Genomic DNA, 144179 nt, shown 5'->3' on the forward strand with positions numbered 1-144179 from the left:
ATTGGAGCTTCAGCTTCAACATCAGTCCTTCCAATAAATATTCAGGATTGATTTCCTTTAGGATGGACTAGTTGTATCTCCTTGCAGTCCAAGGGACTCTCAAGAGTCTTCTTCAACACCACGGTTCAAAAGCATCAATTCTTTGGTGCTCAGCTTTCTTTATAGTCCAACTCTCACATCCATGCATGACTACTGGAAAAACAATACCCTTGACTAGACCAACCTTTGTTGGCAAAGTAACGTCTCTGCTTTTTAATGTGCTGTCTAGGTTGGTCATAACTTTCCTTCCAAGGAGTGTCTTTTAATTTCATGGCTTCAGTCACCATCTGCAGTGATTTTGGAGCCCCCCAAGATAAAGTCTGCCATTGTTTCCACTGTTTCCCCATCTATTTGCCATGAAGTGATGGGACTGGATGCCATGATCTTTGTTTTCTGAATGTTGAGCTTTAAGCCAACTTTTTCACTCTCCACTTTCACTTTTATCAGGGGGTTCCTTAGTTCTTCTTCACTTTCTGCCATAAGGGTGGTGTCACTTAAGGTTAGCTTTGAAAGATAGTGGCTGGGGAAGACATTTCATATGGGCAGAGCATCAGTGGTGTGCCTGGCTGTTCTGGTGTGGAAGGGAAAATGGCTCTGTTAAGATATATGGATCATGAACAGAAGTGAATGGCCTGGCTGATTAGTCAGGGGCCTGTGATGAGAGAGATCAGAAGATTAGGAAAAAGGAGGTCTGGGGTAGGATCATGCGGGTGGGCATATGAAAGTGGGCACACAGTGTGAGGATTGTGGTATTTCATGTTAACACTGACCAGACAGCATCCACGGCAGAAGGGCCACAAGAAGGCACTATGGACCCATGCTGCCTATTACTTTGTCCACTGTCCACATGTGGTTTGTCCAAACTGAAACATGCTGTTGGTGAAAATACTGGACTTCAAAGATTTAGGAGTACAAAAAAGGAACATAAAATGTTTTTTGTTGTTGTTGATTACATATTGAAATGTTTTTTTTTAATATAAGGGTGAATAAAAGTATTTTGAAATATCTTTTTTTTACTATTTTCCATGCAGTTACTAGAAAACGTAAAGTTGTGTGTGGAACTCACCCTTGTGGCTCACATTATGCTGATGGAGGCAGAAGAACTTGGCCAGCTAACGGCAGTGAGCCTCAGCCATTGTCTACTTCAGTGCTGCCATGATGGGCCCGTGAATTGGGCAGCAGTGGGAGACAGGAAAGTTATGCTGGCCCCTTAAGCACAGCCTCCCATTTACCAAGGTAGATAAAGCTACCATTGCTGCCCAAACTACAAAATGCCAGCAACAGAGACTCAATATGGTAAGCCCTCGATATGATGCTATTTTTCCAGAAGTCTAACCAGACACTTATTGGCAGATTAATTACATTGGACTTCCTACATCCTAGATGGATAAGAGGTTGTTTTTCATTGCTGCTGTTGTTTGCTTCTAACTTAAAAATATATATATATATATATATATATATATATATATATATATTCCAAGTCTGATTTTGGTTTTCTTAGCTGCAAGGCTTACAGTATATTTAATCTGCTCATATGAGACCCCCTATCACACCATATCAGAACAGTGAGCTAACTTATAGGAAAGGAAGTGTGTAGTGGGCTTGTGACTATGAGCTTTCCCTGGCCATATCATGGACGCAGAAGCTGCCGACCGGACAGAGTGCTGACCAGCCTGCTAATGGTGCAGCTGGAGTGCAAGTTTGGAGGTGAAATTCTATAGGATGGGGTTATGTAGTCTATACACTGGATCTTTATATACTATTACATCCCCAGTAGAAAAAACACATGGGTCTAGGAACCCAGGCATTTCTTCCATAGGGTGAAAGCAGAAGTGGCCCCACTTAATAGGACCCACTGGGGAAAACTCTGCGTCCTGTTCCACAACTCTATAGGCTCTGCCAGGCTGGAGGTCCCAGTTCTCAAAGTGGGCACACTTTTATCAGGGGACTAAAGATTCCCATAGAATGTAAGCTGCTGCCTGGGCATTTGGGGCAGGGAGGAGAGTTGCCATCTTAGTAGAAGTAATTGATCTTGATCATTAGGAAGAGATGGGTTTACTGTTATACAGTGGGAACAGGAAGAACTATCCATTAGGATGCCTCCTGGGCCTGGGTCTTACCACCAAGGAAGCCACTGAGATTAGCAGAAATGGTTGCTGAAGAGAAAGTGGAATGTATAGAGAACGAGGGAGATGATGTGTATCAGGGGTGGTTCTAAGACCATCCGCAGTGGCAAAAGCTGTAGTTCATTCTCCTAACCAAGCTCTTCTAAGTTTTCTTGAATCCCAGAGGGCCTGCTCCCTGAAATTTAAATGAAGAAGTGGGTCTGAGTTGTGGTCTGTGAAAGACACAGATTTATCACCTTTAAGAATTCCCCTCCAGGGTAGGGCTTCCCCAGCTTCTGAGAGTGCTCAGTAAACAGTTTCCAGTGTGCAGCTCTATTTTGGGGCATTTCTACTACAGAGGACCAACTTGCCCCAGAGCACTCCCTTCCCGGGGGACCACGTTCAGTGACTGATTGTAGGGTGGGTATAAAGTTCCAACCATTTTCAGCCCCCTAGCTTGGAGAAGCCCTTTCTTGTCCAGAGCACCCAACTGGGGATGGCTGGCTGGGGCTTTGTTGGATCTGCTTTGTAGCTTGATCTCCTCCTTACCTGTGTCCTCCTCAAGCTTCCACAAGCATTGGTCCCTAAGGAAAATCCTGGTTGCTAAACTGCATCTCAGCATTTCTGCTGGAGAGCACAGCCTGCAACCCCAGGCTCTGCGAGGTTCAGTCCTCTTCTTTGTACCATTCTCATTCTCTCTCTTCAGTTACCTCTTTAAACACCCTTTCACTCTCAATCTCACATCTTTATCTAAGTTCTAGATTCCTATTTCCTTCTGTCCATTTGGTATTTTCACCAGTATTCCAGCAACACTCCTTGTCCAAAATGAACACACCTCCTTGTAACACTAATTTCTGTTCATGATTTATCTATTCACTTGAATTCTTCCCTGTTCACTTAAATGCTCCACCTGTAGTGTCTTGAGTTCACCATCTTTTTGCTGCTCTTAATCTCTCTCACCCAAGCAGGCTTTCAAATAACCAACCTTTTCTTTGCCATAATCGTCTGGATCCCTGTCCTTGCTTGTCTGGAGGGGACCTGTCTTGTTCATGCTGCCCCCTTGTAGTCTAGCAAAATGTCCTAAACATAGTAGGCCCTTGACAATGATTTGATGAATGAGTAGTGACTTCAATAGCGACAAGGAAGATTTCCACTCTGGCATTCCCATCTTCCCAAACTGTCTGCATCTTGCAACCACTGTGCTCTCACACTGTTAAGCATCACTCTTACTTGGTTGAACCTCCTCTTCTAACACCTTCAAGATTTCCCTCCTTCCCTAAGGATAAAAGGAAGACTCTCCAGACTAGTCTTCAGAGTTTTACAATATCTGAATAGATTTTCCTCATCCGATTGTTCATTTGTCCCTCCAGGTATATCATCTGCTCTTAGCAGCGTCTTTCTACCCTGCACAGAAGGGGGTGACCTGGTCCTGACTCAGTCCCTCCTCAAGCCATCCCACATCTTGGAATCTGGATGTCCCCTACCTGTAAAATTTCTTTCTCCTGTTGAATCTGACACCATCTCCACCCTTTCAGACAGCCATCCTTCCTTCATCTGAACTCCTGCTAACGCACCACTCAGATTTGTACTGAACATATATCAGTAAACATATTTTAAGCATCTACTATATTCTGGGTGTTAAGTTGGATGCCAAGTACATGGTGAGTAAAAAGACACGTTTTTGGTTCTCAGGGAGTCCTGTAGAGGGAGTAAATAGGTAAATAAATTCAGTGAGACTTGAAGTGCTGTGCTGTTACTCAGTCACGTAGGCTGCTGACTCTTTGCAGCCCCAGGGACTGTAGCCCGCCAGGGTCTTCTGTCCATGGAATTTTCCAGGCAAAATACAGGAGTGGGTTTCCACTTCCTACTCCAGGGGATCTTTCCTACCCAGGGATGGAACCTGCATCTCTTGCGTCTCCTGCACTGGCAGGCAGATTCTTTACCACTAGTGCCACCCGTAGCATCTGCATTTAGCATAAAAAAGCAGGCCATCCAGGAGATTCAGAAAGGCAGCATGAAGTTTGAAGGGGCATTTGAGTTTTTGTTCAAAAAATAAGTACTCACTAGAATTGTGCTGTCAGGATGTAGTTGTGGGGTGTATATTCTGGGCAAAGGAGGAAGCAGAGAAAAAATAGTGTAGTAGAGTCAGACACACGGAGAAGGCAATGGCACCCCACTCCAGTACTCTTGCCTGCAAAATCCCATGGATGGAGGAGCCTGGTAGGCTGCAGTCCATGGGGTCGCAAAGAGTTGGACACGACTGAGCGTCTTCACTTTCACTTTTCACTTTCATGCATTGGAGAAGGAAATGGCAACCCACTCCAGTGTTCTTGCCTGGAGAATCCTGGGGATGGGGGAGCCTGGTGGGCAGCCGTCTATGGGGTCACACGGAGTCGGACACGACTGAAGTGACTTAGCAGAGTCAGACACAACTGAGCAACTGAACAAAAACAGCAACGGCAAAGTCTAAGCAGTCTGTCTGTGGGCAATGGAACAAACAGTCTGACAAGTAAAACAGCTAGAGAGATTTGCTGTACCCAGATCTTACATCACTTCGTGGCGACATTCCAAAAGTGAAAGTCGCTCAGTCATGTCCAACTCTGTGACCCCATGGACTATACAGTCCATGGAATTCTCCAGGTCAGAATACTGGAGTAGGTAGCCTTTTCCTTTCCCAGGGGATCTTCCCAACCAAGCGATCAAATCCAGGTCTCCTGCATTGCAGACAGATTTACCAGCTGAGCTATCAGGGAAACCCTGGGTACGTTCCAAAGAGTTTGTGTTTTATCTTGTCAACAATGAGAAAGGAACTCCACAGATTTTTTAAGTAAGTGAGCAGCATGATCAAATTTGTGTTCGGGGTGATCAATCACATATTATGATTTAACTTTCAAAAATATAGATCTAGTGTTCAAATATAAGAAAAACAAGTTGTTTGAAGACAGTGACCTGTACATAATAGGAAATTAGGAAGGATCCATTTTCTTTTCTCTTCATTCTACTGCCAATAAAAAGAAGTTTGGTTACGTTGAGTCAGCATGATTAAACAGATAGGCATGTATGTGTACCTATGTGTACATATTCTAAATACCAAATCACACCGATTCTGCTTCAAGCAAAGCAAAACACAAATACTGCTAAACATGTGAACCGCAGGATACTACTTACAAAAGACTGGATTTGTCTTGGTAAAAATATCCTCCCCAATTTCACTGGAATAGGAAGTTCCTCTCTGGCCCTCATATTTGTTTACATGTCATTACTTGATGAAAGGGTTGAATACAGCTGAGGAAGAAAAATGTTATTAAGCATCTCCACTTAGAGATCAATCACAGTAGAGTTAGCACATCTTTGAGTCATTTCACAGGAACTGGCTTCACACACAACTTTTCAGGAATGTATCTGTTATACCGAAGGAGGGAGGTATTCTTGTATGTGTGTGACCGCTTTGAAGGTAAGAACAAAAGATTTACACAAAATGCAACAGTAGATACAATTTAGAAACTGGTTTTACTCTGCTGCAAACAAATGGACAAGATATTTGTACAATATATAATAAAAAGTACAGCATAATACAAGTGCCACTAATAAAAGAAACTTAAGGATAAGACTTAAAAATGCTTATTTGTAATATATATATATATATACACACTGCAATAAAAAGCCACAATAAATACACGAATTTCCATGTCATTCATAATAAATACTGAAAATATAAATACAGAAGACTACAGCTAATATGAATAAATTATTACAACATAAGGTCCAGGTTAAGTTCTGTTGACTATTACTGTAGCTTATTTTATATACCCTTTGGCATCTTTGATGTTATAACTTATACACAAGAGAAATCAATCTAGAAACTATGTGACATACAACATGATGTCTTAGTGTAAAGTGAAGGTATGTATGACTTGTAGTTTGATTTTCTTCCCGTCAACCTTTCTAAGTGATTATATTGAGCATAACAGTAATAAAGTATCTGTTGAAATATTGTTGAAATTGAGTAAAGGTCATAATAAGAGTCAACAAAAAGATAAAACCAATCACAATATAGAAAATGTTATACGGTGAATTGATCCCACTGTGTTTAGATTACTTTTTTTTTTTTGCCAGTGAAATCCAACAGATAAGAAACAAAAAAACCCACAAATACTCTCAAAAGACTTCCCTTGTGTAAAGACCATTCCCAATGTCCGAATGGTTCAATGTAGACTGAAGGATAACACCCAAGTGCTTTGGATCATTTGATCTACCATTACATTCAGCTCACAAAATTTCACCAGAATTTGCAAATGTACCAAATTTCTATGGCAGCTGGAAAGTGGACACACAGTTGATGTCTAAGACTATGATCAAGATAAAGATACTGCAAAAGGTGACATTTGTCTATGCAACCAATTATACATACACATTTTAAATGGGGAGAATGCATTTTTGACCAATGTCAGATGACCTTTTCCTATCAAACTGTTATACCCTGTGACACTGAGGGAAACACATTGAAATAACAAAGTGCCATTTTCTGCATTAACAGGCATTAACCAGTACATATGTATTAATAGTTCTATCTTAAGAGGCTATTACACCAGAAATGCAATAAACTAAAATGAAAGCAGATCCGCTTTACTAAGACACAATAAAGGCTGAGGTTCTTAGGAACAGAGTTGTAATCTACATTTTTTTTTTAAACTATTTCTGTACTGTAAATGTCTAGCATTTATTTTACATCAAACACTTTTGAAACATGTTTCACAAACTACGCCTCAGACTTATTTCCAAAGAGGTGTCTAGAATCAATTAAAACATGGGCCAAATGATTCAACATTCTTTACATAAGCAATATATAGGGTTTTAAAGCAAAAAAAGGTTATTTCCCCTAATGTTATATATAGGGAGCAACCACATGGATGTGGCTGTCAATTCACAAGATCATCTGAGTTGGGGGAGTTAAGCAGCTGTACCTAGACTGGAAAAAATCCCGTAGAGAGAGGAGAAATTGATTTCCAGGGTGCTCCTTATTTTCCTGCTGGTTCTAACTCCAAGCTGGAGGCAACTCTGAACAAACAGAAAAAGCTCTCTGCAGGCGGTGCTTGGATCAAGTGATGTAATCAGAAAAAAATCACCACCCTCCTGGACTCCTCCTTCTGTTTTCAGGCCTTGTCAGGAGAACACATTTTTAAATCATTGTGTGGAACCCTGAGAAGGCAAGCAGCCACTGTTTCCAAAACATGGGAACAAAGGCTGGGATCAAATGGTGGCTGAGTAATTTCTCTGGAGTCATTCTATCCCACACCAGACTCTCCATCGCCAGTCCATTCCCCAGAAAAAGTGGGAAAAGTAGAGATTCTCCTTTGTCATTTTAGGGTATAGAAAGATGAATGAGAAAGTACCTATTTGGATGCAAGAAGGGAGAAAATGCTCCCTTTTTGTAACTGTAACTTCTCAGAAAATTGAGCAGTTTAAAAGTGGAGTCACTTGATCCTAGTTCTGATATCTGTCACTGGGGATCTGAAACAGTCACTTTTCCTGATATAGCAATGGCAAAACAAAAAAGAAGATAAAAACAAACCAAAAACTATAGCAATATTTGTCATGAGCAGGTCAAGTTACTGAACATTGTCCCAATATCCACATCTTTATTTTTAAAACTCTGATTTCTTAGGAGTCTTAGGGAATCATCAAATGTAACAAACACCAAAGGTAAAGGAAACCCAACTTTCTGAGGCTCCCAGGACAATGGCCCAAATCACCACATCTGTTGCCAGGTGCCTAGTTCACAAAGACAGGCCAAGACATTTTCCTACTGTGAGAAAAGCCTAAGAGAACTGGATTGTGTTGCTAAGGAAACCATCTTCCCCAGAGATGTTAAGAATAGATGGATATCTATCCTGTAGGGCATGCCTGAGTGACAGTCTCCCCTAGAGGTAGATGGATGAGTTAGATGACCTCTGGAGCCACAGGGCTATAAAATTTGAAGAATACAGAAGAATCCCAAACTTTCCATTATTCACACACAGTTGGCCATCTTAAGTATCTTTGAAAAGATGAAACTATGCTGAGATACCCGTTTGGCATGACTAGTGCCTAGTGAATCAAGACAGACAGTAACCTGTGGCAGTGGACCTTATTTGGTTATGGTAAAGATGAAATGACTTTGCCAACTACTAAAATTTAAAATCAATTATATTCAGAAATCATTTGGGTATCATTAAAACATTCAAGGATCAACACTAAATTAAAAACAAAACAACAGCTAACCTTGGGCAATTTATATTCTAGTTTTAGATATTTGGGTTTTTCCTCTTTAGAAGAATTCAGATAAGGATTTCAATTCTTCTTTCTCTTTCATGTTTAAGTATCTTTTCAAAATGGTATATAGATCTTTGAATTTTTTTTAAAGATAAGCGCTTTATTTATGGCTAAGGAGAAAAGCTTGGTGGCCAACACAAAAAGAAGGAACAAAACAAAATTGGATAAATTTTGCTACAAAGTTAGAAATTTCAATTTTATTTTGTATAGGTTCCCTACTTCGAGACAACAACAAAACCATATTAGGAGGTCACACCCCTGACAGGGTCATTTCTGGTCCTACCCAACATGGCAGGAGAGCTTGATAAAGAGCTTGGGTGATAGACGCTCCTAGACAATTTTTAAAGAGATATTTTCTAAGTCAATTTCCCTTCTAAAAATATTCATTAATAAATAACTTGCAATATCCTGCTAAGCCAGATAAAAATATTGGGAGAAAGCCACAAGAGAAAGGAGAATATCTAACAAAGAAGTATTCCAAAATTACAACTGAAGTCATTCAAACAGGTCACATAAATTAATTTAGACAAAGGCTAGGCTAATTTCTATCATAAATTTGTCTTCTCCTAAACCCTTCTAATCAATATATATTAGCTTAAAAATATTTAAGCGGCCTCACACGTCACTAGAATGAGTCATTGAACTGAGCTGACTATTACCATGGTAATGAGTAATGCAAAGAAAGGAATGCCACCATTAGTACGCTGAATACAAGCATTGTCCAACATAAATTCTACATTCTTGAAACTTCAGTTCTGCCAGAAGCTTCTATGAGATGAAATAAAATGACACACTAGAGTTGGCTTTTCTTGAATTATAAGCAAGTATAGAGTATCAAGTGGAAACAATTACCCTGTATAGTGATATATTTATCACAAGTGAAAGAAAGTAGTCAACAACCTGACTTAAATCTTTGAAATTCATTTTCCATGAATGTACCAAGTATCTGAATTTACTAAAATCGCAGGCTATATGTTAGATTACAAAAACTGTATATAAAAATGAACTGGCTTAGGTTTTGAATCTGGTTGTAAAGACCTTCCTGCTTCCCATCATTCTGTCTGAATCACCACTGCCAGGATACAGAAATCAAGGCATTATTACACTTACTATCCAGACAGCACAAAGTTAGACTAAACCCCAGGGCTGCTTATCAAGTAAAACCCAGGTCACATCAAGCTTTTCAATTTGAATTTCTGATAAGAAAGAAAAAACCCAAAATACTTGCATTGTTAGAAAGGGAGGAATCTCTTGCTCCCTTTTGTAGGAGAGGGGTTGAAATAAAACCAGAAACAACTGTTTTAAATAATCACATTCAATATACAGATTTGGCAGGTGAAATATTAAAGAGCTCTTTCATTTCCATATTCATAACTTTTGACAAGAATCTATCAGTCTTTTTAATATAAAATGTGTTTACATCTTTAAAATAGTTTTTTTTTATCATGCTGTAGCTCTGTATTTTTTTTTTAAAGCATCAAATTATTTTTAGATAGGAAGATGTAATTGATGGGAATAGTAGGTCACAGATGTGAACACCAACTGGGCTGTGAGGGTCCACACTGTAACTTCTAGGTTTTGGGTTGCCATTTATGAATCCAGTTTTTCTAGTAAAATAAAATTCTAGTTTCTCAGCTCAGCTGAAACTTTGATTCTTAGGAGATACCATAACTTTTTAAGCTTATAGTCCATTCTCACCCCACCCAAAATTTCTATAATTCTAGTGAGTTTTCAAATTGCTGATATTCAGTTAAATGAAGTCAATTACATTCTTTAATGCTACAGAAAACATCTGATGAGCTGTGCTGTTTGCGCAGAGCTGTGGCATTCGGCTTAGGCATTTAAGTTACTCAAGCACAAGTTAGCAGATTTCAGAATGAATAATGAAATCAGTAGTTGCAAATTCAAGAGTGATTAAGGCTTTAGTTTTTGGTGTTGGTTATGGTAAGAACTCATAGCTTAGTTCCAGTTTTGAATTATAGTTGTCTTGCCTTTGAAAGCATGAAGCTAGTTCCCATTTAAGGTTGGTATTTTATACATCGACTACAATAATAAACTCTGAACTATCTTGAGACAACAAGGAGCAGATGCCATTTGAAGAGAAAGATTAAGTCTGTATTTGGAGAAATGGAAGTCTTGTGGCACCTTTTACAAGGGTAGTCTCTTAACTTTGGAGGATGTCGATTTTCTACCTGCTAATTCAATGGTTTGTAATCCCTGGCTAGAAGGATGCCGAGTGACCTGTTTTCTACAAGTTGCAAGGCAATGCTGTTGGAACCAGGAACTCAAGCTTAGCTATTTTATAGGCTCTTTGTAAATAGAAATGAGTGATGGTGTTCTACATTGTTGCTTCAAAGGTTTCCTGAAAGGTTTCCTGGGTTATGTGTGAGTCAACCTGCCTTTGAAACTGTCTGGTAGGAGTGCTGGTATAAATTTAGTATAACTTACCTAGGTCTAACACCAAAGAAGCAATTATGTGAAAATCTCTTTTTCATTGGGTTAAGTTCTTCTAGTTGTGGCCAAATTTAATTCATAACTTTCAGATAGAGAGGGAAGTAGGAGGATCCAGTGAGTTCTACTAATTTAGGCAAAAGAAGTATCTTTTTTTTTTTTAAGAAGTATCTTTTTTAGTTGCAGTTTTCATGTAGTCAGACAAGAATTGATGTCATCTTTTCTAACATCACTTTATAAAGTCATAACTTAAAAGGACTGTAATGAGGTTTGATTATTTCATTCCACTTTTCATCATTATCATAATCCCTTAGAATTGTAGTGTTTCCCCCTCTTTTTAACCACCCAGGACAGTTCCTCTAACATAGTAGATGTTCAATAAATATTTGTTAAAAGAAAGAATTGATAAACACATTGTAAATATGTTAAGACCAAAGGATTTTGACTTGTACAACAATCTCAGAAGTTTAACCAAAGAATTAGTGATATATCAGTTAATAAGAAATAAATCATTCATTTCCTTCCTTAATGACAACCAAACGAGAATTCTGCCTAGAAATCATCTGTCAGAGGATACAATTTTAAAGAACATAATCATTTATAATCTCCTTTTTCCTTTGTTAATGTGTGACCAGTGTTTCTGTAATTTATTGTTTTTATTGGGGGAGGTATCGCTGGGCTATATATGATTATGAAGATTTTAATAATAAAATTAATTAGTAAGTATTAGCTTCAAATTTTATACGTGATTGGCACTCTGGGAAAAATGCTGTTTCACCACAAAGAAAAGACTGGCTTTCAGAAAGTAACCATATTCTTCAATTAACCAAAAGACAGAAGACAAATGGATTTTACTGATGTCTTAAATAATCAATGATCAAGAGAAGGGAAAAAAAGTAAATCTCTTTGATTGATTTCTTTCTCCCAGAGGAAGCCTAGAATGACAAAGGAAATGCAAGCTGCTCCAGCCACTTGACTTGCAAATCAATTTGGCCTGGATTCTAACTGGGAATTAAACCCTAATAAAAGGTAGAGGGCTGGTGCTAAAACAACAGGGACTAAAGCACGAAGCTTTGCCATTGACAGTGAATGACTAAAAAGCCGTGTGTCAAAACAAGACTATAATTTGGCTAGCTATACTACGGGGGTAATACAACAGCTGCAGGTCAGGTTACTGTGTCTCCGTGTAAAGATCTGAAGAATCCACTGGCTGAGTCCAGCTCTTGGTCCCCATTTAAAAATGCTTAGAAAAACTGTAGCCCTTCCTGGCATGTGGGCATTTTTTTGTTGAATAGATGATCTATTAATGGAAAAAAAAAAAAAAGTCAAATGGCACACTGTGCTCTCTCTGCTTTTCTGGGAAAAAGTAACAATGAAATGATTCTACCATTAGTATCATTTACAATTTTGAGCCAGTATATTTAAACTATAGCTTTAAAAATCATCTTCATTTCCAGACCACAGTTGTAGATCATAAAACCGAACCAAATGCTAGGGTAGGGAAAATTCAGTACTCCTTATTGGCCTAAAATTTGTCATTCTGTAATGTGTGGTATTACACCTACTGTGTGTGTTGAGGGAGGCATGTGTGCGAGTGTTTTCATAGGTAATCTGTGTATGTAGGCAATATTTAGGGGTTAGGTTATAAATATATATATGAATGTTTGGAACAGAAGCTCTCGTGGCTGGAAGGTTAATAATGTGTAGCAGTGACTTTTGACCCCAATTAGACAGATAGGGGAAAAGCTCTGTTTTTTGTTTGTTTTCCTGTTTCTAGATTAAGCATCTTTTTGGAAATGAAGCTACAAAACAGAGTCCCAGTCCAACATAAACAAGTAGGTGTCAACCTTCTTGTGAAAATAAAGCTGAACTGAATTAAATATCCATCCTTTCAGAATCTAGACTGGCATTCTACCCTTCAATTCTGCACAGAGACACTTCTGCCCCACTCTGCCGCACTGTGTTCCAAGCATACGCTGAGTGCTTCACACATAAGTAACTATTTCAAAGGCTTGCAATGGTCTAATCAATATGGCACACAGGATTTTTCATGTGCTCAAATGAAGGAACAATAGTGTCTTGTCATTTTCTCTTTGGGCCTGTGCTCTTTAGATTGTATTGATAGGGGGAAAATTTTGGAGATCAAGCACTAAAAACTGTAATTTTACAGACAACATGAGATATGCTATCAAGATTTGAGCAAAACCCCAATCTGAATAGCCCAAAGGGCCTGTCATTCAAAAGGAGCATCCCTGCCCCCATTACTACTACCTCCATAAAGACCAGCCCAAAGCTGCTTTAATATTAATACTAATGGTTCTAAGGTTGGGTTGGCTCATTGTGGGGGTAGAGCAGGGGCTGTAACCAACTGCACAGTGGAAGAGCTGCCAAGTAAACACGTTTTCCCCAAGTCTTAGTAGAAACTCTTCCATTGGAGGACTTTCTCTAGACCAAACATTTTTAAATTCAGTGAAATAAAATAGTATTTTCTAAGGACTTGAGATCTACAATGTATTTATATCCGTATTTCTAAACATCCAAGTCTAAGAGACAAAAAATAAGTAGTGATGCAGTCACTGAATAGCAAGGCATGTGCACATTTCAAAGAGGCATAAAATGTGAAATGACATAACAATAGAAGGTCAAAAATATGAAACAGATTTAGCATAGTCATATTGCATTGGAACTAAAAAGTTAGAACACACTATTTAGTTACCTAAACTAATTTACAGGAAAACAGGATCTTAGAAGTCCTCCGACGAACCAAGTGCAGATAATCTAAAGGTGGGGAGTGCATGTTTTATTTCTATCTGTCCCCTTTTATAAGAGAACATGAGGTAATTAGAAAGTATTCAATGCATTCTGGACTGTTCTGCTAATTGTCCCAGGCAAGAGAAATCAAAATGCTTCAGAAAAGTAAGGCCTAGTTGAGTATTTGGGTAGAGGCCCCCACTTCAGTCAGCTAGTCACTAAGTGTAAATTTCATTAAACACTCATTTTTGTAGAGACGGATTGATCACACTGTAGAAAAAGGCTGGTTGCTGAGGCTGTGTCTCTTCCATGTTTTCTCAGCCTCCTCTGCTTTGACCGAGTTAGGTCTTGAGAGTGGTGAAGGAAAACAGGTCATTTTTCCTTCATAAAGTATCATTGGATTGATTCCTCTATTTAATTCTATGAACCTTATAATAGTTACAGATTTTAAAAATGTTTTTTGTTTTTAATTTTTCATCTCAAAGAGTTCTTAGTCCCCACCCCTCACAAGGTACCATGAAGGGGCACTAAAGTGCATTTTGATGCAGGGGAGTAGAGTTTGAAGGTGCTGTCCAAGCTAAGAACCAAGATGATGCTGTGTTTAAAAAAGAAAGGCAATTCCTTCTACCTCCATCTCTGGAGTCAGCTGAGGGAGGGCAATGAACTAGGCCCTCACCAGAGGATTGTCCTAACTCTTGACTTTAGAGAAAACTGTGTAAGGACCTGCACATACAGACTCATTTGTTTGTCCAAAATAGCAAAAATAGGCCTATTTCACCCTTAAGAAAGTATTTGCAAATCTGATCAGACATGATCATAAAAACGTGAATGGATTCCAGAGGCAATCCATGTGGGCATGCTCAGTGGTACTAACTATGCATCTTCAGCTGAAAAGAACATGCTGCAGTTCGTTTTCATCAGAACATGACTTCTAGCTACCATAAATAAAATACACGTGGGGCAATTAAATCTTTTTCTTACAATAATAACTTTTACATTAAAAAGTCACCATCATCTTCAGATATATCGAAAATTAGGACTCTAAATCTCATTTCCCAGTCTCAGTTAACAATCTTGCACAGGCCCGATAATCCAAAACTTGGAGCTCTGATCTACACAGCTTGGCAGGTTTCACACAGTTTGACAGGTAGGCAACTGTGAGATATGCTTTTTTTAAAATTAGCATTTTCTATCAAAACAGTCTGAAATCATTTAAAATCCTCATAGAGATTGCGTTTGTGCAATGGCACAGTCGCATAGCTAGAAAGGAGAAAACAAAATACAGTCTGGAAGCTTCACCATGGGCCAAGTTTTCTTGGTCCTCAGTTGAAACCACAACGAGCCCAGGAAATCCAATTAAATACAGTGCTTTAAATAGGAGAAGAGTTGGTCCTAGAATAACTTAAACTACTAAACAGGGACAGTCTCGACCACAGGCGATTTGATGCACTCTTCGTGCAATCTACTCTTTTCTGCAAGGCTCAAAGGATCTTCAGCAGGATGCTCTGAAATGTGACTGTCACCATTCATCGCAGAGACAAACCCTTCCTGGGAGGGGCCTTTCAAGTATGAGTGAAATTCCACTTGAGGATGACTGGACCTGTGTTCGGGATATAAGCTATTGCAGGGCACGCCGCCGTCATTTTCCGAAGAGGAGCAGCAAACGATGACGGAGGGGTTGGCGGCTGGATAGTGGGAGGCGCCGTACGCCTCTTCGGCTTGCCGGGCGTAGTCCACGAACTGCTCCGGGGTCATGGTGTAAGGCACCAGCGAGAGGGTACCGCTCTTGACAGTCTCTCTTTCCGGATAGTTCTCAGAGATCTGGTTGGGAGTTCCTGGAATGTGGCTATCTATTTGGTAATAGAGGGTCGAAGAGTTGGCATAAAAAGGAGCGTTCTTTGCGTGGCTCTCGTGGACGGCGGTGCCATCGGAATAACAAAGGACGGAAGGAAGAGGAACCACCTCGGCGTGGGGACCCAGACCTTCCACGAAACTGTCCCCTTTCTCGTCGTCGTCCTCTTCCTCCTCCTCCTCCTCTTCCTCCTCCTCTTCCTCGGACTCGCTGGGGGCCAGGCTCTGCGTGCTGGAGTCCGTGACTCCGCTGCAGAAACTGCTGCCATCCTCTTCCTCCTCCTCCTCCTCCTCCTCCCCCTGGCAGTCTAACTCCTCGGCCGACTGCAGGTGCAGCACGGCAGCCTGCTGTTCCGTTTCAATCTCGAAATTGTCTGCGAGAGCATATTCGACGGAGTGAGCCACCGGGCCCATGGAACTACCGTGCGCACTTATCTCCCCGTGGCAGCCGTTCAGCGCGGGGATTTGCTGCTCTCGGTTTTTCTCCAGTTCAAGTTTCATTATTGTGTGCAAAAAGTGAGTCCGGACACGGATAGGATTAAATTCAATTCTACCTGCTGTGTTACTACATCCTTCTTTAGTGCAGCCACAGGGGAAAGACATTCGATCCACCTTGGGAGGAAGAACACAGATTAGCCCTCCTGGAACTCTTAAAAAATCAAATCAAAATCCGGTACCTCACGGCAAACCCTTGGAATCTGGGATGACAAACCCACTTAGGCCAGAATAAATGACAAACAGCAAACAGAAACAAAAGGGGAAGTGAAGGCTTAGGACAGAAGGGTTAAACTAATTTTAAACCTATGCTCCATATAAAAATGAGTTGATGGTATGGTTTTAATCCATTTATCCCTCCTGCGCTTTCTTTACTTCTGTTTCCATCCTCCCTTACCCCTTCTCTCCTGCCCATTAATTTCGGCCCCATTTCCGCCCCCCCCCGCCCCCCCCAACCCAGTGCTTCTGTCTTTTTCCTGAGCTCTTTTTTCAGCAGCAAGCCAGCTCACACGCCCAATTTTAAACAAATTTACTGCCCTCATACCCATCTGCTATTTTTAGTCTAAATAACATGACACTCCTCACACTAGCCATGAGTTTTTTCTTTTCTTATTATAAAATGAACTTCTCTGCCTGAGACACCATTTAGTCTCATGCAGCCTGATAATTCACTCGCATTGGTTCACTGTCTTATTCTTTTGGGTCCTTGGTACTTGATGCACTGTGGGGGCTGCGAGAGGTATGCACATTCATGACTGACTGGTGGACTCTGGTTTAGTTGCTGGCTTCCCCTCCCCTGCTCTCCCTTAGACTACAGGCTTCTCTAGAGAAGCTGCTTATTTAATCAATACCCCCGAATTACTCCAATAATTGGAGTGATTGAGTGATTGGGTTCAGCAAAGGGTGTAAGACTGAGGTCCTCACTCAGGTGATGAGTGGAATTCTGGGCATCCCAAGGAACGCCTAAGATATGCTTACTGTCTTAGACCCCATCTGTATGCAGACCAGGAAGAACTTGCCTTTCTTGCTACCTTATTCAAGCTCAGGAATTTCCCATGTTACAGAGAAGAAAGCAGATTTAATCCCAGTCATCCTGGCCCCAACAAAAAGCAGTAGCAGATGTCAGAGCCAGAATCTAGAGCCACTTTGGAAGCTGTGATTTCCCTTTCTGTGAATCCACCTCAAGCAACTGCTCAACTGATGAGAACTGCCTTCTCCTTTTGTCTGCCTGAGGGCTTTAACTGAAAAAGTTGAATTTCTGCATAAAATACCACCCCCTATTTAATCACATAGCACCAATGCTGCAGATGGACAGGAATCTGAGAATCATCTAGTTCAGGGGTTGGTAAGCTTTTTTTTTGTAAAAGGCCAGAGAATAATTTTAAGCTTTGTGAGTCATACAGTCTCTCCAGCAACTACTCAATTCTGCTGTAGAATTATGAAAGCAGTTATAGGAAACATGTAAACAAAAGAACAAAAACATGGCTGTGTCTCCATAAGATTTTATTTACAAAATCAGGTGGCAGGCCAGATTTGGCCTGTGAGTAATCATTCCCCAACCCCTGATCTAGTCTAGCCCATTCAGGTCAGAGGTGCAAAAACTGAACCCTGTAAGCTTACCTGACTTGCCAGTTTCACATAGTGGCAGAAAACAGAGCCAGAACTCAGTTTTCTGAAGTTCCAGTCTAATCATTATTCCACTAGTCTGCACCACTTTTAACCAATCATCATATTATAGCCCATGGATGGATTAGAGAATGCAAACTCAAATGGTGGGGATGACATGATCTCCTTGGCTGCTTGTTAGAAGCCAAAGTGAGCTCATATAATAAATGAATCCAAGGGGAAACAATTTCAAGTGATAATTGCAGTTTGGATTGCCTTTCACACTATGTCATATATGTGTATATATAATATATTAATGTGTATGTATACACATTAATATATATATACACATACACATTTATATATTATGTATACTATGTATACAATACATATATTATATATACAAATAATATTATATAATATATAGATATATGTGTGTATAGGTAATACACATACATAATATGTAAAATATTATGTACACATATATTTACATAGATATGTATATATGCATGTTTATATAATATATATTATGTATAAATATATATATTACATATACTCATGTCATTGAATTAGTATTTCTGTCTTCTTGAATCATGTGTCTTGCCTTGCTTCAGAGTTTTTTCCACGTGTGGGAAACTTCACTATATGTAACACAACTGCCTCTTTAGTGGGTAGTGTATGATGTCTTGCCTTTGGGTTCCCCGAAATCCCAATCCTTACCTGACATTTAATGCCTGCCAGGCTGCAGGTACACGTTTCTGGATCACAGAACACCCGGCAGTCACAACCACAGTCCTCTCGAGACAGGCGGATGGCCCTCAGCTCATGCTTTTCCTCCACATCAATCTTTTTAACTCCAGAGGCCCGCAGCAGTGCTCTTCGTTTTTTTGTTGGCAGGGGTTGAAGAAAGAAGTACTCATCCACCTCGGTATTGTCTAAATCAATATCATCATCAGAAATGTCATCCACTGTAAGAGTGCTCGCTTCTTCAGATTCCACGGTGCCATTCTTTGTCATCTAGAAATACAAAGCAGCAAATAAGAGACTTAGCAGGTTTGAAAATTGCCCACTTTTGCACTTGGTAAGAATGAAGTTATTATATAACACTGTGTCCCTATAATCCATAAGTGTTTGTGGATAGGTATGGGAGATTAAGAGGTCTACACTTCCACTTACAAATGATTCATATGGGATGAAAAAAAAACAAAACTGTGAGTCAAATCATTTCCTCTTACTTTTCTCTTTAGAGAAGTTACAGGAAGGTACATGAACATATCAAAATGATAGGCTTTTATATGGACACAAGACCTGTTAATTGGAACTCTTAACCTCCTAATCTAGGAGCTACAGTTGTTGGAGCTTTCAGCCAGCATGATGTGAAACAGGCCAAAGGTTACAGATGCCCATCAGTGAAAGCTATCTTTAGACTCAGTTCGTGATGGACACATTTGATGTTGGGATAAATGTGTCCTTGTTCAGAGGTGATAGCATCTTAGTGGAAGCTGCTGCCACCTAAATCAGCAAAACATGTCCTTGAAACAACAACTCTGTCTTTTGGGCTCCAGAGAAGCCATGTACTAGGAAATAAAGTTTTGCTCCCCGTGCTGTTGGGATTACAAACATGGTTTCTGTACAGAATGTTCCATGAACAAGGCCTTGATACGAAGCAGTCAGTCAGGTCAGTGTGCTCTCAGTAAGACAAGAGCAGATGGCAGTGAGGCAGGCTCTTGCACACAGGTACCCAAACAAACTCCGCCCCCAAAGGAGTTCACAGGAGACGACCCACAGCGGTACCTTCCGCAATACAGCCCCTGGGCGGCTGGGTCTCATACCTTAACTGTTCTCTTCCGTGTATATTTCTTTCCTAAATTAATTTCATTCATCAGGAAACCCAGAGTCAGTATTTCACTTCTTACTGCTATATCACCACAGAACATGTTTTCTTCATAAAAAAGCATTTAGAAAGAGACACTTTCTCTGAATATGAGCAAAACATATATTCTGAGAAGCAGCACAGGAATAAATGCAGAAACTCAGTAAGGGACTATTCAAAGAAGTTCTAAATAGAACTTTTTTGATTCTTTAGCTTTTCAATGTATTACTTTATGGATTTCATTAACTGTAGTCATTACTATGCTTTTTGATCTTAACAACAATTCAGTTATTACAGTTAAAATACCCTGGTGACACCAGACACCATTTTCTCATCTTCATAGGAAAAAGTCTGACACTTAGAGAAGAATATTTATTACTGACCAAAAATCCCAAACTTGACAACTCTGAATGTATTGAAAAACAAATAAAAGGTTGATCTTTGCCCTCAGGTGGAGGAAACTACACAGTAGCAAGTATGTGTGTGTCTGTGTGTGTGTTGCAAAGATTCCCTGAAATACATTCTCAAAAGCTGTTGATTTATTATATATATATATATTATTTTTTTTTAACTTCAGAGCTTAAATCTATGTTCTAACAAAGTTAGGCATTTCCTTTTATTGGGTTTTGTTTCTTGCTGTGATCTGTAATTTATTACCTTCCTTGAAATTTCTTTATAAATGCATTGGTTAAGCTGTTTTCACTTTTCTTTGATGTCCACTAATAGGATATTACTTTGTTTGGCTGCTATTAGCACTTTTGTTAATTCTTATTTGCCCACAGAAGCATCTTTCTATTTGTAAAGATTTGATTTTTGAAGGAAGTCAAGTGTATAACTGCCTAACATATACTCAATCCTCTGAGATAGGTAAATCTGCATTAACCAACAGGAGGGTTACCTTTCCTATTTTGTCATCTCTGTGGCATTTAAATTATGTTTTCATTAATTCTTGGCTTGTCTATGTGAAATTCATCGAAATTCTGACTCCGTAGCACATGCAGGACACCCAGGATTCATTTCAGTACCTCCTTCCTACTTAATCTCCATGTTCTATAATATTTTTGCTCCCTTGTGAAGCTGGTAACATCACAAAAACAACAAGAACTTCATTTCATATTAATAGAGCTTGATTTTTTAAAAAATAATGGCAGCTGTCAAATAACACATAGAATCTAAAAATCAATAAAAATAAGTAAACATTTTAAAGACATGAAAATTTTTAGGACAACATGAATAACCCAACTGGCATCTAAGAATGAAAAAGAAACAACTGTATCTCAAATAAACTGCAGATGATTCTTAATCCAATACCACATGATCCACTGATTCCATTCCTGAGCATTTCATTCCTGAGCATTTATCTGGAGAAAACTATAATTTGAAAACATACACGCATTCTTGTATACACTGCGTGTATGAATGAACAATGCTGGTGTTCATTCACAGCAGCACTGTTTACAGTAGCAAAGACATGGAAGCAGCCTAAACGTCCACTGACAGAAAACAGATAAAGAAGATGTGGTGTGTGTATATATACATATATATATGTCTGTATGATGAAATATTAAAACAAATGAAATGATCCCATTTGCAGCAATGTGAGTGGACCTAGAGATTATCATAATAAGGGAAGTAAGTCAGACAGACAAAGATAAATATCATATGGTATTGCTTACATGTGGAATCTAAAAAAAATGATAAAATGAACTTATCTACAAAACAGAAATAGACTCACAGACAGAAAAGAAATTTATGATTACCAAAAGGAAAGGAGAAAAGAAGGATAAGTTAGGAGTTTGGGAATAAAATATACACACTACTATATATTGTATAAAATAGATAACCAACAAGGTCGGTTGTTTGTTCCCTGTATAGCACAGGGAACTCAATATCTTGTAATAACCTATAATGGAAAAGATTTTGAGAAATATATATATATATATATATACACATATATACACACACACACACACACACAAAACTGAATCACTTTGCTGTGTACCTGTCACTTAAATTACAATAAGTAGTTTCATTTTAAAATAAAAATTCAATTAAGAATCTAAAAATCCTTGATACAGAGTGCAAACTATTTTTACTCTTGTTCAAGAACATACAAGGGCTCTAATCAAAGATTTTCAAAATCTCACATTATCACTGAAGTGGTCTGGCAAGGTTTTCTCCTCACCTATCCAATATCATCTCTGCCATTTCTAGTGAAGACTGGAACTATTCCAGTTCATCCTAGTTAACTGGCTTGTCTCCCCTCCTCACAGTATCTGGTTTGGTGTGTAACCACTGACAGGTACTATTCTCTGCTGTCCCCTCGGAAGTCCTTCTCCAACTCTCTCCTCCAGGATATGCCCAATTGCACCTTTAAAACTCAGGCCAAACCTACTGAGCTTAAATGCTCTTTTAAATTAGAGTATTGCATACATTATTTTCAAATGCATTTTCTATATTAGAGCAATGGAGAAATAAGTCAATGAGCATTTTATTTCTGTTCACTAACTCATGTTCATTTCACTTTCAAGATCTAGTACAACAAACTCTGGGGAGTCTTCCAAGATTTCCTCATCTGTTTTTGCCGACTCCTTTACTCCATGACCCATCTTCACAGGAATATTTATTCTGTACCATTTTTTTCTCTTTGACATGAATGATACCTTTAAATGTCTTTTTCCTAACTTAAAACAGAATCCTTGAGTTTTCAGACATTAGTTCATCAAATGCAGCCTCCTTATTCTATGCATTCCTGAAGCTCAGATTATTAACAATTACATCTTCTCTAAGACATGCTTATAGAATCTAATCCCCTAACTTCTATTTTAGTATGCTTTTCCCTGTATAAAACAGATGGATTCCAAGTTTCCAGTGGTACCTAATGCAGTATGGGGACTATTAATATAATGTGGAATTAAACCACAATGTGCCTAAAAAGTTCCTTTGTTTATAAAATAAATGCATACAGAGTAAAGAGCACATTCAAAAAAATGCTCTCTTTTGAAGTTGATTCCTTAGAAGACAATCTGTATCTTGGACCATTTCTGGCTCAGTGCTGTTTTCCCAAAGAATGCTGCCTTTTCAAGAGCTCAAAGAAGGCTTGCCAAAAAAATGTGATTTAAGGAGAACATCAAATGATACTGACCTTCAAACCTGTTTGTGTGTGTGCGTGTGTGCGTGTGTGTATGACAGAGAATGAGAGAGAGAGAGATTGGAGGTGGGGGTGAAAAGAGAGGTGAGAGAATCAGATATGAGATAATAATAGCAATATGAATAACAATAGTTTTGAATCTGCATGTCACTGCTTCAAGCACTTTACCTGCATAAGCTCACTGAGCATCACAAAATATCTCATAAAGTAGATATTAGCATTAGATTGTTTAACTGATGGGGAAACTGAGGCACAGGAATGCTAAATAACCTGTCCAAGATCATAGGCAGTAAGGTATGTACTATGTCAGAATCCTAAATATTTAACTCTGCAGCTTGTATTCTTAACTGCTTTGATAATTAGTTAGATACACTCTTTTTATATATTTAATATATATTCAGTAATCTTTTGTGCTTATTTTGCATTAGGCTCTAGGTGTGTTGGTGCACAAGATATGGGTCTTGAAATCAATGGATTAAAGAGAAGAGGAATCTACTAATTTTTGAAGGTGGGAGGAGAAGGGGACAACAGAGGATGAGATAGTTGGATGGCATCACCGACTCAATGGACATGAGTTTGAATAAACTTCAAGAGTTAGTGATGGACAGGGAGGCCTGGCATGCTGCAGTCCATGGGGTCACAAAGAGTCGGACACAACTGAGAGACTGAACTGAATTGAACTGATAACGATTTCCTAACTGAACTTGGACACAGGGCATTGAGACTATGTAGAAGGGGCAACTGGTAGCTCAGATACTAAAGAATCCACCTGCAATACAGGAGACTGGGGTTTGATCCCTGGGTTGGGAAGATTCCCTGGAGAGGGAAATGGCAACCCTCTTCAGTATTCTTGCCTGGGAAATCCCATGGACAGAGGATCCTGGTGGGCTACAGTCCCTGGGGTCACAAGAGTGATAAAACTTAGTGACGAAACCAGCAGAAGCTGCATCTGGTGGTGGGGCAAGTGGTGGAGTGAGGAGGATAGACTTCACATCTAAGCTTGAATCTGAAGATGGAGTAGCAGTTAGCTGAACAGGTGGAGGCAGAGAGTCCCTGCTGAGCAACAATAGCTTTACAGGCCTGAGATGGGACAGAGCTTTCACTGGCCTACAAAATATGCAGACTGGATGAACTTGTGTGGCATCCCTTCCTGTCTTGGCCCATAAGCAAAAAACAAAAAGTAAATAAACAGAACGTTTTCAGAAAGTAGCATCCCCCTTCCTCTGCCTTTGCCATCTTCAGGTGATAAGTAATGTCTTAACTCATAATTTGATTTAATGATCCTTATATTTATCTCATTTATGTGAATATGTGTTTATCCTGCATTGGAAATATCTTGAGGAATGCTGTGTGTGTGTGTGTATTTGCTTTGTTCTAATGATGCTACTTAAGATAGGGCTTAGTTCTTGAGCCACTGTGTAAACTTGTCCAAACTCACTCTACAAATTAAAGGATTATAGCTTTTCTTAAACAGAACTGAAACTCCTTACTTTTGCAAATCTATCTGATATGTACTGATAAGTATGAGTAAACTGTTTCCAAAGCCCAATAGAGTAAAAGTTTTGCCCATCTAAATATGTTTGAGGGATGGGACATGTTACACATTACTTCCAGAATCACAGAGTGATTCTTAGACTATCCTGAATCAAGGACCAGATGGGATGGGGGAGTGAGTGGGGTGGGGGATTGGTGAGTGGGAGATTGTCAACTCAGTAGTCAATCGTTTTTTTTTTTCTCCTGTACCATGTAGTGAATATATTCCACTGTAAATTCCAACAAGATGAACTTTTTGATGAATCGAAGGCTTGAAGAAACTAACTTAATGTAAAATAATTACAGCGAGGGAAACTACTGAAAACGTGGATGGACCATAATGCTAAAAACAAAGCAAAAACCCACAAAAATAAAAACACTTCCTTTCAGTGGTTTAATGTGTTCTAAATAATAAAAACTCCTGGTTATTACAAAGTCATTAACACATGTATCAATGATAGTGGCAATAGAAATGTGAAAAAATAATTCAGTTCCACAAACACTGATTGCTGCCTATAATAATGAGGATGATGTGGAGAATGACCCAAGCCATCATAGACTGAAAACCAGGTGCTGAACTCTCTACTTTATATAAATTATCTCACCTGATTTGGAAACAATCTTAGGAAGTATTTTAACAGTTGAGAAAATTGGAGCATGAAGATAATTTGCCAAAGTCTAGCTACTTAGATAATTGGTGATTGCCCTGAGAATCAAACTCAGGTTTGGTTTGACTCCAAAGCTTGAGCCAGGCTCACAAGACCAGTCTGGAGTGAAAATTCTTAGAATAATATTAATAGAAAACCTGTGTAGAAGAAAAGAGAAGGATATGGTTGCAGTTACACTCCAAGAGCTGATCTCAGTGCTGTGGCACAGGAGGTAAGAGAGCAGAAAAGCTTCCTTATAATTAGCTCATTCAGAAATTAAAAAAAAATATATGATTCATACACAGAGAACAAGAGCTCAAAAAAGAATACAGGAAGCCAGCTGAAGATATGACATTCTCACCAGTTAGCATTTCCTTTGAGTAATCTATTTTGTGAGCTTGTGGAGGTGTTCTTTCTAATAGACATGCCAGCAAAAGAAGCTAGTCCAAGTGATAGCTACCACTGTTGAACTCATGTGTTACTTTTCTCAGCTGACTTGTAACTCATTTACCCTGTACTATATGCTTAGTCACTCAGTCATGTCTGACTCTTGGGACCCCATGGACTGTTGCCCACCAGGCTCCTCTATCCATGGGATTCTCCAGGCAAGAATACTGGAGTTGCCATTCCCTTCTCTAGGGGATCTTCCCAACCCAGGGATCAAACCCAGGTCTCCCGCATTGCAGGCTGATTCTTTACCGTCTGAGCCATCATTGCTTACCCTGGGGGCATTTAATCAGCATAGTATGCTGCCTAATTTTGTAGTAATATATTAGTTTTGGTGATTGGTTTTATGTATATCTCCCTCATTATAATGGGAATATGTTGAGAATAAGGACCACCAGCTACTAGTCTGCTGGGGAGATGACCGTGTAATAAATATGATAGAGTGTGGTAAGTGCAACAAAATATATGAACAAGTTACAGAAGCAGTGGAGAGGAGGAAATGACAGACAAAATGGGAGACAGATACAAAGACACAAAGCAGAATCATTTACTTCCTATTCTGATTCCACAGTCTGTATCAAGAAGAAAAACCTTTAAACAAGAAATGGAAGAACAGATACGTTAGGAAGAATTTCATGTAGAAAAAGAAGGTGGGAGATAGTGAAAGAGTGCTCAGCAGTTTTATGTAAGAATCCTTAGGCCTGGGCTATTCATGTTTTAAATCAACGAAAAATTTGAAAGTTATGACTGCTCTGCCTAGTATCTGCAAAGAGTCATGGGGAAAGGAATTAAAAGGTAATCAAAATGCAAGTGAATTATTATTTTTAAAAGTGCAAATTCTAGATAAAATTCCAAAAAAAGATGATTTAAAAAGATGGTCTCTATACAGGTGAGAACAGGGAACAGTAACTGTAAGACTATTGCCTGGGCTCACTCGGGAGAGAATGTCCATTTGTCAAGTTAAAGTCCATGCAGAATCTTAACCTATTAAACAAACAAAAATGAGAAAGGTATCAAAAGCCCTGACCCCATGGAACATAACTGGAAAACCAGTGATCTAGTCTTGAGATTCTCTGACAAAGTTTCTTATGTTCTGTACATGGAAGGATGGAATACCAGCTGATTAATAAGGGTATGGTTGAACGCATGGATTTCAGTTAGTTGAAATGTTGAAAATATTTCAAGGAACAGAGATACTCAGCCTCTTTGCACCACCAATAAGGCGTGTGCTGCCTAGAGATCCTATTGGCAGTAGAGATTAGCCCAGGAAAGGAATCTCCATGAAGGTCACCTGGGGTGGTGACAAGGACCCTCTGACAGGGTATCATGAACTTGGCCCTGTCTTGTTAAATGTAGTTTTTAAATAATATCTTGGATGGATAACTAAAAGGCAGGTTAGCACATTTTTCAGATGACAAGATCAAGTTCATTCAAATAAAAAAACCCAAAATTTTATTGACTGCTCTGTGTACACCATATATAGTACTGAAAAGGATTCTTACCCAGGAGATGTTAAAAAGTTTTAATTTGCATGATGATGCAGATCTGATTCACCAGGCCTGATATGCATGTTTGCTTCCTTGTCTTTTTGTTGTTGTTGATTTACTTACCACCAGCATAATATGAACAAACAAACTGATTAAGATCCAAAAAGCTCCTGTACCTTTAGCATATACCTGTGGATAGAGTATCTACAGCTCAGTTAGCAGGTAATGTAACATATCCTTATGTACTGAAAAAATCCCATCTTGAGTGCAATGTCCAGATCAAGTTCCATAGTTTTTAACTGGAGTATAATTGCTTTATAATGTGTTTGTTTCTGCTGTACAAAACATGAATCAGCTTTATGTATACGCGTATCACCTCTCTCATGAGCCTCACTCCCACCCCACCGCCAGGTTCCATATTTTGAGGTGGACATTAATAAACAGCATTATATTCAGAAGAAGTAACCAAGGCTATAAGATGTCTGGAAAACAGAAGCATTAGAGAAAAGAACTAAGGATTTTTAAATCTATAGAACAGAGACACATGGAGCCCATTTAACCTATTGTCAAATATTTGCATGTCCATCAAGACTGCTTTCCGGAGAAGGCAATGGCATCCCACTCCAGTACTCTTGCCTGGAACATCCCATGGATGGAGGAGCCTGGTAGGCTGCAGTCCATGGGGTCGCTAAAAGTCGGACACGACTGAGAGACTTCACTTTCACTTTTCACTTTCCTGCATTGGAGAAGGCAATGGCAACCCACTCCAGTGTTCTTGCCTGGAGAATCCCAGGGACGGGGGAGCCTGGTGGGCTGCCGTCTATGGGGTCACACAGAGTCGGACACGACTGAAGTGACTTAGCAGTAGCAGCAAGACTGCTTTCAAACACTTGGAGTTTGGAGAACAGGAACAAGATTTATTCTGTGTCTCTGGAGGCCAGAATTAGGGTCAGAAGGTAATATTAGATGATAGCAGGTTGATCAATATGAAGAGCTTTCTAACAATTATCACTACAAAATGGAATGGGCTTTCTCAAAAAGCAGTGTGTGTTTATATTCTAGGACACGACTGAGCGACTGATCTGATCTGATCTGTATACATACATATATATATATATATATATATATATATATATATATATTAATCCCAACCTCCTAATTTATCCTCCCTTTCTTTCATCTTTTGTAACCAACTATACTTCGGTAAAGCGTCTGCCCGCAATGCGGGAGACCCGGGTTTGATCCTGGGGTCGGGAAAATCCCCTGGAGAAGGAAATGGCAACCCACTCCGGTATTCTTGCCTGGGAAATCCCATGGACAGAGGAACCTGGTGGGCTACAGTCCATGGGATCACAAAGAGTCAGACACGATTGAGAGACTTCAATTTCACTTTCACTATACTTCAATACATTTTTTAAAAAAAGCAATGTGTTGGGTTGCCAGAGATGTGTAATAAGAGGCTGGATATACATATCTGCATTTGTATACCCAAATACACATAGGATATACATTTGATGAAAGGAATTCCTGGTTACACGTTATGTGTTGAATAAATAGCCTGGGTGCTAATGTCTCTGGCAAACCAAACTAAAACATTCATATCACTTTGATGTTCAGTCAAATCTTACAGTGTAAGTCTTTGGTTCATTAGTTGTTAATTGTAGGTGGCAATTTGGAACCAGATTCATTATGTTCGGCTGTTTTGTCAGCTGATAAGAATTTCAACAACCTGAATTTACAATGAGTCCTTGGTTTACATATTACCCCAAAAGTCACCAGAAAAGATGATAATATCAACAAATAGACATAAATTTTCCATATATTCCTTTATTCTTCCTTCTGGTTTAGACAAGCATTGTCTCTTTTAGCAGAGGCTAATAAGTGAAATGAATCCAAGAGTGTCCTGGTAAATATTTAATAACTACGTCTCTGAAAAAAAAGGGAGGGGTGTTTCTAATTTGTTGTCAAGTTTTTTGTGTTTGTCTAATGTTGTGTTTGCTTTGTGCTTGTCAAGTCCCACAATATGACTATTCCCATCATTGGTGATTTCAAGATACCATGGGGGAAGAGATGAGTCCAATCCACTTTAGTGATGAATTTTTATAAGCTGACTCCAGAACACCACTGTGTGAACCCCACATATTAATGAGAAGAATCAGCTGAATGGATGTCTCCTGGACTCGAAGATCACTATTTATTGCATATGAAAACTGTAGAGATTGATTACATATGTTTAATTTTTCCACTTAAAAATGCCAGCAGTTTTGAAGGAACCTATTCTTAAATGTATTGCATTTGCTCAGGGCTGTATTTTCTCTGATCCTCTCAAAATATGTTGCACATATGACATGGCAAGTATTTGGGAAGTCCATGTTTTCCATTTGGTGTTGGAGCAATGCATTCTGAAGTACTGGTCCTATATAAGCTTTTGAGTAATCTCTACAGAGGCTGACAAAGAAATTCTGTACGGAGTTTAAAAATACTAAGTGGAGTTTAAAAATACCAAGACCGGCACACTCTTGTCAGTAATGCCTAACGCAGCCCCCTCTCCTCATTCCGCAGGCACGGATCCCGGGATGAAGGAGTCACTCTGATCCATCTAGTAAGAACTGTCGTATGAGGAAATAGTTAAAAACCTATCCCTAAATTTGGAAACTATAGGTTAGAGATACTTGGCGTCAGCCATCTCTCACAAACCTCTAATGGCTTCTATCTCCTAGAACATTTAGGAATTTTACTTGAAGGTTAGTTAAATTATAAGACTGTTGAGAGGAAACAAGAGGGCAGGGCTGGAAGACTGGGCGTGCAGGTGGAGAATTATAATACTGTACAGGTAATTACTAACTGAATAAAGCACAGTCATAAATCTAAGACTGGGTGAAGGAAATTTAGACAGAGACATTTTAAAGTTTGCTCATTAAAGGAAGAGTTACCATCTGGCAACTCTTTTTTTATGAGGAAAGAGAGCAAACAACCAAGCATTACTCAAGGAACACATGGTAACCCCACAATGTAGAAACAGCTTTGACCTTAAAAAGGAGAGGAAGAAGGATCAGGGTTGGGAAAACATTGAGAAAAAGAATCCAGTGAAAGTTGTGGAAACTAAGTTACATTTCCTATACCATGGTAATAGAATCCAGAAAAATATAATCCAGGCGAATTCAATGCCAAGGTTCCTTTGAAACATAGAAGCAGCCGCCTAATGGATTTTACAGATACATGTGAAATGGGAATAAAGGCTAATGTAATTGTTCAACAGTGTGGTGCAGATGATGAAATCTAAGTACTTAATTTGGAAAAATGTGTAGTGTTAAGATGACTGCAATGATTACTGTGAAGAGCATGACATGTCTGAATGGGCTTGACAGGGAAAAAGAACTGTACTCTGTAATTTAGAAATCTAAAGCTAGTTATTTCTTCTAGAAACATGTACTTTATTCAATAAGCTTTCTCTATTAATTGTTTCTAGACAATGTTTGGAACAAACACCACCACCACCAATAAAAGCACAGTTGAACCCCCCCCAAATAAAATTGGATTCATTCTACAAATCTAATTATATATATTACTTCTCAATATATCAAACTCATAATCAGATTGAGAAGAATCACTAAGACATTTTATAATGAAAAGCTAAATTTCTATCCTTATTTTGTTTCTGAAGTATTTTATTATAAAGAAACACGAAAACACATGTCTGTATTCTTTTTACTAATCTTAAGACTATCATATGGGCTTCCCTGGTAGTTCAGCTGGTAAAGAATCCACCTGCAATGCAAGAGATCCCGGTTTGATTCCTGGGTCGGGAAGTTCCCCTGGAGAAGGGATAGGCTACCCACTCCAGTATTTTTAGGCTTCCCTGGTGGCTCAGATGGTAAAGAATCTGCTTGCAATGCGGGAGACCTGGGTTCAATCAGTTGGGAAGATCCCCTGGAAGAGGGCATGGCAACCACTCCAGTATTCTTGCCTAGAGAATCCCCATGGACAGAGGAGCCTGGTGGGCTACAGTCCATGGGGTTGCAAATAGTCTGACGTGACTGAGCGACTAAGCACACAACACAAGACCATCATACAGAGTAAAGTAAGTCAGAAAGAAAAAAACAAATACTGTATATTATCGCATATATGTGGAATCTAGAAAAATGGTATAGATGATCTTATTTGCAAGTAGAAATAGAGACACAGACTTAGAGAACAAATGTATGGAAACCAAGAGAGGAAGGGGGTATGGGATGAACTGGGAGATTGGGACTGACATATATACACTATTGATACTAAGTACAAAATATATAACTAATGACAACCTGTAGTATAGCTCAGGGAACTCTACTCACAGTGCTCTCTGGTGACCTAAATGGGAATGAAATCCAAAAAAGAGGAGATATGTGTATACATATAGCTGATTCACTTTGCTGCACAGTTGAAATTAACACAACATTGTAAAGCAACTATACGCCAATAAAAATGAATTTTAAAAAAAGGCCGCATTGGAGGAGATGTCATTGTATAAACTGATTCACTGTTTATGACCTGAGACACCTTGGAAAGACACACAGGTGGAGTGGAAAGAAAAACATCTCCTTTATGTCCTGGAGCTTTTGTTTCTGAGGTAAGTAGGAAGGAAATGACCCAGTACCAAGTCCACTGAGTTTCCTGGTGTGTCTTATCTGGTTGCCATAGTGAAGGCTTTGGAAGAAGTTTGACACTGAAAGCTTTGCAAAGTGTTTTTGTTTTTGGTCAGATGTTCCTTCGATCTCCTCCCTTAATGGGCAGTTCACTGTCACCCACAGAGGACCATCCCCAGGAAAAACCAAAGTGGCAAAGTTTGTCCTTAATAATCCTCCCTTTCTTCTTTCGGTCCCTCTCTCTGCTACTGACCCTCTTTAGCTGCTTTAGCCAAAAAATGGAATCAATTTAGTCACATTCTGTTGCTTATCCCAGAGGTATATTACAAAGAAAATGTCATATTGAAAGTGAAATCTCAAGTACCTGATTGAAATTGTTGGATCCGTAATGTTTTTGGATGGCTAATTTTAGATTTTGGATAGCTAAACCTTAGACAAACACAGTCAATGATATTTAAAAACTCATTAAAGTTAATATACATTTTCCTCCATTAATACCCCTCAGATTTTTTAGTCAATGAGTCCACACTGCTTTGATCTTTTATTAGTTTTCTGTGAAATGTGTTTCCCAGTTTCTGAATACTTTCAATAGGCTTAGATCAGATCACCTTAGAATCCCATTCATTATCTTTTTTGCTTGGCATTCATTTGAAAGGAGTGATGATATCCAAATGCCTTTTGTTTGTATCTTCACCAAAATAGAAAGTTGCATGTTTTCAGACAAACCAAGGCATGACACCCACTCGGAAGATTGCCTCTTCAACTTGCAACAGTAAGCACAATGACAAAAGTAAATCAATAACAGAAGCCTCTTTTTGCTTTTTCTTCAGCTTGCTAAAAATAAAAGGGTAAAAGTAACTGAATACGAATTATAGTATCAGAATACATCACTGCCTGGTAAGGAGGAATGCTCCTGAAGGTATGTAGCTCCCCCAGTAGTCATTGTGTGTGTGTGCTACAAAGGTCACCACAATAAATCTTCTGGTTCTCAGATAGAATTACAGTTCCCCACCTGTTAAAAACCACTACACACAGTACCAAACCCCAGACAGGGATGACTCCCAATAGGTACAGAGATTGTCTTTCCCAACACCTATGGGGGGTAATCAATTAATTTTCGAATAGTAAGTAACAAGATAATAGTTTTCTATTGAGTGAGCCAGTTAACATCTTTGTGCTTCTTTATCTTCAGTTGTACACATGGTCTCATAATTTACCTATTCCAGTGGGTTTTTGTCAGGATTAAATTAAATAATGTTTATAAAATGCCTGGCAAGTAAAGAATCATTTAATGAATGGCAGCCATCACTATTATTCCACCAATATTTTGAGCTTGGAGAATGACTTCATCTTTTGAGTAAGGGTTACAATTGGTTTACAGTGAGTTAGAAAAGCAGAGTGTGTATTTCAGAAGCAAATCTGAGAATTATTATTAAATTAGGCTACATTCAAAGCTATCATGAAGAACAGCAACAATAGTGACTTGTTACCAAAAAAAATCTTAAGGGCCTTTCAATGAACTGTGTCAAAACTACCTCCAAAGGAGTTATGAGACTTGCTCTAGGCTAGGTTGTAACTAGCTTCGTTTAAGCAACTGTCTTCTTGCGCAGTTGGGAACAAAGCACATACATGAGGTGCAAAATACCTAAAAACAGGGGTTTTGAAACACACATCACACCTCTGCTATCGGACTTCATATCGGCAACTAAAGGTACAGGTGACACAGGTGTGCTTATGGTGTTTCTGCTACTTAGCCAGTGATCCTTTATGTTAAGCATTCTGGATTATGTAAGAAAAATCTTTGTCTTTCTTCCTTTGTCCTTAGATAATAATGGGAGGCCATTTACTATGAGCTGATAAGTTGATGGATCAATACAAATATAAAGAGTGTCTCTAATCGAGGAAAAGGTTTTCTGAGCTGTGTTTCTCTCCACTTAATCTCTAAGATGGCACAATGATAGTTATCTCTACCTGGATCCCTCCCTGACATCACTTTAATAACTCAAAAGCCTCTCAGAATCACCTGGATTCCTTGTCATATTCTTGTCATTGAGAAAGGTACTATCACCCACAACCCATTCAGTTTTGCAAGCCAGAAATTTAAGAGTCATTCTTGACAGTTCCCCACTTTCCTTCCAAATCCAACCCATCATCAAGGACTGTTGATTTTATTTCCTAAATTACTCCCTCTGTCCATCTGTCTTCATCTCCCCTACCATCAGTGTAATCTAACCTACCATCATCTCTCTCCCGGACTATTGTAACAGCCTCTTAACTGGTCTGACTCCATAAGCTCCCCCGACACAGCTACCCCTGGCCCTAAATCACTCTCAAATCAGAGCATGAACCAGATCACACTATTCTGCCAACCGACCCCATGCCTAAAACTCCTATATGACTTCCGATAGCATTAGGATGAGAAAAACAATGTCTTAATCAGACTGACAAAGCCCAACTCTACCCCGTTCACGATGCTCTACCCCTTCCATCTCTGCTCCAGGCTCACTAGCCTCTGCGAGCTCCCGGTGCTTCCTCCTGACACAAGGTAACTCAGCGTTCCCTGCTGCCTGAACCACTCTCACCAACCCTTTCTGCCTAGTTACCTGTTCAGATTTCAGTTCAATCGTCACTTTCTTAAGGAAACTCCTTGATAGCTGGCCGCCATCAATTCTCGGGTACATACTTTCCTAGCACCTAGCAACTTCCCTTTATGGTACTTCATGAAGCTGTGATTTTGTCTACATGATTAATATTTTTCTTTTCTGTTAATATGTAAGTTCCAGGAGAAAAGGGATCACATCTATTTTTCATAGCAGTTAGCCCCAGCTGAAGCACAGGGTTTATGACCTAAATAAATATTTATAGAGTGAATAAAAAAACAATGTCAGGGAAGTTTTCTGCCCTGTTTTCAGTGATGAGACTATACTCTTTTTCCTTTAAAAAAGCCTCAGCAGAGAGTCTGCTCGGAAAATACCCATTTTAATCTGTGGATCTAAATGTGAAAATGGGTGAATGCAACCAGATTGAGGTAAGGATTGGGGATTTGGTGAAAAAAAAAAAAGTGCATTTCTAAGGTTTTTTTACCTTTAGTTTTAGAGAGTTCAGTTTTTCCTCCCTGAGGTGTTCTCTCAGCATCTCACGGTGGAGCCTCTCCTGCTCTCTGGCAAATTCGCCCAGGGTGTACTGGCGCACGCTGTTGTGTCGGCTGGACATGCCCAGGGTGCTGCCGCCCTGGCTGGGCACACTCGTGAAGCCCTGCCTCCTGGTGAAGTAGTACACAGTGACGCAACTGAAATGCACATTCTTGGTCCTCAGCCGCTTCTCTCTTTTGAGGATGGAGGAAGCTGAAAGGGAAAGAAACAACTCAGAGAACAGCCCCACAGCAGTTTTCGGATGAGGTGACGAATTAGAAAATGCCACTCGATGATCTTAAATTTACGGTCAACCCTTTCTGGCTGGGAGACACTAAAAATGTTGTCACTCAGAATTGGCACAGATTCCGCATTCCTTGCTTAGATTTTCTCCTAGCTGTGGTGGAGTAGACTTTTAAGACCTCTATAATGGTAGTCCAAGAAAACTTTTAGGCAAGTTGCCAGTAGTCTGTGAATCAGTGGCAGAATTTAATTTCTCATTTCCCTTCACCTTTTAAGTTTTGCTTTCATGATTTTCACATGAGTTGTATTTTACTATAATCAGAAAAGACACATACTACAAACTCTTTGGCTCTCATTTGATATGGAAGGCACTTGGTGTGAAATAAATGTCTATTTTTAAATTTTAGAAAATTCCAAAATGCAATAAACATTTATAGAAAAAGGCTCAATGGCACTATTTAGGCATTTTTACAATCTAAATGTAACCAAGTTTTCATCTGATGAAAACACCAATAAGTAATATTACGGACAGTGGGACTTTAATCCAAGTATACATTGAGAATATAGAAAATGTCATGAAATATATCATAACCTTTACTATTAGTTACAGAGACATCAAGATGCGCAGAGCACCATGGAAGATTGAGATGAACTCTGTAGTTGAGAGGAACAGAGTTACACATTGACCTTTTGAAGTTGGAAGATGTGCCGGTCTGTTTATTTTGTTGTGAAGTAACCCAGTCTTATAGAATTTGAGTGATTTCTTTCAATGAAACAAAAAGAAACAATGAACCCCTCAGATGTTTTATATCAGCTAACATTTATGGACTGTTCAAAGAATTATGCAAAGGACTATGCATGAGTTATCTCATTTTATTCTTATGACTGCTTGAGTTGGAATAATCCAAGCCTCCTTTTTGAGGAAAACAATCCACAAAAGGTTAAATAACATGGCTAAGGTCATATAACTAGCAGTGAAAATGGGATTCATTATTCTAGAGCCCAGTCTTTTAGCCATCAGGCCACAGTAGAAAGCTGGGATCAAACTAAGCAAGATGAACAAGGCTAAGATTTGGTGCCACACTGCTTCTGGGAGATGTCAACTGCTCCAGACTCCAAAGATGATTTTTATTTGTAAGACTGTATAAACAATGAAAGAAAAGTAACTACAGGAGCACTGGATTTATATAAAAATATGCTTCTAAGGGAATAGAATGAACTTCCAAGTTCAGTTGTCTCATTTTCTCCTTATAAAACCTTCAAGCCAAATAGAGACGTTGCTGTGATACATATCATTTTGAGGATTTATATATTCAATAAACATAAACTAGTAGTTTTCCCAGGCAATTTCTAAATGATTGGATATATTGGTGGAAAAGACATCTGTGATCCCTGCCCACATGGAGCTTGCATTTCCAGTGATGAGAAACTCAGAATAAATAGACTCAAACAGAGTAAAAGAAATAAGACATTTGGGCAAGAATTTAGCTTTCTCAACTTTTCCTCCTCATTAATGCTTTACTTCTCTGGAAGAGATTGCCAGGGAGCAAATGCTTCCAGCATGTATGTAGTTTTTCCGTTTATTTTTTTCTAGTTATCTATGTACATGTTCACGGCAACATACTTGTACTCCTGGCAGTAGTGACAATTTTCAACTTAGATTTAAAAGCTCTGATCTGCTTCATAACTGTAAGTTTAAATCATCTCAAAACAAAGAAGAAGTTGTCAAAATGTAAAACATTTCACCATAGAAAGCAAAATTCAACCATGTGCCCAGTAATTTGCTACCTGATCCGACAACCTCATCCATCACCACCTTAAGCAGGCTAGAGCCTCTGATTTTTGGGTGATAACCTTGAACTTATTTTGCTCTTCATATCATAAAAATGATACCCTGAAAATACTATCTTTCAAGGCCATAATTTACAAATAAAAATATTTTAATGTACTCATTAAAATAATTATTATAAACACATCTGATAATTTTCTTACTTGTTTTTTAGATAATTCATAGTACTCTACATGAATTTCCTTTAGAAATTTTTATTGAGATTTTGTACCTACGTTTTTGGATTATAAAAGAATTCCACCTTTTGGATGAATCCACTGTACCATCCTTTCACAAAAAGCCATATTATATTTTCCCCAGAAAACTGTTAAGAGATGATTTTCCAAGGCTTGGAAAAAGACAACAGTGGCAGAGAGTAGGAGCCCTTCATCTGGGCTCCTGGCATTTCTAACACCGTCACAGTGCACATGGACTTACGCTTTTTCCTATCCGCTACAGCTTATAATTCAAACGTGCTTATACTTGTTTCAGCACTTGCATATTATAAGTAGCACTGTAGAAATATGATCAAAAAGCCTATAGAATACATTTTAAAGGAAGGCTTTGGGATGTTGTAAGATTAGCCTTATGAAGAATATTTTAAATGTGGCTTTCCTGAACTTAGGAGGCACTCATGTCTCTCTCTTCTGATGATTGAACTGGAGCCCTAGAACAGGCCCCTGTGGGCTGTCTCTTGCCTCCAGAACCAATTGGACTAACAATCACAGAATGAAGTTATCAAAAAAGAGTCTGTGTTTTTCAAACCTGAGAAAAACATGAGAAAAACAGATGAAATCCACTCAGCACATTTGCCATAGGGAATCTGAAACCTTGAGGCTACACCTACCTAGTAATCTGTGCTCTTTACAGGATAATTGAACTCAATGTTGTGTCTCTACAGAGTTCAGGGTTCATTTTACTACTGTGAGGTCAAGAGCAAGAAAAAAAAAAAAATGAAGGAGACAGTGGCGTTCATTACTGCTTTGAAAAATAACTAGTCTGTTTTCATATGCAATGCTAATTTTTTGCTGCCTTCTAGCTCCTCTTCTTTTATCTCATTCAGTTACCATCCTGCAGCAGAAGTGTCTAAGTGCAGCAGTATTATTTGTTCCAACCAGGACACAGCTCTTGGGACCACCATTATGGCTAGCACGTCAGGGTGTACTGGTATTGCTGTAAAATCATCACATATTATGGAGATAATATTGATCCTTGTAAATTAAAGGAATAAACAGCACAGAGTAACCAGCATTAGCTATCTGCAGAAGCTACCCATCTTTAAAATGCTTTTAAAAATGAATGAAGAAGAGAGTTGAAAAACTAATTCACGATGCCAGGGTGAGAAAGTAAGTAGATAAAATAAAATAAGTTATACCATACATTTATATAAAGAGTTCATGCTCAGAGTGGATTAAAAATGGAAGCCATTTGGGATTAGCAGATGCAAACTATTATATATAGAATGAATAAACAACAAAAATCCTACTATATAGCAGAGGGAGCTATATTCAATATCCTGTGATAAACCATAATGCAAAATAATATGAAAAAGAATATATATACACTTTTATGTATAACTGAATCAGTTTGTTGTATAGCAGAAATAAACACAGCATTGTAAATCAGCAATACTTCAATAGAATACATGTTTAAAAAATGGAAGCCAAAGCTAAGAGTTGTATAGTGTGTTTTCAGGGCCATCCAGGGTAGCCAGTGCTCTGAGGAGACACATATTCTGAATATTCTGATCCTACAGAGAAGATGAGTATATCAAGATATCAAAGCGGCCTCACATCAGGCTCTAAGAAAATGCAACCAACCTTGCTCCATTTTGACACACATAAACCAACCTGTTCATTCACATTGGAATATAACTTCAAAAGTCAACATGACTATCTGATTGACTTGTCAATCTATTTCTTGCTGAAAATAATCAAATTTGCTTTCAGGTTTATACTTCAGACATTTGTGAACGTGTGTGTCGTTGCATCTGAGTTTGCTCTCTCTGTATGCACAGAGACCATTGTGCGTCTGAGCCTGTAAAACTGAAGACAAGATTCTCGATCATTGATTCCACTCTAGCGCAATCATTCTGGGGCCAGTGCTTGAGGAGTAATTCAGTTACTCTTAATGCACATTTGACTCTTTTAGTGTCAACAACTATCAGCAAAGTCCAGATATAGGTGGAAAGGCAGAGAGCAGTACACAGAACTATGTATTTTGGCTCTGAAGTTGCCACACGGAGGTTGAGAGTTTTTGGTCCAGTCTGATGTTAAACAAGGGGAAAACTGTGGAAAATATTAATTCTACCGTTTGGGTTTGATGAAGTTAATAGTATACTTCTTTCTCCTATGCAGTATGTTCAAAAGGAAAATACCAGATGATTTGTAAGTCAGTATTGAGTTTACTTTTCTTCTTTGCGGGGTGGGGTGGGGTGGGAATTTAGTAGAAGCAAAGTGAGATTGTTGAAATTAGTTTATCTTGGTAAATCCTGGGTAATAAAAACTTGTTTTCTTAAATTATACAAGCCAAGTTAATCAGGGGCTCTGAAAGTATGTTGTTTCTCACCTTTTGAAGAACAAATCAAGATCATATCAGTTATGAAGTCATGAAACCTAACTTTCAAACAAAAACCCCATTGTCATCAGAAAATATTTTACATAGGAATTAACAATAACAGTTTAGATATTAAATCAACTTCCAATGGTTAAAGTTATTAAGATTTTAAAAAATACATGTCCTCGATCTTTCCAAGGGACTTATACAAATCTCCTGTGATCATATTTTCATATCGTCTCCAGCTTGACGCAATTGTCAAGATTGGCCCCTCTTGATCCTGGTGTCACACACATGGTCTCAGATCTCAACCACAGGTAAGGAGTGAAATGGATCTAGCAACCAAGCAATATAGGAATAGTTCCTTTGAAAATGAAGCAAGTTTGCTGTCAAAAGTAATTCTTCCTTGTTCTAATTGTTCCCTTTTATTCTTTTATGTCACATTCCCAAGTTTTTCAAATCTACTTACCACAGTTGTATTTTTGTGTTTTTGTTTGTTTGTTTTGTTATTTTGCTCAAGTAAGGTATTTAGGGAAATAGTAAATCTTTCAAGTGGAAACAATTCCAAAAGACTAATAAAAGGAAATGTCTTAAGGCATTGGGTAAATGAGAGGCAAATGAAAGTAAAGACTATTTGGGAGTATTTTCCTTCCAACTGTGAACAGAATTCAAATTACCTGAAGTATATAACACTAAGTGGTGGCCAAATCAATAGTATGTTATATTCAGGATGTTATTTTATATTCAGTGAGGAAAGATATAGGGCTTCCTTGGTGGCTCAAACAGTAAAGAATCTGCTGTGATGCAGGAGACCTGGGTTCAATCCCTGGATTGGGCAGATCCCCTGAAGGAGGCATGGCAACCCACTCCAGTATTCTTACCTGGAGAATTCCAAGGACAGAGGAGCCTGGTGGGCTACAGTCCATGGGGTCACAAAAAGTTGGACAGGACTGAGCAAATAACACTTTCACTTCATGAAAGATATACCATGTGCAAAAACAATCATGAAAGAAAGACTTTTCCAAACACTGGATCTGTTAGAGACAATATTGGGATATCCCCAATGTTTTGGAATTGAAGTGCTTTGCATTTCCCAAAAGGACATCAGAATGGAGACAAAGTCGGTAAATGTAAGAAAATGTCAGGACCCATCAAATTAGGGACTTTTTTCTTTTACTATGCCCTTATTTCTATGAAAGCAGCATTCAAAAACAAAAATCAAGGGAAGAGTAGCTCCCACTTGAAGTGATGCTTGAGATATCAAGTCCCAGTTTGTTTCTGGTTTCCTGTAGTATGAATGATCGCTCGAACTGCTTTTCAAACTGCAGCACATCTGTCTCTCCAGCCCCTAAATGCCATTCTTCCCCATCTCCAACCAACCAACCAATTTATGTACTAGCAACATGGCAAACCGACTGGGGAGTATAAAGTATGATAAACATAGGTAAGAACCAGTTAGCATTCTGATGTCAGTCCTTCTGTAGAGGAGAAATAGGTTTATAACTCACAGACAAGATTAGGTAGTTTAATAAGTATTTTCCATCCTAATAACAGGTTGAAAATATTCACAATGGATTACTCTGAAGACTAATAACGTCCTTGGGTATTGAAGCTTCTGAGTGGAAATAACTCAAGATGAAACCCTTTTGTTTAAATCGTTAGTTTTACAAAAACAAAACAAAAGAAAAAACCCTCTCATATAAGACTATGTGATAATAAATTTTCTATCAAGACATGTACAAATACTGCATACGCATTTAAGCAAAAAATTTAACAAGAAAACAGAAATAATATAAAAAGTTGACCCTTCAGGCTGGACGACCAACGCTTTGTTTTGGATAATGAGCATGCGCGTCACGTCGTCATCTATTCAGTCTGTCAGCTACGTCCACACAAGCAAGCCAGAGATCCGCGTGCAGGGAGGCAGCTCTCTCCCCAGTCTCTTGACAGCTACAGCCCAGGCTGCTCAGCACACTGCAAGCTGAATTTGACATTAGAGAGCGTGGTTTAATAGTGTAATCATCTACTTGCAATTCTCTGCTTAAAAAAAAATAAAGTTTATTGCCCAGGATTTTGATATATATTTAGAAAGCTGCAAATAAAAATTGAGAACTTCAACCTTCCAGCTTTGATGTCATAAATAATTATGATGATTAACTCACAAAGAGTGGTCATTTCTCAGAACTAGCTCTTTTTTATTCATACATTTGAATTTATTAAAAATGCCCTCTGCACTTTCCCCTTAATTCTTGTGAGTTATCTAAAAAAATAGGGAGGGGGTCATTTTATTCTCATACTTATTAGAACAAAAGGAATAAATGCTGTATTTTGAAGTTATAAATTTGAAATTAAAAAACTGAAAGAAATGAATAAGGACCTACTGTATAGCACAGGGAATTCTACTCAGTATTCTGTAATAACCTATATGGGGAAAACATCTGAAAAAGAATTGATATATGTTTATAACTGATTCATTTTGCTGTACACCTGTAACTAATACAACACTGTAAATCAACTATACTCCAATATAGTTTTTTTAAAAATTGAAAGAACAAAAATTTTAAAAAGAAATCATGTTCTCTCTTATCTTTAATCTTTATAGCTGATTTAGCACTAACCCTTTCACTGCTTACATTAGATTGATGCCCACTGAAAATGCAGTGTGACTTAGAAAGCCCTATCCATCAACATCAAATGCAATTAACACTGGGAATAGTGAACTGTTAAACTCAAACAAATTTAGATTAAACCATTGATTAAAATAGTACCATTAACTGAATGATCAACCAAGTTTCACTCTAATTTTCCTTTCTCATCAATTCATCCATCAAATTTATAGTACTAGGCATCATGAATCTTGGGATTCTAATTCTATATTTGATATGAAGTCTTCCTACTGGTCTTTATATGATAAATAGTGTGTTTATATAACTATCACTTAAATAAAGTTTATATATTAAAATCCTTTGGCAAGATATTTGAAAGACAATATAATATTAAAGTGTTTTGCTAAATTTAGACCCTGCATTCTGTTCAGTTCTGTCTCAAACAACTGAAAGTTCAGAAATTTTTTTCCCTGTTCCATTTATTCAACTGGCCATCTGACTTTATTTCTAGTAAGAACAATTTCACAGAAACTGATCAATGTTATCACTACTTTTCTCTGTTAACAGCATGTATTTTCCTTTAGATAACACAATAATTTTCCAGAGAATCTAAGGTTTCTACAGAGATGATATTAACATTTATATATGGAACATTGATTATTACTGAGGTCTTTGTCATCTCATTTTTAAAGAATGCTTCTTTATTGTAAGCATACTATATCACTAATGAATTAGAGAAAGTATTATCCTATCCTCATACTTGGAAATAATAAATTGTTAGATAATGTACTTAATTCAAAATCTGAATTCTAAATTTGCTAATTTCCACTATACAGATTAAATTAAGGGGCACCTGCATTTTTCAGTCCCTCTGTTAGTATTTTCAGAATTATGTTTACCTCAGGAGTATTATCAGAAATATTACCATTGTAAAAAACCTTAAGAATCACAGATGGAAAGCATTACATATGCAGACTACTATCGTGGTGATGCTGTTAAGCCAAACAAAAAGTGTGTTCCTTTATTATCAGTGAGAAAATAAATACCACCTACTTCCCAGCCTGTTTCCTTAATCTCTCATATGTGCAATTAAACCCTAAAACTACATGCTTAAGAAATACATTTCACTGCTATTAAAGTAACAGCTATTTCCAAAATATATAAACTCTCATTTTATTAAAATCTCAACATGGATACCATCTTAGGACCATATCGTTTTTTACTGGGGAAAAAAAGGTAGTTGTCACTAAACATAAATATTCGCAGCTCTGGCTGCAGTCCAAGTTGTAAGCACTTTCCTCTGCTGTCTCAGCAATTCTCCTGATGTCAAAGACACATTAAAATAAATGGGAACCATATGGCTCCGCAGCAGAATACCCGCGCTCTTACAACTGAGAGGGCAATGCAATTCATTACCACCATCTGAGAAATATTTGGGGGACATGGAATATCTCAATGCAAAATAAAGCTGCATGAGGCAGGCCATTTGATTAAAATGCTCACACAATGACAGAAGGAGATATTTGCTATTCTTTGGCTCCACTAACCTGTTTTGCTGCTTTTTACATTTTCTCAGTACCACCATGAGCCTCCCCTGTTAGAAGGATTAAACAGCACTTCCCACCTGCTCAACGACTTCCCCACACTCTATCTCATCTGGCCCAACAATGTAGCCCCATCAAGCCTAATATATCATGATAATCCAGGTCAGAGCATCACTGAACAACAATAACAACAAAATGAAACAAAATCCTCAAAAATAACAAGAGCAACTAAGATCAAGTCATTCTGGAGAGGACTGGGTCAAAGGTAATGCACTTGAACTTTGCTATAAATGAGGAAATCTGGAAGCACATTTCTTTTTTACATCCTTAACCTAAAAAGCCTTTACTGTACTAACCCCAAACAAAAATCGAAATCATTAAAAAAAACATAAAAGGAAGAAATTCATCAATGCTGTATTACTGGCTCCATATGTCAGACATTCTAAATTTAAAAAAGAGATCTAGGGCTGCAGGGTTGGGATTAAAATGGAGTCTGGGAAGGCAGCTGGGAGCGGGGCAGCTGGGGTTACTGTGGTACCTTCTGTCTCCTGGCTGTCAACGAAAGATTTGGGAGGGTTGTAAACATCAAAAAGAAAGAAAGAAAAACAAAAGAAAAACTTCATGGTTTTTCTACAAAAATAGTTGTTGGTTGATTGAGCATATGCTTCAACTTCTCATAATCCTCTCATTGTCTGTTTTAACACTTTTAAAAGCTACAAATAAGGAAACTGCTTAAAGTATCATGTTTGGCATAAAATTACCGCCCCATATCTACTATTAATAGAAAAATTAGTTGAGATTCAGCTCAAATGTCAACTTTAAGAAGCCTTTCATAGAATCCCTAATATGTGGTATGTGCCCTTTCTACACATTTCCAGAACACCCCTGACTTGGTATATAATATAAGTGTGTGTTTCTCCTCCACTGTCTGGTAAACACCCAGTGAGCAAGGAGTTCATGTTGCTTCCTGCAGAACCCTCAGGGTGCAGCACACACCCAGGCACTGAAGACTCACTTGATAAATGTTTGTGTAACCAAATGAGATGAATGAATAACTGAGCTATGAGGTAAACATGTAAACGTATACATTTCCTGAATACACTTTCCTTAATTTTAAATGATAAGATGGCATTTGACAGTTCTCCCTTAAAGCCTCGTGGTCAGTGTCTTCCTTCCTTCTTAGTTTCTAGTCACTTTATTTTCTGAAGGTACCTTTCAATAAAAAACATAATATACTGAAGGGAGGACACGTTGCCTTCATGGCTTCAGGGTACACATAACTTTTGTATTACAAACCATTTGAAATATGCTATATTTTCCATTTCAATAGATCTGACATAAAAAAAAAACAACAAAAACCCTAGCACCATAATAAACTTCTAAATAATCCATTAATAATAAGCTGATAAACCCATCTCTAAAAAGCAAGTAACTAGCAGGGGAGTTACCTGAACATTATAAAACAGTTTTGAAAGAGAAATCCTGCTGATAAAACATCACTAATTGGTACTGACCTCTAGCAAAAACAAGACTGAAATTTGTGCCTTTAGCAGTTCACTAGTGATAGATCTACAAAACAATTCTGTCTCTTGGTATTTAAATTATTATCTTTGCCTTAGAGTCATGACTATCCTGTAAAAATAAAATCATATCACACAAGATTTATTAATTTCCTATGGAATTTTATGATATATAGCCATGTTCTAAGACATCTAATTTACCTCTTTTTTGTGGTTGGTAGAAATGAAAGTAAAAGCCATGATTGTTGAGTTCCTGAGGCAAACTGCAGAAGCAAGCAAGGAGAATTTTGAATTTTTTTGAAATACAAGAGCCAGGCAGAACTGATACAATATAGGCTACTATGTAATTTGAGAGAAGGCAGCTATTTATCTTGTCTGGGACAATTTTACCCTGCAACTAAAGAGTTGTCCTCTTAATATTTCACAGATGGGGGAAAAAACACGAGTTTCTGGGTCAGAAACAAACTACTTCATTATTCACAGTACAAGAAGTAGAACGAGCATCTTGTTTCTGTTGGTACTCCTTGTTCACCAGATTCTACAGGGGCAAGGTGGAGGAGCCAAATAGATGCTGCACACACAGTACGTTTGCATTATACCAAAAGCACAATGAGTTTGGGAATCCACTGTTTTTCTTAGCAAGCAGTAAACAAGCCTGTTGTTCAATGGGAAGGAGACATTACCTCATCCTTCAGGATGGTGGTGGTTTAGCTGCTAAGTCGTGTCCAACTCTTGCGACACCATGGACTGTAGCCTACCAGGCTCCTCTGTCCATGGGATTTCTCAGGCAAGAATACTGCTGTGGGTTGCCATTTCCTACTCCATAGAATCTTCCTGATCCAGAGATCAAACTCTAGTTGCTGCACTGAAGGCAGATTCTTTACCACTGAGCTACCAGGATCTCTTTGTAGCTCACAGATATTTCCCTTTGAAAACATCTTGCCAAAGGAGAGAATCAGCCCAAAGTTCTTGGGAATGTATTTGGCAGTTCCCAGGAGTGGACCCCGTTATGATTTGATATTACATCCAAATAGGAAAAGGAGTACGCCAAGGCTGTATATTGTCATCCTGCTTATTTAACTTATACGCAGAGTACATCATGAGAAACGCTGGGCTGGAAGAAGCACAAGCTGGAATCAAGATTGCTGGGAGAAATATCAATAACTTCAGATATGCAGATGACACCACCCTTATGGCAGAAAGTGAAGAGGAGCTAAAAAGCCTCTTGATGAAGGTGAAAGAAGAGAGTAAAAGAGTTGGCTTAAAGCTCAACATTCAGAAAACAAAGATCATGGCATCTGGGCCCATCACTTCATGGCAAATAGATGGGAAACAGTGGAAACAGTGTCAGACTTTATTTTTTGGGGCTCCAAAATCACTGCAGATGGAGACTGCAGCCATGAAATTAAAAGACACTTACTCCTTGGAAGAAAAGTTATGACCAACCTAGATAGCATATTGAAAAACAGAGACATTAGTTTGCCAACAAAGGTCCGTCTAAGTCAAGGCTATGGTTTTTCCTGTGGTCATGTATGGATGTGAGAGTTGGACTATAAAGAAAGCTGGGTGCTGAAGAATTGATGCTTTTGAACTGTGGTGTTGGAGAAGACTCTTGAGAGTCCCTTGGACTGCAAGGAGATCCAACCAGTCCATCCTAAAGGTGATCAGCCCTGGGATTTGTTTGGAAGGAATGATGCTAAAGCTGAAACTCCAGTACTTTGGCCACCTCATGCAAAGAGTTGACTCATTGGAAAAGACTCTGATGCTGGGAGGGATTGGGGGCAGGAGGAAAAGGGGACGACAGAGGATGAGATGGTTGGATGGCATCACCAACTCGATGGACATGAGTTTGAGTGAACTCTGGGAGTTGGTGATGGACAGGGAGGCCTGGCGTGCTGCGATTCATGGGGTCGCAAAGAGTCAGATACGACTGAGCGACTGAACTGAACTATGGGGCAAATAGGGGGATAAAGGTGTCCATTGGAATCCATGGGAAATTGGTTCCAGTACCCCCATGGAACCAAAGTCCATACTCAAGTCCCTTAAGTAAAGTAATATAATATTTGCATATAACCTATGTATATCCTCCTGTATACTTTAAATGAGCTCAACATTTCTTATAATACCTTGCTGTTCAGTTGCTAAGTCGTGTTTGACTCTGCAACCCCATGGACTGCAGCATGCCAAGCTTCCCTGTCCTTCACTCTCTCGGAAGTTGCTCAAACTCGTGCCCATTGAGTCAGTGATGCCATCCAACCATCCCGTCCTATGTTGTCCCCTTCTCTTCCTGCCCTCAGTCTTTCCCAGCATCACAATGTAAATGCTATGTAGATTATTGCAAATATAATGTAAATATTATGTAAATAGTTGCCAGAGCACAGCAAATTCATGTTTCTCTTTTTAAACTTTCTGGAATTTTTTTCTGAATATTTTGAGATCATTTGTTGGTTGAATCTGCAGATGCAGAATCCACGAATATGGGGGGCCAGCTGTGTGCATCCACATATACTCTCAGGTACCTCAGGATGTATAGAAACAGTGCCCCTTCTGGGGTCTATTTTCCCCTTTTCTATGCTACTCATATGACAGATGGGTTGTTACAGGAAATATTTTTTCCAAAGCTAAATGTGACTTTGGGCTATGAAGGAGAAACAAAGGTATAAAAAGGTTTCTTTTCCTTCTACATTTTAGGATTTTCTATTCCTTGGGATGGAAGAGAAAAAAATGAGCAGAGTGCGTATACTGAGTTTCATAAAAGTAGGATTCAACCCCGTCTATCTTCAAGAGCATCACTTCTCAATGATTCCTATGTTTCTTTTACATCTGGAGTGAACTCAACCTTGGATCCTTGGTTCTCAGCATTCCCCACTAACCAGTTCCCTGACTTCCTCTCATGTATATATGGTCTTCAATGTCTCTAAGTCTAAGGTTTTCTTTTTAGTTAAAAAAATGTGGAGTATATATGACTGAAGTATAGTTTCTTTACAATGTTGTGTTAGCTTCCGCTGTACAGCAAAGTGAATCAGTTATATATATACATATATCCACTCTTCTTTGGATTTCTTTCCTATTTAGGTCACCACAGAACACTGAGTAGAGTTTTCTGTGCTAAACAGTAGGTTCTCATTAGTTATCTATTTTATACGTTGTTGTTGTCTGTTACTAAGTCCTATCTGATTCTGCGATCCTACGAACTGTAGTACGCCAGGCTTCCCTGTCCTTCACTATCTTCCTGAGTTTGCTCAAACTCATGTCCATTGAATCAGTGATGTCATCCAACCATCTCTCTGACACCCCCTTCTCCTCTTGCCCTCATTTCATACATAGTAGTGTACATATGTCAAAAAAGTCTGGAACACTTCACAAATTTGCATGTCATCCTTGAGCAGGGACCAGGCTAATCTTCTCTGGATTATTCCAATTTTAGTATAAGTGATGCTGAAGCCAGCACTCTAAATTCAAGTTTTAAGTGACTTTCACAAGCAAAGCATTCATCTCCAGCCCCTGCCAGACACCAAAGGCAATCGGTGCTGGGAGATGGCATAAGGAAAAACGTGAGAAGCAAAATCAATTTGAGGTCAACCCTGCCTTGACCCCCCAGACTTCTGGTCTTTGATCAAGGATTCAGTAGGGATAACACAGGATGTTTTTTGAGTACTTGAATAATCTTGAGAGAGTTAAGGGACTATTATTGTTCCCAGATGGTAATGGATATAATTACTTTCCTTCGACAGAAGAAGTTACCCTCTTTTCTACAGCAAGCCATTGAAACTGAGAAAGACTAGAAAAGGCCATAGGTAGTTTTGAGCAAAGAACTCTTCGGGGAGGAGAGGTCTGGGTACAAGAATCCAGGGGCAGCTTAGGGGCATTAGGAAAAGATAAACCAAGACTTGGTGAATCGTTGCTGTGATCCAGTTTAAAGTTTCACGCAATCTATTACTACAAACCACTGCTACACATTTTGACAATCTATACATAAAGTAAGGATATTTGTACATAGGCCAGTTTTAATGGTAGAGGTGTGTAATCACAAAGTTTGAAAACTTACTAGTACACAAGTGGTGAAGCTGTAAAACTAGTAATGATAATTGGGTAATTTTAAAATGCTGCTTGTACTGATCAAGTTTTATTTGTGTGTTGACCACGTGCCAAGGCCTTTCTAAGTGCTTCATAGGTATTAATTCATTGAATCTTCATACCAATACAAACATTGTTGGAATAGGTAGACTGTTCAATTTTATAAATGAAACTGAGGTCCAGAGAGGTGAAGCGATTTACCAAAACCTCACAGCTGGTAGCAGAGCAGCCTGATGTGAATGCAGACAGTGTCAGTCCAAGGCTCAAGCTGTTAATCTTAACAATCTCCTGCCCATTCTTAGTTCTGGAATGGGCTAAGACTCTTTTTTCTCCCTTCTTATGTTCCATGACGTAAGTATGTTTGTCAGATCAGACTTTAATCAAGGATTGGCATCCATAAAAATAAAGAGGGCTTATGCCAAGGTATGGGCTTCCCTTGTGGCTCAGCTGGTAAAGAATCCGCCTGCAATGGGGGAGACCTGGGTTCGATCTGTGGGTTGAGAAGATCCCCTGGAGAAAGGAAAGGCTACCCATTCCAGTATTCTGACCTGGAGAATTCCATGGACTGTATAGTCCATGAGGTCACAAAGAGTCGGATAGGACTGGGCGACTTTCACTTTCATGTTCCATGAAAATCAGCTTTCAGGACTCAGAAAAAAAAAACCTGGAATTACAGCAATGAAAATCTAACTGCATTATTAAGAAAACAGGAAGAGAGAAAGCAAGATGCTTTTGTTTTAGAAGCAGTTAGAAGCAACATAGGTAGTAAACTGTTGTAAGCCTCTGCTGTTTTATTACCAGAATGCTAGTGGCCTGGAGCTATAAATCGTAATGACACAGGTTTTAAAGTCAGACACACCAGTAGGCTCATTGCTAACTTAGGTCAGTGACTTAACTCCTGCTTCTTTATCTCAAATTTCCTAGGGCTGTTGTGACAGAGTAGAGGTTATAAACATGAACTCTGAAGATAAAACACTTAGTTTAAATCCTGGGTCTGCCATTTGCTTGTGGTGTGACCTTGGACAAGTTACTTACTCCATCTATGACTCATGTATTAATATAAAATAGTTTTAATAATAAAACCCACTGTATAGTGTTGTTAACAAGGATTAAACAAATTAATATTTGTTAAGCATTAAATAAAGCTTGGTGCATAGTAAGTACTATGCAAGTGTTTGTTAAATAAAAATAAAGAAATCAATAAATCATATAATTTGAATTGACATAAATCATTTATATAGAACAGTAGAGTATGTGAAATGGAGAGATCAACATGTGTTAACTATTCATTGGCAGGGACTAATCCCATATGACAAGTGTTTTACAATGAAAATGCTCTATTCTGTATTTTCAGTTCAGTTCTGTTGCCCAGTCGTGCCCGACTCTTTGAAACCCCATGAATCGCAGCACGCCAGGCCTCCCTGTCCATCACCAACTCCCGGAGTTCACTCAAACTCATGTCCATTAAGTCGGTGATGCCATCCAACCATCTCATCCTCTGTCGTCCCCTTCTCCTTCTGCCCCCAATCCCTCCCAGCATCAGGGTCTTTTCAAATGAGTCAGCTCTTTGCATCAGGTGGCCAAAGTATTGGAGTTTCAGCTTCAACATCAGTCCTTCCAATGAACACCCAGGACTGATCTCCTTTAGGATAGACTGGTTGGATCTCCTTGCAGTCCAAGGGACTCTCAAGAGTCCTCTCCAACACCACAGTTTAAAAGCATCAGTTCTTCGGCACTCAGCTTTCTTTATAGTCCAACTCTCACATCCATACATGACCCCTGGAAAAACCATGGCCTTGACTAGACAGAACTTTGTTGGCAAAGTAATGTCTCTGCTTTTTAATATGCTGTCTAGGTTGGTCATAACTTTCCTTCCAAGGAGTAAGCATCTTTTAATTTCATGGCTGCAATCACCATCTGCAATATTTTGGACTTTAAATACTTTTTTTTTTCATTTTTGGTACATTTTTGTCATTGAGTATCTGACATATATATATACCCGACATAGCTGACATATATATTTTGGGAATTACACAAGGTCCTAGGGTTGTCGCTGAATAAGAGACAAAAGGTACCCCAAGTGAGGTTTAGTCTAAGGAAGATATTTTAATCTTGATTTTATGGAGGAGAAAATAGAGGCCCAGAGTGGTTCTCATCCAAGGTCACAAGCTGGTCGATGAGACACATGTTCTACTCTGTTTGGCTTCATGCTGTGAAATGCCCTTTGCATCTCCCTGTTCTACACTTTCTCCTCAGGTGTCAGCATACATCCTTCACTACTCTCAGTTTTGCTCCTTCTGTGTTGTGGGTACTGCAGATCCTGTCTATACCTCAAAATTATAGGATTTAAGCAACACTTTTCTTTTACCTTCAACAAGAATTGATTTACATTTATCTGTGTATTCATTTCTTTACCCACCCATATTTATCACCATTAACCTGGGGCCAGATCACTAAGATAATGAAGATACAGTGATTCCTCATTATTCATAGATTCTGGATTTGTGAATTCGCCTGGTGGCTCAGACGGTAAAGCGTCTGTCTACAATGTGGGAGACCCAGGTTTGATCCCTGGGTTGGGACGATCCCCTGGAGAAGGAAATGGCAATCCACTCCAGGACTATTGCCTGGAAAATCCCATGGACAGAGGAGCCTGGTAGGCTACAGTCCATGGGGTTGCAAAGAGTCAGACACGACAATGACTTCACTTTCACTTTCTTCTTGTTGAAACTTATTTGTAACCTCCAATCAATACGTATGGTACTTTCAATATCATTCACAGACATGCCCAGAGCAGTGCAAACTGAGTAGCCTCACGTTCTCAGCTGAGGCTGAACAAGCTGTTTCAGCTCTCCTATTGTAAACCAGCATCCTTCACATGGTATGTTTAGTGTCACAGGATATGTACTTTGGGGCTTTTTGTTGGTCAGTTTGCTGTTTGAAATGGCCCCAAGCATAGTGCTGAAATATCTGGTGTCCCTAAATGCAAGGCTGTGATGTCCTGCTAGATAGCTTTGTATGGGCATGAGTCACTGTGCTGCTGACGATGAGTTTAATGTTAATCAATCAAGAATAAAAATTAGGTAAGCTTCCCTGGTAGCTCAGATGGTAAAGAAACTGCCTGCAATGCAGGAAACTTTGGTTCAATCCCTGGGTTGAGAAGATTCCCCCAGAGAAAGGAATGGCAACCCATTCTAGTATTCTAGGCTGGGAAAGAAAAGCCTGGTGGGTTACAGTCCATGGAGCTGCAGAATTGGACACAACTCAGCAACTAACATTGCCACTACTACCTTGAAACAGAAACACACTAAACAAAGTATGCATTGACCGGTGGATGAAAACATGACCACAGGCTCCCAGAAACCTAACCCTATATTTCCTAGGAGCAGAGGTTCAGTATTTGCTAATTTATTGTTTGCTGCAACTTTATAGAATACAACTACTGGGAACAATGAGAATGAGCCGTACTTTTTCTCTGTTCATGGGCCATTTTCCAACAACTGACGGCTGAGCAAAGTTAATAGAAAAGTGACAAAAAGTGGTACTTAAATGATTAAAATATACAAAAAGTGTTCAAACTCACTAATGATCAAATAAGTAAAAATCAAAACAATAACAAAATACAATTTTTTCCCATTTAATTAGCAAATAATGAAAAATTGGAATAATCTTAAGTTGTGGCAAGAATACAAACAGATGAGCATTTTTCTATACTACTGATTGGTATATAAATTATTACAACATTTTCAGAAGGCAAGTTCTCAATGTATATTCCAAGAACCTCAGAAAAGGTTCATCTTTTTTTTTTTTTTTTCAATAAAAATAATTCTGGATCTAGGAATTGACCTTAAGGATACAGTAATCAGAAGTTTTAAAACGTATGTGTCCAAACATGTTCATTAAATTATGTATAATAATGACAAACTGAAAACCACCTAAATAGTTGACACTGTAGAAATGGTTGAGTTAAAATAAGGCTTTGTCTATATGAAGGGATAGTTCTGTAGCCAATAAAATTAATACGATTTTGCAGACATTTTAATAATACTGGAAAATGCCTGATACAATGTTCAGTATAAAAAATAGATTAGAAAACAAATGTTTACCAATATATAATAGCTATATAATAACACACACAAAAAAATACTGAGAAAATACATCACAGTGCTATTACTGATCATCTTGGAGTGATAGTATTACAGTTCCACAAAATCCATTTCTTTACAGTTTTGAATTTTCCAACTTTTCTACAGTGAATGCCACAAAAAGCAGAAAACTTATAGACATAAATTCTCCATTTTGTACTTCAAGATCATAGTATCTCTTTTGAATGTAAGACAATAAAATTGTTTAATGCATTCATGAAGTGGCATTACTATAAATGAGTCATCTTATACTCTAGCATTTATGACCATATGTTTCACATTTTCAAAATTCCATTAAACATAACTACAAGTCCTTATACGTAGATTCCATAGAGTATGTTTAAGACCCTAAACTACTTCAAAATAGTTATGAATGTGTCATTCCTTGTCTATCTCATCACAACCAGCTAAGTACTAATTCAGAGACAATGCGGATGAACCTAGAAATATGTTAATAACTTCATCTCCATTAGCATGCCAGGTATACAATTGGTCTGTTCTTTCTTCACAGGACACCCTCACAATCACTGGACAGTCGTGTTTCTACCAATCTCTATCTAAAGATTCAGACAGGTTAAATCAGCCTCATTCTTGGTTCTGAAATCAAATTCCATTTCCTTGTCAGAACTGAAGTCTTCTTATCGAGAACCCTAGTCTCATTTAGTTTCCTCCTACTCAGAACTTGGTTTTACTCCTTCAATTCCAGCTACTTTATGAATAAAACTTGTTGAATCAACCAAGAATCAAAGCTCTATGACCTGCCTATTTCCTTGATCCCACACTATCTTCTGCCATACTTCTTTTCACCATATCAGCCATTTTAGCTAAAAGGAAATAACTGGCCCAGATCAGAGCCATATGCCATGATACTGTGAATAGGATTGCTGGTTTTCTTACATAGGGGTCAACCCTACTGCCCAGTCCCTACTGCCCTCAATCCCAATCCACTAGTCATAAACCAAATCTCTGTGTGCTCTGCTCCAGCATCAGTAAAAAGCAAAAGAATTTGTCGGTTATCAGTCAACTAATGCTTAATTCTCTAATTACTTAAAAAATAATACAAGAGTAGGAGAATTATCATGATGGAATTTTGGAATGGATGGGAAGAATATCCATAGAGTCTAAGTTTTGCTAGAATTCAAATATATGTGTAGTTGTATATACAAATAACATAGAGGTATGTCTAAATAGTCATATATCCATTTATTTCAAGTATCTAGTTGATTGCTAATTTGGTTCTAGTGAAGCCAAGGTTGTATACAGTAACAGTAATTACCTCTCCTGTGTTGCACATCAATGCTATAAGTTATGAGAATTAAATGGGAGAGATGAACCCGAATAAGGCAAATACATCAGCGCTCCTGAAAGCACCTCAAGGCATATGTCTATGATGGGAGTTAGAATAGTTTTCCTCATATAGTTAGAATAGCTTTCCTCATTTCAGATCTCTGAAAACAGATCATCTTCCTATGTTATTCACTCCTTCAAAGAGTTCCTCGCAAATAAACACCTAATTTATGCACCCAATTATGCAGGCACACATTCATGTTTATTCGTTCATTGAATAAATATATACTAAGCACCTATAACCCTGGCAATTTCTATGTGGCTTCTGCATAAATTGCCAATCTGCTGACATAATGAGTTTGCCACTGGCCCCAAGCTGATAAGATAAGGATGTTCATTTGACCCAATGGAAGACATTGTTTTTCTTAATGTTTATAGGAACACTACTAAAACAGTGTCATGTGTTTACACAGATGTAGGAACTTGTTAGAACAAGAACCAGGTTTCTTTACTCTTTAGTCTGCCACTCCCATGCTGTGTTTGAATGTTTGAGAGCAGAAGCTGGAGGGAGCTAAAGGGCTTTGCATAATGAAAGGATGTGCCTTGCAGCTCTCAGGGGAGCAATTCAGGAGGAAAACGAAGTGCAGAGGAAGAATAGAGCTAGAGAGAGAAGCAAGGTTGCACTTTTTATCATGCAACGATTACCTATGACTCTGAAACAGATTTTCAATTCTGCAGAATCGGGTCATTCTCATGTGCAATCCTGCTGCGCTTGCATTGGACCATGGCCACAACTCCGAGATGACTTCTGCTATCTGACACAAAATCTAGACCAGTCCAGACTAGTTTCACCATTAGGTGAGATACTGTGTGTAGGCAGGATGATATTACCTCATATGTAAATAGTGTAACAAATAAGATTAGGGATTCAAAATAGCTATTTGTACTGCATGTACCAACACTCTATGATGCCATGTTTCTACCTGCATACAAATCACGCACTTGCTCTTTCTTCCTTACTGTCTTTCTTTCTGCTTCAACAAATGGCCAACCATTTTATTAAATGGCCAACCAACTTATTAAAGCAGACAATTATCCCAGACAGTAAACTCTCAGACGTGCCTTGCGAATATGGGTTACAGTTTCTGAAGACTTTGGAATTTAGTTTCCAATTAAAATTCTTTCTTTTCCTGGGAAAAAAAGACAGGCAGGGTTTTGTCAACCTGGATAAATCAAATTGCCCCGTGTGGTACTGGGATACATTATATATATATATATATATATGCGGAGAGAAAAAGAGTACAACTTCCTCCAAGTTCTACCCACTCATCTCCACTGTGATCACAGTAAGTTTTTCAAACAGAAAGCTAGAGGATGAACCTCACTGGCGCCCGGAGGGCCCAGCCTCCTCGCACTGCTTTGGCAGCTCTCCCACTCATCAGACTCTCTGCTGCGGGGTTCTCAGTGTGGACAGTAATTCACAGGGGAGAGCAACCGGCTCCCTCTGCAGAGAACACCCGGAAGGAACTCCAGGCACCTCCTCCCCCAGCTGCATGCAGGCTCTGCAGGGAAGGTTCTGCTCAGGACCGCACTGGCCAAGCCTACCAGTCTGCTGGGCCGGGAAGGCACCAGGCACCGCGAGCACTCCGGCGGACACCAAGATGAACAATCTGTCATTCCTTCCTAGACAAATTGACAATATAGCAAGGAACACAGAAGTACCTAAAATAGCAAGGCAACAAGGCGCTAGAATGGCTTTCCTCTAGAGGTCGTGTTAGCTGTAGTTTTCTGACACTGCTGCTGCTGCTGCTGCTAAGTCACTTCAGTCCTGTCCGACTCTGTGCGACCCCATAGACGGCAGCCCACCAGGCTTCCCCATCCCTGGGATTCTCCAGGCAAGAACACTGGAGTGGGTTGCCATTTCCTTCTCCAATGCATGAAAATGAAAAGTGAAAGTGTGTGCAATAATTATTGCCTAGCAGGTAAGTTTCTCCATGTTGATGAGAGCAAGGAGCATGCTTCATGTCTTTATCTTTTCAGCCCCTAGCACAAGGCCTTGCATACTCCCTCGTGTAATCCAGGTCTCTGTTCACGTGCCTTTTGCTCAGAGAAGCCCATCCATCATTCTTCAATCCTTTCCCTCCTTTGTTGTCAGAGTCCCTATCACTGCCTCACATTATACATTTGTCTGCTATCATTATGACCATAGCATATAAACCTACAGGGCCTTATCAGTCTTTTCACCACTGTATCTTCAGTGCTGGAACATTGCAGAATGGGTGCTCACTGCATATTTTATAAATAATATTTTACAACAAATAAATACTTGTAGAATGAATGTATTGCTTTAATATTATAAAAGAAGTAGGGAATGCTATGAAAACTCAATGGAGAAATTCATCTTGGCTACTGAAGGATCAGGAAAGGTTTTATGGAGCAGGGCCTTGGAAGTGTGGGTAAGATTTCAATGGTACTGAAAAGAACCCCAAGGTTGCCAGTGGCAGAACACATTTAGGGACCACAGAGTGGATGGTTGCAGATGAAGTTCTGTTTATACTATAGTTACTAGTTAAATTTAACAGACATTTATTGAGCACCTACTATATGCCAGGCACTATTTTTAGCACTCAGGAAATAAACACAGGAGTTAGACACAGGACAACACAGAACAGACCAGCTTGGTTTTAAACTCAGATCTTGTGATCAGGAGACTGGATTTTTAGTCTGTTCTTAGCAGGGTGTCTCAGAAAGCTTGTAAACTAGGGGATTGAAGTTATTAGGTGGAAAACAAAGAAAGGCATTAGCATGTTGAATAAAGCAAGACTAAAGAAGCTCCAATTATCAGAAGAGATTTCTTTCTTCTTGTAATTAAAAAGTAAATATTTCCCAGGCTGGTTCATAAGAAATTCTAGAAAAATAACAAGATCAAAATACAATGAATGCCAGAATCTGAGGTTTCATGATAGACCACTGCATTCTTCCTTAAAGATAGAAACCCAAAACCTGCTGACTCTGGGAGGTTAATGATCTGTATTCCAATGTAGTTACAGGTGATTTAAGTGATAGAAACAATAAAAGACAGTGCTGGTTGCCTTTCTTTTAACAATATTATTACATTTTCAGCCCTCTGGAGTGAGCATCCCTACATTTTAATCACTTGAAATGGCATTATCAGGTAATGACAGAGATGAAGGCTTTCAGAGACAAGGAATCAGCTTAACCATTCAGTGAGCATCTGGTTCACTTGGGTGGTCCTTTTGCTATGTTTAAGGTGACAGGAACATTTGCATTAAGCATGACATGAAAGAGTGGTCAAATATCACAGACTGTATTAAAAAAAGAGAAAGAAAATAAACATGTTCACATTTATACCACAGTGCTCAGCGTTTTTCAGGTTTTATCTCATTAACTCTTGGCACAATCCTACAAATGAAATAAAGGGCTTCTACTCTGCAGGTAGGAGATGGAAATTGACAGCTGCCTAAGTCGCTTGGTCCTTGTCGTTCAACTAGACTGGAGAGTGCAAATTCTGATAAACACAGTAGCAAAATAAAAATGTAAGCGAATCATGAGGTATGCCACAACCATATTTACTGGGACTATCCCATGAGGAGATGTTCATTTAATCCAAGTTGTTTTTTTGTTTTTTTTTAATGAATCACAGTCAAGTATTCTACTGGAGAATTTCTTTAAACACAAATGGTTTCAATTTGTTGATTTCTAGATTTAGATTTGAAAAATGTAAATGTAAGACTCTCAAATCCCATTGCAGGGAGAGACTGTTGAAGAAAGGGAAAACAACATTTGGTTTTTCTTATTTCACTTTCTTTTTTCTTAATAGGATGTCAGGCTTGCGACATTGCTAAGAAAATACAAAGAACATTTTCTCATTAAATTCAGAATTAGTACCTAGGCAGTATTCTAAGCATTTATACAACGCTTAATGGTATTCTATTATTGCTCGTGTGAGGATGGTCATATTTCATTATCGTTTCTAGGTTTGACCACACTGCACAGAAACTGTGAAAATACTCCAAGCAATTCTCGAGTTGAAAGCTTTAAGTGCCAACAGTATTTGAACTCATCACTTTGAAATAGGTTCATGCATATTTTATTGCAGGGGTCAACAAACCTTTTTTCTGTAAAGGGCCAGATAATAACATTTTGGTTTTGCAGGCCATTCTGTCTCCTGCAGCTATTCCACTCTGCCACAGACAATATGTAATATGTAAATGGACAAGGATGGTTGTGCTCCAGTCAAACTCGACTTACTAAAGCGGGTGCAGGAGAGGCTAGGCTTGCAACGACTGTAGTTTGCTGAACTCTGAATGATAAAACAGATTACTGCTATGAAATATCATTTAAGCAGAAGACATATTCTGATTGCCTGATTACTAGTTTGTGCAACTAATCTGTTTTCACTGCTGCCTCTTTTATTGGGTTGAGGTCTTTCAGAGCATGGAGTGCATCTGGCTTTCCCTTAATATCCCTGGTATATTAAGGGCAGGACAACTGGATGGTTGCCAAGGGTTCCTTTTAGGGCATCCATAATGGGGTATTAGAATATCACAGGAATAAATAAAATATATGTGCCAGTAAAGCTGGATTTCTAGAGACTGGCAACTTGTAAATTGGTCTCATTCCCACTAAAGTATATAAAAAAGCCTTCACTGTCACCACTTATCTTTGTTGAGGATACGCATGGCACACACCCCAGGCTGCTTCTTGCAAGGAAAGGAACAGCCATGTCCCTGCACACACAGTGCCCACTCCCACCCAGCTACTAAGTCAGTTGCCTGAAGTTGTAGTCATTGGGAGCTGAAATACTGGAAGTGCCTGATATATGGCATAACTACTGTTTACCAGGAACATGTGATTTATTTTATCATTTAAATTAAAAACTGTCTTCTATGCCTCCTCAGAAGTGATCTGGTTCAGAAAACTGCAATAGCGAGGCAATTACATTTAAGTTGTAAAGCTATATAATGTGTAGTGCAGGTAATAAATCTCTCATTTTAAACATAATGAAAAAGGTATACAAATAATTGAAAACCCTGGCACTAGTAAGAGGATGTAGAACAAACAATTCCTCTCCCCAGGGCATCCACATGTTCCTGTGTGTCCCGGGGTAGGCTTTCAACAAATGTTTGTTGAATGAATGAGGGCAATAGGCCTTTGCTCCACCAGTTTTGAGGGATTGAAGGGCTAACATGGAACATGTTGAATATTAGCAATTTTATGATAAGAGATATAAAAGAATTTCTGATAACATTCCCACTGGAGGATAGCTGTGCAAGGTCAATGTCTCTTAAAATGGTGCTGAAATTCACCATGAGGGAGAGATATCCATGTCCAGGGTAAATGTGAAGTGTCTACCTTGTTTTTCATCTGGTATCCGGGAGGAAAAGAGATGCTGTGGAAGAGCAGTTTTTGGGAGGATCCTGGAGACCCAGGCTGGAGAAATTATTGGCGTCCAACTGAAGGGACAAAGCTAGCTCCACGGCAGGTTCTCATGAGTACCCAAAATGTGTCCACCACTTGCTACAGCTAGTGCCCCAGGGAGGATGCGCGCTAACAGGAGAAAATACGGTGGATTTCAAAGTGATTAAGGAAAAGGCATTACAAATGGGTAAACCAAGAAAGGCAACAAAGCAGGGTGAATAAACACTGGAGGAAATGGAATCAGATTTAGCAGTAGAAGAAATAAAAATTGCAATGCTAAATGCCGTTTTAGAAGAAAGAGAAAAGACCAATCCAAAATATGTATGCATGATTAAGATTAATACATTGTTCACCAAAAACACTAGAATTTAATTTTTCAGGCAGAAAAGGAGACAAAAAGGAGCTTTAAAATGTCTTTAAAAATCAAAGAACAAGCACCTCGGATGGTGCACCCCAGGTCTTATTTTAGTCTATATACAGATACGAAGATTAAGCTTTTATATAGTCTGTTGAGATTCTTTGAAAGAAAGCTTGTTTTAAACAATCAAACCCACCTGACTACAAAAGAAAAAGCTGCAACCTTTCTTTTAAGTGGTTGAGAACTGAACCACAGGAAATCAGCTTAGACTCCTCTAGATCAGAGAGAAGGAAGAGTCTGCTGAATACAGCAGGCAGGGCGTCCAGGATTAAAAGAGGGAATCAATGAACAGTAGAGTGCAAAATGAAGATAAATAAAGATGAAAACTTTTAAATGAAATAAAGAGAGGGTGATCAAATAGGACTAATTCTCAGCTAATGCTTCAGGTTTTCATGAACCCAGTAATTTGATGGTTCTGGAATTTCATGTTTACTAATTTGGTTTCTGAATGAAACATAACTAGAGATAGCTTCACTTCTCACTTGGAGACTATATCACGGTATCTGGAGGAAGATTACACTCTGCCTCCGACTCTGCCCTCTCTCCTGACTTGCTGCTGCTGCCGCTAAGTCACTTCAGTCGTGTCCGACTCTGTGCTACCCCATAGACGGCAGCCCACCAGGCTCCCCCATCCCTGGGATTCTCCAGGCAAGAACACTGGAGTGGGCTGCCATTTCCTTCTCCAATCTCCTGACTTGACAGGTACCCAAATGACCTTATGATGCTTCAGCTATTTCACAGAGATAGATGGATCACATGTACCCTCCTGAGTTCAAAGCATGTGAGAAAAAAAATCATGGGTGCTTTTCCTATGTGAAAGAGGTGCATGAACTGGGGAATGAGAAAGCGCAGCTACGCCAAGTGAAGTGAATGTGGGAGAGTTCCAGGGTCATGGGATCCGCTGTTGTTGCACATTATTTAATGAGTCAGGAGGAGGCAAGTGGTGAGCATACACAGTGGTCCTCTATCTATCCATGGGACCCGAAGCAGAAAGGAGGGAGGAACATCAGGAGAACAACTTGGTGAGATCCTGAAGAAGCAGATCACCCCTCTGAGCAGGGTCATATGTGATCCATGAATATTTTCTCAAACTTAATGTGTATCACACTCTAATATGAATCCATACATCGAACAGGCTGAGGCTAAAAACGATCCATTCTCTTCTTCAAGAATTCCACAGTGGCTCCAAGAGAGGGCACCAAAAGCATGGTTTGCATGTGGTGCGATCAAGTACAATGTTAAGGGAGAAGAGGGGTTTCAAAATGGAGAGACTGTCAGTGCGTCCTTTTAGATGAGGGGGAAAGGCTATTTCTAGCAGATTGCCACAAATAGTTTCTCAGTAAAAGTGGGCTATGCCTACTTCAAGGGTCCAGAATGAAAGAGAACTCAGGGAAGCTACCTGTGGCTACCATAGCACAGCAAGAGCAGCTAGTGCGAAAGACCTTGCGGGCAGGGTGGCAGAGGATTTCAGGCGATGGAAAGCTTAGCTTGGATGACACAGAAATCAAGAAAATGAAAAGGAAATGATTGCACCTGCTGAAGAGAGGAGATGGGTGGGTTTTTATCAGAGGAAGAGGTCTTCTCAGGGTCTGAGGAGAAGAATATTGAAGGGGAACATCCAGCCCAGTTAAATGGGTTCCACAATGTCTCAACACTGTCAAGTCCTGGGTGACAAGAAGAATCTTTAAGAGAATATCTGAGAAAACCAGGTAGTAGTAAAAGAGAAAAGTGTCACAGGAGCTGAGGGGTATTCAAAGGAAGCCATGAAGAACCTCTTCTCCAAAGTGCATGAAAGCATAAAGCCAGAATAAGCAACATGTATCACATCAGAAACAAGGAGGCCAGAGACGCCGTCTATACAATGGCAAGGGGAGTGCTGCTGGAGAGAGAAAGGAAGAAGCTGTTCATTGTGCTCCTGGGGAAATGGGATGGGACTGGGGGTATGGGAAACTAGAGGCAGGAGTAGGGATTTTCTTTGGTTTGAGGATAAACATAAGTAACATTATCCTTGTGTTAAAAAGCTTGGCAGAATAAAGAGTTTCCGCACTGGCAGAGATTGGTCCACCCTGGGGTGAAGCTACTTGACCACTGGGTACAAAGAGGAGACAGCGAGGGCAGTAAAAGGTGTTGGCAGCAGGCACAAAGAAACTGTGCATCTTGGCAGTGAAGCAAAACAGGAAGTTTTAAGATGTGTGCAGCTCTCGCCGATGCTTTGCACAAGGAACTATCGAGTGTTAGCAACACATGAAAACTTTGAAGAAGAAAAGACAATATTTATGCACCTGAAATATACCAATCTGTATGCACTGTCAGGATTAATTTAATAGTTACAAGCTTCTGTGTTAGTTACTACTAAATCTTGCTTTTGGCCCTTTCTACTCTCCTGCCTAGAATATTCTTATCCCAGAATAACCACATTGCTCCCTCTGTGCATTGCTCCTTATTTATTACGGGTCTCCGCTTAAGTTTTACATTCTTGGAACAGTCTTGTCTTCCCCTCTTTTCTTTCACACTCTCCTTTCCCTTATTTTATTTTTCTTTAAAGTGCTTACAAGATATGTATATTCTGCTTTCCCACTAACATGTTAGTTCCTTGAGAGCAGGGTAACATCTATCTACCCGAGGCTGTGCCCTCAGAACCTAGAACTGTGGCCAGCATATAAAAAGCACTCCGTAAGGACTTCCCCCATAGTCCAGTGGTTAGAATTTTGCCTTCCAGCGCAAGGAGTGCTGGTTCAATTCCTGGTTGGGGAGCTAAGATCTCACATGTTTCATGGACAATAAGCCAATGATTAAAAAAAAAAAAAGCAATGTTGTAACAAATTCAATAAAGGTTTCAAAAAATGGTCCACATCAAAAAATTCTTTTAAAAAAAGTGCTCCATAATATTTTTTTGAATGAAAGAACTGATCATTGGCCCCATATTACAAGTGAGAAAATGAACTCAAGTTTAGTAACTTGGCTAGGACACAAACAAAATGATGGAGTCAGGATTTGAAATTGAATCCTTTGGACTGTCATTTTGTTTCAATTCCTCTGTGTGACCTCTTTAAAAGCAGAGCATGTACGTCTGAAGGGCAGCGTGACACTGTGTCGGCTTCCCAGCCAGACTGGGGTTTCAATCCTGGCTCAGCCTCTATTTAGCTTCCCACCTTCTTCAGGCTTTGTAACCTCTCTTGCCTGTTTCCTCTTTGTAAAACGAGAATATCTACCTCGCTGGGATGTGGAGATTAACAAGTATAACGTCTGGCACCTAAGCAATTCCTAGTGAATGGTAGGTGAGACTACTGGAGTGGACAGAATAAATAAAAGAATGAGGTGTTAGGAAGGAGGAGGAAATAGGGAAAGGCTGGGAAGGAAAGGTGAGAACTTCGGTGTGTTTGGCTTTTCCTTGAGAGCTGTGGGATGGAAAGAAGGCTTCTTGGTTAAGAAGCAGAAACCGGGCAGCTTTTGCAAAGCTTTGTAAAGGAAATTTATGAGGCCTCAGTTTAGCAATGGAGGAGAGCAGCTGGCCAGCAATGGACTCTGTAGATACCACAGTACCTCAGAACGGTGAACCTTCATAAAGTTGCAGTGATACAGGATGAATAAGTTTAGACAGCTAATGCACAACATGAAGACTCTACTTAATACTGTACTGTAGACCAGAACTTTGTTCAGAGAGTAGATTTTAGGTGCTCCAACCACACACACATACACAAATGGTAACTATACGGGGAGATGGATATATTAACTAGCCTCACTAGAGTGATCATTTCACTGTATATGTATATACGACATCATGTTGTATACCTTCCATATATACAATTTTCATTTAAAAATTACAAAAAAGAAAGGGTATCTTGACGCTTTATGGTAAAAATGAAGAAAATCAAGGCGAAATTTTAAAAATATATCCTACATTGAGTGTATACTTTAAAATGTTGATTTTATGTGAATTTCAGCTCAATGGGAAAAAAATACAAGACGGAAAAAAAAAAAAAAACAGGTGAACCCACAGAACATTTGTTGTAATTTAAATCCCTGAAAGTGAGGAAATTGTGAGCTTACATCAAAGGGGGAAAAAGGCTGCCTTTGGAGGCCGTTTTAGGAAGAAGAAAGGGCTGGCTTGACAGAAGCCCTCTGTGTGATTCTGCAGCGCAGGCACGGAGGCTTTGTTCATGCCCTCAGGAGGTCTCACGGAACCAGGCTGGGGCGTAGATACGCAGAATCCCAACACAGTTCTGTGTTTTGATAAACCGTTTAGCTTCTGAATATATTGGGAAAAGTCTAAGGTAAATAAAATATTTAATAAAATGTCCTTATTAAAAAGACCAAATTATATAAAACAAGGGCTATTTTCCTTCTGCTCTTTCCCCCTAAATTCCAGGATGACTCTTCTGAATTATCTTTAGGGCCCAACCCAGGATGAAAGAAGAAACAAAGCAACTGACTGGAGTAACAGTGCAGGCAGCTAGGACTCTTTTATTGTTTGCAGGGACTGGGGGTGGGGGGGGTGGTTGGCAAGAGGAAGCTCCAGGGAGGAACGGGAAAATGAGGCTGGTAGACTTCCTGTGGAGTCCAGGGAAATGCTAGACAAGGAGAACATAACTTTTGCAGAGAGGAGACAGTTAGGGTCATTTCACTTGAGATTGCTCTAAAATTGAAAGGAAAGTGAAAGTGGAAGTTGCTCAGTTGTGTCCGACTCCTTGTGCCCCCATGGACTGTAGCCTATCAGGCTCCTCCGTCCATGGGGTTTTCCAGGCAAGAGTGCTGGAGTGGATTGCCATTTCCTTCTCCAGGGAATCTTCCCGACCCAGGAATCAAATCCGGGTCTCCCGCATTGCAGGCAGACGCTTTACCGTCTGAGCCAACAGGGAAGCCCAAAATAGAAGGGAAAGGTGTTAGAAAAAGTGATGGTAAGAGGCAAAAAGCCGAGGCAACAGAGGAGTCTGAGGTTCAAAAGTGGGAACTGGAAGAGCAGGAGAGAGATTAATGACATCATACCATGATATCTGATAACTGAAGACTCTGCTGGGCAAGGACATCAAAGAACCAATAAACTAACTGTCATACAAAAGGCCTGGGTAAGACTCTTCAGAAAGGTGAGGGACAAGTGGATTTAAAGGCAGGAGGTCTGGGTTGGAGGAGGAGAAAATGGGATATTACAGGTTAATAGCATAGAGACTGGTAGTTCTTTTACCAATATTTTGACTATTTCTCTGCTAATGTCATTTCAAGCTAGTCACCTAGCCTCCCTGACAGTGAAACGGGGTGATGAAGTGTCTAGGTTCTAACCAGTGGGGATGTGTAAAAATCATATGGGCAATTTCTAGGTCTTGTGTTTAAAAGAGGTGTCTTTCTCCTCATCATTCTTTTCTTATCCCCTACCCATGAGTGAGAATGTGAACATGCTGGCAGGAGACGAGTCAACCTATAAATTGTATGTGAAATATCAAAGGTCAACAGGATAGAAGTAGCCTGAATTCCCTCAACCTGGGAGCCGCCAAATGGGCTGCTGCTGCTGCTGCTAAGTCGCTTCAGTCGTTTCCGACTCTGTGCGACCCCATAGACGGCAGCCCACCAAGCCCTGCCATCCCTGGGATTCTCCAGGCAAGAACACTGGAGTGGGTTGCCATTTCCTCCTCCAATGCATGAAAGTGAAAAATGATAGTGAAGTCGCTCAGTCGTGTCCGACTCTTAGCGACCCCATGGACTGCAGCCTACCAGGCTCCTCCGTCCATGGGATTTTCCAGGCAGTGGGCTGCTTAGACTTAGAGCTTTATGTTTAGGGTGAAACAAACTTTTATTTTCTTTAAGCTACATAATATCCTTAACCATAAGCTATATTCTATAGTGTAGCTAAAGTAGCTATTATTCTGTTACATCAGCCAAACTAATACATAGATACTAAAGAGAAGGCTTAAATATAAGCCTCTCTTTAACATACTATTTTTAAAATATATATTTGACTCTTACAAAAATATGCAGACCCAGAACTAACCCATCAAAAGGTCTATAAAGCCAGATGTCAATTAAGGAGACTTAGCTGGATAATGATGTGGTGGAAAAATACATGTACGAAAGAAGAAAATGGGCTATTAGAATTAAAAATATTTATTTGCAAGGGAGAACCTTTTGAATTCAATTTGAGACACAGTCTCTTTTCTCACTGCCACAGTAACTTCTGAAATTATTGTTCAAAGTGGAAAATATGGCAGAACAAGTAAGATGCCTATTACAAAAGAAACATTTAAAAATAGAATAGAAAGACCAGAGCAAAGAGGGAACTTCTACCTGTCTTTCAAGATCCTTAGGAGTAGTGGAGGTGATGGAATTCCAGTTGAGCTATTTCAAATCCTAAAAGACGATGCTGTTAAAGTGCTACATTCAATATGCCAGCAAATTTGGAAAACTCAGCAGTGGCCACAAGACTGGAAAAAGGTCAGTTTTCATTCCAATCCCAAAGAAAGGCAATGCCAAACAATGCTCAAGCTGCACAACTGCACTCATCTCACACACTAGTAAGGTAATGCTCAAAATTCTCTAGGCCAGGCTTCAACAGTTTGTGAACTGAGATGTTCAAGCTGGATTTAGATAAGGCAGAAGAACCAGAGATCAAAGCTGCCAACATCCGTTGGATCATCAAAAAAGCAAGAGAGTTCCAGAAAAACATCTACTTCTGCATTATTGACTATGCCAAAGCCTTTGAAGAACTGATCTTTTGAACTGTGGTGTTGGAGAAGACTCTTGAGAGCCCCTTGGATTGCAAGGAGATCCAACCAGTCCATCCTAAGGAAATCAGACCTGAATATTCATTGGAAGGACTGATGTTGAAGCTGAAATTGTAATACTTTGGCCACCTGATGCAAAGAACTGACTCATTTGAAAAGACCCTGATGCTGGGAAAGATTGAAGGCAGGAGGAGAAGGGGATGACAGAGAATGAGATGGTTGGATGGCATCACCAACTCAATGAGTGTCAGTTTGAGTAAACTCAGGGAGTTGGTGATGGACAGGGAGGCCTGGCATGCTTTGGTCCATGGAGTCGCAGAGTCAGACACAACTGAGTGACTTAACTGAACTGAACTGAGGAGTAGGGGAACATGTTAAATTATCTAACGAAAATTCCCTTTTTGGTAAAGTTGATGGCTCTAAGGTGAAAGTGAAAGTTGCTCAGTTGTGTCTGACTCTTGGCTACCCCATGGACTATACAGTCCATGGATATCTCCAGACCAGAATGCTGGAGTGAGTAGCCTATCCCTTCTCCAAGGGATCTTCCCAACCCAGGGATCGAACCCAGCTGTCCTGCGTTATTGGCAGATTCTTTACCAGCTGAGCCACAGGATGTCTCTAAAGAGAAAAATAAATATTCAAATCCTTTGTGGAAATAATAGCATACTTAGAAATATCAAATGGGAAGACAAAACAACGAGATGCAAGGAGGAAACAAGACTAAGGCAATATACTTTATATCTCACAGGTATGAAGATGAAAATGTGTTTAGACTTTAATTAATCTATTTAAAATAGATTAATTTTTTTCAATGGTACAAATCATTAAGAACAAGATAGAGAATTTGATGAGAACATATATTAAGCTTTCTTTAATAAAGAAATACTATTATTTGCAGCTAAATAAAAACAAAGCAGTTCAAATATCCCCTCATTGGATGATCTTCTTGGTCTATATTCTTTTAAACAGAAATATTCTGCTTCTGCACGGCTTCATACATCTTTCCCTACTTCTATGGAGTCATTCTATGCTCCATTGAAAACTGTTTGCATCTCCGTTTCCAATCACTAAAAGTGGGAGTTCCTTGAGGGCCAAGTCATGTTTTATTTCTTTGTGTCTTCCATTCTTAGCATATCAAACGAAAAAATACTTGAGGACAATTTTGTCTGCTGGGAGGAAAGTGAAATGAAAAGCCAGAAAAGAAAGCCAAAGCTGGCATCAATGGTATTTCAAAAGAGGATTGAAGGAAGTGAGCAGAACACAAATAATAATATTTTGGTAAGACGCCTGCAGTAAAAGCTGCCAAGAACAGCTGTGGTTGGACAAGACTCAGCAAAGCACCCAGGACTACAATGATCCACAACTGCTTACCAAGGATGGTATTTGTTTAGTTTGGCTTCCGATTTCCAGCTTAAGATGTATCATAATGTGACCGTATCTGTATGTTCTTTCAAACATCAGGGAAATAAAGTAAGAAAAGCAAGGTTACTATATGATGGTCATTATTCTCTTAAAGTATAAGTTTGAAGAAAAGCAGACTAGAAAAAGACCCACTAAAGAACTGCTCATTACATATATTATACCATATAAAATATATAATCATATATAATATAATATAATTATATAATATATAATTATCATATATATAAATCATTACATATTCCCTGGTAGCTTAGCTGGTAAAGAATCCGCCTGCAATGCAGGAGACCTTGGTTCAGTTTCTGGGTCGGGAAGATCTGCTGGAGAAGGGATGGCTACCCACTCTAGTACTCCTGGGCTTCCCTTGTGGCTCAGCAGGTAAGAATCCGCCTGCAATGCAGGAGAGACCTGGGTTCAATCCCTGGGTTGGGAAAATCTGCTGGAGAAGGAAACAGCTAACCACTCCAATATTCTGGCCTGGAGAATTCCATGGACTATATGGTCCAGGGGGTTGCAAAGAGTCAGACATGACTGAGTGACTTTCACATACCTATTTATATATACATCACATACACATATGAAAGAGAAGATAAAATTAAGGGATGGTAAACAAAGCTTGAGGCCACTTAATCCATAGGTAACATTGGCATTTTGTTGTAGAGAAGGAATTATAATGTAATATCTTTCAGATAAACTCCTTCTATGAAAATATGTGAGCATCCACTGAATGAAAAGGCACTTTACAAATTCCAAAATGTAAGAAGATATCAGCCACAGAACTTCCCTGGCAGTCCAGTGGTTAACACTCTGTGCAGCCAATGCAGGAGACATAGGTTTGCTCTCTGATCAGGGAACTAAGATCTACAAGCTATACTATATGACCAAAATAAATAAATAATTTTAAAAAATATATCAGCCACCGTATTTATGAGATACCAATACTACCCATGATGACCTTACATTACAAAATATAATGGAAAGTCAGTCACAATTTATCAAGAGTGTGCTTGCAGTATTTTGCAAATTTGATGGTAATATTTAAGTAAAACCTTTTTCTGCTTTATTAACCTTATAAACAATTCTTAAACAAAATAAACATTTATTTAGAGTTGATCTGAATAGAGTACTCATTTGAAGTGATAGAGGCATCTGCTGCTGCTGCTGCTAAGTCACTTCAGTCCTGTCTGACTCTGTGTGACCCCATAGACGTCAGCCCACCAGGCTCTCCTGCCCCTGGGATTCTCCAGGCAAGAACACTGGAGTGGGTTGCCATTTCCTTCTCCAATGCATGAAAGTGAAAAGTGAAAGTGAAGTCGCTCAGTCGAGTCTGACTCTTAGCGACCCCATGGACTGCAGCCCACCAGGCTCCTCCATCCATGGGATTTCCCAGGCAAGAGTGCTGGAGTGGGGTGCCATTGCCTTCTCCAACAGAGGCATCTAGGAGATACTAATAAGTCCTGAACTGTCTTCTTTATCAACCCCACTGGACTTGTCCTTATTTCTTAATAAATCATATTGGAGTATCTAGAACAATGGTTTTTCAATGTTTTCAAACTCAGGCTCCCTTTTAATATCAAAATTACCACCCCCCACGTTAACTTTTAATTGGAAAATACACATAAAAAAGCTACTTTGGACTTGTAATTATTTTAAGTGAACATGTTTTATTTAACTACAACAGCATCTACATAGATTTCCAAAAAAAGAAAAGAAAACTTAAAATATTTATTTACTTTACAACATTCCATTTTTTTTTTGTTTCTGTTTTTGAGCAGTAGATGACCAGATATCTTAGATATTTTTAGAATGTTTATATCGTTATGAGTTCTGTCTGGATCAAATTGATCTTAGGAAAAACTAAAAATTTTAAGAGCTTATATGCTTTATCCAACAACATTTATAGAAAACCACATAATAAGTAATTATTAACTACAAAGTTGCTTTAATTCTACTTTAAAAAAACCTTGCAATTAAATAGTTTTGCTTAGGTAATACATGAAATCTCTAAAAATACAGAAGAAAAAGGCTGCATGTCTTTGAGTGCCCACTTCAGATATATGCACTTCATCTGAGAATTTCTGATTTCCAAACCTTACTGTTACTAAGCATCTATTCCTTCAATGAGAGTAGCAGGCTTAGTCTTATTAATAATCAAATGAATGAGTTCACTAGTATGCTTGAAAAAACTCTTTAAAATATTTTTACTCAGAACTGCTAAGTCCTTCTGACTTAGGTGACTGTATAAGCAATTCAGTACCATTATCAGATTGAGCAAGTATAAGGGAACAGCACAGGTGGAAATTACCTATAGCAGGATATTTGACAGTAAACCAACTCCGGATACAAGACAAGAATTTCTGAGTCTCTAACGCTTCTCTTTTTGATAGTGCTTTTCATTGTGTGTGTAAAACTTTTATCACTGATTTTGAAAAGACATGTTCTCACAATATGTATACCATTTCTTCATTTTGCTAGCAGCTACCAGGTACAATCTCCATATTGGGAAGATGCCCTAGAGGAGGGCATGGCAACCCACTCCAGTAATCTTGCCTGGAGAATCCTGTGGACAGAAGAGCCTGGTAGGTTACAATCTATAGGGTCGCACAGAGTCAGACACTACTGAAGCAACTTAGTACACACACTTGAGGTACTATATGGGGGAGAAATGACACGTGACCCCACTCACCGAGAAGCATTGTTTGCTCCCTAAGCTCACTCTTAATGTAATATAATAGTCTGTGGAAGCAAAGAGTCAATGTGATTCCACAGTTGCTATCTTTAGCATGTGTGAATCTGACTCTAAAAGGAGTTGGTTGTTTGGTTGCTCAGTTGTGTCCGATTCTTTTACCACCCATGGGCTGTAGCTGGCCAGGGTCTTCTGTCCATGGGATTCCCCAGGCAAGAATACTGGAGTCGGTAGCCATTTCCTTCTCCAGGGAATCTTTCCAACCCAGGGATGGAAACTGCATCTCCTGCATTGGCAGGTGGATTCTTTACCACTGAGCCATTAGGTAAGTAGGTAAAAAAAAAAAAAAAAAAACTTGCGATTTTTTTTTTATTTTACAACTTATAAGTGGAAAATGAAGACACAGAAGAGGACACTCACATTCTTTTAGAAATAATTTTAGGTAAAATTATAAATTAGGAGAGATTTGGCTTTTGTGTTCTTTTCCTGGATTTCATTGTAGCTCTTCTATAATTCAGACATGCAGGACACTATTGGGGCCCCATGCACCTTCAATTAGAAACCAAGTCATTCACTACCTTGGCTGGATTGACAACTTCATGGCTTTAAAGCCCTGATATTAACCATCCCCAAAGAAATAATGCAAAGGATGGGTTTAAATGAAAAGGAATGTGTTCCTAACATGTTACAGCACTTTTGAACAGCCTTCCAAAGTCACACCACATAAATAACAACATTCATAAGGGTAATCCAGCATAATCCTGCTATATAATTCTTTTTCTGAATTCTAACACATTACCAAATCATTCTTTAAGTCAAACCCAAGTTTGGTTCTCCTAATAAACCCTTTATAATTAACCTCAGAGCATTTCCCAACCCTGTGAAGGCTATTATTTCTAGCACTCCATAATCCTTCCACATATATAATTTTCTCTGTGTGGGCCTGTAGAGAGGGGGAAAAGGTGAGTGGATAGCAAAGATGTCTTAATGCTGGCTTCACAATTATATGAAATGGTGTAATTTGTATAAATGTCAATTTGTTTAGTTCTTGGTTCATACTGTCTTTCTGCTAAATAACAAAGGTACCTAACTTTGTGAATTTAAGAATCCAATTAAATGACAGTATGGTTTGGGTGTTAGTAAATATTCGTAAATACTCGCTAATGTTGATGACAATAAGTGTGTTAATCAGGTAACACACTTCAATTTCTAAGAGGGGAAAAAACACTCTTAGTTTTTCAAGCATCTACTTAAAGACAGCACAGCAAATGACCTGCCACCACTGTGCTAAAAAGTCACAGATGGAATATTTTTGTTGGTACAATCTGTGTACAAAGATCATTGAGGACCAAACAGTTTGAACTGTGTTTTTCTGTTGCCATGGCACATTTTCATGTACTTGTCCTCTACCTCATTTCTGTAGAATTGGACAGTGTAGCTGTCTGATCAGAATTGGGGCTAGCCTGTGTCAATGGAGGAGAAAGAAGCTGAGCAGTGGTTAGTCTGGAATTGTGCCTGATATTCACACTTGAATTGTAACTGAGCTAACTGACCACAAATCAGACAAAAGCTCATGGCATAAAAAGACTGGAAATGGTTGAGAAACATAAGAGAAAAGTTGGTATTTTTTTAAAATATTTAAGTATGTATAAATTATCACCCAAATTATTTTTTAATTTTATTATAATGAGTGCTATTCCCCCACCAATTCTTAACCATTTTAAGAATTTGTAATGAGTCAGTACTTGTGATAATTAACAAAATACCATTTTATCAGTTAAGAAACACTAAAATTTTATACCCAGGGCATTCAAAAAAATAAAGGAAAAGTGTAGAAAAAGTTTAAGGTGCGTAAAAACTGGTGGGTTTAACAACAATCATAGAGCTAAATCTAATAGTTAACAACTGGCTCTCCACAAAAATGTATTTATTTATATAAAGAATGCATAGACCCACTATTTACAAATAATAAAATATAAATATTCTTTATTATAATTCCATTTAATGAATTGATTCTCACAGAGTTGGTTATTAATTGAGTTTTGCCTAAGTTTTGTACCTATCACCAACTTCCGGCTGCAAATGATAGATGAGTGTAGTTAAGATATGAACACTGGCTGACATTTTCATTTAAGAAAATGGGTAAGAGGGTTTCCCAGATGGTGCTAGTGGTAAAGGATTCACCTGCCAATGCAGGAGACATGAGACGTGGGTTCGATCCCTAGGTCAGGGAAGATCCCTGGAATAGGAAATGGCAACTCGCTTCAGTATTCTTGCCTAGAAAATTCCCTGGACAGAAGAGCCTGGCAAGCTACAGTCCACACAGCTGTAGACAGTCAGACATGACTGAGCAACTGAGCACACACACATAGGTCAAAGGAAGATGAAATATCAAAAACACGCTGAAACTTCACTCATCCGTCAAGGACATGAATGGCTCCTCTGCTAAGTAGGACCAAATTTTTGAAGACCAGAAGAATATTTATTCAGCTTCTTGTGTTATGCACACTGTAAAAGCTACAGAAATGATTTAATTTGCATTATTCACATTTTTCCATTGCTTTTCTACTGTACGATCTATAAAATAATAAATTGATAGCCCTGATGTGGGGGTATTTGCCAATTTCTGTGGAGCAAATAATCCCAACAGGGCTGGTAAGTTAATATAATTTTATATCAATATCATATTTATGGGAATAACTCAAAGTACACAATAAACATACAAGCAAAAGCAAAAGAGCTCTTATGATAACCATCAAAATAGAGTCAAACAGTATTTTTAGAATTTCTGTTTTGATGATTATGTCATTTTTAAGATCATTTAAAAATCAAAATGGAATAGTTATAGTTCAGGCATCCAAAATGAAGCCAGGTTACCATTATAAATGTGGTTTCAGACACCTTTCTTCATCACTAAGAACTTGAATTTTCTCTAGAACATATCAAACTCAAGGAAAACTCAAGCCACTTCAGACCCCAACCAATCCTTGCTTAACGAATTCTCTTACTGCTTACTAGCTCCAATCCTAATTATTGAAAACAATTTATGTAACCTTGCAGTTTTTTGCTTTCATCAGACTCCACCATTTTGTAGTCAGGGAAACACAATTTCAAGTGCTTCTTAAATCTGTTGTCTCCCAGGTTTTGTCTTAACAAACCCCAAATAAATGCCTCTTTACTTCAATCAGGTCTGTTTCTGAAATTTTGGTTAAGAGTTACAACCAATATTTTCACCCGTATGTCCTCAGACCTTTGGAAAAATGAATGAAGGTCATGTAGTACTCTGACACACACTCTTTTATACATGCATAATTCTATTATTCAAGAATTCTAAGGTAATTGATTTTGCTACTCCATATAAAGCATAAAATTGAAAATTGGAGAACTAATTGAGTACCAAGAATAACCACAAAAATAAAGTTAAAAAAACTTTGCATATGGCCAATATGCATTTAATACTTTGGCAAGCATTTTGTGGTTTTGTAAATATTACATAGATAATATAAAGGTAATCTTTATTAAAAGCAAAAATATATATATATGTATATTATAAATGTTTTTACTTTTAAGGCAATACAAATAAAAGCTGTACAATGAAGTTTTTTGGATTAAGATTATATTTTATACTTAGAAAATTAAATGATTTCATTTCATATTTAGAAAATTAAATCACACCCATATAGTTTTCTGCAAAGATTAAAATCAAGCCTAGATTAAGAACTGTAAATCAGAGGAGAAAAAGTTTCATTGAGCAGATCATTTGATGCTTCCGTAGAAAAGTCCCTCTGTCCTTGGGATTCTCCAGGCAAGAATACTGGAGTGCGTTGCCATTTCCTCCTCTAGGAGATCTTCCCAACCCAGGGATTGAACCTGTGTCTCTTGTGTCTCCTGCACTGGCAGGCAGATTCTTCACCACTGAGCCATGGGGAGAAGCCATAGAAAAGTAATTGTGCATGGTTAAAAATTCAGGTGCTAGAATGAAGTGACCAGGGTTTGAATGTGGTTCTGCCCATAACAATAGGACCCAGGAAGACACTAGCCTCTGAATTCCAGTTCCTTCATGTGCAAAATTAGGATTAAAAGTAACAGCTGTTAAGTATATTAATGCATGAAAAGTATAGCAGTAAATATAATTTTTTTTAAAAAAATCTCACATTTCTTTTACGATTTGAAAGGAAACCCACCCTTCTAGTGAGTTTGGAACAGATTTTGTCTCTTAATTGGAAACTTTAAGAGATGCTAACTAGAACACCAGAAAAAAATTTTTTTTTTTTAAATTTATTTATTTTTTAATTGAAGGATAATTGCTTTATAGTATTGTGTTGGTTTCTACCAACATGAATCAGCCATAGGTTTACCCCTCTCACTTGAACAGCAATTGTTTTTTTAATGCATATTCTTATTTATTACTTGTTTACTGTCTGTGCTGTGGGCCTGGGCCAAGCACAGGCCTCCACCCTGCGATGCTTTTCCTGCTTGTTACCCTTTTTCCTTTCTGGATCCCATATTCTGAGTATGTAAGTACACATTTTCAGCGCAACCGACTGCACTATCTTCTTTCTCGCTCGCTTCCTCCTCCCTCCTCCCTCCTTCCCTGACTTTTAAACCTCAAGTTACTATCTATTTCTTCTAGTACACTGTCCTTGATAAATGTTATAGAAAACTCTCCAGAAATACCTGTGCCAACACCGTACTTCTCTGTGCTGGTATTTACACAAAAGTCACCCTTTATTGATGTTCTGATAGTGCCTAGAATTCAGGAGAATAAGTCCAAAAGACATCAAACACCTGCTGTGACTCTTTCCCATAAATCCTGTGGTGGAGTGCACTCATAAAAGCTCTCACGGTTCCATTAAGATGGTCAAAGAGAGAACTCTGCAAACGGCTGATGCTAATGAGCTCATAGATACTTTTAAAGCCTGATGTGGTCAATCAAAGGGGAGGCAGCTGCCAAGACACCCTCTTCTCTGCAGCTCTGAAGCACTTCCTGCAGGGAGGTGGGCCTGGCTGCTGGTGCCACATGCCCAGCCTTAGGCCTCAGTCATAACAATGTCAGCAACTCTTCCCTGCTCCTTTTACTCTAAGAAGAAAATACAACTCAGAAAAAAAATTAAGGGGTTCAGCTTCAAAAAAACTTAAGAGGACAAAACTCTGATTATCTGTCCTGCATTTTAAATACAAAGAAAACAATAAGCCAATACACCTTATTTACTTTGAACCCAATCCATGTAATGAGTGTCAAATTAGCACCTCTCATTTGAAATGGAATCTATGTGCTATTTGATTAATTGGCAGTAGACTGTATATTTTCTGAATTGCATGAAGACAGTTAGGAAATGTTTTCAGAAGTCTGAGAAGTGATGCTAGAATGAGAAAGATTGTCAATGCTGTTTTCAACAAGAATTATGTGAAACAATATGATCTAACAATACAAAAGTACAGGATCCAGAGTCACGCTGACATAAAGACCAAAAGCTGGCCCCATTACATATTAGCTTTGTGATTTTGGGCAACTACTTAAAATCAGCATCATATACTTCATAGGTTATGCCAATTAAGTAAAATAACATGTGTAAAGTGTAAGTGCAGTCCCCAGTACCGATGTTTAATAAAAGTGCAATTAATGCCAGTTATTACTGCTGTAAGAATGGAGAGTAAACTCTGGAAATTCTTACTTCCGTATCTGTTGTATTGAATCTCATGATGTTCCCTAAATATTGTTCCCCTGCCTAGATCATGAGTATCAAACAGGTAGTAAACTGAACACGGCCTCAAGAAGAATTTCACTGGACTAGATTTGCTGTTCTTATTGTTACCATTAAATCTAAAGTCTTTTGGGGAGGTATACTCTAGATCCACCACTCCTTCTCATCATACACTTGGCTCCTTTCTCACAGACCTACGACTTGCCTGGATCTGAAGATTTATCTGGATTTGCATCTCTGATCTAGATTTTTTCAGACTTCTATCCCACTCTACCAAAAACACGACTGCCATATGTCTCCTTCCTCTTGAAAGCTATTCTCTGCTCATGTAGTTTTCCAAAATAAGTATTAATAAAATTTGTGTTGTCTCTCATTAGAGTCATCATTATGATAATAGCTAACACTTCCTGGGCACTTAATAAAAATCAAGTACAATGAAAGCATTTTGCCTGTATTCACTCATGTAAGCCACAATCAAAGTTCCAATGCAGATATATTTTTTACCAGTGTTTATAAATGAGGACGGCTTCCCAGTGGCTCAGGGGCAAAGAAACTGCCTGCCAATACAGGAGACACGGGAGATGCAGATTCGATCCCTGGGTCAGAAAGATAGATCCCCTTGGAGAATGAAATACTACTCTAGTATTCCTGCCCAGAGAATCCCATGCACAGAGGAACCTGGCAAACTACAGTCCATGGGGTCTCAAAGAGTCAGACGTGACAGAGACTGAGCACGCACGCACGCATAGATGAGAAAACCAAACGTTAGAGCTACTACGTTACTTGCTACTAAGTAGACAATCTTTGAAGAGAATATAGGCAGTTTGAGTCTAGACATTGTATTTTTAACTAACAGATAGACTAGAAGGCCATTTATTGTGGATTTTAATAGTCATTCTGAAGGAATCATCCCAAAGTGATTATATTAATGGTGCGAGTTTCAGTCATGTGGTAGAAGATATTTTAGGACAGAAAAGCCTCTTAAAATATACTCCCTAAATGTCTGCACGTTGTGTTGACAAGTAGGGTTGACCTTACCAATTTTAAAACACAATTAGCACATAAATGAGACAAATGTAGATATTTACTTTTATAAATAACATTCCATGACATCAAATGACTATATATTTTACATTTTACACATAGTCCAGACAAATCATCCCTTCCAATTCTTCATTCTTTTGTGACTTTCTTTAGAGACTTTTAGTTAGAATACTCCTTTGTGGTAATGAGATATTTCAGAATGTTCACTTATACGTTTCAGATAAAGACAGCATTAAAGATAATTTTTTAACACCATAATAAGTACATGAATATTCTATTTATTTTCTAACATTTCACTGTTAATAGGACAACATACATTAACTCCTTATCCAACCATCATCACTTATTTTTACTCCGTCCTCATTAAACTGTCTTTTTTTATAGTTCTAATGTACTATGGGTTTCCCAGGTGGGGCAGTGGTAAAGAATCCTGCCAATGCAAGAGACGCAGGTTCAGTCCCTGGGTCAGGAAAGAGCTCCTGGAGAAGGCAATGGCAAACTACTCCAGTATTTTTGCCTGGGAAATCCCATGGACAGAGGAGCCTGGCAGGCTACAGTCCATGGGATGGCAAAAAGTCAGACACGACTAATCGACTAAACAACAACAATAACGTACTATACTTTGAGTGCATTATCTATTTAATTAGGACATCCTAAAATGTGATCAATTAAAATAATTCACATGATTTTCTGTTCTTTATCTGGTGCAACCTATAAACTAAAAGTGCCAGATGGAATATTCTATGGGACTTGTATACAGGTACATTAATGGTATACAAACATAAACACTGAAAACACTAAGATGTCCTCAAGCATGATACTATAAATAACTCAAGCTAAAAGACCGTCAGAAGCGTATTATATTTGGAGGGAAAAAGGATTACCTGAATCTTACATAATTTAAAAGACCTTGAAAATCAATCTATTTCATTTTTTTTTTTCAAATAAACGATATAATCATGGTCAAAGCTACTTCTAACAGAACTAAAACTAGACTGAGGATCTTCTGGCTCCTCAGTTGTGACTTTTTCAATTAAAACAAACTGAAGGAATTTGCAGTAGAGTGTCTCATTCTCGCAAATTCAACTGATGCAATCAGGAAAGCAAAATCATAGCAAACCTAAATATTTTTCTTTCATAATAGCTCTCAAACACAAGCAGCTATTCACTGATAATCAAATAAAGAAACAATATTCCTTTTTAACACCATAAAGGAGACATAAAGGTTATGTGGGACTTATTGTGTATACAGTTTAACAGTGTATTTTAGAAGTACAAGAAGCAAATTTTGATTAGTATTTTTCTAGATATCACTGTGCAGCCTGGAACATGACACCTGGGAAAGAGATGGCTCCCTACATTTTAGGACCCAGGCAATGAAGGTATGAGGTGTCAGGAAAAAATTTGATAACATCACTTGGCTATCATTGTGGACAAGAGAAAGGCACTAAATGAATACATTAAATTTAGTTCTACCTAATGAAGACACACAGCTGGAAATATCAACAACTTCAGATATGCAGATGACACCACCCTTATGGTAGAAAGTGCTGCTGCTGCTGCTGCTAAGTCACTTCAGTCGTGTCCGACTCTGTGCGACCCCATAGACAGTAGCCCACCTGGCTCCCCGTCCCTGGGACTCTCCAGGCAAGAACACTGGAGTGGGTTGCCATTTCCTTCTCCAATGCACGAAAGTGAGAAGTGAAAGTGAAGTCGCTCAGTCGTGTCCGACTCTCAGTGACCCCATGGACTGCAGCCTACCAGGCTCCTCCGTCCATGGGATTTTCCAGGCAAGAGTACTAGAGTGGGGTGCCATTGCCTTCTCCGATGGCAGAAAGTGAAGAGGAACTAAAAAGCCTCTTGATGAAAGTGAAAGAGGAGAGTGAAAAAGTTGGCTTAAAGCTCGACATTCAGAAAACTAAGATCATAGCATCTGGTCCCATCACTTCATGGGAAATAGATGGGGAAACAGTGTCAGACTTTATTTTTTTGGGCTCCAAAATCACTACAGATGGTGACTGCAGCCATGAAATTAAAAGACGCTTACTCCTTGGAAGGAAAGTTATGACCAACCTAGATAGCATATTCAAAAGCAGAGACATTACTTTGCCAACAAAGGTCCATCTAGTCAAGGCTTTGGTTTGTCCAGTGGTCATGTATGGTTGTGAGAGTTGGACTGTGAAGAAAGCTGAGCACCAAAGAATTGATGCTTTTGAACTGTGGTGTTGGAGAAGACTCTTGCGAGTCCTGTGGACTGCAAGGAGATCCAACCAGTCCATCCTAAAGGAGATCAGTCCTGGGTGTTCATTGGAAGGACTGATGTTGAAGCTGAAACTCCAATACTTAGGCCACCTCATGCGAAGAGTTGACTCATTGGAAAAGACTCTGATGCTGGGAGGGATTGGGGGCAGGAGGAAAAAGGGACGACAGAGGATGAGATGGCTGGATGGCATCACCGACTTGATGGACATGAGTTTGGGTAGACTCCGGGAGTTGGTGATGGACAGGGAGGCCTGGCGTGTTGGAATTCATGGGGTCGCAAAGAGTCGGACATTACTGAGCAACTGAACTAACTACCAAATTTGGCTTGAAAGTTTCTAGTGGGCTGCAGGGCTCTACTGTTTTTCGTTATTCAGAATATAATGGTAAACAAAATACATATGCAATAGCAAACAAATATAAAATAGTTGCAAATTGTGGTATGTGCTATGAAAGGGAAAAAAGGTGCAGAGAAAGAAAATAATGGGGATGTAGAGAGTGGGTGATTCACAGATTTTTATCCCAAGTGAAAGATACATAAAACTTGTCAAAAATTGTAAAATATTTCAAAGTTACAGATGTAACATGTACTTATTACCTACATTTAATGGATACTAGTATTTAGCATATTAACTTTAGATTCCTCCTTTTGAAATATAAATGAAAATGAGAAAGTACAGTTAAAGCACCCACCATCCATTCTTAGACCCTTCCTTTCTGGACTTCCCTGGTGGCTCAGATGGTAAAGCATCTGTTTACAATGTGGGAGACCTGGGTTCGAGCCCTGGGTTGGGAAGATCCCCTGGAGAAGGAAATGGCAATCCACTCCAGTACCATTGCCTGGAATGAGAAAGTACAGTTAAAGCACCCACCATCCATTCTTAGACCCTTCCTTTCCAGAGGTACCAATTTTCACATCCTTTTTGATCATGCCTTCCTATGTATATTTTTTGTTTCATAAAATAGATTGTTTTTCTGTGTGCTTTAATGATGTAAGTACTGTCTTGCAACTTGTAATTTTCACTGAACGGTATATATATATACACATAAACCTGACTATTCAGTTCAATCTATTACCTGTTTTGTCATTATATGAACAAAGCACAGCTTATCCGACCCTATACTGATGGGCGCATGCATGCATGCGTGCCTGCTCAGTTGTGTCCGACTCTTTGCAACCCCATGGACTGCAGCCCACCAGGCTCCTCTGTCCATGGGATTCTCCAGGCAAGAATACTGGAGTAGGTGCCATTTCCTTCTCCAGCGGTTTTTCCAAACCAGGGACTGAACCTGCCTTGCTTGTGTCTCCTGCCCCAGCAGGCAGATTCTTTACCTCTGAGCCACCTGGGAAGCCCATATTGATGGACAGTTAATGGTTAACTTTTCACTACCGGGTTTCCTAGATGTCATGCTCACAGTGCATCTGACACAGTACATTTTGAGAGCTCCTGCCTCAATATATGCTTATCAATAAATGATATTGTCAAACTTTAAAATTTTGCCATGTTGATAGTACATCATGTGTGAAACAGTGTCTTCTTTCAACTTTAATTTCCCTAATTACTAACCACAGAATTGAACATCTATTCATAATTGTATTAGCGTTTTTCTGTGTATTATATATTTATATTCTATGTCTATTTTTTATAGGATTGGCTTTTATTTTTATAAGAGTTCCTTTCATATTGAAATAGTAATCCCTTGTCAGTTAATGAATTACAAATATTTTTTTTCCTGTCTGTGCCCATTGCTTCACCTTTTTAATTGCATATTTGGTCATATAAAGGAGCTTAATATATGCAAATATATATTTCCTTATGCTTTGTGTTACTCACATACCTGACATAAAGATACTCTACATTTTTCTACAAGTTTTATAGTATTTGATTTTTTTTTTTTTTACATTTAGGTATTTAGTTCATTATTGAACTGATTTAGTTCATTGGGAATTCATTTTCATATATGGTATGAATCAGGGATCTAATTTTATATTTTTCAATGTGACTGGCCAGTTGTTCAAAGAATATTCACTAGAACAGTCTCTGCTTTTCCATCTCATTTGCAATGTCTCCTCTGATGTAAACTAAGTTGCCATTTAAATGTTGCTCTGTTTCTAAGCTCTCCATTTGTTCCATGTGCAGTCCCATGTTCTTTAACCACTATAACATTTTCAGTACTGAGATATGTTAGGGTAAGCACATCCTCCCCTTTCCTTATTCTTTTTCAAAATTTTACTGGGTCATTTTTTAAGCCCTTGACCTTTCACAGAATGGAGAAGGCAATGGCACTCCACTCCAGTACTCTTGCCTGGAAACTCCCATGGACAGAGGAGCCTGGTAGGCTGCAGTCCATGGGGTCGCAAAGAGTCAGATACGACTGAGCGACTTCACTTTCACTTTTCACTTTCATGCACTGGAGAAGGAAATGGCAACCCACTCCAGTGTTCTTGCCTGGAGAATCCCAGGGAGGGGGAGCCTGGTGGGCTGCCATCTATGGGGTCACACAGAGTCGGACACGACTGAAGTGACTTAGCAGCAGCAGCAGCAGCTTTCACAGAAATTTTAGGATAAATGGTACCTACATATTTTAATGTATTATGTAAAATTATAATTAAATAAAAATATAAGGAGTAGCATACTTTTAAATCTCATTTCATCTAGCTCTTTTTTTTTTTTCTTTTTTTGCTGGGTTATTGGAAAGCAACTCCAAGATAGTACCATTTTCCTGTAAAAACTTGCATATATATCACTAACAGATGAAGAGTTTGAATCAGAATGCTCTGGATGGGGTGATCAGAGACAGCTACCTCAAAGAGCAGATATTCAAGCTGGAACCTCAAATATCAAGAGTCAGTTATTGGAAGACTCTTCCAAGAAGGATCTTAGAGCAAGAAAGTTTGTTACATTCAAATAACTGAATCAAGATCAGTATGGCTGGAGTTTGGAGATGGAGGGAAGGCAGGAGAGGAGTTGGAAAGGAGAGCAAAGTCTCAGTCATAGATTTTTGGAGGCTGAGGTAATGAATACAACTGAAAGCAACTAAAGGACTCAAATAGGAAAGAGATGTGATCCAATACACTCCTGCATAAAGAAGAGGCTGATTTTCCTACAAGAGAGGAAGCTCAGAGCAGCTGGCAGGCTCCTGCAGCAGTCCAGAGGAGAGATGCAAGTCGTATGTACTGGGAGTACAACACATAAGGGGATCTGTGGACAGATTTGAGACCTATTATATAACATGTGACTCTAGGGGAAAGACAATAAGACTAAAACAGAATTTTTTTAAAAAATCTTAGGGCTGAAATAAACAGCTCAATATAGTAAGTCATCATTTATTAAGGCTACATGTGAGGTCCTGATTCTAAATTTAAACCAAACCAAACCACACTAAATGAACTGTACTTATATAATGTTAGTGGTATGAGTTGGTAATACCTTTTTTTTCCCTAGCTGTTTCAAAGAATGGTGAAGGTGAAAGCATCTTGGATTCTCTCAAGTGTGTTATATTGCTACTGCCTAAATAGCTGCACAGCATCCAATTAAATAGTGATGTTTCTGCCTGGGAAAGCTGTATACAAGCAAATGAAACCAGAAAGGTGCATGTACATGCTGGGAATACATAATTACAGTGGGAACCTATTTAAAACCCCGTTCACCATTACACATATTCGGATATAATAACCGATAAATCAGGATCCTGATATATCACAATGACATCCATCCAAATCATAAATTACAGAGTTAGCCTGAAAATTGGTATTTATTTCCACTAATGTCCATGTCATTATGAAGTCCTACAACAAATGCATCTTTTTTTCTTTATGTGATTTATTTGTACTAAAAAAGAAAACTCTTTACAAAGCTAAGTGCTATTTATCAAGGATTTATTAGCAATTGAACCAGCACCAGTCTTAGGGCTGAGACTATATGCTTAAGCTCTATACATCTCCAAAAAGATAAGGTATACACACAAATAACAATGGTGTAAAACAGAATACAATAATTTAGAGAAGGGCTGAAGAGCTATTAGACTGTAAGTTTCTACAGAACTGAATGGTGTCTCCTTTACTTTTGTATTTCCAGCTCCTAGTACTAGGGCTATGGCAAACAGTAAGTACTTAATAAGTGTTCATTCATCCACTTACACAAATATTTATTAAGAGGTTACTAGATACGAGACACACAAAGACCTAGCTCCTGCCTTTGCTGAGCTTACACTCATTCCTTTGAAACTCATTTTGAATGCCCTATTTAAAGACAGAAAGAAGGACATGCAGAAAAGGAAAAGAGGAAAGTAGGGTTCGTGGTGATGAGAAGGCAAGGTAATCTGTTCAATATGATGTCAGAGCTGGAGGGACTTGATGAGTCTGCTAAGTACTCTGTGCTTTGAGATGGAAGAGAAAACAACCCTAGGCACCTTAGGAGGAGGCCATGTGGCAATAATGGGCAGCCAAGTTGAAAACACCCAGTTTTATCATTTTCTCCAAAACTTCTTAAAGTGTTCAGCTGTTTTGAATAAAAAGGAAATATGGAGTAAAGGATATGGGAGGAAAATGGTTAAGAGTCCAGGCCTCACCGCACTCTCGGCAAAAAAAGCCAAAACAAAAGAGTGAATATAAAGGGTGCTCTGGAAAGATATGTAAAGATAAAAAGTGGGTATTATGTTGGGGAAAGGGATTCCCAGCTGGTCCTAGTGGTAAAGAGTCCACCTGGCAATGCAGGAGACATAAGAGATGTGAGTTTGATCCCTGGGTCAGGAAGATCCCCTGGAGAAGAGCATGGCAACCCATACCAGTATTTTTGCCTGTAGAATCCCATAGACAGAGAAGCCTGGCGGGCTATAGTCCATGGGGGTCACAAAGAGTTGTACATGACTGAAACAACATAGCATGCACCCACATGTTGGGGAAAACAAGAGTATGAGATAAAAATATGGGTAGAGGGAGAAATGGAGTGGAAGGAGAAGGGGTATGGTCTGAGTTTAGAGCACTGAGATTTGATATTTCAACGATAGAGCTGTACTGGTTTGTCAAACTATCATGGGTAAAGCTGTGGACACAAGCAGCTATGAGTGGAGAAAAATGATATGAATGGAACAGAAGACTCCAGAATAGAGGTGGTCAAGGAAGCAAGAGGCTAATGGTTCAGTGAACTATCACATGGCTATTCACATCACGGTGGGAAATACTGGGATGCAAAGAAGATAGAAAACCATTGCCAAAGTGTTTGAAATACCAGGAGATTCAGGAAAGAGGATGAATAGAATAAGAGACTTGGTAAAGTTTTCATAGAGAAAAAACATTTGATATGAGCCTTGTAGCGGGTACAGAACTTCGTAGTCAGAGATTGAGAAGCAGAGGAGAAGAACTTTCAGCCTGAGGGATGGGGAAAGGAAGGTCAGAGGAGGCAGCCATGGTTGACTATTTCTGATTCATTGCACTGGATTTCCCAGACCTCTCAGGCAAAATAATCTGAAAATAATTCCACTGTATATCAGTCAATGGCTTTTATAACACATTCAAGTGAGTATTAAATATTTTCCAAATGGACCACTAACTTGTATCTATTTCTTTCACTCAAACTACTTAAATCCCATATTTCCACTAAACTAAACACTTAATGACTTAACTGGTCCATGGCTGGTGTCCAGATAGGGACATGACCTACTATGTAAATCTGCAACTGGTTCCAGATCTGATCTCACAATGCCAGGCTAATTGGTTCTTTTCTAGCACAAGGAGATGAAGGGAGTCAGGGTCTGGGAAGGTCTTAATTTAACAGCTTATCAGAGGTTCCTTGCCCTATGTTGCTTATCTTTTCCTACTTGGTTTCTGCTCTAACTTAAGACCAATTTTGATCCTTGTTCTTAGAACCATATTATTACAAGGTAGGAAGAAGCTTTTGAGGGTCACATGGTGCCTACTCCTGCTCAAAGACTTCCCTAAAACTTCGATCTTCACTTTCTGCCTTAACACGCCTCCATTGTTTGAAAAATTATTGATTCAGGGATTGATTGCTATGTTTGTTTTTGCTATAGTAAGTTCTTAAGTTATTATCACAATGCTGAGTAGACACAACCTGTAATCTGAGCTGTATTTACCGCCGGTAGTCTATCATTTTGACATGTCTAAAAGCACCTACCACAGACACTGAACATAAGATACACCATATCTGTCAAAACTGAATCTAAATGTTCAATGCATGTTAACTGCTTGGTAAAGAGAATAGATATGTTTTGGTTGTACTTCCACCACAAAGTTTCATGTCAAGATCTGATTTCCATTGATTTTTAATCCCTAATCCCACTATAAAATGTGCAGTCAGTGGGAGGGAAATGACATTGGAGGGAAACGGTGACTTGGATGCACGTGGCAGCATATTCACGCCCTATGTATTCAGAGAGAAACCGAGGGAAGTAAGGAAGGAGGCGGGAGGGCAGGAGACAAACACAGATTATAACTCAGCCATCGGGTAAATTAATATACCTCTGAATGTTAACTTCTACTTGTATAAAATGGGTACAATAATGGCTCCTAATCAAACAATGATTTTAGGCTACCCAGTGAACTCAAGAATGTGGAACTGTACATTAGAAACTCTTATCCTATATAAGACATCCACCATCAGATTTCACATGCAATTTAGAATACCTATCATTTTGCCTTTTGATATTTCCACTTCCTAAATACTATATGTTTATTTGTAGAAACACTATGTTTCAGGAAAAATATGTGTTCCTTGGGGGAGGCTGCTTCATCGAACAGCTTCTCATTACTTGTGGGAAGTGCCAAGAACCTTGAAAGGGTAGGAAAAAATCATACCGGCTTCTCTGTAGCTCTCCCTGTGACAGAGCTCAAGTACAGGCTGATTGGCTATAGAGCCACAGGGATTTGATGAAACAAAGCGTTCCACAGCAATACAGAATCCAGCGGCTTCTATCTCAAGGGAAGTACAAGATATGACCTTGGTTGATCGCGGGCGAGTATGCTAATTGCCTAGCAAAACTCCAGAGTCCAAGGAAAAAGGCATAATGTCTTTACTGATTTACATTTCGAAGCTTTTAATATCATAATGTGATGTGCTACAAACTGAATAGGCTTACAGAAAGCATGGAATAGCATGGAATTTTCTACTACCATAGATGCTGCCTCGTACTACATGATTTGTAGCAATTCCTATATTTGTAATGATAACAAAATATTATGTTACACAATATGTTAGTGCTTATAAAGCACTGGGTGTACCTGACATTTTAAATTTGAAAGACGAGCTCACAATGAGTGAGATTTAAATAACCGTATCTTAAAAGATCTGTGTGAAGCTTAATTTGGTTTCCTAATACCACATAAATTTGATAGTAATCAAAAATCCTTCTTTATGGTAATTACTTTTATTTTGAAAGTAGACAAATATATTAAAGAAATAAGATTCATCAATAATAATACATATTTCTAAAAATGACTTCAGATCAGTACATACTTTAATCTAGCTGAAAAAATAAATAAAACATTTTACAAAAATTTGTGCCTCTATTTGGGGCTAGCAAATGATTTGAAATACATTTCAAGAAACAAGAAATCTTTTTAAATACTCTCACATGGGTTAACATGTTCAGATCTTTTATACAGCAAATATTAATAATCTAGGGAGAATTTTTGTTTTTTGATGTTTTGCCTTTTTTTCTCCCACTTTTTCTCCTTCCCCATAATGTTAATATGGTAAACTAAACAGACTATTAAATCAAAAGGGCACTTTTGATTAAATCAATCATTTAATTGTCTTTAAAAATGAAAAATCTCTGCCAGATTTCATTTAATACAAAGTTAAATTATCAAGTTTGAAAACTAACTATTGCCAACTACCACTGACAATAAATGATGAGTTGAAAATTTCAGTAACTTCTTGGGCACCACAAAATATGTCTATTTTATTCAACAGGAAAAATAACATCTGTTGGACATAACTCATAAAAAATCTTTACTAGCTAACTGAAGCATTGCATGATTTAGTGATCATGCCATTTGCTTACATAAACACAATCTAAACTACAGTTATTTTAGTTTAAATTTAAAACACTTTTTGTGAGATATATAAATATTAACTGAAATAAAAATTAACAAATATGAAATTAATCTATCATTCTAATACTTCAAAAAACCAAATTGCTTTCAGTTTTTAGAGTAACTTAATCATTGGAGAAAGAAATGGCAACCCACTCCAGTGTTCTTGCTTGGAGAATCCCAGGGACGGGGGAGCCTGGTGGGCTGCCATCTATGGGGTCGCACAGAGTCAGACATGACTGAAGCAACTTAGCAGCACTTAGCAGCATGATACAAAGACATTCCCTGGCAGTGTAGGTAAAATTGTGTGTTCTCCTTTTCTTAACACTACCTCATGTCTTCATGCTGTGCTGTGCTAAGTCATTTCAGTTGTGTCCGATTTTTTGCGACCCTGTGGAATGTAGCCAGCCAGGCTCCTCTGTCCGTCATACTCTCCAGACAAGAATACTGGAGTGGGTTGCCTGTGCCCTCTTCCAGGGGATCTTCCTGACCCAGGGATAGAAACTGCATCTTCTGCATGCAGGCAGATTCTTTACCATTAGCACCACCTGGGAAGCCCCATGTCTTCATAATTATCATGAAAATACTTAACTGTATCAGCTACCATAAACTTAATGAATCATTTCCCCACTCTTAGACACATGACCTTCCTCTTTCCTGCCCCAATCCCCATTTTTTGGCATTGCCCTCAACCATCAACATTTTCAATTATGCATTTTCCCTGTGTTTTTGATGTTTTCCCCTGTAGACAAATTATCTGAAGCATAGATGTATAGAGATGAATATCATTATGGCTCTTATATTTCCAAAGTGCTTTATAAATTTCATTGCCATCAATAGCAATATGGATGTACATACAATTTGTACTGTGACCATCACCAGCACTTAAGTACTGTACTACTATTTTTTATTGGAGAGAGGAACACTAATTTCATGGAGATGAAATTTCCACGATTTCATACAATGAAGTCTCACTAGTACTACTTTACTCTGTGTTATTACTACTATAATGCTTCAAAATATTTGCTAATTATATTTGCTATCATGTTGATTATCTTTGAAGGTATGTATCTTAATTTATATAAAAAATTTACATGTGTATTTTTGTATGCCATTAGACAATAATGCTTTGCCATACTAACTGCAAATTTCTTTCCAATATAGATTATTTTACTTTGGGCTTTGGGAGGATCAGGTATGTTTAATACTTTTCTATTATTAAATATTTTAAGTATTTTGCAATGTGACTTTTTTATGTTACTTCAAAGCTCAGATAACAATCCTACCAAACATTTAGCAAATATGTAATTTCCCCCATGATATGAATTTTAAAAATCTTTGTCTACTTACTCCAACTGAAATGTATTTTGGTATAAGTTGTGAGATGGATTTCTGAATTTTTCTATTTCAAACTCTAATACCAAAATCATTAATTAAATACTTCCTCCCTCTCACATTGTTTTATAATGCTCTATTCATATAACATATGTATATATAATATATAATTCTTATCTATACTACGTTGAGATTTTCTCTATTTTCCTAGATCTAATACAGTACCAAAAATGTTAAACTATATAATTTTCTATGATTATTTGATATCTGGGGTAGCTTTTCAAGATTTATGGCTTCTTTTTAAAAATATCCCTTTATTCTCATTAGCTTATTTTTCCAAATAGATTTTATTATTCCATCACCTCTAAGAAAGTCTAGTTGAGGGTTTTATAAAGATTATACTTTTATATCCACAAATTAATGTGGAAAGATTTAACAGATTTACCTTTATATCCAGAAGTATAACCTGTCTCTTCATTAATTCAAGTACTTTTCTAACTCACAATAAATCGCATTATAAAGATATGTCCAATATTATATAATAAAAGGGCAGAATGAGATAATAGAAAAGGTGAAGACTATGGGATGGGACACATAAATATATGGAGAGAGATATATATATATGTATATATACACACACATGTATATATGTGTGTCTAGTCTTAAATCCTATGTGATCTTGGGCAAGATATTTAGCCTCTTTGAGCCTCAGTTATTTCCTCTGTAAACTGAAGGTAGTGGTTCTTCCAGGATGGCTGTAAAGGGTAGGAATAATGTCTATAAAGCTATTGGATCACAGCATGTACCCAATAAATGTGAGCTATGAGAATAAATTTTAATATAACATGTGCTCAGTACTTGACATTTTACAAAGTTCTTTCATGTGTATTATCTCACTAGCTCTTTGATCTTCACAAAACCATCTTAGATGATGATGTTGTTGTTATTATCACTGTTAATATTAAGGTCAAACACGTAACATACATCTTTAAAATCAAAACACAAGCTCATTTCACACTATCATGACATTTGTAAATATATCTGAAGATCAACCTACATCACACAATTACTTTGTCCCTGAATATTTGATGACATTTTTGTTATAATAATTGTAGATGTCATCTCATTCTATTTTCTATGAATTTTGCTTGCTTAAAGGAATGCTGTTGATTTTAGTATATGTGTCTCATGTTCAATAGTTTTATTGAGCTCCTTATTAACTCTTAAAAATATGATTAATTCTCTTGGTTTTCTCGGTAGTCACATTGCCAAAATAAATTCTACATTATGTAATGACATATTAATAAAATCAGCTACTTAACTGAAAAATAAAAAACTAATATTAGTTATTTGTCATCATATCACGATATGTTAAAAGCTTCCTATGGGAAACATAAACTCAAGATTATTTAGCTAGTAATAGTTTCATTTAGCCTGTAGATTGTATTACCTTATGCAATTCTCTTGTCAGTCCTTCAAACCTCACAGTACCTTGCCTGACAGGAAGGTGTGATGCTACAGTGCAGTGGAAAAAGAGAAAGAATACAGCTTTTTTATTTTGTGGGCTTTAAATATTATTCGTAAGGATAAGAGAATAAAGGGATGTGTAGAAAGAGGTATAAACAGTACTTGCACATTTGGGAGAGTTTTGCTGCTGTTTAATCTCTTAAATCATGGTTGGCTATGCGCTTTCTCAGTGAGCCCAGACTTTCCACTCCCAAATACATCTTCTCCATGTTTTTTTTTTTTTTTTTCTCCTAGAGTATCATTTCAGCTATGATGAGGATACATTTTTTGTGCCTAGACATGTCTTTCCGCATCTACTGCCAGAGTAGGGCATTTCCTTTGAAAAGTAATAATAATAAAAAGTCATTTTTCATTGAATCTGTTGGTTAACACTATCAAATAATCCACTAAACAAAGGAATCCACTGATGCCTCAAAAATCTTTCATTTTTCCTTAATCATGTCTTGCTTTTAGTTCAATTGCACAAGCAAAACAAAATTAGTAATAACAGTTAAAAAGTCACCACAATGATACAATTGTTTTCACTGTAGAACCAAACCATCCGTCTCAGCCATGGCTTTTGTACTCACGGGGAAAATGATTAGAAGTGGATGGATTGACACTGTCCCCACTGTCAGCGCTTTCACTGCTGGAAACTTCATCATCTGATTCCCGCACAGAGGAGCAGGGCGAGGAGCCGTCAACTTCTTCAAACTTCCTCTTTAAAATTCCACTCATCGCTGCAGCGCTGTCACATGTACCTGTAACAGGAACGGGAGCAGCGGAGCATTGAAATATTTGACCACTGGATGTGCAGCCAAGGTCTCTGGAGTCATTTTTATATGGCTTTTTATACATGAGCTGAGTTTTCCCTTGAAAGGATCACTAAGCAGTTTTTTAAAAAATATTTTCAGAAATGAAATTAGATTAAATATGAGCATCTGACCATTTGCTTACCAAAATGTAACAATTTTTTAGACATATTTCATTTTAATGCACTACCTCTATTCCTTTTTGTTGGCAAGTTGAGAAAATCCACTTAAGTCTGTAAAATTCTGTAACAAAGATAAATGTTAATGTTCCCCAAAGTCCTAAACGATTACTGGAAGGAACACGGATAAGTATGCAAAAACTTCATACTCAAGTTTTAAAATGCAAGAAACCCAATTAGCTGAGCACAACGAAGCATATGCAATCAGGTCTAAATTTAGGTAGTTTCCGCTTAACTATTACAATAAAGTGAAACGCTTCCACATGATACCTGGTTGCTGAAGCTGTCGCCACAGTTTCAGAAACCTCCTAAGGATATTTACCAGGGATATAGCACTAATTGGGTGGGAAGAGTGAAGAGTGGGAAGTGGAGGTAGTCTCTCCTAAATTCTTTCTCTAGGCTGAATGATGTGTCTTCTCTCCTTGAGCTGCCCTCTCTCCATCTTCATCATTTACCTTGACATATGCACAAGGGCATAAACTTTCTGCCAATGTAAACATATTTCAGGAATAACTTATCTACATATTAGCTCAGATATAGGTGGATGGTCTAACATTGCTAAATTAAATTAACTAAGCTGAAGGTATTACTAGGTTGATTCCATTCATTCTATCTTCCATCTTATTTATGTCAGCTGATTTTTAACTCCCATTTAAGTTCTTTGTTACATTATCTAGGTACTGGCTTCAGAAATTGCTGTAATTACCTCCTCCTCTATGCAAATCACACAGCGCACAGCCTGACCAGATCCCCAGAGCTGGGCCAGCTTTTCAAATTCTATTTAGATTAGCAGCATCAGAACCACCTAAGGGGGAAATCTCAGAAATGCAAACCCTAACTAATGCAAACTCTAAAGCCTCATTCCGGATCTACTGAATCAGAAACTCCCTTGGAGGTTAGGGCCTAGGACACTGCTCTCCGAAGCCCTCCAGGTGATTCTGACACATACTCAAATTGAGGGCCATTTGCCTAATTTCTAGTCTGTTCTCCAGTAGCTCCTTCCTTGAGTGTGGCCACACACCAGCCCCAGAGAGTTATATAACTCAGCACTCAATTCCCAATAAAATCTTCTGCGTCCATCACTGGTGTGACTTCTAGTAAAGTTAAGGACAGTATTAGATGTCTCTTAAGTATCATTAATTTCAATTTACTCTACTCATCTATTCATGTGTTTAGTAACCAGTAGGCATATGCTTGACTCCTTCGGTGGAGTAAGGGGATACAAATAGGAGTAGAATGTGTTACCTGCTCCCAAGAAGCAAGCATTCACTATGCTGGGCTGCATGGAATTGAGAATACCTCCAAATTCATGTTCTATTTCCTTGTTTTACTAATTTATGTCTTTTCATGACTTATATTAACAATAGATAACTGATAGCAATACGAAGATACTGCTCTGTCCTCTCTTTTGAGAATAAAATCTCTACTCTGACTCTTCTTTTACCACTATTCAGATTGGCTTATTATTTTCTCTGTCTTAAAGAGTATGAAATGCATATAATGTTCATGCATATCTGAGCAGGGTGGAGGGGGAAAAAGATATTTTAAGTAAAGTTCCTGAAATAAAAGTAGGATAGGATATAAATTTGAAAATTGTTCACTTCAAACAAGATGCAAAGTAATTCATGAGGGAGAGAGACCAAGACACAAAGTAATACAAGATGGAAACCCATGTTTAAAAAGTACATTTTAAAATAAGATATTACAATGGTAACACTTAAAAACCATGTCCTTAAGTGCCACTTAACCATCTGATCTCCCCCAACTTCCTTAAGAAAGGCAGATTTCTTGACAATCAAGAACACCCAATTGGCCCAAAGGAAACTACATTCCAGCATGGCAAAACGTGGTACTTGGCACTCTTCTCTTCCTTTCTCACTTCCTCAAGCATGAGAGGGGAAATTTTTGGAGGGATGCTAAGAGAATTCAAAAATCTCTTTTCCCATTGTTGTTACATTTGTACTGGCAAGACCTGAAGCAGTGGAGTTGAAGGCTGACTGCAATTTTTGTCTACATCTTTGGGACTGAAAGAGCCTAAGCTCTTCCCAGGTCAAAGGAAAAAAGGAACTGACTGCTTAAGATGGGATTAGTATCTATGCTGAAAATTAAACATTCAAATAATTACAGGTGGGTATAACTTTAACTTTGGGCTTCCTTGGTGGCTCAGATGATAAAGAATCGGCCTGCAATGCAGGAGACCCATTGAAAGCAAACAGTAGTGGATGGGAGAGAATAATTAGCAGGTGGTTGTCCTAGTCCAAGTGAGAAATGGTGATACCCTTGATTAATATGTGTTTCAGGGTTCGATCCCTGAGTCAGGAAGATCCCCTGGAGAAGGGCATGGCAACCCACTCCAGTATTCTTGCCTGGTGAACTCCCTGGACAGAGGAGTCTAGCGGGCCACAGTCCATGGGGTCACAAAGAGTGACTTACACTTTATAACTTTATAACTTCATTTGTACCAATGAAACTGGTTAAGTGCTAAACTGCTTGTGCAGCAACCAAGCATAACACCTGTCTAGTTTCACAGCCTTTAAAAAATATTATTTGAGTGTAACAAGATGTTATAACAAATTATGAGGGCTAAATGACCTATTGCTTACCAGCAGATAAACCTTAATCAAGACCTAATAGTGGAATGGTAAAAGGAGCATGTGGTTTTCTCCTACATCATCTACACTATCTCACTAGGAAGAAAAGAATACAAGAATCTAAAGGGAAGGTCTGTTAATAGAGGAGTTGTATATACTTGGTTTGCTTGTACCCTGTATTGTTTCTCTCAGAATTTGAGGACAACCATATGTAGGTAGCTAGGTATAAACGCAGGTGAGCAGAATCAATGCTTGTCCTGTGGCTGCACAGCTCCTTAACTTGTCATATATTTTCTTCCTAAAGATGAGACATAATTAAACTTGGAAGGTATGAAGCCAGTGAAAAAGTGGTCAACATTTCAAATTGGTAAACAGCATCAAAGCTCGAAGAACAGAACATAAACCTGGACAGGCATTAATTTACTCTAAATATGATAAGCTGAAAATTTGTCTCGTTAACAGCCATTTAAATACAGCTACCATTTTCCAATTCAAGAAACACATGTTAATCAACGGTATCACCATTTCTCACTTGGACTAGGACAACCACCTCCTAATTATTCTCTCTCATCCACCACTGTTAGCCTTCAATGGGTTTTCCAGGTTGGAGGCAGAACAATAAATTTAAAATGTAAATGTGATCATGTCCATAGCTTAAAACTCTTAAGTGGCTTTGGATTGCCTTAGGATAAAGTTCAAAATCCTCAAAACGGCTTATAAAGTCTTTAACAACATACTGTGGTTAACTTCACCTTTTTGGACCATTTGGCCTTGTTGCCAGTATTTCAGCTCTAATAATAATTCACTTTCTCCAACCTGTCTTTTCTCTCTGGACTCTAAGCCCTTTGATGTATGCATGATTTCTTGCAATCTCCTTTTTAATTTCTTTTCCCATAGCACTTACCACCTCCTAAATCTATATTATTTATTTATGTACTTTTAGGTTTATTGATTATTTTTCATCCCCTGCTGGAAGATACAAAAGTGGGAATATTTGTTTTCTCTAAAGATGTTCCAAGCATCTACAACAATGCTTTATATCTAATAGGGGCTCAGTAAATATTTGTATGATGAATGAATGAAACTCTTCCATTTCCATAGTTTAATTATGTTGTCAGTGTCTATTTTCTCTGATAGACTAAAAGCTCCATAAAGCAGAATCATGTTCATCTCATTCACCATTCTATCTCTCCTAACAAAATATCTGGCATATTTGATTAGATGAGAATCAAAATGAGATGAAATTGACCTCAAAACGTCATACAATTCTTTTTGCTTGCAAGCAACCCAAAAGCCAATTCTAGCTAACTTAAGCACAAAGACATCTGTTGGAAAAATACTGAACTAGTTGATGCAATCTAAGATACAGCTGAAATGCAAAATTGAGGAACAGCAGGAATAAGGACAGCTTCTAGATTACGGCTGTAGAAATTCCTTGATGAGTTTTTTTGGTGTTGTTTTTTTTTTTTTAACAGCACCACTGTTACCGGGTTTAAGTCTAGCAACTTCTGTGTCTCACAGTTTAAGCCTAATGTTCCAAGGCATGAGCAACCTTTAGCCCACTTTGGGTCAGGTGTCAGTCCTGTGACCATTATACTACAGGGCCAATGGGCAAGGAGCCACCCAATTAGGTATCACTACAAAGAACCTCACCCAGAGGCTTCAATAAGCTCACCGCATTTCAAAGTCAATAGTCTCTCCTTGTCTAGCACTGATTTATCTAATTTTTTCGTTTATTAATATAGTCCATGAATTCATCACTTGGCCAGCCTCTTGGTTTGGGATTCCTTTTTCCCTACACTAAAGTGCCCTTTCTATTGCCAAATTCAACTTTAAAATTCTAAAAAACATCTTATAATCTTGGATATATGTTATTCTTAATTAACATATACTATTTATTTCATATTTGTATTAGATGTGAGAAGCCTCTGGACACATTTAAAGAAAAAGTAGTTGAAAAGTAGAAATGTCTCCATCTCTACTCAAAAAGATACTGATAAACTACACCAGATTTTCTATGATTATAAGTACAATTATTTTATTTAATGTATTTCTGGAAAAAATGTCAGAAACCAGAAGGCTGGAGGGTGAAAATAAGTAAGACATTGGATAAAACTGTACATTTTAATGCCTTGGGAAGAATGATTGAAGCTAAATTTTGGGTATTTATGTTGGAATTTATTTGGTATTTATGTTGGAATCCTGTTCATGTTCCTCTCTTTCAACAGACTAAAAATTTCATAGCTTTTCTAGGTAACTCACTGAGTTCTTACTATCTCATTTATATTCATCTTATGTTTAATCCTTTTTTCTTATGACAGTCTGTCCCTATTTTTAATGTTTTGCTATGTATTATAAGGAAATGGCCACAGAAAATATGGCTTAAGAGCATCATCAGTCTCTTAGTTCTGTACAGCAAGTTCTTTGATTTGGAGAAGATTCATTTTAGAGTTGCAAGATTTAGCAAATTAAAATAAAGGATACCCAGTTACATTTGATTTTTAGATTAAAAAAATAACATTTGAGATATAAATTTACCTATTATTTGTTGCTCATCTGAAATTTAAATTTAACTGGGCATCCTGCGTTTCTTCTGACAACCCTAACTGGTGCTCTTGGCTCTTGGTGAAAAAGCAGAATGACTATGAAATCAAGAAAACATCTACATAAAAGATGCCACCTACCGACTGGAACTGGGGTGTCCCTGATAGTTCAGTTGGCGAAGAATCCACCTGCAATGCAGGAGACCCTGATTTGATTACTGGGTCAGGAAGATCTGCTGGAAAAGGGACAGGCTACTCACTCCAGTACTGTTGGGCTTCCCTTATATCTCAGCTGGTAAAGAATCTGCTTACAATGTAGGAGACCTGGGTTCGATCCCTGCGTTAGGAAGATCCCCTGAAGAAGGGAACGGCTACCGACTCTGGTATTCTGGCCTGGAAAATTCCATGGACTGTATGGGGTCGCAAAGAGTTGGACACGACTGAGGAACTTTCACTTCACTTCACTTCACTTCACTAACGAACTACCGCATATGAATATTCCTGTCCTTTACCAATCAGACAAAACCCAGTAAATGAAACATGTAAGGTCATTAGGGTAAATCACAAGTTCATCAAACAACTGAAAAAAAGATGAGGGGGGTGGGAGATAGTTAATAAGTTAAGGGCAAGTGTGCCCTATCACTGATGCTGGAAAAAATGCATTTAAAAGGAAGTAATTCTGGCATGGCAAGAATTTCTTTATATTGAAATGGGGAGATATTTTCAGTGAGATGCTGTTTCTTCCCTAGGCTGATGGTTCACTTGACCTGCAGGTCCTTAATTCCATGGAGGCTACTTAGACCAAGAGCTATACATGGTCCTCTCTCAGGAACAAAGAGGTGTGTCTAGAGCCCCTCTGCTCAGTTTTACCTGGGTGTATCCTTTGCATTGGTTGCTTGCTAGTTTTGTCGTTAATCAAAATGAGAGTAACCTTTAACCGCAAAGGTCATTAACAAAGACCCTTCTGCCTTGGTGATGTGGCATAAATCAAAGGAGCATGTTAGCTTGCATTGCAACCTGACATGAAGGACATTTCTTCCTGGTTTATCAAAGAAGAAAATAATTTACTTTACATCCTCATCATATTCTTCCAGCAAGCACAAAAAGCGAAGAAACCATACTCAAGTTCTTTCCCAACAACTCTGATAAGCTAAGGCTGTTCACTTCGGGCAGCAATGGGCCCAGAGCCCAGGGACCACTAGTGTCAGGATTCAGTTGCACAGAAAAAGCAGCTTATTCTCCTTTCCTGTTATGCAGAATGGAAAGCAATTTTGATGTTTCCTCTGGTTGCTTCACCAAATTCAAATGATGAGATGAGAAGCACTGCAAACAGGTTGATGAAAATACTGCTGTACGGCTCTCCTGTGATAGCAGGTGGGAAAAGCTTAGCTGGCAAAACCAAGATTATTCACAATGTCACACTTTATCAACTAGATTGTCTACAGGGCCAGAGAGAGGATGAAGACAGTTGCTCAATTGATGGTGTGCAGGTTTTATTCCAGTACTTAAGAAAAGAGGGCTTGTCTGAAAATATCTTACTGAGTATTTTCTGGTGGGATATCATTAGTTATCAAGAGGTGTTCCTAATTGCATGCGTGCTTAGTCACTCAGTCGTGTCTGACTGTTTGTGACCCCATGGACTATAGCCCACCAGGCTCTTCTGTCCACGGGATTCTCCAGGCAAGAATCCTGGAGTGGGTTGCCATGCCCTCCTCTAGGGTATCTTTCCAACCCAGGGATCAAACCTGGGTCTCCAACATTGCAGGTGGATTCTTTACCACTGAGCCACCAGAAAGCCCATCAAGATACAATTTTAAATGAGTTAGTTTAAATCAAAATCTTTTTCATCCTCAGTTTTTTATACCATGAATTTGAGTAATCTTTGTTCTGCCCTGACATTCACACTGCTACTGCCCTTACACTGTTACATGAATCAAATACTGACTATTGGCTGAAGTTGCTACTAAATAAGATAATTATTATCTTAAGAAATTGGCATCAGACTTTGATGCCTTGACCACACCATGCCAAACGGTCTCAGAATGCTTATGCATTTCGTTTTAAAAAGGGGGGATATCCTCTTCCACCATACTAGGCCATTTCTGCCTTAACCCATTTGGCAAGAAATTAACATAGCTGCTGCCAAGAAGATAGGGATTTGGCAATGAATTCACAAGGTAAAATCCTGCAAGGTGTTTCCATGGGGCACCACCAATGTGAAAAATGATACTGGTGGTTTGCCAATTCAAGGAGTGCAAGTTAGCCAAATACATTTCTCTTGTCCAGGTGTCTGCTTAAGCCAAAAATGCTGGGAGTGCTCTTGTCTAATGAATATTTTTGTTGGAGAAACAATTGGAGGGTTCCCCAATTATGTATGAATTCCTTATGCCAGAGTTACCTGTGACCTTGAGTTAAAGGTCTGAGTTACTTTATATATTTTGAATTTCGACAATTCTGTAGCTTGATGATTTGCAGTTTGAGAATTTAATTAAAGAAATGAATGCTTGCCCCTGAAACAAGTGCACACGTGCATATGCCATTTATCCATGGATTTCCTGGTTAAAAACTTCTGCTCTAGTGACTTAACGCCATTTCCTCAGCTTTGGTGGACATCCAGAACTTGAAAGAATAATTGATTGTGAACACATTAGTTTAAAGTATTCTAGAAGTCTGAGCATCTGTTGCCTCCTGTTCCTTTTACACTAGGGTCATCCCTCTCCTAAGGCAAGGTTCTTTCTCCCCTAGCTTCTTCTGCCATAGGTGCCAAAGAGTGAACTACATCTCCTGTGGACATTCCTTACTGATTTCAAGGGTTCCTTTCTAAACAGTGTCTGTCTTTCCTAAGATGTAGTTTAGACTGCCTCATTCCTTTTATAATAATGCCAGTCACCATTTGATGAATATCTATTATGGGCCAGACACTTTGCACCTATCCTCTGTAATCTTTTCCCAAAACCTGCAGGGTAGTTTTAGCAAAGGAAACTGTGGTTTCAGAGATCTAGGTCATTGGTCCAGGAGACCTGAGCCAGACTTTCTCTGAAAAATATTTCCTGACCAGCATCACACTGGGCCTAATGACCTCCCTAAATTCACAGCACAGCACCTGGTTGATGCACTGAGCAGTATTTACTATACTGCATCAGAATGACTAGTTCACCTGACTGTTTCACATACTTGACTGTAAGGTTCTTCCTGGACTGAATATGTATTCCAGTGCCTGTTCAGTAAATGAATGGTCATCAATTTGGAACCTAATCCTGGATCAGCTACTAACAAGTGGCCTAATTTTAGGTAAGAGGATTACCTCCTCTGGGTCTCAGTTTCCACTTCTATAAAAATAAGGGGCAGGGCATACCTAGTAAGAACAGGCTCTGATGCAGTACAGTCCCCACAACCAAGGAGTAAATGATAAAAGCCTGGCCTCCACAAAGGTGGACGCCTCTAACTCAGTACTGTCCTGCCTCATTGTGTGCAAACTGCAGTGTCTAAACTGATGCATGCCCTACTGGCAAAGGAATGGAAGGCTACTCCACTTACTAATGCTAAACGGGTTCTATAGAACCCCAATAAGCTTTCCACACTACCTGTCATTGGGATTAGTGTCCATATAAGACAGCCAGAACTTGGTTTTCAATGCTTCGTAACCCTAAAAACATCGTTCATTAGTTGTTATTTGGCAACACCAAATAATAGAATACATGTGGACAGAAAGCCAAAGTTGTTCCCTAAAGTTAACTTTCAGGATGCACTTTCAGTTAGCAAGAGCAGAGAGACCCAACCAGGAACATGATAAGGCTTTTAAAACTGTTGAAAACTGATCAAGTGCCTGTTGTAAGCCTATTTTTCCTACCCCAATGACAAAAGTACCAATGAAAAATTTATTTTATATGCTTCTGTTAAGACTTAGTCTAATTTCTTGGATGACTGGCAAGGCTTCCCACATTAGGGGGAAACAAAGGACCACACAAATGTGAAAGAATTTAGAACTATTACTGCAGCACTGGAAGTTAACATTTTTTTCTCCTGAGCACTTAAGAAGTTTCTCTTCAGTCATTTAGAAATGTTCTGACTAAATAGTAGAGTAGTCAGCATAGATCAAAAGATATTTGAGAGATATGACATCCTTTTCCTTCAGAAGAATCATGGGAATAGACTGAAGTGAAAGATCTTTTAAAAACACTTCCTTGTAAAGTACCCTAAAGTGGACATCATAATAAATATGATCAAACTTCAGGACCATACCCATCTAAGCACTGGGATCCTGCCAAAGATACCGTGCAAAAAAAAAAAAAAATTAAGAAGATTTGAAAAATTAGAATAAGTAGAAAAAGCACTTTACATGTTCTTTAAAATGATCACTACCTGAGGCAAGATATAGATTTTTCTTACTATCGAAGGCAGATAGTAAATAGTTATTCAACCTGCAGCTGACATTGCATGAAGCAGCAATTAGTAAAAATAATTTAGAGAGTAAGATTAAATACCTGAATTTTCAAGTCTCAGAGAAGGTTCTCCTGGCATAAATTAAAATCATTTCACAATAGAAATAAATCACACAGAGCTCAAACAATCTTAAAACTTGGAAACCCACTATTGAGAAAAGTTTCATCATTCAAACTAGTTTCACAAAAGCAGAATCATGATATCCCCCACCTCCCACCACCAATTTATCCAACACTTGGTATTCATGTATAGTCATCACAGAGCACTTCTAGGTATGCTACTGTTAAAATAATTTGTAAGTTTCTTCTAGATTTCTTTTGAAAACCCTTGTGGCTAAATCAATTGATGCAGTATTTCTAGACTTCATTCTGATACAGAGGAAGTTTAAAACAGCAGTGAGTCCATGAATATTTTTTTTGTGATTTGAACAAATTAGCGCTTTTAAGTCATGAGGCAGAACTGGAATCCTGCTCTACAACAGCATTGGATCAGCAAATGTTTCTTGGGCACAGAACATGAGCCATGCTCCCTCTATAATTGAAAGGTGCATATGTTAGGGGAAGGACACTGACGGAAACAGCCCACCCTGGCCAGACACCATAGTAACCATTTGCATGAGTTGTTTTACGAGAGGAGGTCCTGGTAAGGAACACGGAACTAATAAGCCACCACCAACTGGAGGAGTTCGGGAAAGGTCAAAAGGAAACACCACGTATCCGACCTCCTCCCAGAATCCTTCTCTCTGGCATCCATTTTGGCTGAGCAAGGCGTGTACCACCAGGAAGGACTCTGAATCAGAATGACTGGCTAAAGACAACCCGGAAAGGAATCCCATTACCATAAAACCCGAGACTGCGAGACATGTGGCAGAGCTGTTCTCCTTGGTTCCCTTACCCTACTGCTCTCTGCCCGGGTGCCCTTTCCCAATAAAATCTCTTGCTTTGTCAGCACATGTGTCTCCTTGGACAATTCATTTCCAAGTGTTAGACAAGAGCCCAGTTTCAGGCCCTGAAAGAAGTCCCCATTCCTGCAACACATAGTCTATGGATAAACCAGGAACTTTGGGTGGAAAATGAACAACTAATGCCTTAATTGTACAAAGTCAACATGGAAAAGAAAAAAATAGTAGAGCAAAGCCTTAAAAATGAAAAATTTTAAAGTAACAAAGGATATAAAACAAGAGAATTAAAAAAATAAACATATATTACCACATATGTGAGGATTCTGTGGCTATTATACTTCCAGTTGGTAGGACTATGAAACCACATATTTTGAATTTGATAACTATGGTGGCTGCCACCTCTACTTGTCCCATCTGAATATAAGGTATCAACTGCTCAGTACTTCCTAGGTATGACCTCTAAGAAACTCCTAGTGGGTTTCTATCTTTGGAAAACATGTCTTTTTCTCATCCATTGAAATCTTATCAAGAGTGTTGTAACTATAGACTTAAGCTGAACTTGTCATATGAGGACCAGAGAACCAACTCCTGTAGGCTGAAAAATATTACTAATTTATTACTATCAGTTCAGTTCAGTTCAGTCGCTCAGTCGTGTCCGACTCTTTGAGACGCCATGAATCGCAGCACTCCAGGCCTCCCTGTCAATTGAGTCGGTGATGCCATCCAACCATCTCATCCTCTGTCGTCCCCTTCTCCTCCTGCCCCCAATCCCTCCCAGCATCAGGGTCTTTTCCAATGAGCCAACTCTTTGCATGAGGTGGCCAAAGTAGTGGAGTTTCAGCTTCAGCATCAGTCCTTCCAATGAATACCCAGGACTGATCTTCTTTAGGATGGACTGGTTGGACCTCCTTGCAGTCCAAGGGGCTCTCAAGAGTCTTCTCCAACACCACAGTTCAAAAGTATCAATTCTTCGGCACTCAGCTTTCTTCACAGTCCAACTCTCACATCCATATATGACCACTGGAAAAACCACAGCCTTGACTAGACGGACCTTTGTTGGCAAAGTAATGTCTCTGCTTTTTAATATGCTATTTCTATAGTTACCACTTATAATGCTCATATTCTATGCCAGGCATTTATCATGCCATTTTGTTTTCATAAAATCTCTTTGATGTGGATACAATTATCTCCACTTTGCAAATGAAGATGAGGCTTACAGTTTTCAAGTACTCTGTCCAGGACCACATGGATTGTAAATGGCAGACCATGCTTTAGAAGTGATGCCAGGGTTGGAACTTAAAGGTAAACTCCCAAACACCATGCTATTCAGTCTTTTCACGCTCCACAATATAGTGTGAACTCACACTCTTTAAAACTACATAATAAAAGCACTTACTTATCAAGAAAACAATATACAATATTTTCCTGATTTTTCAGTTGTTCATGAATTCCCCTAGATTTACAATGTTTTGTTGTATTAGAGAAATTACCCAGGCTTGTTAAAGTAGTTCTCAGGCATTTTTAAATGCTAGTGGGCAAAAGAAGACCATGATATAGAACTTTTCCCCAGTATAGAACTTTTCCCCAGTACTTTGGACTATTCTAATTCTTACAGAATGAGAAGCAACATTTCTTCGGAATGTAAGAGACCATCTATTAACGGGTATGATATTAACCACTGTATGTATCTTAACATATACACTGTACTAGTGAATTTTGAAGACATAGGGATTGATGGTTCTGTTGTCTTACTTTTCTTGTATATGATTGGGGGGAATATTAGTTGTACATACATGTATACATGCATGCACACACACAAATGACTAAATAATGCATTTCTAAATTAATATGTGCATTCATAAGCTTACATGGAGATGAGAGATTGCCTGAGTAATAATTAGCATGGTGGTAGAAGGTGGTGTACCTAAAAGTCCCAGGATTTAAGAATGAAATAGACCACAACTCCTGAAATTGGTAAGAATAGATATATGCACCAGTGTTTAGTCAAATGCCACCAAGATAATTGGTCTGTGTGTTTTCTTTGGTATACCTGTTAGAAATTCCTCATTTCCCTATTAGAAAAGGTAATTTCAAATCCCTGTTGGTGTTTAGTATGACAGATTCTCATTGTAGCAACAAAAATCAATTTCTCATTTATCTGGAGTTCCAACATGATTTTAAATATCCTAAATGTAAGAAAAACGAAGACAAATTCTATGTTTCTATGCTCAGTATACTACATACCTGCATGTGTCAGAAGGTCAGCACATGGGGTAGTATAGAGGGATGTTCACCTCTCCCCACTTTGCCCACCAAAGTCTAAGCTATATAGAATTTAATGTGAAATAAAGTACATATACTTCATTTTTAATTACTGTCAGATAAGGAGTAATTATTAATTACTAAAATAATAAATATTAACAGGAGAAAAGAAAGAGTAAAATATAAAAGGCACATAAAGTATATAGAAAGTATATAAAGCTATATGCTAAAAAGTGTATAATAGCAACACTATTTAGTACTAGACTTTCCTGTAGCTCAGATGGTAAAGAATGTGCCTACAATGCAGGAGACCCGGGTGCAATCCCTGTGTTGGGAAGATCCTCTGGAGAAGGGAATGGCAACCCACTCCAGTATTCTTGCCTGAAGAATCCCATGGACAGAGGAACCTGGTGGGCTACAGTCTGTGGGGTTGCAAAGAGTTGGACATGACTGAGCAACTAACACTATTTAGTATTGGGGTACACAGTTGAGGAACAGTGTTATCATTTGCTATAAGTCAGTGTAATGGTGGAAATAATGATTCTTATGCCATAAAGAAGGACCTAAACTGATTTTCACTTTGCTCAACAAAGCAGAATGATATGTATCATATCTTACTTCCATGAAACCAATAACCATTAAAGAAAAACTGGCCATTTAAGTTATAAACTTTACATATTTGGAAAATTGGTTAATTTAGTAGATTACTTTCCAACTGTCCTAGACAAAGTATTACTATAATGTTGCCATCTGTCTAATAATATGGAATAAAAATAAGACCTTTAAAACCATCTTACAATTTTATTATCCTTATACTCTTCAACAAAATTAATACAAGTCTATTTACATTTTAGAATAGGCAATAAAAATGCAATCATTTGCTTTGTTTCCTAAGAAATGCCAGGTTAAGATGAAAAAATGTGATTGTTTTGAATACTCAATTATTTTGAACATGTTCCATCTATATGTTGTAATTTTATTCTTCTTTCTTTTTCATAGGCACCAGAAGTTCAGGAGGACACATATATTGATAATACAACCTAAAACCTACACACACAATTTTGAGACGACAACAGTTATTTGTAGATTTTAGATTATGTTCCATCCTGCTAGACTGAGTACGACATGTTTGCCCTAAAATCTTTTCCAAGCTTACAATATGGTCTCTAGTTTCAAATGATGACAAAGACAGATTGGTAATCAGAAAGCAGGAAATTAATTTTTGAAAAATCCTTAAAGATTTCTTTGAAGTCTGATATAATACCACCTCTTAAAGTACACTAAGTATATGTCCTTCAATGATTTGTTTTTACATTACTCTATTTACTAACTTTCTAAATTTAATTTCATTTGCATTTATAGAAATGCATTTAAGTATCCAGACCATGAACTTACTAGGTACCTGCTGCTGAGATTTGTATGGAAGCTGTATGGTTCAAGCAAATGCAAAAAAGACTTCAAAGTTTTGAGTGAATTTGCATAGAGACATAAATTCTCCAGGATATTCAAAGCCATAAATTTGCTGCAGGACATATATAGCTCTCTCGTGGCTCACGAAAGCACAACAATTCTCTTTATTTCACATTTGTCTATTACCACATTTTCTACAAGAATCTTCACAGGCGCTCCTTCTTTGCCCGCACTGTTTTTATTTCTATATTCAGAATGTGCTAACGGGTAGTAGTAGTTGCATTTACAAAGTTAATAGTACTGGACAGGCTAAATGAACTTTAAACCTAGTTCTTTCCTCTTCCCTGTGCCCTGCCTGTAACACATGTAGAGGGTTGGTAGGTACAAACTCTGGGCATGACCTGAGCTAAAAGTAAAGAGGTTTGCTTTTCAAAATTGTTGGATAAAATATAGTTGACTGTAAGAAAGACTTTATTTGGATGTTTGAAATACATGTATGCATGTAGTATGTATGCATACATAGATAATATATATATATATCATATATATTATATATAACATATAAATATATAAAATATATGTAAATATGTATTTCAAAACAATTATATACCTATATATAAAACAAAAGTAACCAAATATATTCTTTGGACCAAAGGACAGCATTTTCCATTCAACATAAAAAGGAGCAATTGACTTAAAATGTACCCTCTTAAGCTGCAGTCATTACTGAAAGTTACAAATGAGAGTTTAGAAGAAAATGGCAGTTTATTTGCTTTTACAAAACTCATACAAAATATGAGCATCTTTTCTTAATTTAATCTCAGGATCCTAGATAAATGTCAGAATGTCCCCACAGAGAGATAAAGGATGAGAATCTGGCCCTAAATGATTACTATGAAGTGATTTCATAAATATTTAAAATACTTGTCCTTCACTGTTTTAAATGGCCATTCTCTTGTTTTGGTCTGCCCTCCATGCTCCCCGTACCCCATTTTAAAATAACAGATATTAGTGCCAAACTACCAAATCTTGATAATCATTATAATAAAATTAATACCCCCCCTTTTTAATGCAAAAGAAAGTAATTATCTAAACATGTGCTAGCTCTTTGTAGGTAAGGTTCATAAAACTCACTCAAAATATCTTAGGCAAATATGAAAGCATAAAGCAATTTCACAACAAAACATTATTTTGCCTCATCTTTCCAACTTATTTTCATACACATATAACTATAATGTAAACATATAAATATCTGATGCAAATTACAGTAACATTTTCACCCATCAGCATTGTAACTGCTGAATTGATATATTTGAAAATTTTAATGACATAGATAGTCTGATCATGCTGCTTTAATTAAGTTTATTTAAAAATATGCTTTTTAAATTAAAAAGCAATATGAACAATAAAAGTGAGGACACATTTGTTTGGTTCAGATCAGACTTTACTATGATGTAATCACACATTTTACGAAAGTGTGAAATTTAGTCCATGGAAAAAGACTTTTTCCCTGCCTGTGACATTTATGAGGTTCACTTCACAATCCAGACTTAACTGAAAGGAAAAGTCATAGGAAGCTGAACATGTTGAGTTCAAAATAGCATTATCTAAAAAGTTCCAAAGAAAATTAATAACAATTATGAAAATTAAAGTATTTAAAGGATGCAACCCCCAAATAAGAAATTATTTCTTTGATAACATGTTTAGTAATGAAATACAGAATGAAGACTCTCCAAAATGAACCCTCTCTTAAAAGGAAATGAAAATATAACTTATTGAAACTGTCCTTATGGTATCATGTGGGTTATGAACAAAAGAACTCCATTATTTAGTTCCAGATATCTCACAAGAATCTTAGGTTCTTATTTAAAACAGAATTCTTAAAAATGTGAAAATCCTCTAAAACTTTAAAGTCTTGACATTCAACTAGATGTTTCAACCCAGATACCTCCCTGCAATCAAAAACTTTCTCCAAAATGGAATTATTTAGAATCCTCAATCCAATTTTTTTCTCTCATGATATTATTCCATTGGAACAAAACACCCACGTTTCAAATTGAGACAACATTAAGAAGATTTAATAAACTAGTTAAGGGAAGCTGAAAATCGAGAACACCCTGCCGATTTCTACAATAAATTAAAATAGTCAATCCTCATCGGTGTCTTTTATAGAAATAAAATCAGGCGCATCACGAAATCTGTCACCGTACCTGCGTGCACTTTAAACGACTACGGCACACACGCTGTAAGATCTTCACTCTGAGACATAAAGCACACTTCATGTAACTGCTGCAAAACACTGCTGCAGAGGAGCCCAGTGCATTTTTTTCGGGCAACTGATCCAGCTTTCCACCAGCCCTGTGACCTTTGAACTCCCTTCTGCCCCCCCCTCCTCTCGCTTCTGCAGTCAAAGCCTCGGAGCTGGTCTCATTTGCATAAGGCTCGGGCAGCCCTCCAGCAGCTGAAACGGAATGCTGGGTAAGGAATTGTGGAACTGCAGTTCTGCCAGAATACCTGAATCACCCGAGAACTGGAATCCGCGATAGGGGGTGGGCACCGACTGCGCCGGGCTGCCCGCATCACAGCCCCACCCCCAGCCCCCCTTGTCTATTAATGTATAAGTGTTTTTAACTCTTTGTTTTAGAGTCCTGCTTTCCCCTTCCCCACCAAAAAGAAGCTGTCAGCAGCGACTATGGTAACCAAGGAAACCCAAATAGTCAAATACTTCATTTAAATACATGTGGAAGGCCAATTTAAAATTTTCATTAACTCCTCTTGTTTTTGAAACATAGCTATTTTTCCCCCCTTGGAAGGCACAGTGCACGCATAATCAGGAACATAGGATATTTCTTTTTGTTGTGGTTTAAACAGCATCTTACAGGCATTGAGTACATGAAGTCACTGTGGTAATTCTATAAAATGTTAAATGCGCCCTAGTGCCTTAAGATCATCCTTAATGATGTCCGAGAAATTAATTGTAAAGAATTTAGGTCCCACAATGCCTTTAAAACAACACAGCAGTAAAAATGTAGAGCAAAGTTAAACTATGTGTTTTGATCTAAAGATTCATGCAGCAGTAATGCTTGTCTCTCTTTGGCAGAGATGTTCAGTGTTGTGCTATTATTTGCTAGAGTTATTTCTTCCCTTGTCTTCCTACACACAGCAGTCTCTCTATTTAAAACACAAACTCTCTTGCTCATAAACCTAAGAAGTGATTATTTTCTAGGTACAGAAGGTCATGTATACGTATTTTTATAAATACCCATGAAGGCACGTATTCTTTTCTAAATGGTGAGTCAATGGAAGTATGCATCATCACATAATTAATCCATTCTTCTTTTTAAAATTAAGCTAATTTATTTTCTCCTTTAATGAGTGAATAATATTTATGAAATAAAAGGTTTAATACAATAAAGAAATATAACATGAAAAATAAAAGGCACACAACAGATTAATATAGATATATGCTATTTTATACTTAAATATAAAATGCATTGTTCTGGGAGATAGCATTATTAACATTTCAAAATTTTCTTGGTTTTAAAATTTGTTATTTAAATAATTAAATATGTTAAATCTCTTGTAGTGCACTAAAAGATACCAATAAATTTTGAATGCTATATCATCCAATTCATAAGACACAAACTATTGCAGTACAGAATTTTTTAATCCTGGAAAAATAAATGTGAAGATTTTTATTTGAGCTATTTGTTAGTATTCTGCCATATGTTATTTCTGCATTATAGAAGGTTAGAAATTACTGAATGATTTTTTAACCCATAAATTTTTAAATAGGATAAATAACTTTTCAGTTTACTATAATCATATAAACATTTCTCTATCACATCTGACTACATCAGCCATTTAATTGAGTTGGGTCAATTCAAGTGCATCCTTCATATTACACACTGTAAATATCTTGCAAAGTTTTTAAGGCAAAATGCACATCAGCCCATCCTAATTTAAATCCAATCAAACACAAGGAAGTGTTGGAGTAATTTATGAAATCACTGACCTGTTCAAATAGCTGTAGTCTTAGTCCTTGCACTCTTTTTTCATTAGAATCCAAAATAAATTGATTAACATTTTCTAATGTGTGTCAGCATCACCGAAGGCACTGTTCTTCCTGGTTCAGCGGAATCTTCTGAAATTTGCCAGCCCTGTGTTTTATTGCTGGTACCGTATGCTTTATTGTTCAGCGACAAGAGCTTCACTCTGCACAAAGACTCATTACCTACTGCTTGCTGCACGGCATCAGCCTCACTGAGGCTGCCTATATGTGATCACATGGGAGTTTTGTCTGAGAAAGCCAGGCATGCCACTGACTTCACTGTGTCTATGGATATTTTTATCAGCTGAGGTCTGCTAGGAGGAAGGAATAACAGATTAGGGAGCTGCTCTAAGTCATTAATGCAGCACAACTTATGGAAATCCCTTCACAAGATTTTTTTTATTATTATTATAGAAAACATTTGAGCAGGAATTCAAAAGAAGTTCACTAGATTTCATTTTAATAGGAGGCTGGAAAATAATTTAAGGAAGGGGAACTAAGGAAAAAGCTGTTTCCCACCTTTTGCTTTCTGAAAGTACTTTTGTACAAATGTTATTAAAGAACCTTACTGAACTGAATGATTTGACAGTATGTTTAACCTTTAGATTGCTGGTGTTTCTTTTTCTTGGTTGTTTTCTAAAGGATAAGTCACTGTTTCCCTCAAAATCGCCTCAATGAAAATCTCAGTCACTAATAGATACGACATATGAATAAAAATAGAGATGTTCTAATTACTTTTGATAAAGTAGATGAGAGAGTGGGTGTCTTTTATTGATGTATATAAGTGAGGTAGATGATTAATTTATCTTCTCAAAAGATGACACATTCCTAGAAGAGCTGACTTAAAAGAACAATGAAGATTTCAATTTAAAGATCTAAAGGGCATGTGGTTCATATTAATTCTTAAAATCGCAGTAACTTATTTTAGACAGCTTACCTCAATAAAGCATCTGGTTTACCTCATCTGATTTCAGTGTTAACAAGTAGTTTCAAGCTGACTACTCAACATTTATAGTAATTTTTCTTCTATGTAAATATTGAATTAATACATGTACATATATACACATAGGTATAGTCAGATTATCTTTCCAAAGTATATTTTAAAATAATTACCTAAAATTATTTGTCAAAATTTGAAAATGGATAGTGGATTTCCAAATGAAAAAGCTATTTAATAATTGGAAGTTGATGAAAAAATAAACTTCTTATCTCTTTAATAATCTAAATTGAATTGGTAATTGAAAGCTTGTTTCTTGTTAATCTCAATGGAAATCTTAGGACAAATACATGCAATGTGCAACAAAGAGCACAGAAGTAAAAGTCAGAAACACCATACATAAATATCAGAAAATAAAATTTTCTGTACAGTTAGATATATGGAACATTTTAATAATGCCTGTAAGTAATATAGTAATCCTAAAAATAGTAAATCTATATACCTGTTTAAACTTTTCATTAATGAGAAGTTATTTTTTGGAAATAATTATAACTTAAAATTTTTTTGTGTTGGCTGAAATTTTAAAAAATAATTTAAAGCCAAAATAGGCATGTGTGGCTAAATAGCCAGTCTCTAAATATGATGATTTAACATCATTCTTTATAATATTTTTTGTAGTGTTAACATTGATTTAGAATGTTTCATGACTTAAATAAATGTCTTTTCATGGATTTTTCTTAACCTTGAAAAAATATTCAGATATGTTTCAAATGCCACCATTTTAATGTATTTGTTCCAAAATGCTCATGTTCATTTTCCCCTGCAAACAAGAGATGCACTAAAGCTAGAAAACCTTGGGGCATTAAAAGAAAAAGGAAAACAAGGGTTTCTGACTTATAGTGTAATTCTGGGTTCTTAAAGATATGCATATTGTAGCTAATATCTTTGATGATGTCATCATGTTAATGTACAAGGAAATAAACAAAAGGCAGCCATTTTTCTGTTACTGCATCACTTCAAAAACAGTGAAATAAAATGGTCGCCAAATGGAAAAAAAGAATCAGCAGAAAACTAAGTTACTTTCGAATTTTGGGGAGAGGGAGGGGCAAAGGTTGTGAAATTAAAAATAAAAATCTATATATATGAATTTTGTATGAATGTATGTAAAGAAATAATTTATAATAAGAAAGAACTGTATAAATACAAGGGATATAGATATAGAAAGCAGTTTAAACAAATTATCAGTAAAATAATATCTCCAATGGAAAGACTATAGTCTGTAAACAATGTATTAAATTCATTAATGTTGAAAAAGGTATTTAAAGATGGACAACAGAGTTGGAAAGATCTAGAAAAAAACAAAATGATCATGAAACAGTAATAAGCTTCCCAGGTCTACTATTGTCTTAAATGACCTTGGTGAATTATTCTATCATCTTATGCCTTATTTGTCAAGTCTGCAAAATAGGAGCAGAAAAATCTTTGGAAAACATATCATGGAAATAAATAGCAATATTTTTCTACTTCAGTTCTCTAAATAAGTTTTAACCAAGCATTGTCAACTAATATTAGTAAAGTAAGGAGAAACGATGTAAAATTCTAATGAATAGTTGAGAATTTTTAAATGCATTTTCCTAGTAGCAGAGATAAACAGTTCTAGTAAGTAGATAGGACTTTCTGAAATAAGAGGTGATTTTTCCCTAATACCTGCAGAAAATAAACTAGAAATGAATTTAGTAAGTAATTTGAAATGAATCTCAAAATTGCCTCAGGATTAAAACAAATTACAAAATATACCCATCCTTGCAATCAAAATTCTGTTACTTGGTCAGGGACATGACAAGAGAATTGCAGCAGAGTTTCTGATTCTCACACAATGAACAGCAATGCCTCTGCTTATATAACAGGTTCATCAGCCAAGAGTTCTTTACATTTGAAATTACCAGAGAAACACAAGATCACAGCTTAAAGAAGGAAATTCCATCCAAGATTAAAAGAAAATTTTAATTTGCTTTGTATATGAAAAGCTGTGAATTCAAAAAAGATATGTCAATTCTTATTATTGACTCTTACTAGCTTGACTTCTCTCTAATGACAAAGAGGCATAATAGAATCATTTTGTTTCCCCCTCTTTTCTACAAAGTAACTAAAGCTTGTCAGAAGTAATCCAGAATGTTTGCTATCCAATTCATTCAGTTACTTGGATATAGACACGCCAAGTGAATGGTCCCTTGAAAATTCTACTGCATGAAGAAAGATGAAGATTAACAGATACCATCACCTGCATTAACTAGAACCGTATTAATTGGCATGTACATACACACACACACACACACTGGCATATACCAGTATGTCATGTTAGATGTACCCTTGATAAGGCTGGATTTTCAAGTTACCTTCACCCTTCTTTATAGTACATTCAAAGAAGTCAATAAGTTGGCCACATCAATGTCAAAATCCAGGACTAACTCAATTCAATTCAACAAACATTTGAGAGTTTACTATGTACTAAGCTTGAAAGAGTTGCTAGGGATATAAAAATGAAAAATACACCATACCCAAGAAGATTATAATCTATCTAGCTAAAAAATAAAAGTTGCTCAGCAAGTTATGGGAGGAGTAGTACAGCAGAGATATGTTTTCTAAAGTTTGACTATTTTATTGACTTAACAGGTATTTTAGGTACAATGAATATAATTTCTTTTCAATATTGTTTCATAAAATCATTTATCAAATATCATATCTAGATGTCTATATCTATATATATAACATGTAATAGCTACATATTCCTGTGGTATCCTTCTCATCAAGAGGTTGAATTTAATTTCCCTTGTCTTCATTCTAAGTTAGCCTTAATGATTTGCTTAACCAATAGAGGCTGCACAAGTGATGTTTTGGAGATTCCAAGGTTAGGTCCTAAGAAACTATAAAGCTTCCACTCCAGCCTCTTGGAGTCTCTTGAGTCTTCCAGGAGCCTTGAGTTGCCATGTGAGAGGAATAACTACAGTAAGACTGTCACAAAGAAGCCAGATAGTAGCACTCTGATCAAATGATCTGAACTGAGCCCAGGATTCTGGCCATTCCTGATGCCTAACCCATAGGTAAAGCCATCATGGACCCTCCAAATCTACCTATCCACCAAAGTTGTATCGTGAAGTTACCCTAGTTGTTACTATGGGGCAAGAATTGCTGAGCTGAGTTTTTCTCAAATTCTTGTCCTAAATAATTCAAAAGATGTAATAAAATGGTTGCTGTTTTAGGCACTAAGTGTTGTGGTAGTTACTCAGATACTGATAACTAGAACCTATTTATATGTGTAGGACAGAGACAACATAATAAACATAAAAGTACAAGAAAGGGCAATCTAATATATATATTAGATATATATATATATATATAATATATATATACACACACACAAATACATATATATATATATATATATACACATACATGTTTCCCAGGGAGTGCTAGTGGTAAAGAATCCACCTACAATGCAGGAGACTTAAGAGACAGGGGTTCGATTCCTGGGTTGGGAAGTGCCCCTGAAGGAGGGCATGACAACCCACTCCATTATTCTTGCATGGAGAATCCCATGGACAGAGGAGCCTGGTGGGCTACAGTCTATAGGGTTACAAAGAGTTGGACACAACTGAAGTGAAATAGCATGCAAACATTCAGTGAAATGGATGCATTTAATGGATTAATAAAAGAAAATACAATTTGGGAGGGTGGAGAAAAAGGCAAAAAAAAAAAAAAAAAGAGCGTGTCCAAGCCCATGAGGACTGAGTTATTTAAGACGATTGTATTGCAGGAATGGGATATCTGAACAGAGAAGAGATTGCTTCACTAGCCAGAAGAAAAGGGAATTCCCAGTAATGGTACTTTGGGAAAAACCCAGAAACAGGGGCAATAGCTTTACTATAAAAAGAGGAACTTTGAGGAAGCTTGGGTGGCAGGAGATTTAGGCATGTGCTGGGAGGCTAAAGGAGAAAAAAGGAAGTCTGGTGCCCCTGCTTGGAGTGTGATGAAGCTTGAAGTGCAGAGATTTTTGCAACATAGGAGACACTGGGAAGTGACCAAGGCATAGAAAAGGAGGTATGGTCAAAGTGATGAATAAGGAAAGCAACTTTGGCAGGAGACGAGCAAGGCTGCAGGCAGTCTGAGGAAGAGGAGATACGAAGAAATGATGAAACCCTGGCAACTGAGGAATGAAGAGAAAGGAATTCATCATAAAGAAAGAAGGAATTTTAAATTGGTTGGATAGGCCAAGCTCTCTGATTTATTGCATTAAATTCAACAGTTCTGTGATTTAGTTACAAATTATATATGACCAGTAAACAGCATCTAATGAGTTTTTAGACAGATTTAGTAATTTCATGGGTAGTTTGATTTGTATTGGCCTCAGTTTGTCCACTTTCAAATATTGTGAAAATTGGTTTACATCAAATTTTGTTAACATTGTGTTTGGGAGCTTACAAAAGACTATAAAACAACAGGATCTTCCTTAAATAGAGTACATAGAGGAGATTACTTATGTTTCTTTCTGCTATTTGATTCCTAACTTGGGAAAATAAAAATATGTCTTAATTCTACAAAGATTAAAAAGGTAGATACTTTTGGATAATGGAAACTAAGACAAAATATGCCCCTCCACACGCCCCGAAACTACACACCATCACCTATCAAAATATACAAGTCTACTAGAGCTATATTTTTCTGATTCTTCATTCTATTTGGATACTAGACTACCAAAGTAGCAGATGTTAGGTTAAGCAGCCAGTGAACAGCCATGCAGAATGATGCAGGTTAAATGGTAGGTATTGCTATAATTGCTCTGCTGCATATACAATATGTACATAAATCATCTGAACATGGCTACAAAGAAGTCTTTATGCAAAGTGACCCAGAGAAGAAAGTATCCAGGTTTCCCCCTACCCTTCATTTTCTTTATCAGCACAAAGGCATTAGAAAACAGCATTTATCCAGAGAAAAGAGTAAATGAAGCAAACATCCTCTCTGAGAACACAAAAGATACATTTATTTCTTAGTGACCATCAACTTTGATTATAAAGATTTCTTTTTATGCTGAATTAGATGTCTAACATGGGACCAAAAATATGGAACTGGGCAGGTAAAAAAAGAAAAAGAAAAAAATAATAATTTAATAGGACCAGTGGCTTTTCCATATCAATAGGAAGGTTATACCATAACTGGAAGAACTATCAGTGGTAAAGAATCTGCCTGCCAATACAAGGAGACACAGGACATGGGGGTTCAATCCCTGGGTCAGAAAGATCCTCCGCAGAAGGAAATGGCAACCCACTCCAGTATTCTTGCCTGGGAAATCCCATGGACAGAGGAGCCTGGCAGGCTACAGTCTATAGGGTCTCAAAGTCAGACATGACCAAGTGACTAAGCATGCACACAAAAGAACTATGACACTGCTTTGGGGTTCAAGACACAGGAAGGAGTTTCTTATATTTTATTTCACTAACACAAGTCTATAGGTACTTGACTAGATTGAATCTACTCTGATTTATATGAAAGAAAGAAGAAAGAAAGTGAAGTCGCTCAGTCGTGCCTGACTCTTTGCAACCCCATGGACAGTAGCCTGCACCAAGCTCCTCTGTCCATGGGATTTTCAAGGCAAGAGTACTGGAGTGGGTTACCATTTCCTTCTCCAGGGAATCTTCCCAACCCAGGGATTGAACTCAGGTCTCTCACATTATAGACAGACAATTTACCATCTGAGCCACCAGGGAAGTCCCTGATTTATATGAGACACACAGAAATAGTTTTAGCATATTATTTACCTGAGTTCATTCATTCATTCACATATTCATTTTACATTCACTGATTACTATATGCTCAGAATCTGATTCAGTGCTCTGACAGGTTAAAGAGATGAATAAGTCACAGGCAGCAAGCTAAGTGGTTTTCCATCTAGAGGGAGGGACTTATATAAAGAAATAGATACAACATAATGGGATATATCCTCTAATTGAAAAATGTATAAGAACATAAAGACAGGAGTGAATAAGCTATATAAAAATAGCTAATAGTTATCAAGTACTTAACTAAGACTGAAGTGTTTTATTTTACACATATAAATTGATTCTTATAACAATTGCAACAAGCCTATGAGGTAAGTTACTTTTACCATCTCCATTTCATTGATGAGAAAACTAAGGAATAGGCTAGTTAAGTGACTTGTTAAGTGACTTGTCAGTTAAGTGACTGACAGAGTCAGTATCCAAACCCAGATAGTATAACTTTAATGCAGTGTGTTTCTGCTGCTATTGTGTTACTTGAGACAGTCACAGTGGGCTTCATAGAAGAGGTGATATGGAAGATGAATCTTAAGGGATGAGTAAGAGTTCTTCTGTGGAAAAGGAGAAGAGTATTCTGGGCAGAAGAGTTAAAATATATACAGAGTCTGAGGCATGACTAATGTATATGTGGAAGAAATTAAAAACTTTACTGTGAAAATGGTAAGTTTATTTGATCTTGATATGGGGTTGTGCATTTGTAATGCTGGCTTATTTGGAATTCAACTAAGAATCAGTTTGTACTTCTAGGGGATGTAAAAATTGCTTGACTACATCTGTGTTTTGTTATTAGACGATTCAGGAGAATGAATTGGAGAGAGGGTCTGGAAAAAAAGGACACCAAATGAGACAGTTGAAATACCCAATAGGAAAAGGTTACAAAGCTATGAATGAAGGCAGTAGCAGCCCTAGTTATGGAAAGGAAAGATATTAAGGAAGTAAGTCAGCAGATACTTAGGTGGGAATGAGGGGGAACCCTGAATCCAGGATTTTTTATTTGGGTCACAGCATGGATGATGATATCAGTAACCAATGTTAGAAATACAGAGGAAATCTTTTCATGCCTAGGGCAGCCATGACTTGTGGTGAAACGTGTAGCAACTCCAGAGCATGGCATGCTGGATACACTGACTGGTATGCTTGCTCCTTATTCAGCTACCAGTCCCCATAAGCTGAGGGAATGTTTCCCCCAAGTTATTTTCCTAAGGAACAGGCTTAAGTATGCCCCAACAAGGGGTGAAGTAGAGAAGATCTGCATACAGAATTTCGTTAAGATTGATGGCAAGGTCCATCTGATTTTATGGATGTCATCAGCATTGACAAGACTGGAGAGAATTTTCCTCTGATCTATGACATCAGGGATTGCTTTGCTCTTCATCATATTACACCTGAGGAGGCCAAATATCAGTTGTAGAAAGTAAGACAGATCTTCATGGGCACAAAAGGAATCCCTCATCTGGTGACCCATAATGCTCACACCATCTGTACCCCGAATTCCTCATCAAGGTGAATGACATCATTCAAATTGATTTGAAGACTGGAAATATTACTGATTTCATCAAATTTAACACTGGCGACCTGTGGAGGTGCCAACTTGGGAAGAGTTGCTATGATCACCGACAGGGAGAGACATCCTGGTTCTTTTGATGTAGCTCATGTAAAAGATGCTAATGGCAACAGCTTTGCCGTCCAGCTCTCCAACAATTTCGTTATTGGCACAGGCAACAGAACATGGATCTCTCATCCTCGTGAAAGGGTATCTGCCTCAGCATTCCTGAGGAGAGAAACAAGAGACTGGCAGCCAAACAGAGCAGTGTATAAAATGATCTCTAGGTGACATGACTCTCAAAGTCTTTGTACTTAATTAAAGATATGGAGCCAGTCAGTGGTAAACACTGAATGCCTAAAATGCACCCAGAAAAAGTACAGGCCCTAAGAACACAAGGATTCCATCCTGAGTGTTCAGCGCCTGGTAGAGGAGTTCACAGACAAAATCAATTATCCAGATATACAGTTCTCTCCATTCTCTCAGTGGCCTGATTAAAGGTAAAGAAAGCACAATCAACTTCACAATCAAACTTCAAATCTGGAATACCATTAATTGAACTTAACTGTGATACTCATATAAGGAAACTATATAAAAGTGTTCTATGCAGACTAAGATCATGGTCCAGATCACAAAATCTACCTCCACGCTTTATATTAATCATACAACATGAAGACATACAAAAAATAAATTAGATTTCTCCTTTAGGCAGGTGTTTTAATGAGCTTAATCCCAAGGCTTGCTATTAATGCTAGTGACTGACTTCTTTGAAATGAGGAATGCATTTTCTTTCCTGTTCATATAGTCAGCTTCCTGTTTAGTATTCATTATTCATATCTATTTTTATCAAAGAGCACTATTACATGAAACCATGATCCAAGCATGTTTGGCTCTAATTTTTAACTCTCCAGGGAAGGAAATTATACACCCTTATTGTACTGGTATATAATTGACTTTCTTGGTGGCTCAGACAGTAAAGAATCTGCCTACAATGCAGGAGACCTGGGTTCAATCCCTGGGTTGGGAAGATCCTCTGGAGAAGGGAATGGCAACTCACTCCAGTATTCTTGCCTGGAGAATTTCATGGACAAAGAAGCCTGACGGGTCCATGGGGTCGCCAAGAGTTGGACACGACTGAGAGACTAAAACACACACACACACACACACACACACACACACAATTGTGATATACACATGTGATCAGAGTGTATATGTGTTCCTTTGTATTAGACAGTGGTGTTATTTAATTCGGGTTATCAGGCTAAAGAACCTTTCACACCTATCTTAATTTGGAACATCAACATGCCATTGAAGAAAAGCCATCAGTCTTGTAAATAAATAGTAAAAAAGACTTTTGATCACAGTCTCATTTAAACTCTGTCTAGATATTCTAGGAATTTCTTACCTTGGATTAAGAATAGAAAGAACTGTAAATACATTTTATCTGAATACTGTGACTCCTGAGGGATTCCTGGGTGACTCCTGATAACTTTAGCTGACAACCAGGGATACCACAGCTATTGCTACTCTTTTGAAGCCAAAGCAAGATTTTAATCTTTGCCTCTTTAATTGCTGATAGTTATCTACGTGTATGCTGTCACTTCAGTCGTATTTAACTCTTTGCAACCCTATAGACGGTAGCCTGCCAGACTCCTCTGTTCATGGGCTTCTCCAGGCAAAAATACTGGAGTGAGTTACCATGCCCACCTCCAGGGTATCTTCCCGACCCAGGGATCGAACCTGCATCACCCGCATTGGCAGGTGGATTCTTTACACCCTGAGCCACCTGGGGAGCCTGATAGTTATTGACTGTTGTTGCTGCTGTTATTCAGTCACAAAGTCATGTCCTACTTTTGGCAACCCTTAGGACAGTAGCCCACCAGGTTCCTCTGTCTATGAGATTTCCCAGGCAAAAATACTAGAGTGGGTTGCCATTTCCTTCTCCAGGGGATCTTCCTAGACCAGGGATTGAACCTGCATCTCCTGCAGTGGCAAGCGGATTCTTCACCACTGAGTCACCTATGGGGGAAGCCCATATTTATCTATGAAACACAGGAATTATGATGACTGAGACATAATTGGGCATTATATTGCTTCCATTTCCCAGCCATGCACAGTGAGGTGACTTTAATGTTGTCTACTGATGCTTATTACATTGTGTCTGTACAGTATCACTTTGACCCAGGAAGCCTATGACTACATTATTTCATTTCCCCTTTATTTATTTATTTTTTCCCTTTGCTTTAATTTACTATATATTATAGCCACACTGAAACCAGGTGGAAGCAATAAATTTAAGACTTAATAATCTACAAGTATTACATTATTACTTATTACATATATGTAATTAATATTAATACTTATTACTTATTACATATTTATCAATGTCATAGAATGACTAGTGAAGAAATTTACCAGAAATATAAACAAACATGATTACAACTAAAATGTATAAAAGAAGACTGGTGAGGAATTAAAGGAAATTAGGGATTATGTATGAGTTTAAAACAATATACACACTGCAAGTTCAGTGCTTTAAGCATAGGATAGTTAGAAAAGTAGAATCAAAATCATAAAAAATAGTTATCTCTTGGACTTCAAGTAATAAATGATTTTGATTTTTGACTTTGGCTTTTTCTAAATTTTATAAGTGTTCTGTTTCCTGTTACTGATACAATGAAAAATTAATGATATAATTTTTATATTAAAATTAATTATGTTAAATTAATTTAATTGTAGAAAAAGAATTTAAAATTAAGGCTATTGTTCAAACAATTTTAACTGCTGTGATTTTAAGCCTTCAGATATCAAGGAAATTGAATTCTGCCTCCACACTCCACCCTTGGGCCGGATTTGACACAATGCCATCTGGTCTACCAGGTTTTTCAAAGATGTGATTTTTTTTCATTGATGAACAGATTCCTTTTCAACATTTTCTTCAAGCAACTACACACTGTGTGTGCTGTTTTTCTAAACTCACCTTTGAGGTACTGCAAGAATGTTCACGTGTCTACTCCCAGGCCTTCTCGCAGGGGCAGTGGACCAGAATGGGTGACTAGAGGTGGCACAAGAAGGTCTCAGTTCTGAATGAGCTGCTGAGCCTTACATTATGATACATTATTTTACTTGCCTGGAGGAGATGATTGTTGTTTCACATACAGAAGAAGGTAAGGGCCCTAGAGTAAGAGATACATGTTTAAATTGGAAGAAGACGTTGGGATTAAAAATAAAAAATCCAAAGCTGGGCATTATGTAGTTCTAGTTGAAACTCAACAGCAGAAAAATTGGAAAGCCTGGGGTAAAAGCATCTAATTGGGAAAATATTAATGTATTCATACAAAATATTCCTTATGCATGAGAGTGCCTGGAAAACAAATGCCCAGCCATTTTAACTCTGGCTTTCTTGCTATCCCAGAGAGACATGATGCTGGAACTTATGAACCTAATATCCCATTGTCAGTTTTGTTACAGTTAATCATATACTGGAAAAATATAACATAGTTGGGGAGGTTCCCAGGCAACAATTTGAGGGGCGACTTTTAATCTGCAATGACCCATAAATCTTTGGTGATAAATAGGAGACTCTGGAATAGAAGCCCATCCTTGGTCCACAGGCCAGTATTAACTGAGAGATGGTTCTCTGGTTCCTTATTCTCTCTTCTTTCCTTCATCAATCAACTCTTGCTCACCCTTTAAGACTTAGCTCAAAATTGCCTTCCCTTTAAAACCTATCTCCATATCCCTTGCGCACAGAAAGAAAAAGCCATTCCTTTCTCTCTCTTTCACATGTCTTCACTTATTACTCTACTATCCACCTTACAATATCATAGTGTAGTAATGTGTTTGCATTTCTAGAAAGATACCAATAAACTGGGATCTCAAAGATAAAGGCTCCACATTATTCACATTTATATCTTTAGTGCCTCCCACAAGACTTTCACGCTGGGGGATGCTCAATGCTGTTGAACAAGTTGTTGCAAAAGTGTTTTTAGAATATAGACATAAAATGTACATAAGATTTTAGATAGCTGTCTTTAGAATATTTGATAATACTGGTAACACACAGGTTGCTATTCAGAGGACAGAATTATTGTTTAATACCAGCATCCAGTTTGTGTTTTCTGAGCTTGTCTCAATAGAAAACAGATGAAAAGCTGGAAAGATTGTGCACACTTCCTCCTCTCACCCATCACAACAGGGTTATGAGAATTGGATCGGACAGGGTATCTTGCAATTTCTCTCTTCTAGTAGCTGTTCCACAGCTGATAACACATTTTCAGCCTTGTTAAAAATTTCTCCAATGGATAAAACTTCTTCGGCCTTTTCCTCAAGTACCAATCATCATTACTATCCCCTTTGCCAACTATTTTTCTCCCTTCTCTCCTTTTTTTCCAAATACAGAAGAGATATGCTTCAACTGTTGCTATGTCCAAGAGCGGGGCCTGTGATTTTGCTTGTACTTGTTTGCCTAATGTGATCTCTTTGAAGTCAGAGGTCAGTTTCTTTCAGAGTACGGACACTTGCACATCAAGAGGTATTCAGGCTTTGCTAATGGGCCTTAACAAACATGTCACATTTCAGCTCAACACGTCTGCCAATATGTAAGCCATTTCAAGAACACTTTTTCTGTCAACAGAAGCTTTCTGTCAATTCATGACATGTGTTAAATGAAAGTATGTTAGATAGACTAAAATGTCCACACAGTAATAGTACATACAGAAGAGCTTTGTATTTATATTCGTTCAGCATTAAGTTCACAAGACTCTTTAACGGTCATTAACATAAGAAATGCTTATTGAGACATTGATTGATGATGAGAACCCCCTCCCCCATCAAACCTACAGCAGATGGACCAGAAGGAAAAAGGATTTACAAAGTAGAAATTTCTTACTCCGTTTTTGTTTATTGCAACTGTCTATTCTTTCCTCTTAAGGCAAGGGACATACTGTGCTGTGGAAAATAGTAAGATTTCAGTTTAGTTGTAGAAAATTTCATAGGACCAAAGAGATTATGAGGTGACCTGTATTGCAACAATTTTGTAAATGTTGCTGCTAAATTTATAGAAAAAATTACAACTTTATAATATTTGCAGAGAGAATAAAACCCAAAAGATTTCAGTGAATATATTGCCAAAATTGAAATGACTTTTTACTGAATATCAAGAGCACAGAATAAACAGAAATATCATTATTAAATTGGAAAAGTAAGAAATCATTCTTGGAGAGGAAGAAAAAATATTTCAACCATTCTCCCTTTCTGAGTCCAATTTCATATGGCCTTTTGAGGGGGTTGTGCTGGGTAACTTGAATTTATTCAACCTTTTGATGGACTTGAATTTTCTCCTGAGATGTCTTAAACATTTCTTTCATCCTCAAGTAGCCATGCAAGAAAGAAGCACCACTTGTAACTTTATCCCATTTTACTGATGGGAAAAGTAAGACATAAATATTTCAAGGGACCATTTTCTTAGTTTAGACTAATGCTCTTTTCAGTCAAGCACTCTGGCTTTTTATTATTTAACTACAGAAATGTATTTGACAAGCAACAGTCCTTAGTAACTAATATAAGGAATTAAAGTCTTTCTTTTTATATGTTAGATAAATGGATAGTGTTTAAAGGGATGCTTCCTGTTCCTAAATGCACTGCATGAAAGTGGACAGCTAGAGCCAAATATAAAAATAATAGCATTTTTTGCTTCTCAAAAGTTTAAGCTTCAGTGAGCCAAATCATATCATAGACACCAGTGAAACAGTTTAGAGATTGAAGACAAATCACGAATGGAGTAGATCTGCAAGCCAAGCACATAACGGGAAAATGTCTGGTTCGCCATACGGACCTGAATTTCATATCTGATAAGTAGTTAGCCAAATTATACACAGACATTTTGAGTTTGCTTTTAGATAGAACTTTATCACCTGATTACTGTATTGCTTTTCTTCTTGTCAAAAACAGAGTGATTTGAATGACTCAAGCTCAACTGGGGAGCCAGGCTTCTGGTTGTTTGGGTGGATACTGTCACTAGAGATGGAAGGTTGTGGGGCATGAATGGAATCATTTGGTGAGAACCACATGGCTTTAGGTTAGATAGAAAAGACAGTATGGAGCCTGGGTTGGCTATGGACTAACTTGATAGATGAAGATGCAGGAAAAGAGATGGGCGCATAAGGATTATTCATACGTGTTACAAAAACTATGTTTGAAGTGAGTGCTAAAAAGGGGTCAAACTACCTTATTCTCTTATTTCAGAGATCTGTACCTTGGGGCATTTTCAAAAAATCTTTATAGAAGTCACTAAGCAACTTCTTCCATCCCTAGGAATATAGGTTTAATATTTTAAATTGATATTCATATTAAAAATGAATTTTTAGGGATGAAGTCCATTGATCCCATCATTTAACAAGGAAGAAATTTCCAGATAAGATAATAGTCTGTGAGCTCTCTAAGACAAGAAATAGGACTTAACTATAACTTAATATATAACCTTTTGTTCCTGGAACAGGATGAATTAAAAATGATACTGGTTTTGAAAAGTATCACAGAGCATAATTCCATAATATGGGATAAATAGGAATCTAGAAAGATGACTTAAAATGCAAATGTAATATTTTTCTGATTTGTTCTTATAGATCTCTTAACTTAGCTGTATTCCTTTAAATTCTAACGTGTCAAAGCTAAATGGTGACCATAGAACCTGATTTTGTTCATTAGTACAACTATTAGTCCTATTATACATTCCTTTTCTTTACTTGTGAATAACTGGGACCCCTTCCAAAGAATAGTCCGCTAATAAGTTATGTTTCATTCATTTAAAAAAAAAAAATCTCAGCTTCCCAACATTTATCTTAGTTTAATGCATTTAAATGTTGTTCAGTTAGAAAGCCTAAAATAAGATACTTAATAAAAAGCATGTTCACTTGACAATCATATCCTATTTCTCTTAGTCTTTATCTATGCTGAGTTTGATACCATTTAAAACAAGTGATCTTAAAAGTGCACCTCTATCAGTAGAGATCAACAGTTAACAGAATATTTTTCTTGCTGTTTCTGTCACCTTTATGCACTGTTTTGTTTTGGGTTTTTTTCTGGTACCAGAGTGATTTTTTGAGGAAAATGGCAAAGAACCAAAAATTGGTATTTTTTGAAAACTGATGCAGTTGGAAATAAAAAATGAAAATTCCCATATTTGTAATCTCATATCCCAAATGAATTGACTAATATGCAAAAGGTTTTGATTTTTTTCTTTATACATGCCCCCTCTCTCTCTTGCTCTGCCTCCCACCCCCAAAGCTTCTGATATATCATTTCACTGTACGTTTGTCCTTTACTTTAGATCTAAAGTGTCTAGTGTAGAGGCAGCAGCCTGTGAGTGTGAAAATGTGCCTAGTTACTATTGCCGTGCATGTATAGATATGTTTCTCTGTCATTGGGCACTATAATGCTATCATCAGCAACTCAGAGTATTATTTTCAACAATCTATGCCTTACTAGATGATTGATAATTAGGATGATCATGCCAAGAAAAGTATCATCATATATTGCCACATTTCCATCTCCCTTTGGAGATGGAAAACATTTATTGGGGGGCTAAAGAAGATTAGATCACTGAGTGCTTGCAAAATCAATCTTCACATTCACAATGGATTATTAGGTAAAGTCACTAACACTTCCACATACATGCTGTCACTTTTTAAAAATGTTGGTGCTTACTTATATTTGCTTATTAATTTGTTGTCTTGTAATTGACACGCAATATTGTGTAAGTTTAAAGTGTACAACATGATGGTTGGATATATTTATATATTGCCATATGATTACCACTGTCATGCTGTTACTTTTTAAGTAAACAAGAGAGAGCTGATTGGGGTGAGTTTATGTATATTTATGTAAATATTCTTGTATGTGTATGTGTGTAAGTATATTTAAGTCATGATAAACATAAACCTTAAGCTAATCACTGTTCTTATGATTTCAGATGACTCTTCATTAGCAATTACAAATTTAATTTGTAATGAAAGGCCAGGTCTGGGCCGGCAGTGTATTCGTATGAGTAGGTATAAGGCAGGAGAAACCGTGACAGTGGCAGTGAATGAGTAGTATATGCCCAAAGATGTTAGAATTCAAACTCTTAAAACCTAACATGCTGGCTAAATAAAATAACTAAAGAGCTGCCATATATTCTACTTGACAATAATTTTCCCCCTTAACTTTTCAACTTTCCTATGGTTTCTATTTTCCTCTTACATTGTTAGTAGCTTTTTCAAAATCTGTGTTAACACCTGATATTTGTATAGTATTTATTTTTAAAACCCTTTAGAGATATACAATACTATTCAGGCTGAAAGAAAAGGGAAAACAGGCCAATTTTAATAAGAACATTAACTCTCTTTGACTACATTGACTCCATTTAGTGAACTGGAAATTAACTGAATAAGAAGCCAGCTTCCATTATCTTTACACCTCTAAACATAACATCAAACTTTAATAAATGTGGGCTCAGATAGTAAGAGAATTAAATGCAAGGCCCTAAGGGCAGAGGTTTCTAGGAATGTGCTTATAATAGAGTTTCACCTGGGATTCAATTAAATATTTAGTGAGAGTGGCTGAAAGAAAGGTAGTGCGCTGAAAGCTGTGTGGGAGACAGAGATGAATACGACACAGATTTTGTCCTCTAGAATGTCATGATCAATGGCAGCTGACACATTTCACCTCAAGTGTGGGGTGTATGTGGTGGTAAGGGGAGCTCCCTTTCCTTTCTCCTCCAGCCCCTACAAAACTGTTTATATTTGTACAATCCTATCATGCTTTCCCTGTTTCGTAGGACGAAGCATCTTTTTTCCTTTTCTTGTCCAATACCTCTGCATGTGCCCTTGATCCCACATCCTCCCTCTCTCTTCTTAGGAATTGTGCTATAAATCAGTGGTCAACAAGTTTTTTCTGTAATAGTCCAGATAATAAATATTTTAGGCTTTTTCAAGACATATGGTCTTTGTTGCAACTCTTCAGCCCTGTTGTTGCAATGCTAATGCTGCTATAGACAGTATGTAGATAAATCAATGTGTCTGTGTTCCAATACAATTTTACATATGGACACGGAAATTTGAAATTTTTATGAGTCATGAAATGTTATTTTTCTTTTTTCCAATTATTAAAAAATGTTAGAACATTCTATGAGCAAATACAATAAGTAGCAGGTCAAACTTGACTCTCAACCAGTTTGCTGACCTCTGCTATGAGTAACGGCCATTCTTCCATATCGTCAACCATTCCTTTTCTACTTTCTTCCTTTTAGCCTATAATCACACTAAGAAGAATATAAAAAATATTTAGCAATGACTCTGGATACTGACTGATGACTAGATTCTGACCAATCAGAATAGGGAAATCTGCCTCTCATATATCTAATAGGAGCCATAAGCAACTAGTGAATAATTTTGATGTGTTTAGGACAAATACCAACCCAAAACACACCTCATTTCATTTGAAAAACAAAACAAAGCACATTTTGCACTGCCATCTTGATATTGGTCTACTCTCTTTATACTCAATATTTTTGAAAATTATTGTAATTTATCATCTCTCATCTATTCTTCAATAAGACATCTGTTTCCATCATTCCTTTAAAACTGGCTTTTTCAAAAGAAACTTTCTCTTTTTAATTTTTCAGCCCTTTTTATGTGTTCAGTTTATGTCACTTACATTAAATCACCCTGCTGCTGCTGCTGCTGCTAAGTCGCTTCAGTCGTATCCAACTCTGTGCAACCTCATAGACGGCAGCCCACCAGGCTCCCCCGTCCCTGGGATTCTCCAGGCAAGAACACTGGAGTGTGTTGCCATTTCCTTCTCCAATGCATGAAAGTGAAAAGTGAAAGTGAAGTCGCTCAGTCGTGTCCGACTCTTCACGACCCGATGGACTGCAGCCTACCAGGCTCCTCCGCCCATGGGATTTTCCAGGCAAGAGTACTGGTAACTTCCCCTACGCATTTCTACTTTTCCAACTTCTGATTCTTGGTTGCCATGGCAGGTTCCTCTTTATCCAGCCCTCTTTTCTGCACCCATTCCCACCTGGTATTCCCCAGCATTCTCCACCCACTTCTCCCTGTTCCCTGTTCTTGCCTTGGCAGTCTGATCCACTCTTCAGTTCAGTTCAGTCACTCAGTTGTGTCCAACTCTTTGCGACCCCATGAATCGCAGCACGCCAGGCCTCCCTGTCCATCACCAACTCCCGGAGTTCACTCAGACTCACATCCATCGAGTCAGTGATGTCATCCAGCCATCTCATCCTCTGTCATCCCCTTCTCCTCCTGCCCCCAATCCCTCCCAGCATCAGAGTCTTTTCCAATGAGTCAACTCTTCGCATGAGGTGGCCAAAGTACTGGAGTTTCAGCTTTAGCATCATTCCTTCCAAAGAAATCCCAGGGCTGATCTCATTCAGAATGGACTGGTTGGACCTCCTTGCAGTCCAAGGGACTCTCAAGAGTCTTCTCCAACACCACAGTTCAAAAGCATCAATTCTTTGGCGCTCAGCCTTCTTCACAGTCCAACTCTCACATCCATACATGACCACAGGAAAAACCATAGCCTTGACTAGACGGACCTTTGTTGGCAAAGTAATGTCTCTGCTTTTGAACATGCTATCTAGGTTGGTCATAATTTTCCTTCCAAGGAGTAAGCGTCTTTTAATTTCATGGCTGCGGTCACCATCTGCAGTGATTTTGGAGCCCCAAAAATAAAGTCTGACACTGTTTCCACTGTTTCCCCATCTATTTCCTATGAAGTGATGGGACCAGATGCCATGATCTTCTAAGATCCACTCTTAGAAGTGTGGATCTTCTAAGATCCACTCTTAGGGTCTCATTTTCACTTTTTTGCAGATGACCTCTATGTCTGTATCTCTGACCTTGACCTCTCTTTAGACTTCAGAGTCATTTCATCACTTGGATTTCCCTGAGGTATCTCCAAAGTCACCGTGTCAGACAACGAACCTGTAGACATTCCCACCAGACATGCTTCTCTCTCACATTCCATATCTTAGTCCAGCAACGCCACCCCTGTTACTGAAGCCAAGAAACTTAGAATCATTCTCAATGCTTTCCTGCCCTTACACCTAATTCCACTTAATTAAGCACTGACTTCTCCATCAAATGTTTCTTAATTCTGCCCCTCTAGCCACATCCCAACTATGGCTGCCTTTGCTCAGGCTTTCTCACTGAGCTGGACCACTCCGCTGGTCTAGTCCCTGCTCTCCCTTTTTATACCTGCCATCAGGTGGGCCATCTCAAACAATGTAATCAAGGAAACCACCCTCTCCACTAACCTCCTGAGTGACTCACTATTAGGATACTTAGCATGGTCCCACGACCCTCCACCATATAGATTCTGCTTCCTGCCTCAGGAAGCCTCTTACTTCCTATCAAATCCTATATGTTTTATTTCCATCCCACTAATAGGGGGATGGAAAAAAAACTAATAAAAAATAATAACACACATATATATAATGCCCTATTATATAATGCAATCCTATACCTCCATGTCTTTGAATATGTTATTTCTTTCAAAAATATCTCCTCTTTTCTCCTCTGCCTAGTCCTACTTATTTATTCAGCCTCTGAATCCATAAGACTGCTCTAAGAGACTTTCCTCATTGTTTCCATTTTATTTTTCAGTTTCTGTTGAAAGTATGATTACTCTTTTCTCTAACTCTCTCAGCTTCACTATTACCAAACAGTATGGATAGTCATTGTCACTCGAGCTCCTACTCCAATAACTGGTAAACAGGTCTTGATGAAGACTACTTGGCAAGGCACAGGATTTAGAGTGTCTGGGTTCTGTTCCCAGCATCACAGCTTATTGCTCTATGGTTTGGGGTTACACTTTCTAAGCCTCATATTTAAAATGGAAACTCAAGTCATTCATGAAAAAAGTACCTCTGGGACACAGATTATGTTTCAGGCGTTTTTCTAGGCACAGAACAAATTCTCATCTTCAACGAACTTTCATTTTAGTAGACATAAGGGAAGGAGGGGAGAAAGAAAATAAATAGATAATAAGAAAATAACTAACATATACACTCTAACATATGGAAAGTGCACGGGGCATAGGGAGTGAAGTGACAGGATGGGGGGGGGGAAGATGGGAAATTGCAGGCAGTGATTAGGAAAAGTCTCACTGAGAAGTGATGTTTGAGCAGAGACCTGAAGGAGGTGAGCCATGAGAGTATCTACAGTGAAGAGAATTCCAGGGAAAAAGAAATAGCAACTACAAAAGATCTGGCCTGTTCCATAAATAACAAGGAGGCAAGAATGCTGGAAAAGAGTGAGCAAGGGAAGGAGAGAGGAGGAGACAAGTTGTGGGGGAGGTGGTCATGGGATCAGAAGAGAGCACACAGTACTATCATTTGTAGCCTCTTGTAAGGACTTTGAGTGAAATAGTCACTCGGGGATCTTGAGCAGAAAAGCAGATGATCTGAATAAGGTTAAAGATGACTCCGGTTGCCATGTTGAAAATATATCATGGGAGAGGAAGGCAAGAAAGAGGGCCATTTCGGAGGCTGTTAGCAATGAAGCAGATGAAAAATGATGGAGGTTTGAATCAAGTGAAGATGCTAAGACATGGTTTATTTTGAACATATTTTGGAGTAGCGTAAAAAAAAAAAAAGACTTACTGGATTTGGGGTGTGTGAAAAGAGAGGAGACAACCTTGACTCCAAGGATTGTCACCTGTGCAATTATAAAGGGTGTTAGTGCTTTTACTGGGAGATCCTGCAAAAATTTCCCAAGGAATAAATAAGAATAGGAGTTTAGGTTAGATAAAAATAACTTTGAGTTGTCTATTATATATTTAAGTGAAGAAGTCAGATAGATAGTTCTGTCTATATATGAGCTGAATTTTATGGAAGGTCTTTAAGCTCAAGATTAACATTTTCCAGTGAACAAATTATATACAGAAAGCCTCTAGATTGTAGATAAAAAAGAGAGGCAGTCTGAGAACTGAGTCCTGTGCACCCTAGTATTTAGCTACTGGGGAAATGAGGAATAAGCAGCAAAGGAAACCGAGAAGAGTCGGCAAACATGGCAAAAAGAAAATTATGAGTGTAGCTTCCTGGGAGCAAAGTAAAGAAAGTAAAAAAATAAAATAAGACAGTGCACGAGAGGAAGTGATCAGCTTTCTCCAAAGCTACTGATGGGTCAGGTAAGCGGAAGACTGAGAATTGAATTTTATTTTATTATATTTAGAAACTCAAAGGCCACTGTGACCTTGATAAGCAGCTTTGATGAAGTGGTAGGGGCAATGCGTGACCAGAGAGCGTAAATAACTCTTTCAAGGAGTTTTGCTAACTGTGTGGATAGTAATGAGGCATAGATGGAAGGTGATATGAAAGAAAAGAGATTTCACTTTTTATGAAAAAAAAAAAAAAAAAGGCATACTTACATGCTGATAGAACTGATATAGCAGAGGGAAATATTGATGATATGGGAAAGAAGAGTAAATATCAGAGTAATTTCTTTGGATAGGCAACAAAGAATGAGATCTCATGTATACACTGAGTGTCTGGCCTTGGATAGCAACATGAACAGTTCATCCATAGTGACAAATATTAACGGAAGGTAGAGCTATGGAGGAGAGCCTGCACCATTTCTCTTCTGCTTCTATTTCTCAGTGAAGTAGTAAACAAGATCATAAGCTGATCACAAAGATGTCAGGAAGAGGTGTTAGAAATTTGTTATAAGAAGAGAAAGAATGTCTTTTGACTTCAAGGAACATAGTGAACCTGGAGAATATGATAGGATTAGTGACTACCAGCAAAGCTCAGTTGAAATTAGTAGTTATAAGTTTAAATAGAAATAAATCAATACAGTTGTACATTTTTCTCCAATCATGTTCAACTGGAAATAGGTCTGAAATAGGCAATGTTAGGTTGAACCTGGGGTCAGATCATACCAGGAATGTACTATAAAGTGGGCGAGATGGGCAAAAGGAGTTGAGGATAAATTTAAGGAAGTGATTATAATAATGGGCAATGTAATCTAGTTTATTACTGTGGTGTTGGAGAAGACCCTTGCGAGTCCCTTGGACTGCAAGGAGATCCAACCAGTCCATCCTAAAGGAGATCGGTCCTGGGTGTCCATTGGAAAGACTGATGTTGAAGCTGAAACTCCAATACTTTGGCCACCTGATGCAAAGAGCTGACTCATTTGAAAAGACCCTGATGCTGGGAAAGATTGAGGGCAAGTCGGACACGACTGAGCAACTGAACTGAACTGAATCTAGTTTATTTGGGGAAGAAAGGAAGACATGAGTATAAAGGTGGTGAGATCCATGCCTGGTAAGTCCCTAAGAGGTTGAAGAATTACAAGATTCATATTACTAGAGGGAGAAAGCAAGTAATACAGGAGGTAGAGAATGGTGATCACAGAAGAGTTCCAGTGAGATTGAGATCATGGAAGGGCTACAATTATTGGATATGAAAAGCTGTATGGTATATACACAGAAAGAAAGCAAAACATAAAGTTATTGGAGAAGGTAGTCAGAAACCTACCACTGGAAGGCTTATCTGCCTGGACATTGATATAACCAAGAATTAGATTATGAAGGTATGATGTTAGGGAGTACAACAATAAGACACTAAAACTTTCAGGGAAGGAAGGGGTGATATGGGGTTTGTAGATAGCTGTATATAGAGATATTGATAGCTTGTACCTTTTAGGTTGCTGAGGATTAAAGAAGATATGCATATTAAGTGATTTCCAGAGTACTAGTCCATAGTGAATTCAAAAAATATTGATTATTATTATCCTATCAAATCCATAGCTGACAACTATGTTGCCAACACCAAAGCCTATCTCACCTTAACACTGGCTGATGGAGGATAAGTATTATACTAAAACAGATGGTTAGTTTTCTCTCTAGATTACTAATAGAGATGGCTGTAGGAGTCTGAAGGGAATGGGCTTAAGAGCACAGGAAGTAGAATTTCTGTGATGTGATGATTTTGGTAATATATTAATCAGAAATTCCATGAGGTCATCATTTACCTATTTGCATAAAAACTAATAGCTTTTTTCTCTTTTAATTAAATTTCCATTTGAGCCACTCTGCCCAACATGCTTCTAAATGAAAATGTAGGGCAACAGAATGGGTCACAGATTTTGTCAGGACACTGGCCTTCCCAGCAACATGAGTTCTCAATATTTTGGAGGGTAGTGTTCTTCATAAAATGTCTGTAAACAAGGATGTAGGCTCTTCTGTTGTTTATCATCACATCATGAAAATTAATAGGCTAGATTCTTCATTGAAAATAAATATGAAGGCTTTTTCACACTTTCTCTATTTATTGAATTTCTGTATTTCTTTGGCAACTCTTTAAAACCCTCTGAAGATTTCCTTCCATGTATCTGTCTCATTTGAGAACAAGTTGACATTACAGCCTAAAGTTGATTGGACTTCTGAACTTTTTTTTAGAGTAATCTACATATTTTTGTTTTGCTCCCAGATCTAGAATGATAGCCCAATATTTTATGACACATCCACAGAGCTTGCAAATCAGTGAACATTATTTTTACTTTGTTATGAAATGCTACCATTTAGATTCCTCTGGTAATGCAATTTTGTTCTGCTCCCAGCTTTCTATTTTAGCAACGAACAACCAGAATTAGAAAGAAATCATCATTATCCAGATCTGCAGGGGCTTTTGAAACTGATTTCTGCCATTGCTGGATACACATGAGTGTTTTTAATGTATAATTTCTCTATCTCCATTTGCAATTTAGCACTCAGGGACAACAGAGAAAGAGAAAGATGAGTGGTAGAGAGACAAACAGTGGGAGTCCCACTATTCACTTGGGTATTGGGGGAGACTAAAAGATTTTGGGGAAAATAGATAAGCACTCTGGAAATAAGTTGTGAAGGATACTTCATTTTCTCTTAATGGGAACTTCTAAAATGTCTGTTTCAACATCTTTTTGTAGAGTCACACTGGGGTGGAGAGAACTCATAACAGTGTGTTTATCCTAGGGTTCTGAGTGGAGATGAAATGACTAGGGATATTAGCCTGATCTAGCCAGTGTGAAACAAGAGCTTCAACACTCCGTAAGAGAATGACCTTGGAATTGCATTGAAAGCTCAGGCAGATTTGGAATCAAAGAACGAGAGCACAGGAAGGGACTGTGAAAGCTGTGTAGTTCTGGAAGCAGATCATAGAAAAAGGGTAAGAGAAAGTGGATCTAAAAGAGCAACTTCAGAGGTTAAAAAAAAAAGTCTTCGGGATGTGAGGTGGAGAAAGTGAGATTATATGATAAAATTAAAAATGCAGAGAAACTGTGTTTGAGGAAAAGCTGATCATGACTGTTTCATCAAATAATTGTTCTTGTCAGAGGCCTGAATCCAGGCAGAATGACTGATAAGAAAACCTTAACCCCCTATGGAATGATGGTGGCCTCTTAAGACACAGCTAGTGAATGTGAGCTGGAGACAGAGAAAGTAGGACAGCAAGGAATGGGGAAGATTCCGAAGAGCTGGGCCGGATTTTTGCAGTGAAAATGTATCTCTATTAGCTTAAATATAGAAACTTAAAAGGATTTGTGCCCTGACAGTGTTCTAGAAAACAATAATGGGTGAATCTTCATTTCTCCTCAGCAGATGAAGCCTCTTCTGGCTTGTTCTGTTGTCAACAGGAAAGATGTAAGCACATTTTAGTTCACATTTATGTGTAACATAAAGCAAGTTAGAACAGCTAGAATTTATTTGTCCCAGGAAGACAATGACTCTCAGTGAATTCTAAACCATTGGCACTTAATTGAGCTGTTAATACCATTCCTACTCTATTCAAAATAAATCGTCCACTCTGCTCCCCTTGATTTTTCTTTTTCCCACAGGATCACATTATAATTCATCCACAGACTTACTGATGTATTGAATTCTCTCTAAAATAAGGCCTTACTTACAATAATATTCTGCAACATCAAAATCACATTTTTCCTTCTTTCAGGCATCCAATTCTTTTCTCTTTTCCATTTTGTTCATGCACCACCAGTGATATTTGAAAATTTTGTTGATGTTTTATTAATGTCTTTTTTTGCCCTCAAATCACTAATAATCATCACCATGGCCTGGGAAGATCATTTATCATTTTACCACATCTTTAATTTCTTCCTAAAGCTAGGGTTATTTAGCCAGCTCTTAGAATATTCAAGGTCCTACGCATATAATGACAATTAAATTGCTTAAAAACATGGTATACTTCCCACTCTAAAATGTTATGATTCTTCAGTGATGAGCAACAGACTGCAGGAAAACCTTTGGGCTGGACTAATGATTTATTTTCCTCTGTACATTTCCAAGGTCATTTTGATGATTATCTCTAGATGTCAATATAAATGTGGAAGGACATATCACCTACAGCATATGGACTTCAGAAAAACTGAAAGCTTCTTTAGGCAGCCATAACAATGAATCTTTATTGCACTCTAGTGCTGTGTGGCCTTGTAGGGGATTTTAATAGGTAGAAAAAAATATGGTCTCTATCTTGTCATGCTAGATTCTGTCACATTTCCCATCCCTTCAATTCTTCCCAGTTTGTGTGCTGGTAAGGAGATGTATCTTTCAGCAATTTTGTGAAGATTTAAATAGAATAACATGGAAGGAAAATATAACAGTTCACTGAGAACAATAATATTACATGTAATTGAGAGCTATCATATTTAAACTTAAATTACAGTTGAGTAACTAGGGTGTATTTCTTAAGCAAAGCAAAAAAACTGACTCTCTAGCATAGGAAACCCCAGAGCTTTCTATGCCAGAGGCCAAGCTCTATATTAGCTTAGTTTCATAAGCAGACAGTTGCTATTAACTTGGATTAATTGACTATAAGTGTAAACTTTCAAACTGGTCCCTTAAGTTTAAATGTACATTTATTAACCTAACTTCAACTCTTCCAAACAAATCTGTAGTTTATAGTTGTGAACCTTGGAAAAGCTATGTATTTTTACACTGAAAAATTGAGAAGTATTTCTGGTACTTCCCAGATTTAATAGGACTCTGAGATGAAGACTTCATAAAAATGCAGTTTCTATTAGCTCAGATTATAAATAGAATCATCTTCACAATATGAAACACCAGCTCAAAATTATTCCTTCAGGCAATCTCAGTATAACTAAGAGCAGATTAAATAGCCAGATTCAGAGAATTCAAGAATTCAAAATAGTTTCCCTTAAGTAAGTCATAAAACTCTTTACTAGTCTATGTATATTCAGTGTGTGCATGTGTGTGTGTGTTTATCTCCTCAGTAAAAATATGTATATATAAATATATATATATATAAAACCTCAGTAAAACAATTACCAAAAAAGTTGAAATGATGGGAATGTAAGTAATGGGAATATTTTTAAAAGTCAATTCTCTCTTTATTTAGATTGGAATAGAAATTCCTAAAGGAGTAGTTTTGAAAAATACCATGAATATGTATTATATTAATTTTTGACATAATTCTGTCTAAATCTTCTATTTAAAGAGTTATCTTGTCCATGATGGATTCTTCACAGAAATATTGAGATACCATGATTAAATATGATTCTTTAATGTCACTTAAAAAAACAATGCTATTGGTAGTTTTTATGTGCTTGCTCATGTTTACACTTCTCAATTTTTAGGATATATAACCATCTCCAAACAATTTAGATGCCTTTTTCTTGAAAATAATAAATGTTAAGACTTAATATGAAGCTCTTATGTTTTATGTCACAATATTAAAGTCTTGTTTGCTGTCTTTGTGATAAGACACAAAGACTTTTGGTTATATAACTAAATATATATATATTTAAATTATAGCATGTGAAAATAACATTATTTCCTATGTAAATCTAGTTATAAGGTAAATATAGTTATAGGAATAGTTTGGATAATTCAAATTCAAGCATATTTATTGGGCAGTTTGCCATGTGTCAAGCAGTAATGTCATTTAATCCTCAGCGTATCTTGGATGGAGCGGTCTATGTTACTAATCCCAGTTTACATCTGAGAAGGAGAGAAGTAGTTCTTAATGTCAGACTATTAATAAATAGCAGAAATGGGACTCTAATCATGTCTTCATAACCAAAGACTGTGTTTTGTGATACTTCAGGAAAAGCAAAGTTCTGTGATTAATTATTCCCAGTGCATACTTTGAAGGAATTTCCTCTTCATTATTGCTTAAGTAGTCTTTCTCCGTGGATCTGAATTGGCTTCGCCGGTGGCTCAGAGAGGAAAGAATCTGCCTGCAGTGCAGGAGACCTGGGTTCGATTCCTTGGTTGGGAAGATCCCTTGGAGAAGGAAATGGCAACCCACTCCAGTGTTCTTGCCTGGAAAATCCCATGGACAGATGAGCTTGGAGGGCTATAGTCCATGAGGTCACAAAGAGTTGAACACGACTGAGAGACTAACACACACACACACTCCGTGGGTCTGAATACCAAAATAATAAGGCAATTTGTTGAGGAAATGATTTAGCAAACCAAAAAATTAGCTTGTGCAGCAGCAGGGCTGAGCATGAAGTTTTGAGTTCCATATCATACTTTTCTAGGCATTTGTGTGCTTTACCATGAGTGTGCATTATTTTCATAATAAAAATAAATTACAATTTAAAATACTTGCAGTTTAAAAACAATATGCACTAATATCTTTTATTAATTTTGTAAACTGGCATGCTACAAAATAATATAAAGTATATATATCCACCTAAATGTTGATAGTGGTACCTCTGGATTGTTATTGTTAAGAGATTTTAACATTTTTCTTGTGTATTCTTAATAGTTTTTTTTTTAATAGTTTCCTGCACACCTGGATTTTATTTTTCTTATCATTATCATGACTTACTTTTATAGTAAAAAAATACACAAAAAGAAATATGCATTTTATTTTGAAAATAATTATCTGCACATGTACTCTTATTTCCTGGGTAAAGTTTGACTACCCTTTGGACTATTTCAGTCAGATCTAAAAGCAAAAATCATTGAGAAACTGGGAGTATTTTGAATTCTATGCAGGTACTTAATAGAAAAAAGAAACACTGTCAATATACATATGAAAAGATCCTCAACCTCTCTAATAATCAGGGAAATGCAAATTAAAACCCAGAGATACCAATAAAGCACGCACACTAGATTGGCAGATTTCAAGACTGATGATATTCTATGTTGGCAAAGGGAGGGATGTGATAGCAGGCTTTCGCCTACTTCATTGCAGAGACAGTTTTTTGTTGTTGTTCAGTAATTTGGCACTGTCAGAATTTTTGAATGTCCAACTCTTTTGACCAGCAATTCTACATCTAGGAGCATATTCTCTGGAAATACACAGGTGCTTTGTGTAGCACTATTTGTAACAGTGAAAAATTGAAAAGAATTTGAAATGTCTTTGAACGACAAAGGCGGACGACAGAGGATGATATGGTTAGATGGCATTCCTGGCTCAATGGACGTGAGTTTTGGTAAACTCTGGGAATTGGTGATGGACAGGGAGGCCTGGCGTGCTGCGGTTCATGGGGGTTGCAAAGAGTCGAACACAACTGGGTGACTGAACTGAACTGAAGTGATGGCAAAAACTACCACAATATTGTAATTAGCCTCCAATTAAAATAGATTTAAAAAAAATAAAGTATATGAAGAAAAAAATACATTTTAATACAAGATAAAACTGCTAGAAAACAATTTTGAATTTATGGGGTGAAAAACCGCTTTAGGATGAATCTGATTCAAATAAAATGTTGCATTATCTTTTGGAGCAATATTTTTATGCAGAGCACCATCATTGCAAAGGACAAACTTATGTAGTAGAAAGAGCAGGAAGTCAGACAGACCCAGATTGAGCCCATGTCTTTCACTTCACCTCGTGATATCAGGGAAGATACTTAACATCTCTCAGCTTCAGGTTCCTCATCTCTAAAATAGGAGTATTTGTAATATCTTACTACATAGTATAAAACTCTACCACATTATTGGCATCTAATATATATTATTTTTATTTTGGTTTTGCTATCTAAAAATCAGTGCCTTGTGAAGGCACTCACCATCTGCCTCCACAAGCTTGAAGTAACTAGTCACTGCAACTGCTGACCTCCAATATACCCTGAAAGGAGTTTGGGGTGGAGATCAGGAAGGAGGCACTTTGTGCTCTGAGGAAAATTGGCAGAACAGGCCTTCATATAGTTAGATATTTGCAGGAGAAGATTTTATGAGCCCAAATTCTTGCATTTCCTCATATTTAGAAAAGCACTAAAATCATTAACGGAGACATCTGCACCACGTGACTAGCAGCAAGCCTCTGCCAAAATGGGTGCCTGACTGCACGTATGCCCCTTACTGACCTTCACCTACCTCTCTGGTGCAGACTCTCAGAGCTGAGATGTCCCCTGAGCTATAGTCCTTATTTTGCCCCCAAATAAATCTTAACTCACAACTTTCATGTTGTGCTTTTTTTTTTTTCCAGTCAACAGTTGAGAATTACGTAGTATTTAGCAAATCACCTAAGATAGACTATTTTTCAAATACTGGATTTCATTTGAAATCACCAATTATAGGTTCCTGGATCCATTTATTTCTTGAGTGAGTATTATTAATAATACTCACTCTTTAATTTAGAATGTAATAAAGGTATACATCTTAAAATATACAGTGCTATATATGTCAACAGTCTCTCAATAACACTGGGGAAAAAAGTAGTAAGGGTAAATTACACTAAGTGTAATAAAGACAGAAAATAAAATATCTCCTTCATCAGTCAGTTCAGTCACTCAATTGTGTCTGCCCTTTGCAACTCCATGGACTGCAGCATGCCAGGCCTCCCTGGCCATCACCAACTTCCGGAGTTAACTCAAACTCATGTCCATTGAGTCGTCTCATCCTCTGTCATTCCCTTCTCTTCCTGCCTTCAATCTTTCCCAACATCAGGGTCTTTTCAAATGAGTCAGTTTTTCACATCAGGTGGCCAAAGTATTGGAGTTTCAGCTTCAACATCAGTCATTCCAATGAATATTCAGGACTGATTTCCTTAAGGATGGACTGGTTGGATCTCCTTGCAGTCCAAGGGACACTCAAGAGTCTTCTAAAACACCAGAGTTCAAAAGCATAAATTCTTTGGCACTCAGCTTTCTTTATAGTCCAACTCTATGGAAAAACTATAGCTTTGACTAGATGGACCCTTATTGGCAAAGCAATGTCTCTGCTTTTTAAAATGCTGTCTAGGTTGGTCATAACTTTTCTTCCAAGGAGTAAGTGTCTTTTAATTTCATTGCCGCAGTCACCATCTGCAGTGATTTTGGCGCCCCCCCAAATAAAGTCTGCCACTGTTTCCAGTGTTTCTCCATTCATTTGCCATGAAGTGATGAGATCAGATGCCATAATCTTAGTTTTCTGAATGTTGAGCTTTAAGCCAACTTCACTCTCCTCTTTCGCTTTCATCAAGAGGCTCTTTAGTTCTTCTACACTTTCTGCCATAAGGGTGGTGTCATCTGCATATCTGAGGTTATTGATATTTCTCCTGACAGACTTGATTCCAGGTTGTGATTTATCCAGCCTGGCGTATCTCATGATGTATTCTGCATATAAGTTAAATAAGCAGGGTGACAGAGGTATAAGCAGGTATACAGACTTGACATACTCCTTTCCCTATTTGAAACCAGTCTGTTGTTCCATGTCCAGTTCTAACTGTTGCTTCCTGACCTGCATACAGATTTCTCAAGAGGCAGGTAGGTGGTCTGGTATTCCCACTTGTTTCAGAATTTTCCACAGTTTATTGTGATCCACACAGTCAAAGGCTTTGGCTTAGTCAGTAAAGCAGAAATAGATGTTTTTCTGGAACTCTCTTGTTTTTTTGATGATCCACTGGATGTTGACAATTTGATCTCTGGTTCTTCTGCCTTTTCTAAATCCAGCTTGACCATCTGGAAGTTCATGGCTCATGTACTGTTGAAGGCTTAGAGAATTTTGAGCATTACTTTACTAGCATGTGAGATGAGTGCAATTGTGTGGTAGTCTGAGCATTCTTTGGCATTGCTTTTCTTAGGGACTGGAATGAAAACTGACCTTTTCCAGTCCTGTGGTCACTGCTGAGTTTTCCAAATTTGCTGGCATGTTGAGTGTAGCACTTTCACAGCATCATCTTTCAGGATTTGAAATAGCTCAACTGGAATTCCATCACCTCCACTAGCTTTGTTTGTAGTGATGCTTCCTAAGGCCCACTTGACTTTGCATTCCAGGATGTCCGGCTCTAGGCTGGTGATCACACGATCGTGATTATCTGGGTCATGAAGATCTTTTTGTACAGCTCTTCTGTGTATTCTTGCCACCTTTTCTTAATATCTTCTGCTTCTGTTAGGTCCGTACCATTTCTGACATGCATGAAATGTTCCCTTGGTATCTCTAATTTTCTTGAAGAGATCTCTAGACTTTACCATTCTATTGTTTTCCTCTATTTCTTTGCATCGATCACTGAGGAAGGCTTTCTTATCTCTCCTTGCTATTCTTTGGAACTCTCCATTCAAATTGGTGTATCTTTTCTTTTCTCTTTCGCCTTTCGTTTCTCTTCTATTCACAGCTATTTGTAAGGCCGTCTCAGACAACCATTTTGCCTTTTTGCATGAAGGTGAAAAGAGAAAGTGAAGTTGCTCAGTCATGGCACTAGACCCTATCAAATCCTGCTTATTCAAGGACATTGTGTCAGCAATTCTTTCCTTTTCCTATGTTATTAATTTTTCACTGTCTACTGGATCCTTCTCACGTGAACATGCTGTTGTCTCTTCCAGTTAAGAAAATGACAATCTTTTCCCAACACCATTTTCTATCCAGTTACTGCCCCCTCCTTCTTTACTCCCCTTTGTGGCAAAATGCATTGAAATACTTAGGTACACATACACTAAATCTTTTCCACTCATTCTCTCTTAAATCCACTTAAATAGGGCTTTAATTCCACTGGCCCACAAAAGCAGCTATTAAGGCCATCAGTGGTCTCCATGTTGTTAAATGCAATGGCCAATTCTCGATCTGCCTTTGCTTGGCCCATCAGAAGCAACTGACACAACCCATCATGGGGTAGTCCTCTCTTCCCCAACCTCTCAATTAAATTGGAGAGGTTCAAGTCTCTATTTTTGGATCATTTCTCTGTTTACATTGACTGCCTTTGTGAGCGCATGCTTGCTTTCATGATTTTACATATCGTCACTGAGTGCTGAGTGCTAAGTTGCTAGGATGAGTCCAACTCTGTGTGACTCCCTGGACTGTAGCCCACAAGGCTCCTCTGTCCATGGGATCATCCAGGCAAGAATACTGGAGTGGGTTGCTGTGCCCTCCTCCAGGGGATTTTCCCAGCCCAGGAATCGAACCCCTGTCTCTTACATCTAACGGCATTGGCGGGTGTGTTCTTTACCACTAGTGCCACCTGGGAAGCCATCACTTCCCTGTTGAAGCTATATATTTGGTCCTAACTCCACGCCCCGCTACCTAACTGCATCCTCACTATCTCCACTGGGATGTATAATGGATATTTTAAACTTATTGTTCTCGCCTGGACTTCTGATTCCCCCATTCAGTCCTGTCATATGTGACCATCTCCATCTCTACTCATCGTATTTTGATTCCAGTTGCTCTGTTGTGTTTGACCTCTCTCTTTTTCCAGCACTTCACAACCTGTCAATAGGTCCCATTAGAAATACCTACAGCACATACAAAATTAGACCACTTCTTACATTTCCACTGCTATTGCTCTGTCCAACTCTTTTTCTTAGTCATTCTTCTTAATTATCATAGCCATCCATGGCCTCACTGATGTCTTTGAAGTGGAGCCACTCCCCGCTGAAGGCCTCCATCCTGGCCAATTGCCCCTGATAGGCCTTGACTACCCCCTCCACTTCTCCACGTCCTTCAGTTCTTTACTCCTCTCAGTAAAGTGTCTACCGTATTTAATACTACAATCTGCCCCCATCCCCACTCTGTACTTCAGATCTCACTTTCCCAGTTTTATTTTTCTTTTTCCTTCATCTCTTTTTAACCTACTATATGATATTCTGGATAGTTTACCTATGCAGAATCTATAGTATTCTATATAAAGAGCATATAGGATATACATATATAACATATACACAGAACATAATGTTACATTAATTGCTTATTGTCTATCTTCTCTTTCTACAAAGTAAATCCTTATAAGGAAGTTATCCTTATCTCTTTTCTTTGTTGATGTGTTCAAGGCCCTAAAATAATGTCTTGCACATAAAATAGCAACTTAATCAATACTTATTGAATGAATTATTTAAAACCATTTATTTTATTGCAGCTTCAAAGTTAAGTCCTACTATTTTAATTAACTTCTGCATTCATTAGAATATCAACACAATCCTGAAGAAGAAGAAAATAATTGAGTTTGATGACTGAGAAATCTTCCCTTCTCCCTTTAGTAAATCAGCTTTTTAAAAATAGATAGAAAATAACATATCTGACCTTTTAAAGCTATAACTAAATGATAATGTAGATGTGGCAATAGTTACATACCCAGTTTCAAATTCTGATTAAAATATAATTTAAATGTTCACAGGAGCTTACTTAAATCATTCAACTAATTTCTATTTCTATCTTTACTACTAAATATACTTTTAAGTTGCAAGCTTTTTGCTACAGATATTTTCTTCTATTTTTAAAAAAGCAGACCAATTAGATAAAAATTCCAATAGTAGAAAGAATAACAAATATAAGAATCCAGGAAGACCTTAGAGACAAGGGCTGCTATAGCTCTGTGGTCCAGGGAGATGTTGGGGATAGTTAGG

The 144179-nt window shown here is 37.9% G+C and overlaps 1 protein-coding gene, 1 long non-coding RNA gene, 1 other non-coding gene and 1 pseudogene across 8 annotated transcripts; 2 read left to right on the top strand and 2 right to left on the bottom strand.

Moving 5' to 3' along the window:
- Nucleotides 1-5338: 5338 nt before the first annotated feature.
- CSRNP3 (cysteine and serine rich nuclear protein 3) lies at nt 5339-110375 on the bottom strand. 6 transcript variants are annotated; one of them, XM_055572388.1, is made up of 5 exons: nt 110049-110375; nt 91483-91653; nt 34457-34716; nt 18330-18626; nt 5339-16121 (listed from the first exon to the last, which is right to left on the bottom strand). In XM_055572388.1, the coding sequence occupies exons 2-5, from the start codon at nt 91628-91630 to the stop codon at nt 15069-15071; spliced, it is 1758 nt and encodes a 585-aa protein (XP_055428363.1). In that variant the 5' UTR covers nt 91631-91653; nt 110049-110375; the 3' UTR covers nt 5339-15068. The 6 variants fall into 6 exon arrangements, with proteins under 6 accessions (XP_055428363.1, XP_055428365.1, XP_055428362.1 ...); XM_055572390.1 differs by lacking the exon at nt 110049-110375 and adding an exon at nt 92206-92568; XM_055572387.1 differs by lacking the exon at nt 110049-110375 and adding an exon at nt 92154-92568.
- On the bottom strand, nt 48145-48251 carry LOC129648013 (U6 spliceosomal RNA). The gene has a single exon (XR_008712620.1). It is a non-coding gene; the product is annotated as a U6 spliceosomal RNA (small nuclear RNA).
- Nucleotides 82693-91580, top strand: LOC129646360 (uncharacterized). The gene is made up of 3 exons (XR_008711882.1): nt 82693-83166; nt 89216-89246; nt 91444-91580. It is a non-coding gene; the product is annotated as an uncharacterized LOC129646360 (long non-coding RNA).
- Nucleotides 110376-117943: 7568 nt separating the features above from the next.
- Nucleotides 117944-118673, top strand: LOC129647278 (40S ribosomal protein S4, X isoform-like; annotated as a pseudogene).
- The last annotated feature ends 25506 nt before the right edge of the window (nt 118674-144179 follow it).

The sequence above is a fragment of the Bubalus kerabau genome, chromosome 3 (assembly GCF_029407905.1).
Source record: "Bubalus kerabau isolate K-KA32 ecotype Philippines breed swamp buffalo chromosome 3, PCC_UOA_SB_1v2, whole genome shotgun sequence".
Classification (NCBI taxonomy): domain Eukaryota; kingdom Metazoa; phylum Chordata; class Mammalia; order Artiodactyla; family Bovidae; genus Bubalus; species Bubalus kerabau.

What these genes read in the sequence shown, in the direction of transcription:
- CSRNP3 (XM_055572385.1), bottom strand. Translation starts at nt 91,750, where the DNA reads ATGTATAAAAAGCCATATAAAAATGACTCCAGAGACCTTGGCTGCACA. An exon ending in CACTTCTAATCATTTTCCCC is followed by an intron (nt 34,717 to 91,482) that starts GTGAGTACAAAA and finishes TTTCCCTTTCAG; the next exon opens with CTTCCTCCATCCTCAAAAGA. An exon ending in TGGCAGGCATTAAATGTCAG is followed by an intron (nt 16,122 to 18,329) that starts GTAAGGATTGGG and finishes CTTCCTCCCAAG; the next exon opens with GTGGATCGAATGTCTTTCCC.